Below are 143,805 nucleotides of genomic sequence, written 5' to 3' on the forward strand. Positions count from 1 at the left end.
TTTTTTTAATCCATGTTACCAGCCTATGTCGCTTTATTGGAGAGTTTAAGCCATTAACATTTAGAGTTACTATTGATATATGGTTTGAACTACCAGCCATGTTTGATTATTTATCTTTTTTTTTTAATTTAGTTTGTTTCTCCATGATTAGCTTCCCCCCCCCCCCGCCCTCTGTCATTACCGAGGCACTTCCCATTGATGATTTTGGTTGTTGTTTTTCATTTCTTCCTTGTGTAGTGTTTTGCTCAAGATGCTTTGCAATGCTGGTTTTATGGCTACAAATTATTTTAGCTTTTGTTTATCATGAAAGATTTTTATTTCGTTGTCATACTTGAAGCTTAATTTTGCTGGATACAGAATTCTTGGTTGGCATCCATTTTCTTTCAGTGTTTGAAATACGTTGTTCCAGGATCTTCTCGCTTTCAGCGTCTATGATAAAAAATCCATTGTTAACCTTATTGGTTCACCCCTGAATGTAATCTGCCTCCTTTCTCTTGTAGCTTTTAATATTTTCTCTTTGTTCTGTATATTGGCTATCTTCATAACAATGTGTCTTGGTGTTGGTCTACTGTGATTTTTTTGTGCTCGGTGTCCTGTATGCATCTACAACTTGTATATCCATTTCCTTTTTTATTTCTGGAAAGTTTTTTGTAATTATTTCATTCAGCAGGTTACTCATTCCCTTGGTTTGAATCTCTGTACCTTCCTCTATCCTGATGACTCGTAAGTTTGGTTTTTTTATGTTATCCCATATCTCTTGGATGTTTTTCTGGTGATTTTTTTTTTTTACCAGCCTTTCTGAGTTGGCTAGACTCTTTTCAAGATGATATATTTTGTCTTCATTATCTGACGTTCTGGCTTCTACTTGCTCCACTCTGTTAGTGATACTCTCAATTGAGTTTTTAATTTGGTTTATCATTTCCTTCATTTCTAGAATTATTGATTTTTTTTTTAATAATCTCTATCTCCTGATAAAGATGCTTAACTTCTTCTTTTATCTGTTTATGTAATTCATTTTCAATGTGTTCTTTCACTGTTTGGATTTGCTGTCTCGTATCCTCTTTAAGGTTCCATTCCATCTGTCTAAGGTATTCCTTGAGTTCTTTATATGACCATTTTTCTGATGACTCTAGGTCCTCCTGAATATTTAGGCTGTCCTTCATTGTTTGTACTCCTTTTCTTCCTTGCTTTTTTATGCTGCTCATGTTGCTTCTTGTTCTGTTTGACTGCTGAGTTACTGTTTACTCTTATAAATTTATTTGATGCTTGGGAGGAAAGATATTAGAAGGGAAGGGAAGAAGAAGTCACTAAAGAGAATGAGAGTAGGCAGATAGAATTCAAGGAAGGGGGAATAAGAGAATTGAAAAGAAATGAAAAGACAAAAGAGAAAAAAAATAGAAAAGAAAGAAAAAAAATTAAAAAAATAATTTAAAAAATGAAAATTAAAATTAAAAAAATAATAAAATTTAAAAAAAATTAAAAAATTAAAAACATTAAAGTTAAACAACAACAACAAACATGAAAATGAAAGGAAAAAAAAACCAAATTAAAATAATAATAATAATAATAATAATAATAAATGCAGTCATAGAGTTCGAATAACTTCTCTTCCAGTAGGTGGATCTGTGCCCACTGGGCCAAGCTTCTCCTGTCAATAGGTGGGAACCAATCACTGTGCAGCAGCTCTTCCTCCCAGACTGGGTGGGTCTCCAATCCTGAGTGTCTAGGGCCTTCTCTTGTGTTTCCTCAAGCCAGGCCCCGCTCACCTGTGACGCTCACCACAATACTGGCTACATGCCAGGTCTGCTGCTCCTGGGAGCCCTGTTTTCATGAACGCCTGGGCACACTCTCCCTGTTTGCCTCCCTCAGAACCTAAGTTTGTAGAGCTTGGGGCTGAGAACCCCCAGCAAATTTGCTTGCCCTCCAGTAGCCACGCCCCTGGTAGCTGGTGCAAGAGTCCTCAGTTGTCAGCACTGGTGGGAGCGGTAGCCAGGAGTTCCATGCCGCGAGTCCCGCGCCACTCCTGATTCCCTCGGTCTGGCTATCACGCTCACGGGAGAGCTGGGAGGGGCCCTTAAGGTTTCCCCGCTGTGTGGAGAGGGATGGCTAGGGGATTACACACCTTTCGCCGCTGGTTTCAATGAAGTTATCTCCTCCGACCATGACGTCAGTTCTCTGCCATGGTGGTATCCCATGCAAATGGTGACCGTTCGTTCCCTTTGCTGGGTGACCAATGCAACGGGTGGGTCCTGACTGTCTCTCCCAAGCCCCGTTTCAATCCTGTGGCCACTGCCTATGAAGGCTCGGTTGGCTTTTACCTCTGTAAGTTCAGAAGGGCCGACCAGTTATTTCAGCAGGATCGTTAGTGCTGAGTCATGAGAAGCAGGCGAACCAGAGCTTGAATGCAGCCAATCCGGGCTCGGTGTGTGTTCTGAGAGGCCCAAAATGTTCGCTCCAGATCCACGTCAGCTCAGCATTGTCTAGTGATCCTGAGCAAACAGCTTAGAAAGTTTACGACTCCCTATGCCCGCACAGCTGAAGAGATCAGAGACTTGATCTCTCCGCGCCCGCCGCCATGTTGGATCTGGGTTATTCCTTGACTCTGCTTTCCTTGGCATCAAGTTCCTATTTCAGTGTCCAAAGCTGCCCCCCCACTGTTCCTGACCACCCAAGTTTGCATAAAAATAGACAGCAGCAAGTTAGGGTGTAGTTAGGGGGTTCTTAGACTGAACCCTATAAAGGATGCATGTTGGAGGCAGATACCAGTCTTTGCTTAAACACCCCTAAATAACCAAATGCTTTCCTCCCCAGTTCGATATCCTGCTCCCTGTGGTTTGGATTTTTCTAGTCAAAAAACACCCGTTGGAGACTCTGGGCCAGGCAGAGGAGCGTTACTGCTCATGGCTGGTGCAGAACATTGTCACCTTTCTGAAAGGTGTAAGAAATGAGTGCCTCTGTGGTCCTAGCCCAAGAGAAATGCCATCCACCACAGTGTCTTCAAGGGCATGGGATTCAATTTAGTATCAAGACCGGATCCAGGCTCTGTGTTAGCTTGGCTTGGATCTTAGCTTGAATCCAGACTGGTGCCATGGACCTTGCCCAGTAAGACTGGACTGAAAGTTGATCTTTCTTTCTAGAGCTAAAGGTGCCATTGCCTCCAAACCTCTAAACCATGAGGCTCTTTTGGGCCAGGAGCGCATGCCACCTGTGGAGATGGAACTTCTCTGGAGCAACTACAGCTCTGCTTACTAGCATGCTTTTTTGGGGGGGGGGGTCGGGGTCCAGCTACATGGTGTGACTATGGATACCTGTGCTCATTCGGCAGCCCCAGTGGCTCATGGAGTTGTGTGTCTGGACTCCCTAGAGGCTGGCTGCTGGCCAACCGTGATGTCCCTTTTTAATGGCCCATGTCAAGGCTAGGAATGAGTTCCCTTTACCATGGCACATGACATCCTACACGTGCTTTCTCAAACCTCTCTCTGTAGAGGATGTGACTCCTCCCCTCTTCCCAGTGGCAGCAGCCCACCTTCCTGCTCTCTTCCCAAATGTTCCCATCAACCCAGGCCTAACTGGGCTGTGTCTGTACCGAGCAGGTCCGGTGGAGGCAGAAGGCACCCTGGTCTTCCCCCCTGGCTAGTGAAGAGACTTGGGGATTCCCTGGATTTCTTCTCAACTAAGGCAAGTGGATAGCAAAGATAGGCCCCTCAGCCCTGCAATGGCACCACATCTGAAACTGTCCTTGTTCCACGGGCAAGGCGACCACACAGCACACATCCCCTGACTGTCCCATACATTGTAACCCTTCCATGTGGATCTGACTTAAGGGGGAAACCTGACTTCTAGTGGGGTCTTTACCTTGGTCACTTCTGAGTCTACCCAAGGAAAATGGGCAGAAGGACCTTGAAGACTAAACTAGCCCAACCCCTGTGCTTCCCCCCTTCAGTTTCTCCTGTTCAAGTCACATTGACAAGAACTTGTTCAGCTGGCAGGTACATCACGATATCATCTAGAGGGACATGGGAGGTGTCACTTGGCAAGGCAAAGGTTGGACTGAGATGAACATCTACCCACAGAGGCGATACCTCTTTGTGACCCTTCTGTGGGATGAATGTTTGCTATATTAAATGTCTTGCCTGATCTACCCCAGTCCTTTGTTAACCCTTCTCTGAATCCAGGCAATAATAATACTGCTCGTGGGTTTTGAACATTAGACGATCACTTATGTGGCTCTTCTGGTTTGTTCAAGAGCCCTGTCATGTTGACCAGTAGCCCACCATTCCTTATGTCCTCCCTGGCTCTTAGCAACAATGTTTCTAAGGCTCACCTTGGAGTTTACCTGCTTCAAAGCCACAACTGGCCTCCCTGGAGAGTCCCACTTGGAATCATATGGGTACTGAGTGTGTTCACTGCCCCAGGATCTACATTTTTGGAAGAAACCACACAACAGGTGGAACTCTCATAGTTAAAACAGGACTGATGGCCCTAACGAGGGGAATTCAATCCTGGATTCCTTGCCACATCCTGACAGTCCTTCCTCTCACTTTCCAGGTGAGCTTTAGGCACTGCTGGTCAATGGTGAGGAATGCACCTTACTCCTGTTCGTGGATAACCCAGTCCCTTTGCTGATGTGTCTACTAGAGGTCTCAAGGAGTTGAAGACAGACATTCAATTGGAAGAGCAGTTTCTCTCCAGCCACCACCTTGTGCAATCAAGTGACTTAATCTGTTGGGTTTCTCAAACTTAGGCTGTGCTTAATGCTGGTCTGTGTGGCCCCCCATCCCAAGCCCCTGGGGTAGCCTGGGTGACCAGGTGGGCTGACTGTCATTACTGTGCATGCCTATGCTGAAAGGGTATGCAGAGGGACTGACAGATTTTTAAGATCTTGGACAGTGCCACTGGGGATGTTGGCCCTGTCCTTCGTAGCATCTAAAGGTATATCTGAAAGTCCCTTGTCTGACTTGAGCTCAGAGCCGTGTGGACGCAGCCACCCCAGTCACCTCCTTCATTCTGCACTTGTTCTGGAGACCTCAGTGGTGTGAAAGTTCTTAACCTCAAGGCTAGCCCAGGCCTTTCCTTGAACTTGACCAGGGGATTGTGGAAAAGGCATACCCAAAGTCTCTCTGGTATGGAATGTGGTTTCCTGGATTTCTGGATTTCTGGACTCTGGGGCTCCTAACACGGAGCTACTGCTTGAGGGAAGTCTTGGGATAGTTCCAGGACTTTCTGAAGTTGGCGCAGGTGTCCTGGGCAGGGGGAGGCAGTGATCTGATCCGGCGTCTGTCTCTGGAGATGACCTCTTGTGAGCACAAACCTTATGTACACCCAGACCACCCAAATCCAGCATTATGGATAAGCAACTGAATCCTCACCTTCCCATGGGAGGGAGCAATTCTAGGTAGAAGGGTAACTGAGGAATACAGGTAGCCCAGAACACCTCCAATCACATGCAGTTTCCTGACCTGTTGGGGGGAACCTCTCCCTTCCCCTGAATCTTACCAGATCCAGCGTCATAAGATACCCTAGTGGCTTTCCTAGGTTTGGTCTTGGAGTCCCTGAAAGGCAGATACCTGTGGCACACGTGGACAACGTCACCTGCAGGGTCAAGGCATATGGCTGAGCTTTATAGACCAGAGAGTGGCTCTGAGATGTGCAGCTTTGCCAGAGTTGACACTGGGTGAGAGGAACTGCATCAATTGTGGCCTAGACCTTATGATGAAAGCCTGTTCAGGTTGCCACACACTCCTATAGCCTCTGCCCTCTAGATCTTGATCCCAGGGGAAGCCTGACTTCTGACATCGGAGAGACCTTTGGACTCCTGATCTCACTTTCCTTCCCCAGTTCCCTTATTAAATTTGACTTTTCTAATCCTCAGAGCCCTTTTGAAGGGCCAGCCATCGAAGCTGAAGGTCATGATTTGATTCTTGGTCCAGGGTGAGGAAACTTCTAGAATCCTCATGGCAAAGGATCCATCTGCCTTGATACTGAGCTGCTGGTCCACCTAAAAACTGGGTTTCAGAGGAGACCCCTCAGCCATGACTCTTGAAGTCACCTACCGCATGTTGCACATCCTCCGGGTTTACAGTCAAACCCTGTGAGCAGGGGGGTGAAGGGTAGCTGAGGTTGCTTATCTGGTGCTCATTGATACCAGCTCTTACTGATGATGGTGACTGACCTTCTGAACAATGGTCCTCAGTGCTGGAGGTAGCAGACCCACAAGAGACTTGGCTGGTGTCTGAAGCTTTGACAAAGGCCTTGCTGAAGCGCTCTTGAAGCATTGCTGCTTGAGCAACTCTAGACTTGGGGTGTTGCTTTGTGGAGGATGTGTCTGCCCAATCGCCACCTCGTCCCCATTGTGGGTTGAAAGTTGGGCTAAGTCTCCATGAAAGTGCCCACGTGGGCACTTGGGATGAGTTAGTGAGGGACTTCTTGGCATCAGGACATCAGACGTGGGGTATAGCTGGCTTGTATCAGCTGTCTCCCAGCCCTGGCATGCAAGGATTCTTGGAGGTGCTAATAGACTAAAGACTGCTTGTCCTTGTACCTGGGCTCTTGGCCTTGGTCTTGTCACTAGAACCAGATCTCTAGAGACCAAGGGGACTCGTCCATGAGGGATGCATCCTAAAGGGAACTAGAATCTGGGCAAGCATGAAAGAGGGTGCTGAACCCAACATGGACTCTTCCCCCAGTTCCTGGAAAGCATGAAGTGCCCTCCTCAATGCCCTTGATCTGAAGGAAAAGTAAGAACCAGAGCTGGCCCAGGACACGCCGGACTAACCAACTTTCTTATCCATGGGAAAGTTGGAAATGGTGAGATGAGAAGCGGTCACAGGGTCCCAAGCATGCTTTTACTTATGTAAAAGGGCTCTTGCGGGGGAGGTCTGGAGGGCAAAGAATGCAGGCCGCCATGTTGTCGCCCAACCCCATGGGGAGGGCCTCTTGAAATGCAAGCTCTGCCTGGGGAGGTTTGGGCCCAGAGGATATCCAGGTGACACTTGGGCCTTTCATACTGGTGTCTCGCCGGTCACAATCTGCGGCCCCAGAAGAGGCGCAAGGCCACCTCCGTGGTTTCCCTAATCCTCCACAGACGTGGCTGCCGTGCTTTAGGTCAAATCAGTGACCTTGATGTCAATCTGTCAGAAACAGACCACCAAGCAGCTTTGGGCAACTCTTTAGGACCAGGACACAAGCTTCTGGAAATGGATGAGCTTATTAGGTGGGGGGTGTTGTATCTTGGTGCTGTCCAGTAGGCCCCCTCTGCCAAGGTGGTACATATGGCCTGATGGAGTCTGGATGAAATGAACAGGCCCAGCCTCTGGGTGCCTCTGCTGCTGTGGCCTTCCAGGACATCCCTTGCTAGGCTGAGTGTCCTGGAGATGGAATGACCCTGGGAGATGTGGGGCCCTGTGCTTCTCATTGGCTTAGTTGCCAGCAGGGTCCACGGCTAAAAACCAGGTATGACCTTGGAAGATCCATCTTCCACCAACGTACCCTTGCACATTGACCACTGAGGGCTTTCGGATAGCAACTGAAGCCACCAGAATGAGGGGATTAGGGGAAATTCGTGTCCTGTGATGGCATTGGGCAGTTAGTGAACTCGAGTTCCCTAGAACTCGTGTCCTGTTCCCTTTATCTTGAATTCCTTGCTGTGAGTCCCGTAAGATACCTTTTCTGCTACCCATCTCGCTTCTCACAGTGAAAGACTAGAGACTTCAGTAAATTAAGGGTGTCTCTGGCCGGCTGTGATGGGGTGGAACCCAGGGTCTGGTGCACATACCTAACCACTGGGCTGCTCCCTAACACCTAGGTGGTCCGCCCATGTTAAAAAGGACTTGGGACATCTAATTGGAAGTCTCCGCCAACCACGGTGGCAAGTAGCGCTGTAGTTGCTATAGGGCAGTTTGCTATTTATAGCAACATGAAATGTACACACCAGCGTCCATGCACGAATGTCCCTGAGGAATAAACACGTTATCCATTCCCTGGATATCATTTCTCATTTCTGCTTAACTCGGTTTTTTGGCCAAAAAAGAGGAGCCTCGAGTATCAGACGCCCTACTCAGGTGTTTAAATTTGTATGATGGCCATTGATGCTGAACGATGTCTCTTTCTACAATTGGTGAGAAACTGTTTCTGGTTAGAAACTCATCTGAGATTATAGTGAAGTGCGGCTCAAATTCTTCCTGAGAATTTGTATTGGACATTGTTTCCTGAAGCGTAACCCAGGTGTCAGATTCACTTGGGATCTTGGCTTAAATAAAACTAGGTGAATGCAAATGGGTGGCACCAGTTATAAACTCGCTCTCCACTCCCAGCTCCCCTGACTGAGGGTTATTCAGCCCTCTGGAACCAGAGTGGGGCCTTGCCTTACAAGCTTTAAACCCATGAGGCTCTCCTGGTTGGGAGCCCCTGTGTCAACTAGAACGAGCCTGAATAGCCAACTGTCCTGTAAGTGAAGTAAGACTTGGCTTCCTAGAGTGCCTGGGGTATCTCCAACTAGAGAGTGCAGTTTGCTAGAACAAACTGCCATCCTTAAGAATCCCAAGGTTGAGTTTGAACTTGATCTATGGCCATGGTAGAGGGAAAAATTGACCATCACAGTCTTGCTATCAGTTCCAGGAAAGAGCTGATCATGGTGGCATTGCCCAAAACCAAGATGCACCAGGTATAATCGAGGAAGGGGACGTAGAGAGCCAGGAATGGGGGAACTGGGTGGGGAAGACACTGGACCTCTGATCTGCACTTTTAGAAGTAATGACTATGGCTGTGGTCACTCTGCATGGGGGAGGACAATAGTGTTATGCAGGAGCTGGCTGGGCCATGACGCCTGATATGGCTGTGATCATGGGACTGAAGTCACCATTCCTGAGCATGTCCCCACCCGTGCTCTTCCAGAATTGCCAGGTAGAGCTGTGTGTCTATACTCCCCACATTCAGGAAGGGGGGGCTGCCAATCAATGCTGGTAGCAAAAAAGACCGAGAAACCTCTTTGTTAACCATTTCCACAACTTCAGATGGCATCAGCTGTCTGGAACACAAGTAGCACAGTGACCTGATGTCCCTTGATTTGAATCCTGGTTAAAGTGCCCCAGGACTGGGATGAAGTGGCCTCCCTCCCAGTCCTTTGTGGTTCTTGAGATGCTCTGGCCTGTTGCCTGGCCATGTGTTTGTGGGGGTTTTGTGGACTCTTGGACCCACTTGGACTGAAGAGATTTCTTAAAGGTGAAAACTCACGTAGGTTGTCGGTGGCTTGTGTGGATCTTTGTTCTTTAACCTAGAGTCTAGTCAAGATCTAGATCCCCAATATTGCTCCAGTTTAGAGGTGAGGGATCTCCCCTATGAGCCTCCCCATGCAGTGGAGGCTCCACATACATGGAACTGACTTCAGCTCTTGCTGGGGTTCTTGTACAAGAACCCTGGTCCATGTTGTATCCCCCCTCCCCCCCGCCATGCCTGGTCTCATGTAGGAATGCCCCTGGGCTTGACGCTGCACTTGAAGGTAACAGCCCATGAAGTGGCTTAAGCCACTGGCCATGGCTGCTGCTGTGGCCACCACAGCCCTTCTGTCCAGCTGCCCAAACAGGCGGACCCTGGAAGGATACTCTGGAGGCTTATCTCAAGCCACTTCAGACAAGGGGAAGGTTGCCTTGCTTTCTCAAATGACAAGATTTCCCAAAAAAACGAAGCCAAGTCTCTCATCATTGAGACATGCAAAGTCGGACATCTGTCTAGGAATAAAACGAGACCTTATCAATGGCATAGCATCTTACCCACATAGGCTCTAATGAACGGGAGCGGATGAGCCACCTCTTACGCTCCCTGCCAACCAGCCTCCACCACCAGTCTCCACCCTCCTCCTGACCTCCCTGAGGTTGCCCTAATTCTTCCCTGAGTTAGACACCTCTAATTCTCCCTTGTGTACCCTCAAGGGAATCCTCAGTGAGTCCCCTCCCGCTTTGTATCAGACTCTGATCATGCTAAGCATTTCTTTCCCTTTCCAGAAATCTCTCTAGCCTGGCTCCCATCACCCCATGCCCCTGGGGTACCTCCTCGCTTTCTGGAATAACTGTCCATACTTTGGGTTTCTCCTCCTCCATCCCATAACTGGCCTCTGGTTTAAATGTCTTTGGCCCCTTCTCAGTAGGGGTATATTTGGGAACCATGAGCACTGGTTGGATTCACTCCTCCAGGACCTGAGTTAGTTTTAACTAAACTAAGCATATGGAATGGTGGTGACAGTCACTTCTGACTGAACCAGAGGTGGTTCTTCAAGACTAGGAACTTCCCCCAAATAATTTTTTTTTACCACTTCGGTCAACTGCTCACCACCTGGTAGGGATGCTCGGTTCTGCTAGACTGGAATAAAATGGCAGATTCTCTGCTGTCAAGGTCCCTCAGTTCCTAGCCCACTGATGGCATCCACTCAAGGTCTTACGGAGAAAAAGATGGGAACTGTTCAGTGAGATCAGTTTCTCTCCTGGCTCCCTCCAGTGACTTGATCACTGGATTTACCAACCCTGGGTAACTTAGTCACTGTTTCCTTATTGATCTCTCCAACCTCAGGCTATAGTATCACCTTGGATATAGGTGAGCTGATGAGTCACCTGGTGTGTGCCTATGCATGTGCACCAGGGGAGAGTCTCGAGTCTCAGTTGAATGATCTGGATGTGACGGTCATCGACTTTACCCTCCCCCACCAACTTGAAACTCGTCTTTTGTTGAATTACCTGTGTGGGCAGGACCAAGTCCCCAGTGGGACAAAAACATGTCTTGGTGACATCGAATCTCAGGAAGGTGCTTGACTACCCTCGTAAGTGCACATGCTGACTCTCCTTGGTGGCAATGCAAAATTAGTTGTGGCCTTGCCACTTCTCGGCAACCAGTGGCAAACCTGAGTCTTCTGACTGACTTAAGCTGGGGTCTAGTGGACAGGTTACTACTTGGTCACTCTCGCCTCATTCTGCATGCTGATCTTAAAGCCTAGTGACTTCCTATTGACCCCAGAGGCTGGAACCTTTCCTAGAATGACCAAACGTTCATGGAAAAGACTTGACATATGCCTATAGACTAGGAGTGGGGTTGGCCTGGTCTCCTGGACTTCTGGACCATTAGCTTAACACTGGAAGAAGCCACTCTTGAGAATGTTGGGCCAGGTATGCTGGTGCATGCCTGTAATCCCAGCAGCTTGGGAGGCTGAGGGATAGTCAGGAGTTCAAAACTAGCCTCAGCAAAAGTGAGGCACTAAGCAACTTGGTGAGACCCCGTCTCTAAATAAAATTGCTGGGGATGTGGCTCTGGTCAAGTGCCCATGACTTCAATATCATGTTAGTTTCAATAGAGCTGAGACCTCTGAGACATGGCTTCTGTTCTTGCTGGATGATCTATCCTGTCATCTTTGGAGATGATGGGAGATGTCAACTTCTCATGAGCTCAAGCCTTATGTGCCACAGACCACCAAAATAGTGTTCACCAAGATTCTGAAGTCTATGTGTGGGGTAACCTGACGTGGAAGGATTGCTCTTAATGTAGAGGGGGAAATGGTCTGGGAAAGTCTCCAAGGCTCAAATGGGTTTCCTGACCTTGTTGAAGGAGACCTCTGCCCCCTGTCCTGCCTCCAAGGTCACCCCACACCTCTGGATCTTGTTTGGAGTAAGCCCGTGAAAGCAGGTAATGACACTGAAGCATGTGTGTATTGCCTTTTGCTGCAAGACAAAGGTAACCTACCACCCTTGGGTGCTGACTTTAACTTGGGTACAGCTGAGACTCTTGGTTCAGAAAAACTTTGACCAGGGGCTAGGGATGTGGCTCAAGCGGTAGCGCGCTTGCCTGGCATGCGTGCGGCCCGGGTTCGATCCTCAGCACCACATACCAACAAAGATGTTGTGTCCGCCGAGAACTGAAAAATAAATATTAAAAATTCTCTCTCTCTCTCTCTCTCTCTCTCTCTCTCTCTCTCTCTCTCTCTCTCTCTCCTCTCTCACAATCTCTCTTAAAAAAATAAAAAAAATAAAAAAAAAAAGAAAAACTGACCATAAAAGACTTTCACGTAGGAAGAGCTACATTAATGATGGTCTTCTGACATGGAGAACCTGTCTAGAGCGTACTTCTCTAGTTTCTTTCCAGTTCTCCTTCTCCTCCATAGGAGCCTGGGAAGGTTTGAGAAGGGCCAGAAATGTCTTCCAGAACTGCCAAAGCTGTACCCTAGTTATGAGGACCCTAACTTGAGTCTCCTCGAAGTAGAGCAATGATGATTTTTCTTGTTACACTCCCTGCCCGTCACTCCTCTCTGCCCGTTAACTCTTGATCTCCTTAGAGAGAAGTGTCCCCAGTAAAGACCAGGGAACAACGACACTTGGCCTCTGAGCAGAGGAACACAGAGGCTCAGGACGGTATCTGCTTAATGTCAACGCTGAAAAATGAACCTCCAAAGTCCATGAAGAGAAGCTGGAGCAGGCTTGGGACGGCTCTCCCCACAACTTTCCTATCCTGAAAAACCCTAAACTTGGATCTCGAGTCGGGAATTATTTAGCAACTCTGTAAATCCAGACCTCTGAGAGGGTGGGGCTCCCACTGGGTCCCTGGGGTGTGTTCCCCTGGGCCCCGTTGTTTCTGGGGCAGTTCGCCCTCACCCTAACATACTTGTGCACAAGCTCCGTGGAGCCTCCTAGCCACTGGGCAGGTCTCTTGCTGGTATCAACGCTGTCCTGATGTCAAGTCCCCTGTCCAACAGGAAGAGAAGTCCATGTCATTACCACTGACATCTTAACAGACCTGATACTGAATGTTCAGGAAGCCTGTATAAATGCAGGCTTATGAAGATTTTTAACTAAGACTTAAATATGCTCATGTTAGCAAAAGCATGCAGTTCTACGGAGGGCAGTGAGTTCTTGACCACTAACAGAGAATTCTTGCAACAAGATGATTATCCTTGAATCCAGTGGACATGATGTACAGGTCAGGGCCATGGGACAGGGAGAACTACTGGAAGGGGATTGGTATAAATCTGTGGGATGCAGCTTATGCTGGTTTTTGGTCTGCAAAGGGTCCTCGGTGTTTCTAAAATGGTCATAGAAAGCATCAGAAAGGTAAAACGTGGCTTTCCTCTCAGCAATAACCACATCAATGACATGGGTTGGGTCTAGTTTCTTATCCCTCAACCTCTCAAGTGTCCCTTAAACCTAGGTCTTGGTCTTCATATACTGCAGTATGCAGACATATGATGTCTCTAACACACTCTCAGAAAAACCCAATTCCTCTACCAAATGACCCATAAGTAGTCACACTCCAGGTTGGCAGCCTTTTCCTCCACTGTTCAAGTCGGGATCCGAACATGGTCCATACGCTGGTAGCTAGCAGACCACAAGCCCTCTAAATAGAACCATTCCTTTTGTCCCCTGGCTGCTCGTCCTACACTGGACAGCCAATATCCTACAGATGTGCCCGGTACCTGTCATGGCTTCACATTCCTGTTCATGGTCCTCAACGCCTGCTCCTCACCAGTCCTGAAACTGAGTGTGCTGTTAGTTCATCTTTTTTCTTTGAGGCTCTCTTAGCTTGGAGCAGGAATAGTGTCCCAAACCTACAACCCCTCAAAAGGCTCTTTCTGCCTATGGTGCTGGCACTTGGGGTCGGGGAAGGAGGGCATGGTCACAGGGCACCAGCCTTGCCAGGTGAGGTCTGGAGTGACCTGTGGAGTCTTCGGTACTGCTTGGGAACTTGGCTCTGCTGTTGCCCGAGGATAGAGATCCGTAGTTCTACCTTCTATCTACTGGCACCACAGTTCCTCAGATGAAAGGCATGTCCTGTTGGCCTGACACCCAGTAGCCTGACTGCCCAATCCTACCAGGTGTGGGTTCCTGGACACAAATGAAAGGCCAATGGTCAATCGGGTAATGGGTGAGACCACCTGGGCCTTCACTAGGTCCTGCTGAAGGAGTTCTTCTTCCTTCTCAAAGTCTTGCTTCCTAAGTAAGACTCAGACTTTCATGAAAGTGATCGTTTGTAGCACCCTGTCTTGGAGGCACATGTTGGGGGTCACATTATGAACCCTGAGATTGCTCCTTGGTGAAATCTAAGATTTTTTTTCTCCCTTTATAAAGGTTCTTTTCCCTGCTGGGTGGTTATTTCGTGGGGACAAATGAGATCCTTCTAGTTCACTGAATTCTACTACCTTGTTGAACAAGGAGTATGATCCAGCATTTCTAATTCTATAGCTAGCATCAGACACTTCAGCTCCTCCACCACCACCTACCCTTGCATTCTTGCAACCACAACACAGTGGGTGTAGCTCTGCCTCCTTCATTGTCTCTGCTTGTTGACTCCTGACCAGTTTTTTGGAGAACACAACTGACCTCAATGTAGTGACTCTGAACAGCTTTGGTATCGAGGAATAGAGGCTGAGACTCAGATGGGCAGAGTTGGTCTGCCTGAGACCCCAACAGGAGAGCCAGTCATAGTCCACAGTGCAGAAGTAGGAAAAGCTGGCCTAGGCCCCTGTGGTATTTCTAACTTGAACTATTAAACATGGTCCTCAGATGACCAGTGACGCTGAGACCAGCGTAGACCTCCTATCCCTGTACCTTGGAGAAATTCCCCTTGTTTTGGTGCTGGAATCTACCTTGGACTGACTTGATGGAGCCTCCTGGCTGTGTTGGCCAGGCCCCTATTGATATGGCACCCTGCCGGGTCCTGGTGACGCCCTCCTATAGTTTCCACTAGACTCTTTGCCAGGGATAGGTCAGAAGCTGAATGTTCCTGAAATGACCCTCTTTGGTTTGCCTTTGCTTTGTTGGTGTCCGCAAACTCATTTGTGGGGAGAGTTTCAGTTACACATGCAAAATCCAGAAGGCAAGGAGATGTCAGAGTCCTAGGGTGACACTTCAGAGTTCCAGGTTGATATTCTATGTGAAATTCCTGGAAGACCCAAGAGATGCCACTTGCCTTGAGCAAAGGGACCCAACATACAAGTCGGGACCCTGAGAAAGTCTGACATACCAATAGGCTCGTGAAGAAGGACTCCAGGATGCTGTGGTCTCCTGGCCTGGTTAGGACCAAGTTTTCATCTAGAAAACTGGTCGCTGGACAGCCTGTTGCAATCCAAGTTTCCCAAGACTCGCGTCCAGAAACGACTTGAGTCCTGCTTCTCTGCGTTCACACTGAAACGGAGGAGCTCTTTTCTACATAAAGACATGACTGTAATCAAGTCATTTATGTTAATTAAAACACTGAGGTGGTGAACCTGTAAGTGCTCATGTCTTACCTTCCTGGAAGGTATATAACGCCTCTCTTCCAACTAATCGAACCATGACCCAAGCTTGTGACTGGGTGTTATTGCAAGCATGCTCAAATGTTTCTTTCCTTTGGGTATTTTTTTTTTTTGCCATAAGTAATGGCTCATATCCTACAGATAGAAGGTCCCTATAACCTCTTCTTGCTCTGGTCATGTGTCCTGCTAAAGTTGCAGCTTCACTTCTTGGTACACACCAGTGTTCTGTCTCTGGGTGTCCAGCTGCCCATGTGGGATTTTTCTCTTTCCAAATCTTAGAGCAGGAGTGATGATGAACCCTATATCTAGGAAGCAGAAATGTTTCCCACTGTATGTGAAACTGGGGAGAGAATGGGACATCAGCCACTGGGCGACAGACTTGCAGGATGAGCTGCAGGGTCCTCTGTGGGCTCAGATGATCTCAATTACTACAGAGCAGAGCCTTCGGGTAACTTTTTTCTCCGGCTTCTGGATGCAGAAATCTTTCCCCTTAAATATGATCTCCCAACCCTGAGAGCACAACACTGGCCTGAGTTGTAGGGAGAGGAAACTGTACCTGGGGACTTAAGGTGAGAAGGCTGGATCTCCCTGGAGGCCGAGCTTCTGAGATAACTGAGAATCGGGAGTCCACTCCAACTAGTGCCTCCCAGGAGACATCTACCACATATCATATACCACTTCAAAGCAGATGACTGGAGGGTTCAACATCCCTGGGGTGGAATGGGAACGGTGCAGGTGGTTGCTGTAAAGTTTGACTGCTGTGAATAGTCATTCATGCCATCCTCCAGCAGAGGAAGTGTCCACCTTGGGCAGCCATTGTCTTCTCATTGCTTTGTGCAGCCTATCAAAAATAGGGCCTGGATCCTTGGCGTTGAGTCTCTCCCTAAAATGTGTGGACATGCATATCTTCCCAAAGCCATATGCCCAACAACAGATATGGTCAAGTGGCAATAGCCAACTCTTTCCATGAGTAACCATGTTACCTAGGAATGTATGCAAAAATAATCCGGTGGCTGATCGAGACAAAACAAGAGATTTTGTGGGAAGAGTATTTTGGTACAAAGTAGTTTTTTGACTACTTGCCACATCCTTAGTAAAGGGAGACCATGGTTCTCTGTCCTGTTAACCATAGAAGTGGAATTTGCCCTCCGCTGGGATGTGATGGATGTTGGAAAATACTGGACACTCTTCCTGGCAGCCATAGAAGATGATAAAATTCAGGAACATAGTCCTTAATGCCTTCCTAGTTATCCTGCCAGGGGCACTCAAGATAGATTGCTAATACTTGGAATGGTTGGGATTAACTCTACCAAGGGAGGCTGGACAGTCTGCAATGCAAGGAAGGGTTCTTGATCACTTTCAAAGACACACACTGAAAGGCATAAGGAAGAGACTAGAAGAAGTTACAAGATGGCAGCAGGAGAAAGCTTTCTACTGAAGCTTCGCCTCTCATGCTTGCCTTCCTAGTAAGGGCTCATCCCAGCCTTAACCCAAGAGTTGCATCAGATGCTTGGGCAGGGCCAAACTGCAGCCAGTTGGTCAGATGGATGTGGTTATATCCCCTCTGGTCACCAGCCCTGAGAATCGCTGGACGACTGAACCTCGGTGCACAACTGCCCCCATGAAACTCCCAGATCCAAGATCCTAAGGGTTCGTCTTTGTTCTATGGTTGGCCTGCGTGGAAGGACCTGACTCCAACTTCCAACACTGGTCACCTTTGAGCATTTTTGCCACCCACTCAGATAGGACATCCATGGTCTAACCCTACAAACCATGTGGCTATCAAGTTTTCTAGACAGGCTCATCCAGAATGGAGTGTATCCTATAAGACAACCTGGACTCTGCATTTGGTTCCTTCTAATTCCACTCCACGTGTATATTTGGCAAGAGTTGGAAGAAAATGGTGGTCACTTCGTCTGGGGTCACATGTTGAAGCATGAGCCATGGTGTTCTGCCTCTGAGGATGCCGAGATTGCTCCTCAGTTAAGTCCAATGCCCTTTCTTCTGTAAGGGTGGATTCCTTGACTTGTGATTCATGTGGGGTAAAAGTTTGAGATCCCTGAAAGTGACTTTCTATTTCAGCTGTAGAATCTGAACCTTGGGTACTGTGCTCCCATCAGATGTTATAAATATATTCCATACTTATCAAGGGCATTCCTGAGTTTCCTTCCATAGTTCTAGAAATCAGACTTTAGAGGGTTACTAACATAACCCTTTTCACCTGTCTAGACAACAAGAGCCTCTTCAAACAGGCACTAACCCTGTTGATTATGAGCAGATATTCTTCCTGCATTCTTTGGACAAACTATGGTCAAGGTCACCTTAACTTTCTTGACAGACTTGGACTCCTATCGAACATACTGTGTATGTTTACTAGGAATACTTAGTAAAGATGTGGGTGTTGGTTGAAGTCATTACCCCCAAATGATGTGGGGTTCCAGGAATTGGAGCTTTGTCTATATAAGGGAGCCATATTCTCAAAGAAGAGATTTTTTAAGCAGCTATTCTCAAGTTCCTACAGAATAAGTGTCTACCATACTTTCATAACTGTGCCTAACAGGAGGGATCTGACCACCACACTCTCCCATGATTTCACAAGAATTCCCAAAGGGCAGCCCCTGTTAATGGTGTTCATGTCAATCATGGCAAGGTGAAGGCATCTGAGATGACCGGTCATTCTGATGAGTTCTGTGGATGAGCAGGGAACTGGCCAGCCTGTCTTTCCAAAATTGTGTGGCCCTTATTGGGCTCCACCAGCGTCGTTCCCTCTTTAGTTCCAAGAAGTGTCAGCCTGTAACCTAGAATCTGCAATCCCATCAGAATGACGGGCAACTTCAATCCTAAGACTGTGGCCACTGAGAGAGTGACTTCCGGATTCCAGCCAAACACTGGTGGCTGACCTGTCTTTAGTCATAGGACTGACCTTGTCTCCCTCAACTACATCTGAAGGGACTTTATGACCTGGCACTTAGGTTTGTGCCACTGCAAAGTCTTCCCCTGTGGGAACACCTCAGGGACCTAAACCACACAGAGCAACGTCCATGGAATTTCTCCCTAAAGGTCCTCGGGTGCTTCCTGTGTACAAGCCCCCATGAAGGGAGGGCTGGGTGTCCCTTTCTTGCTCGGGCCCAGAACCGATGGTGCTACACCTGCACCACCTGTCCATGGCTGCCTGCCTCTGTCTGAGAACCTCACATCTGAGTGAGTTCATGGACTCCTTGGGGCCAGGAACCGGATCTCTCCCTAAACTTGGGTGCAGGGGTGACCAAGGCTCTTCATACAACTAAGATGAATGCTCATGGCTCATGGCTTTCTGGACCATGGGTCTTTTTTCCTGAAAACTGCCTCAGATGGACAAGGGATAGAACTGAGGTCACCTAGGGCTTTGCTTCTGGGCATGACATTGATGTGGCCTTGCTAGGTAGCACGGACCTTGCTCCACTGTCCTCAGTGCTCATTCCTGAAGGTGTCGGGTTCTTGTGGGTTCAGGTCCTGTGTGTACCCACTTGACCAAATAACCAGCATTCCAGACAAGCGGTTGTCCCTCGACCACAGAATCCTTGGAGGGGAGATGCCTCCAGTACAGGAAGGGACGGTTCCTCCCCCATTAAGAGCCCTGCTTCCCCTTCCTCATGTCATTAGGCAAAGGTCACAAGTGTCCCTAGGCTTTCACCACTGTCTGGGGTGGAGACCCTAAATGTCACCTAATGACACTGGGGCAAGTCATTGTAGGACAGCCAAAGCTCAGCTTCCCCCCTTGACCATTCATCTGGCATAGGATCTTGAAGGCTGAGAATATTTGGAGTGAAGACGGTGAGAATCTAGAGAAGGAACCGCATCTGTTCTAGGGTCCGCCTTGGAGCATGGGTGGGCTGCCATTGCAGGTGCCTGGGCTTCCTCTTTCTAGTTTCCCCAGCTCCATGGAGGAGCCTGGGGAAGGCAGAGCACTGAGCTTGCACAGGGTGATCCAAACTGGACCCCCTTCGTGGGGGTCGTGCTCTGTGGTTGTCAGTGAGTTGGAGGGAAGGGACTTCAATCCTTAAACTTTGACTTCGTTCCTCTTCATTCACATTTTCCACTTGTTAAACCCTGGAACAACTTATTAAGAAAAAATGCTGCTGTGTCCCAGAGAACATCATCTGAGGAAGTGCACCTTGCACGGGAGACTGAGATTTGGAAGGGCAGAGCTTTTGCCACAGATGCCAATATGGGGAACCAAAGCACAGGCCCCACCAAGCAGGAAGAGAAACTGGTTCAGACTAAGGTGACCATTCCCTAGGGTTCATCCAGGTCCTCCTGACAAGTCCTGGGCTTGGTTCTCGGATCGGAAGTGACTTGGCACATAGGACGGACTTCTATATTGATGGCCCTGAGAGCTGGGGCTCCTGTCTGCATTTCTCTGGTCTTCTCCACGGGATCCTAGATGAATCCTCCCTCATGTTGGCTGTGGAATTCACTTGTGTGCAGACTTGGTGGGGGCCTCCCTCCTGTTAGATGGACGATAGCACATCATTGTCACGGGGTTTCAGCATTGAAGGTAGACCAGACTGTCACTGTTCACAAAGTGACTCTTCACAACAGGTCTTTATCTTGGAACATATGCGGCCCTGTCATGAATGGGAATCTCTAACTTGCCCTGTAGAAGCTTCCCTTTTATTACAAATTCCGGGAAATTTCTCATGGGAAACATTGTCATGTTCAATGGCAACGTAGGGCTCTTGTTGTTATAACCAGGAGGTGGCCTTTCTTAATGGACAGGACCTCAGAACACTCATGCAACTTGAGAAACATCTCAATCATGGTACACCTGATCTTTTGCGTGGCCAGAAAGTCTTTGGTTTTGCCTCTTAAAAACTTCAGAAATGCACAGAACCAGCCAGAGAAACGGCTGTTCCCATCGTGTTCAGGGACCCACATCTGACAGCTGGGACACGATGTCTGGTTTCCTCACCAGCTCGTGTAGCTACCCCTTAAGGCAAACAAATATCTCCATCTGCAGCCTCCATGGTGTATGGACATGTATCTAACATCTTAATGTCTTTAGCATTCAAATTCAGCTTCTCCAGCATCCAGAAACATGTAGACAGTCAAGCCAAACTTTCACAAGGATCATCAAATACTGGCTTGTTGAAATCGGGATCCAGATATGGCCTACACATCATGAGCAGGGGTTTCCCCCACCTTTTCCCCTGGCAATTTTTCTTTCCTGTGCCCTAAAGCACATGTTTGCTTCAGTCCTCTGAATGGGAGACACTTTCCCCAATAAATCTGTTTCCAGCCCTGAGAGCACAAGATTCTAGTTCTCAGGTAAAGAAATGAGAAGGGAAATGACCTTCCTTGATAATGAGCCGATTGGGACCTGATGGGCCTCACCTGGGCCCCCTCTCCCTGCCATGATTCCTGGGAAATATTTCTGGCTTGAGATGGTGTATGTCATGTGGTAACTGTCAACAGACCCATGACGGGGGGCGGGGGAGGGAGACAGTAGGACAATCTCGTATACTGTAGGAGCTGCAGTTGTATCCCTCTGCCTGAAGGTAATCTGATAATCTCCTGTGTCCCTCGGCAGTGAAGGTGCAGGGGGCGGGGGGGGGGGCATTGGACTTCATTACTGAAATGCTGTTCCCATTTAGGATCTACCTAAGAGATACTTCTAGATCATTTTGGATTTGCTATGGCTTTGGGGAGCATGATGATCTGCACAACCTTCACTTTCTTACAAGCCAAAGAGCATCTCCATTTTAAAAACTCTCCAGCTTCTCCGGATGGAACAGTCAGACTTCACAGGAGTAGGGTTCTCAACAGTCCTGTGTGCTGACAACCTGTCACTCATGACCTGAGTCTTAAATCGTGTCTGACATTCCCAAGTTTGCCCTGGCTCTCCTTGAGTACAAAGCCTGATCTAAGTAGGCCAAGTGGGCCCCTTGCCCCTGCCTCAGGCTCAAAATCAAAGGTGACCTAACATTTCCCCAATGACCTGCTTGATTCCCACCTCCTGGTTCTAAAACCTCATTTTGGCTCACTCCAACTTCAGGGCCAGAAATCGGACTATCGTCTGAATCTAGGATTATGTGAAAAGAATGTGACTGCAAAACTGAGCTTTGTTCTGTTTTGGTCTCCAGCTCCTGGTTGACTTTTTTATTTTTGAGCTGAATGTCAAGAGCCAGCCACTCCTTGGTGTGCAGGGTTGGGGGGGAATGAAGGATAGACCTGAGCACCGCTCTTGGGCCTGGTGCCTGGGCTTAGTGTGCATGTCCTCACTGGTTCCAAAGACCTCTACTACCATCCTCGGTGCTTATTCTGGAAGGTCAGCTTCTTTTGGGTACACACAGGGCCTGCACCCAAATAACCAAAGGCCTTTCATTCCAAGCAGGCGATTGACTAGGGGGTCTCTTGGAACATCAGAATCGTCTTTCCCATGGAACCCCTTAGGAGGGGAGAAGCCCTGGGGACGTCTCCAGAGCCAGAGGAGAGGAATCCTGCCCTGTTGAAAGCCCTGCTTCCCTTTTCCATATGTCCTCAGATAGAGGGTCACAAGTAGCCTTTGGCATTTTACACTGTGGGCAGAGTCCCTAAATGTCACATAACGATGCTCATGGCAATTATGGGATTTTGTCATTGCAAGACAAATCTCAGCTACCTGTGACTGACCATCTGGCCTCTAGTCTCTCTGGTAAGGTCTGGACGAAATATCTGGGGGCAAGAAGGCCTTTGACGGTGAACTTGTTTCAGTTGGAAGGAGCAGCATCTATCGAGCTGTCGGTCTTGACGTGGAGAAATCTGTCACTGTTGTCTGATCTCCTGACTTCTCCCACTTTCTCTAGTCTTGGGGCTGCACAGGGAAGCCTGGGGACACACGTCACCCATGGATGAGCTTTTCCCTGCTAATGAGAGCTGTAGCAGATTAGTGGGTTATCAAGATGGCTGCACCTCAAGATCAGTTCTGTGGTGATGCAAATAATCGAGTTCTAACTCTCTGCTTGGCTGCTCATCTTGTGAGAAATGCAGGCCTGTCCTCGGGCTCGTGAGGCACTATGTATGGAGAGCTGAGGCCAAGAAGCCAGAGTCGGTGTCAGCCTGAGTGGCCACTAACAGAAACTGAACCTCAGACTGCAACACAGAGGGAGGAAAAGCAGGCTCAAGGGTCCTGGTCCGTCTTCTGCAGAGGAATCCTGAACTGTCTTCAGGTCAGAAGTGACCTGGCAGTGGGGCCATGATGTGGGAGTTGAGGCTAGGGTTCCTTGGTGTTTTCTGGGGTGTCTTCTGGGTGCTATTGTTCCAGAGCGAGTTCCCCTCACTCTGGATCCACCTATGGGCACCCTGATGGGTGCCTCCTGGCCTGTGGAGCAGGCTTCTGGAGTCAGCACCATCCTGGATTGTAGCCTCTATTGGGGCACCACCCTGGACCACCAGTGTTGGATGGACCTGCACTGAAAGCCTATGAATGGCTGTCCTTGGTTTTCCTCAGCTTCCCTGGTGTGAGGAAGAGACTGCCATATGTGAGGGTGCACACCTATAGTCCCAGTGACTTGGGAGGCTGAGATACGAGAATTGAAAGCTCAAGGCCAGCCTCTGAAACGTGGCCCTAAGTAACATAGTCGGACTGAGTCTCAAAAGGGGTTTGGGGGGATGTGGCTCAGGGGCTTAGCACCCATGAGTTCATTCCCCAGTACCCCAATAAAACACCCTAAGACCCTGTACTGACACTCCTACCCCAAAATTAACCAAAGTAATCATCTCAGTGTGGAATGGTCTAGAGATGTCTTAATTCCTCGTATTTGGAATACACAGAGGGCACTATGTCCCACATAGCTTTATGACCTCTGTACCCCAAATACATTTTCAAGTGCACACCATCCTGCACAACAGAGCTCACATTTTCTCTGTGAGGAATATACACTGGATTTGGAGGAACATACTCGGTCCTCCTAGCAGTTAATTGCTAGACTTTAGCGCTCAGCTTGGACTGATGTCCAGCCCTTCATGGTCAGTGGGGAAGATTCCAAGGACGATGGAGGAAAGAGTGCCTTCTCCCAAGGTCCTAGGTGCCACTGTGTTGGGCTGCCCCTTGGACAGGAGGATTGACCATCTTTTACAGATGATTGCTTAGTGCCTGTCACTGTGGCTCTTTGAAGTAGAGCCCGTGGTTGACCAGATGCCTGTTCTCCCAGCCTCCACTAATACTGACTCCTGAATATTCGAGGCTCCCTGAACATTCTGCCTTGGGCTTCCCTAGTATCCCACTCCTTGCCTCTTAAGATATCCATTCTCAAAGTGGAGACTGACAAAACAGGAAAGCCCTTTCTGCCAAAAAGCTTGGATCTTGAAGTCATACATTTTTCTTTGACTTCAGAAAACTAAAAATGTTTCAATTCAGTCCTAGAAGGAAGGAATACAATCCTTTCTTCTCTTTGGTTGACTCTGCAACCCCCATCTCTGCCTTCTGACTCCCAGGGAATGTGTGTGCCCTCGACACTCGGGGTACAGCTGGGCTGACCTGCTCCACAAGTAGCAGGTGGGTCAGGCAGGACTTGGACCCAGATTGTGACCTTCCCTCACTTGCAAGAAGGGCCAGAATTTTCCCTTTTTAGAAATGTCATTGTGGGGGAAAGGCCAGGGCCTTCACTGTCATTTCCAGAAGGAAGCCTGCAGTCGGGACAAAGGCTGTGTACCTACTGCCTAGGGACCCCCACGCCCCACCCCATGCCACTCTGGGGGGAACTTGAAATGCACACCCAAGTGGCTGCAGCATATGTGTGGCGCCTGGTTGTCCAACTGCCCAGTGAGTCTAGTCCTGTCACTCCTAGGTCACCAACCCCATTAGTCAGTGGATGAGACGGGCTCGGTGGACGTACACATCTGGTTCTTAGAGGCAATGTTTCCAAGACTTTTGCCCAGTTTCCCTCCACACATTCAGGGTCTGGAACCCAGGAGAGATGGGGGTGGGAGATGGTGTCTGACTTCACGTGGGCTCTTCACATGGCCATCATCAAACTTCTTCAACAGAGTCCTGAAACTGATGGACAAAGATAACATTGTTGCCTGGGCTCCCCACTGTCTTGCAAATCCTCCAGATGGGCAAATATAAATCTTTGACAGGCTGACAATTCCCTTGGGAAGCCATTGCTTTCCCTGACTAGGATGCAGTTGGATACTGAACAGAACCCTGTGAGGGTGGTGGCTTGTGTCCTGTTGGGGCTGTCCCTATATACATCGCATGATGGGAGGCTATGGACTCGCTCCATGGGGAAAGTTCTATTTTCTGTCTAATGTTCTATTGTCCCTATGAGCAATAAGGTGGTGGCCACCCTGGAGAAGGACATCAAGTATCCATCCTGAAAGTGTGGTCACCGAGGGTCTGACCGGCATTTCCTGACATAGTTTGGGGGTGGGTGACTAAGGGTCTGGATCTAAAGGGACCACAGCCTTCCCCCAGCCCTATCTGTACCCGAGTTAACTACTCCTGGCTGGAGGTTTTGCCCTCGTCCGTGGGTGCGCATCTCACTGACCTTGACCCTGTTCTCCACAACACCCGTGGAATATCGCCCTATGATGGGTGGAGGCTCTGAGTCTCCACACAGGGGGTGAGCCTACAGAGTGCCCCTCGCCAGCTCAGGATTACAAGTGTGAACAGGAGATACATCCTTCTTACCCACCTCCTGTCCTTAAAGCCTGGACCTGGCTAAGAACATGTCCACATCAGTGCCGTAAAGAACAGCATCTCCAGGGAGAGGGGCAAGTGTCTGTTAGCCAGAGTGTCGTGCACAAGACTCTAGAAATACTTCTGCCTTTCTTGTCACGCCTGAACCTCTGTCAGGGACAACCACCCTGATCGGAGTGAACATGAGTTGTTGTTATGGTTCAGAAATGTTTGTCATAGAAAAACTCGAACATGTCAAATGTGGCCAGCGTCTCCAACTTACTCACGGCTGGCCTTGCTCATAGGGCTGATGACGGCCATTCTTAAAGGCAAAAACTGGGCCTCAATCTATCCAGGGCATGGGATGATCCTAGGATGGGAATGGGTACAAAAGAACTTCAGTGTGGACCCTCCACACAATTCATTCTCCAAATGGGGCCAAGTGGCATCTCTTCAAGGGACAATGTTTCATGACTTGAAAATCCAGGAGCATCAAGTCTATAGTTCTCCAAAGTAAGCCTTAAGGATGAGCTCAGGTGAGGATGATGGTCAACATCTTATTCAGCATTGATATTGACTGTCTCCTTTCACCTTGGGGCCTTGGGCACTGGACCCCCTTAGAGCATAACTGAGCTTCTTCAAGCAAGTGGGCTGTCAGTTCAGAACCCCCATCCTGGTCCGGCTGCATTGACCAGCTTGCCTAATAACTTGTTTCCTCTCCTGAGTCAATAGCCTCTGGAATTTTCTAGAATGTAAACTGGTTCAGGTGTAAGAGGACTTCTTCTGATCAGTCTATTTTTCACTATGACTCAGTTTCTCAAAGTCTTTCTGCAGTCATCTTGGGGGGCCTAGTGAACCCAATACCACCAGTAACTGCCTTGCAAAGTTTAAGCTGACGTGGCACCCTATTGCCATGACCTTCAGCAAGAATAATGGCACAAAGATGAGCTGGGCCTCTCTGTGGACACACGGTACTAAAAATCTGACCACTAATGGTGGCAGGGTTGGAGAGGGCATTGAGACCATGGAAATAGCCTCTGCCAGGAGCTTCGTGTCCTCTTAGCACTTACTGAGGATGGCTGTGCAAGCCTCCAAGCCATCAGGATGGTTCCAAACTTCTGAATTCTAGCACTCTTTTCAGTGCATACGTCACCCACAATGAAACCATGGGAGAAACTGCTGGCACAACATAAAAGTGACCCACGGATCACTTCTAAGGCTCACAGCACTATCAAGTACACAACACTAAAAATCGAGCCCACCAGCTGATCACATTACGAACGCTTCACTTTGACATGTCAATAATACCATCAGTTTTTCTAAACGAGCCCAAAGGAAAACGAACAACCCACGTGGAAATTGACAACTTGCTCTCACTCTAAATACATTTGATGAAAAACTGTACACACTTAAAAATCAAAGCATTGTGCCCTCTTTCTCAACTTCTTAATTGTCAACGGACCTTTACATGTGGTGCTGGGAATCCATCCCAGTGCCTCACATGTGCTAGGCAAGGGCTCTACCCCTGAGCCATACCACTAGACCCGAATTACGTACTTGTGACTGGGAAACACGGGGAATGGATACCACTGGATTACAATACTGGCAGAGCGCCCTGGGGTTTTAACCCATTGTCAAACCACAAAGGTCTCCTGTTAACACTTTGAAGAATGTTTTATATATTCCAAGTCCTATGTTTGGGGAAGGGCAAGAGAATAGCCCCTCCTGCTTTCAGATACTTAGTCTGAACATAGAAGCTTCTCCTCTGATTAACTGGGATGAGTGGCGATCCCTAGCATTCCTCCACCTCGAATGGCGGACTCTGCCAGCAGGGTGTAGGTAGGACCAGGATCCGTTGCCCATGGCCTGCTGGCGCTGACTGCAGGGGGATGGTCAGGCTCTCCCTCCACTCCCTCTGTTCCCCTTGCCTAGGGCTCCTGGCTGTTAGCACGTTTGCATTAAGACTTTGCTTCTGGGAACACGTCAGGGGCACATGCTGCTCTCTAGGAGCAGGGGTGGAAATCTGCAGTCTGGAAGTAAGGAAGTGTCCTTGCTCCTGTATCTCTGGGAACCCAGGCCCATGCAGCCCAAGCTGACCCCAGACTTCCGTGTCGGCATAGAGCCTGGCCTTCTGGGCCACAGGCCTCTGAGGACAACTGTTCTCCTCTTCCCCAAGCTGAGCTGGGTTCCTGGCCCAGGAGGTCAGTGTGGGCTCCATCTTCAGGGCTGCAGCAGCTGCTCCAGGCGAGGGGCAGGTCACCCCTGCCCAGGTGGAGGAGTCACTGCACAACACAATCCTGTTCTCAGAACTTCCAGGGACATGGCGTAGAATGCAATGCCTAACTTCTCAATTTCTTTGACTCGTTCAAGCCTGTAAGTTGTCAGGTTAAGAATTTCTGAACTCTATCACCTCTGAGGGGGAAGGTCTTATTAAATCTTCATTGGTTTGGGGAAACCCTTACTCATGAAACCAAGGTAGAAGCTACAAGAATAATATAGAAGCAAAGACCCTTTTCTAGACTCCTGGGAGTGTCGATTCTAATGATGTCCAGATCTGGCCTCCTGGGCCACGATGGGAATGTTCTTTGGACTTTCTTAGGAAGGTGACTTGCTGGCACCTGTTTTCTTGGCTTTTGGGTGTGCAAAGTGCTGCCAATCAAAACTGACCCTGGCACCTCAGTGAGGCAGGTCAGGGATGTGAGAAGCTGGGTCGTCTTCCGATGTCTCTCCTTAAACTGGCATGTCTGCCCTCCTGCAGTTCTTCTGTATTTGCCCGTCACTGGTTCTCATGAAAGGAAGATGGTCTCGATCGGCTGCCTGGTGTTCTCCAAATTTCCCAGCTTTGCTTTAAAGGTGTGTGTGGGGGTCCGTGTGTTCTGCCCTGGGTTCCCCTGTGGAGGCTGGCAGCCTCCGTTCTCAAAGTTTGAGGCTGATAGCAAGAAAATTCTTGAGGAGCTGTGACCTTGAAGTCGTCTGCTCTCCCCCCCCCCCATAAAAATCTAAGACATGAACGTGCACTGTTAAATCACCAAGGCTTTCCTCGAACCTGTGATCCTCCTGCCTCAGCCTCCTGTGTCTCTGGGTTTGTAGGCATGCACCACCTCATCTAGGTGCCCCTCAGTTTTAAGTGTAAGGCTCACAAGGGAAGATACTGGGGCCACTGAAGCACCTGGTTATAAGTGGGGGAACTCTTCTAAGACATGGGACCATAGGTGCCTTAAAGGGCAGAAGCTGATAAACCAAATCCTACTACTGAGTGGTTTTCCTCAGTGGAATTTCTTAGTCAAAAGTAGTTGTCTGTCAAAACATTCAACGCTAGTTACCCTTGTCTTTCACTTGATTGTGCTTACAACACCTGTGGGACACTCCAGCCCGAGAGTGTTATCCCAAGGAAAAAGGATGTGTTTTCCTTCTCAAACTGCAAAATCTGGTCATGGAGGAGCCCTGTGAGCTGGGAATTGAACCCTGGGCCTCATGCATGCTAGGCAAGAGCTCGAACGCTGAGCTACATCCTCAGCCCCAGAAGGAACAGCTTCAAGCTGCCCACTACATCCTCTAAAACTTATGTCGCTGGTCTTCAAGCACTTCCTAATACCATACGAGACTTGGTTCACTTAGGACTTCAAGATATTCTGGTTCCATTTAATAGTGGTCATACTTGGAACTGAGTCCAGGTTGTAAGTTTAATACCGTACTACGGTGACTTCTGTCTGTCATGGGCATTGGAATAGCAGAAAGTCACAGGTTCCCAAAGACACTCTTGCACAGAGTGAGAAATTTACATCTTAATCCTGTAATTCCCATTTCCCAACCTAGAATCCAGTATTCCTGATGAATGCAGGAGAATCTGGCTGCTGGCATCCTCAGGGGAAGTGGGAGCTGGGGAGGAAGCTAGCTCAGCCATCACACAATGGTCATCCTGCCTGCACCTTCCTGGGTGCAGTTTGACCAGCACAGAACCAAATGTTGGCAAAGCACTCTCCACAGTGTTGGCTCCTCACTCCTAACCTAAATATCATCTAAAATTAGGTGAGACATAAGAACAAGACCAAATACTTCAAGTCCAGAAGCTCTAGATCCACAGAGCAATTCTCTCTGAAAATCCACCTATGTCAGTCTCCACAGCCACAAATGAAACTAGAGATCTGGACTTCTCCAACTCGGATTCCATGGATTCCTCCTGCCAGTTGTGCAGGGTGATTGGGACAAATGACAATGATGGTGATGGCCCCGAACACTAATGTGTTCCCTTTCCCTTGGGATGAGTCTAAGTGACGCATAGCCTAACTTCTCCAAAATGACAGTAGTTCCAGTGTGGTCAGCCTCCACTGGGAGGGTCAAACTATCTTCCAATTAAACCCTCCTCGGCTTCCCCACCCTCCACTATCCTGAGTCCACTGGACCACCTGTGGCTTTGCCTAACCTTTTGGCCTAGACACGAGCCCATCCTGTCTCTGGATTTAAGGTCAGCCACCTACAATCAATGACTAGTCCAATAGGCATGTTGGGTTTTCTCTACATTGGCTTCAGGGTTGGCCGTTGGACATTCTGTCCCACAGACAGACATCCCAAGGTAAGCCCTGACCTCATGCCTAGGAGCAGGCCTCTGACATCAGTTTTTACTAAAATCCTAGACCAACTGAAGCCTGGAGGGAGGGGCTGGGTTCTTGGACCACATGAGGCAACATAATCAGTAAAATCCTAAATGTCTCTTAAATGGGTGCATAGGGCTAGTACAAGTCGAGGGATTTCATTGACTTTCTATACATGCTTATAACTCTGGTTACAGCCACCCACCTGGCAACCTCTACCACTCCTCCCTAGTCGCCTTCACCTTCACCTTGTCTGGAGCTTAGCTTATTTTTCTCAACACAAAGATCTCTGCCTCATCAGTCTTCCTGCAGAGGGCATCTCCCTCTGTGGTTAAATGGTACTCTATACCCAGCACACGGCCTCATTCATTCGACACAGGTGTCGATGCTGATGCCATTGCAAATAGTGCTGCTTCAGTAAACAGGTGTGCAGTTACCTTTCATATGCTGACTTTGATCCACCCAAGCTACTCCCAGACACCTGGGGTGATCTGTTAGTTCTCTACTGGAACGTAACAGCCCTACAGAATGATTCATGAAAAGACTGCAGAATACGTGATTCTCATGAACATGCAGAATTTTCTCTAATGATCATATTTGAGGCCATAAATATTTCAAGTCTTGGCAACACAAATCTGAACATACCTTGCATTTTTATCAAACCATAACAAAATCGTGGCAGTCAACAGCAAAAGAAGACGCAGAAATTATGTAATCACAAAGGGATGAAGCAATAGGCTTTGAGGAAGCAGTGGGTCATTGAAATGGAAGTCAAGAAATTCCTAGAATAATATGAAAACCTGAAATGACCAACCAGATCCTTTGGGACACAGTAAAACAAGACTTGCATAGCTGTGAGTGTCCATAGCAGGACAGACCTCAAATAGCCTAATGACGCATCTTAAGATCTTAAACAATAAGCCAAAGCAAAAACAAATGGTAGATGAGAAATAAAGATCAGAAAGAGGCTAAAAATACAATGCAAAGGACCAAGGAAAGAGTTGATTCTCTGACAACATACACAAAATTGACAAACCTTTAAATTGTCTGAGGAAAAATGTAACAGAAGCTGGCAAGAGGGGAGGTTTTTACAGATAATGCAAAATCCAGAGAGTGGCGTACAACTTCTCAAAATGTTCCCAAACTGGAAGATCCAGAAGAAATGAACAAATTTCTAGACTCACAGGATTTACCAAACTTAGGTTGAAATCCTGCCTAGACCACTAACTAGCAATGACATTGAAGCAGTCATAAGCTGTTCCCAGACAAACACCCTGGACTGAATAGATTTGGTTGCTGAACTTTTCCAGACCTTTGAAGAACTTAATGCCTTCATGAGTCAGGGAATTTATGCATTGCCCTAAAGAAACCAGATACAGACATAACGAACTACATGAATATCCTTGATGAACATGAAAGAGAAACACCTCAATAGAATTCATTATCTCAAAGTTCAAGTATTCTATCTCATGCACCATGATCAAGTTGGTTCTGTTCTAAGGATGCAAGTTTCATCAACATACGCAAGTCGATAAACGCAATGTGTATCATGCAACCAAGGATAAACACCAGACAATCGTCTCTAAAGACAGACAATTGGCTGCCTCGAAGTTGGCATCCCTTAAACTTGGCATCCCTTTGTGGTAAACCCTGAATAAACAGGTATAAAATGGTAAGAAGCCCAAATAACAGAGGATATCTACAGATCACATAGCCAATATCAGACTGAATGGGAGGAGATAGAAAGCATTTCTCTAAAATTGGGAATAGACGAGGCTGTTCACTCTTAACTTTTGACCAAGGTTGGTGTGGAAGTACCATTCTGCAAGTCGACTTGTTCTGAATTGTTATTTTTAGACTCGAGGGACAGGATAGCAAAATCTTATCCAGCTGGGGCAGGGATTAGACCAGACCACAGGGCTCGGATTTGGCCCAAATTAATCTGGGCTCTATACTAGGACATGCTAGTTCCTCCCAAGGGAGGAGATGATCACTTGGGGCAGGGGATGCCAACTTGGCCTGAACTGTCCACTCTCCAATGATGGAGAGTAAAGTTATTCTTAAAGACATGGTTTCCTCTGCTCAATGCTGTCTCTGGGGCCATAACAAAACCCACTCATCTTATTGTAAATCCAGTAGGATTTTTGGAAGAGAACTTTCTTCCATTACTCAAGAAACATATTAGGTATTTACCGTGGATCTTTCAAATGCCTCCCTTAATTCCTTATGGCTGGTGTGGAAGAATTCCAAGTTCCATATCGGGAAGCCGAGGGCTCAACACCTGGAAAGATGTCCAACTGTGGAAGAAACGGAATTCACCCTGAGGTGGGTGCTGCCCAAGGCCTGCTCTCTTTACTGTTGACTGGGATGAGGCCTCGAATGGAGACCATGAGGGGACGAAAGGGAGCTATACTGGAACTTGGCTCTGCCAGCTCCTCTAGCCGGTGGCTAGATTCCAAACTTCTGAATTCTCCCACTCCTTCCAGGGCATGGCTCGTTTGACTTAAAGTCATTTTCATCAGGAGAATCTTAGACTTTTCTTAGACTGGTACAGCATGAGAAATGAAATACAGATTTCCGAGGTTCACGGGACAGCAATTTAAACAAACCGAATTCATCAGGTGATGAGTCAATGTGTGGCTTTCTGATGTCCAGCATATCAAGGTGGTTTTTAATAAAAGAAACTGGAGTGGAGGATGGGGGGAGCAAGGGGCAAGGAGGAGGGATGGGAAAGGGAGAGAAGGGCAGAATGAAATTAACAAGGCACTCGTGTGCATGTACAAACATGTCACAATGAACCCCATTGACGATGACCATAACACAGCAATAATATGAAGGGGAGATCAGTTTTGGGCTTAATCCTATAAGAAAACTAACCTGCATGCCATGACAATGGTCCCCTCAACACAGCTCATGAATACCTTTAGCTACACACTTACAATGCAATGTTAAGCACTTAACAGCTGAGAAGCCATCCTCAGCACCTTTAACCAGCAACAAGGAAAAGCTACGACTGGAGATAATGCTGGTAAAGTGCCTTGGCTTTAACCCACTGTCAAACCATTGAAGTCTTCTGATTAGAAAACCTGGAATGTTCTATGTATCTAGAATCCTGTGCCCTGAAAGGGGGGAGCATGGCCGCCTCCAGCTGCAGCTACATGTTGTTGAAAGTCGGACCCCAGCAGGTCCTGCGATCTGTATCCCAAGGGAACCCCACCCAGAGGGAAACTCCTGTTGCCCCCACCTCTAGGAGGCTTGGCTGCAAGGAAGCCCCCACTTGAGAGTGGTTGAAGTCCTTTCCTTCTCAAAGAGAAGGTGTCTGGAAGCATAACAACTTTTCACAGGACTGGCTGGAAGGATCTAGATGGAGACCCCTTTAGGTGTGGTATCCACAGCCTCTGTTAATCCTTGCTATAGAAGTGGGCGTCCAGTGGTGGGACCCGAGACCCCCTCCAGCCATGCCTACTTGAGACTCTTGTCAGTTGGAGGTTTTCTCTCACCTGTTCTCTGTATTAGAGTACAGCTGACGTCGGAGTGTGGCTAACTGGTGGAGAAGGTCTGCTGTCTTTTGGTGGCTTTAGTTCAGAATCCCTACCCTGTGAACCTAGTTTCTCCTTAGATCCCTCCCTAGCACTCACAGAAAAGGGGAAAGGACGATGATGAAAGCAAAGTCCAATACAGCATCTAAATACCTGGCACCTACTACGACACCTAGGACACTAATTAGCACAAAAAACAGGAAGGGTGGGCTCAGCAGTTGCCAGCAGTTAAACCAATAAATAACCAGGAACCGCATCTGGCACTAAGGAAAGAAGATTCTTAATGAAACTGTCTCCACCAAATCTCAAACAGTCCACAAGAACAGACGGCATTGCCTGTGTCCAACTGTTCTATTTTTTTTTCGGGGAGGGGGGGGAGTGCTATGTACCAAGAAAGCAAGGGCTGGGTGGTATTGGCCACTTTCTTGTGTTGCTTGCTGAGCTGGTAGCTGGAGTGGCCAAAAATAAAGCTGGTTGAAATAGCTGTTTCCCTTCTTGCCAGTAAGATGGAATAACTGTCAAATGAAATTCTGTCTGGACAGGACCATATGGATGCACCCCCAGGGTAGGGCTCCCACAGTTCCATGAAGGGAGTTCCAGTTTCTGGAACTCACTGGGCCTCAAGGGCTTCATTGGGTGGTATCATCACTGAAGAGATCGCCCACTCCTGGGGCCAGGCAGATGCCAGTCTGGGCTGGAAGCCTGGGTCTTGGGAGCCTCCCAAGAATCCCCGTCATGGGGTGGGGACTAAGCCGGGGGAGTCTGTATTCACAGGCAGCAGAGTGTGGGGAGGGTTGGATCCCCTGAGTGTACTCACACCTGCCTGATCCATTTCCTGGCCCTTCTCACTTCTCCCATGAGCCACCAGACGCAAAGGGGAGAGCATGTTGCACTCCCCTGTCTTTTCTGACTCGAATACCCTGGGTACAATCTGCTGTGTCCATTTCACTTGGTCTATGTCCACCTTAGATGATGAGTACCAGGAATGTGCTAGAACAAGGTGGTGGCCTAAATGTGGCTTCTGCTTCCACTCTCCACTTGCCAATTGAGAAGTAAAAAGCACTTTTCAATACCAGGGTGTTGTGAAGCCTCTGATTTTGCTAAGTTCAGGCTGCTTTATTGATCTACAGGCTCTTCCATACTAGATGTGCCCTTTGCAGCCAACCAGTGCTGCGGCTGCTGCCACTGCCATAGCAGGCTTGACCCCAATGTACTTTCTTGTTCTCTGTTCAACACTCCCAAATGTGAGTCTGTCCAATACTAAAGTTCAGTAAGTCCCCTCTTTCACCAGAGAGCAGTACTCCCTCAGCTTGTATCCCAAACCATGGAGAAGCTGGAGATGGACTTCTCTAGCATCTTGAATCTCCCAGTCTCCCAGTTCAACAGGAAGGAGATGGCCCTCCTAGGGCTGGGGACACCACCTGCCCTCCCACTTTGACAGGCTGCTTGCAGGCAGGCAGGGTGGGGGAGAGCCAGAGTCCAGCTGTCTGTGGCCAGGTGGAGCTGACCATCCTCCTAGGACCCCCTTGCTTCTTGCTCTGGGCCATTCCAAGCTCTACATTTAGACTTTGCTCCTGTGAACACACAAGAGCACATGCTGCGCTGGATCCAGAAGCAGGGGTGGCAAATTGCAGGCAGGAAGCAAGAAGAGTTCACTTCCTCTTCTATCTTTGGGATCCCAGCTGCTGTGGTATGAGGCCAACACTGACCAAGCCTTCTGTGTCTGCAGGGAGCCCTGCCAGCTGGGCCCTCAGGCCTCATGTGGCAACTCCACTGTCTTCTCCCAGGCAGCCTGAGCTGGAATCCTGGCCCAGGCATCCAGTCCACCCCTGTCTGGGTGGAAGGACTGATGCAGGAGGCTCAATTTTATACCCAACCACATCCTGTTCTCAGAAGTCCAGGGACATCACACTCTTGTCCACATGTAATTGTGTTTTCCTCTCAATGACATCTTGAGCTTGGCCTCATTTACTATGTCAAATATTCCTGACCCATGAGCTTAGGGAGAGTGATTAAGACACACCTGGTTTCTGGTCTCCATGTGTGCATAGGGCTGTCAGTCAAAGCCAACCCCCGTGTCCCGGTGAGTTGGGTCCAGAGCACAATGAAGAACCAGTTCTCCCAGGTCCTGGGCTCTGGTTTCTCTCTGCTCTCTGTGAAAGGTGGGAGACCTGCTCTGCAAGGAGGCTTTCCCATCTGCTTTCAAGATAACCTCAGTGGCAGGAACCAGACAGGATTGGCTGACCTCGTACCCACTGTTCTATGGGTGGCTGTTGACCATCCTTGGACCTTGGCGTTCACCCATTCACTGGACTTTTCTGCAGAATCCTTTATTTCCCTTGTCATCTCCATTCTCGGGAAAGAATGGAGATAAAAAGTCTTAGTGCTTCCCCTGACACCAAAAAAAAAAAAAAAAATCCACGAACTTGTCACTTGTCTAAAATGTCTTTTTTTTTTAAAAAAAGGTTGAATTTAAACCCTTCCTGGGGAATTTTCTCAGCCTGCCTTTGCTTCGGGGGGAGGGGATGCTTCTCTCAACTAGAGGCACTGCTGGACTTATTTCTGTATTGAAAGCACGGAGCAAGGCAGGGGTCACACCAGAGCCTGGTCCCTACCATCCGTAGAAATGGGGATAGACCTTTCCTTATGTCATCCTTAAAGGATTTAGGCCTTCAATGGCATTATGGTAATGAAGCCTAGCATTAGGGACAAGGACTAAATCCCTATTGCCTCGGTACCCCAAGCCGCCTTATGACTAGCTTACAGACTGCAAACAGCTAAAGGTGTGTAGCGAACAACTGGATTGCATTTTGGGTCAAGAGGCATCCAGCTGCGTTACAGCCTCGGGTGTTGTGGTGCAAATCAGCTTGTCCCCTTAGCATGGAGGATTTCTATTAGGGCAAGATACCTCCGTGCCTGGAACCAGATACGGGTTGGGTACAAACGTCGGGGGGCAGAGGGGCAGCGTGCCTTCCTTCCCCCGGCAGCATCATGATGTGGAAGCACAAATCTACACCCTGCCCTCTGAGGGCTCTATTCACCTCACATGGCCCCTAGACTAGCATAGATACTGCCCCTCATCTGTCACTGCCATAGCAAGTGTCTGCTGAGCATCTTGGCTCAATTGGCCATCTCGGTCTCTGATGGTCCCAGGACGCCGAGGATGTACACCCGAAGAAGCCGTATTCTGACCTTGGTGTGCTAAGCTTGCTGCTCCATGGTAGCTCTGTGGACCTAACTCTGAGAATATGCGTTGACCTGTGTTCCTTGTGTCTAGTTCGGTGGCACACAGCACGTTCGTGTGTTAGCTCTCAAATGTGTTTGAGGGGACACCTACCCAACCTCAAATCTTGTGTATTCATTCAGCTAAATGTGGTTTTGCTAACCCCAGGGCTGGATTATATATACTCCTGTGAATTTCCCTGAAAATTCATCTTCTATAAAATTCATCTTTAACAAAATTTTCTACTTATGAAAATCATGGTCACGGTGGATGGTCTTTAGGGATGTTAGATGGCTTCTCGTCTAACACACGTGGCTTGAGACTTTTAAAATTACCTTGAACCTGTTGAAATGTGGCTTGCCTTTGGCCTTGAATCTACTAACAATACTGCTTAAAGTGGAGGAGTGGAAGGTTGGTTGTGGTAGGCAGGCCAGATCAAGGTAAACCAAGGCATAGAATGGAGTCCAAGTGGGAAGTGGGCATCATTCAAGCATTTCTGACAGACACTGCCATGTGTCCTCTCGTCTCATACTCGCCATCCCTGGCAAAATGTTAAATGTTTTATAGACTAAACTTATTAAATGTTTCATAGCTATCTTACCAAAATCTTGGTAATTAGATGTGCTCGGGGGTGGGTTATAAAAGTATCATTCAGGGAAACGTATCTTGGGTCTCCAGCTCATCCTGAACCATGTCACTAGCATGTGGTCCAATTCGGTGACCTTCATGAACGGGCTGAGGTGTTGGCACTCTGAGCATTTCTGTTTTCAGCTCTGGGTACGGTACTGCCTAATAACAATTGGCTTGATCAATGGTCTTACCTACAGATAGACGTGAATACATATGCAAATGGTTGGACTCAGTGATAGCTTAGCTGGGAGTAGAAAATTCTGTGGCTGTGATCTCTGCAGCTCATTTCTGGAAGTGAGACCTTATCAATGAACATGTGGGTTCCTGATACCTGGGCACACAGAGGAGCAGGAATAGGAATTCTTTGGGGGACTCCAGTTTTTACACTCTAAAATGCCATTGTCTCAATTGTTCTAAAGCTTTCATCCTCAATGGGGTTTTACGAAGGACATGTAACTGCCACTAATGTGTTCATGTCAGTTGTAGATCCCCCAACACAAGGTCACTCCTTGACCCATGTTTGGCTGAGATCTAACGCTTTAGAAATACTGCCTGTATCTAATAGTGCACATTTCCTACTGGAAATACATACTCCCTCTATTTTGGGACACCAATACGAAGCAGAGTATTTGAAGTTCTTTATGGACAGAAATCATCAGTTGTGGTAACAAGCTCTGAGCGAGGGGGTCATCATATCATTTGCAGTTGAATCACTGGACTTGTCTTGGGTTCAGAGTGTTCATCAAGTGGAATTCGAGACTTCCCCAGTTTGGATTCTGAAGGATCAGAATTCGGTCATCTCTAGTCTCATTTGCTATTGGCTTTCGTTCTTCTGCCTGTGACCTTAATCTGACTGAAATTTTAGGTTGACTTAAGGGACTCTGAAAGCAGAAGTCACGGTTGGCTGTTCATAATCTTTCTTTTTTTCTTACATGAAACTTGATGCATAGCCCTTTCCCAAAAGAAATACCTGCTTTCACTGAGGCAAAGGTAGTATTCTCTCAGAACATAGCCAGCAAAGATCTGGATAAAGCCCTAAAGATGAGTCTTCTCAGGCATTGCTTATATCAAAGTGGCTTAGAATTATTTCTTGGAGGAAAGCCACCAGGAACTCCACCCTAGTCAGTGTTAAGGTCTAAAGTGATATTGCGGCAACTCTGCTTGTTGACTGACTATTCTATGCCAGGGACCTTTTATGTTGGACGTCAAAGTCCACAGGAAAGGAAACGTAAAGGATTTTGTTGAAAGACAAAGTAAAGAGGATCGCCCTCTTAAGATCTACCCTGCGTAGATCATCTTATTCTTTAGAGCAGGACAAGCACCTGACAGTTGCCCTTCTAGACCCAGGAAATAGTCTGTGGTCTTGAGCTGGGGTCAAGACCTTGGTGAGAATGGTTAGCATTCTCTAGAGTAACCCTGGCTGTAGGCCTGTGGGAGGTGGTACTCTGCCCAAGCTGGGAACTAGTCCCAATTCCTCTTGGAGCATCCCAGCAGTGGTGTCTGGATGACTTCCGATTGTGATTGTGGGAAAGGGTGTTGGGCATCCAGAACTGAACAGGGTAAGATAAGCGGGGGTACTTCCTAGGTTGAAGTTTGGCACCAGAGCCTCATGTCTCTGGTCTCATGTCTCATGATGTGAGGACCAGTTATGTTGACAACACAACTTGAAGTTTTGGCACCTGAGCGTCGGGGCCCCTTGGCCTCTGATACCATACAACTCCCATAGAAGCTGGACTGGATGTGGTGGTCTATGCTAGATTCTTGGGTCTCACCATCTTGATGGCCTCAATGCCATTTTCAATTATGGCCCCACAGACATGTTCTGATTTGTTCGAACCTTTCCTTCAAGTGTTCAGAGAATGTAACTTGATGGCTATGTTGGACCTAAACTAAGTCATACCTACTTATGACTGGATGTTATTGTGTGGGTTGGGGGGCAATTATGACTAACAGTTTCCTGTCATTACGTCCATGTCTCTTTGGCAAAAATGTGAAAGGGAGAGAAGGCATGTCATAAAATGGTACATGCTTGTCCTTAATCATGATTAAAAAATAAAACTTGCTTTGGGAATCGATGTGCCAAACTGTCTTGCCAAACTCTCATTGCAACAAATCCTTATGCTTGCAGCAGAATCCCAATGACTTTGGCAGAGTCGGTGAGTCTGACCCTAGACTGGAATCACCAGTCACTTAACTGGACAAGTTGGTTCACACAGGATGGCCGAGGGACACCTGTCCAATGCCCTTGTAAAGATGGCAACAGATCTCAGACCAGATTACAATACTCGGGTGTGATTATAATAGGAGAGCCTTTAGGTGGAGACAGCCTCTGTAGCTCCTAGAAGCATCTCCTGGAGCAGGCAGCCGGGCATCCAGGACCACGCCTAGGATTTCTCCCTGCTGCTTCAGACCAAGAGTTGGGCAAACAATTTTTGCTGCTGAGGTTCTTCCACGAAGAACCATCATTCCTTTTTTCTTTCTTTTTTTTTTTTTTTTTTTGAGGTACCCTCTGGTCTGTCCTTGGGCAATCGGCTCAAATGAAATAGTGACAGTCCTGAGCATCCTGGTCATCGCCATAGACTGACTCGGAATCCGAGGGCTCAGCTGTGAACGTCGAATGTATATTTCTGCCCATTTCTTATCCTTGTTGTGGGAATTCATTCCTCCATGTGGGGTCAGCACTGAAGTCTGGGGGAAAACCTACTTCTTACCTCCTGATCGGAGCTCTAGCTCCCAGTGACCGCAGGTTCGTGGACTTCAAACCTAGTTCCCTCCACATCTTCATCTTGGTACCACTCCCCGGGTCCCTCTGATACATGCTGTGCTCCCCAGAATTTGGGGGTGGGCCAGGAAACCTTCCCCAGCTACTTGGTACAGAAATAGAGGCCAACTCAGCTCAGCCAGTCCCTGAATGAGAAGCAGCATGGAGAACAGGGCTCCAGTTAACAGGGATTTGGGAAAATGGTCTTTGACCTTGGAATGGCTGGCAGATGCCAAGAGAACTGAGTTCTCAGGGTCCCAGCCTGGTTCTCCTGGTCGGATCCATCTTTCCATGAGGAAGGAGCTCTGACATACACTGAGGGAAAGCTGCCCACCCCAGGCAGCAGCATCCAATCCTGACAACTCTGTTAAACGGGGAAAAAATAATGCACTCTCAGGTAAACCACTGAATACTCATTGTGTCACTAAACCTTTAAGTTTTAAATTTCTGTGATCTACAAAGGAATTTAAAACCAAGCATTTCAATTTCGTCTTTGCAGTGGAATCATTCCTGGTCCTTGGTGTTCACCAGACCTAGATTCTTCCGACCCTGATTGTCTGTCCAGTGGAATCGGCAGAGTGGCTCCCACGTAACTCATGGCTGAAAAGGCTGGTGGTGGTTTAGGGACCTGGACTGTGCTCAGAAGCACCTCTTCACTAATGGTAACGAATTACTTGGCATCTTGACGTGTTCAGCTTCTGGAGCGTGTCCTTGCTGGGCCCTCCTCTTCATCTCTTTGTGCACTCGTTTCAGAGGCTCTTGTAATCCTAAGACAAATCTCTAATGTCAAAGGATGAACCTTGGGCCACTTGGGCTGTATGTGTGAACCAGAGGTGACTCAACCTTTGCCTCCTCCAGGCATTGATCCACACCCCCCAACTCCCTCGTACCCTTGAAGCCCACTGGAGAGACCAACTGTTCCATCCCCAGAGCTCGGCTGTGGAGTGAAGCGGTTGCCTCTGGACTTTGCTTGATGGTATGCATCTGTCCACCCTCTGGCCTCCCGCTTCCTTGGGTGGAATGATCCCTACTGGTAAATCCCAAGGGCACTTTGTAGTAACCACTGGATCCCAGAGTCGATGCCAAGGGACCCACTGAGGTGGTATCCCCCACTTATTTCTGGGCAACAAATAAATCTCATAACTTTGTAGAAATGGAGTAGATGAAACTGAAGTTCAGCTTCCTACAGAAAGCCAGCACTTGGGATAAAGCAAGTGTTGATGGGATTAGAGCCTAGAGAGTCTAGATCCATAGTTCAGTGCTGTTTGAGAGCAGAGTTGGCTTTTGTGGGATGAAACATGGAAGTGAAGAGGGAATAAAGAACCTTCCACTCCAGCTAGAAGCCCGGCCATCTGCTGATTCCAAATGGCCCCAGACTGTATCCAGCTCAGACAGAGGTCATACCCCATCCGGGAGCAAGAACCTGTCCAAATAGATGCACCAAGTGAGATTGCCTGTGTGTAGGAAGGAGGCCTAGGGTACCTTCTTCCAAAAAAGCAGATCTCTCAAAAGAACACACCAACATAAAGATTCTCTGCTTAATTACAACTGCAGAGACACATTCACCCTGTGAACACTCCCGAAGCACCTTCTTAAATGTGATAAAAACACTGTGAAACCACTGAAGTGTAAATACTGACCTGCGGGTCCTGCCTGTGATCCTATCACAATATATTTGCTAAAATTAAAATGATCCAGGGCTCATGGTAATCATGGAGCCACAGGAGTAGAAGAGAGGATCAGTCCACACATGCCACCTCATGCCACTGACACATGGGTTACTTTTTCCCTCTTCCCAAGTTGGCCCACTTGAAGATGCAGAAAGGAATCTTTCTGCCCTGCATAGATAACTTGCCCTCTGCATTCATCCACCAAAACCTCAAAATTCCTACATCTCTTTCCCCTCCAGAAGGGCTGAGGGTGCTGCCCTCTCTTCTGATCCACCTGCCTCCCGGCTACCCAGATGACCGGCTGGGTCCTCAGCTGCTGCATCTGTTGGTGAGGCCATAAATCAGAGGCAGGGTCAGGCCTGGTCAGCTTGCTGATGGAATTAGAGTAACGAATGGGGAGTGGGGTGTTTAAATTAGTCTTGGCTCTGGAGCTGAAGGAGGAAGGCTGGCACTTAACTTCTTGATAAACTCGGCACCAACACATCCTGGGTCAGCAATTATGGTTTAAACATCCCTTAGAAGGGCTCGAGGTGGAACCTCCCTGAGAAACTGTGTCCACCTCAGTAGCACTGCCATGACTGAGAGGTGGGTGAGATCTGAAAGCCGGAGAGGGACAGCTGCAGATGACATAAGGTACCTGCCAGTGCAGAGCCCTGCCTCCTCATGTGCCCTGTGCATGAGCTGAGGTACTCTGCAGTGGTCAAGGGGTGAACTGGATGTGGACAGAGGAGACTTGGATTATAATATAAGTCTGAGGATATCTGGGCAAATCCCAGGGGGACACTCCAGAGCAAGGCTCATTTGAGCAATGCCACATTAGGCACAAATGAGCCAGGCCCTATGTCCCTTCTGTGCTCAACCCTAGGCTGGGGTGATCTGGGAAGCTTATGGTGACACTGCAAATGCTATGATAGATCTCAAATGTGCCATAGACGGGTGCAGTCCAACTGTTGAATAGTGACTTTCTCTTTGAATAAAAGCCCAGGACCTGTGGGACAGCCACATGGACATCTTCCTCCCTGCTCCAGAATCCAGGCTCACTGGAGAGAGTGAAGCATCCAGATATGTCCACTTAATCTGCATATCACTCTCGGGAATTTTCTAGGTCAGTAAACTTGGCGGGAGTGCCTTTTCTGTGATCCTCTGGGCAGTCAGAGCACAAGGGGACTTGAATGGCCTATTCCATGCGTGGGCCCATCCCCCTGTAGACTTTAGCAGAAGGGCTGGAAGCTGTGCATCCCTCCAGTCTTCATGTCTCCAGGCGTCTGCATTGGATGAAGATCCAAAATCATGGGAGCAAGTGGTTTACCTGATGTGATTCCAGAAAGCAAGAGGACAAAGGGAAGAGGCCACTGGGGGTTGGAAGGCTGCCTTCATGAGTGTCCTACCCCCAGGGCTTCCAGGAGCATGATGAGCTCTGACTCACCACAGGCAAAGTGACAGGGAAGCTCAAATGCTAGAAATGGGCAACTGGAGTGACTGCAGGGAAGGGATAAGGGACATGGGGTGGGAGGTAAATGGGATAGCAGATAATTTTTTAAAAATGGTCTCCAGTTTCCCCAGTTTTCCCAAACTGCATGAAGATCCATCCCTTACTGCTTGGAAGTGAATCCATCATTTGCCTTCTTCATTTGATAAAACATGGCATAAATGAGTCTTCCAAGGCTGGGCCCAAAGGTATCGGGTTGGATCTCCACTGCCTATCTTTAGACACTTGGTCTTGGAAACCCTCCACCATGTTGTGAGGAAGCCCAAGCTCCCCTGTGGAGAAGCAATCTGGAAAGAAACCCCTAGTCCTTGCTAGCTCCACCCACATGGCTGGCAAGTCCTTGCAGATAACAAATCCATGTCAAGAATGCTGTCCTGTCACCCAACTAATGATGGGATGAGCTGTCTGTTCCTTCTCTGATCCCTGCACATGGGCAGATCCATGGACAAACAGAATGTGGTTGACTTAAGGCAATGTTCAGACAATTGATACAAAGAGCATCCCAGCTTCAAAACCACCAATATAAGGTGTAGAGGACAACATGAACTTTTTTGATAAAGGCTCAGGGAGGTGAAGTTAAAAATTCCTGAGATCACAAAGTGAGTAAGAGAACAACCTTCAGACTCGGATCTGTCTGACCTTAAACCATACTTTCAATGCTACTGTTGACCATCTTCAGGATGTTCTTCCCCAAACTGCAGGGAGGTCACTCAATCCCGTGTTCACACAAATAGTACCCAGGCCTCCCCAGCATGGATCCTTAACTGCCTACAAGACATCAATGACCCCACACTGCTGGGGGCAGATCACCCATTACATCTGTTCAGAACCGAGTAGCAGATACAGGGGTGTGTAGAAAAGCATATGTGCTTTCTAAAAGCTGTGAGTTGGGGGCACTTATCACAACTGCCCTAGATAGATCAGAATGGTTTAGCTTCTGAGCTTTTATTTTCTCAGCTGTAAAATGGGGATAAGGAGCTGGGGGAGTCTATGCTGGAAATCCTGTGGATTTCCACCCTGAGCTTCAATCTTCAGCAACGCCAAAGCTGCCTGCAAGACCAAGTGTCAGAGCAGTGTCCCGTATATGGACACCAAGCCTTCTCGGCTCTAGTGCTCCCCAGTCAAGCATACAAGGGGACCCTTGTGCTGAGTCAGACCACACAGCAGGTCCTCTTTCTCCTCCACAATGAAGTCCCTGTGAACACAGGCATCTTGCCATGTTCCAGATGGCCAGCCTGTTCTCCTGATGCGTCACTGAAAAATCCTCCATGTTTCATGGTCCTGTCCATTAGAAGTCTGTTGCTTGAACAAAGTGGAGGCCTTTGGCTGGAACTGCCACTCGTAATCTGTAGGCTCTGTGCTGAGAAGCCATGTCCACAGGCCGAGGAAATTCCAAAGAATGAAATGGGAAATCACCAAGGGATCTAGGTAATGGCTGGACAGGGGCCGAGGGTGTCCATCCCAGATCCTTGGGTACCTTTGGAGAGATACTGGTGTTCTCCTTAGGCCACTGGGAGGCCAGGATCTCACCATCCTGAGATCCACAGAAAGGTAGAGATACACAAGAATCAGGCACTGACCATTGCCAATGGCTGAGGGTCTGGAGTTGGTCCCAGCTCTGCTGCTTTGTTATGAAACCCAGTCTGATCTGAAAAATGGGAACCAATTTCAGCATTAAGCACTTGTGGGGCCTACTTCATGGTTCCCAGTGCTCAGACCACCAAGCACACAGAAGCCCTGGATCCAGTGTCAAGCCTGCAATACTGGCCTGAAGTTGCTACCATTTCCATGGATGGTGACACTGGGAGTGTTGGGTTTTCTCAGGGGACTGGCATCAAGGCAGAGGCTACAAGGGCTTCCCTGGGCTCAACCCCCTGGGGAAGGAGGCGGGAGTGCCGCTGCCACACAGGCCCAGTGAAGGACCCCATAGGGAGCTCTGGAACTGGCAGGTCCCTTCAAAAGCATCAATATGGCCTTCCCAGCCCCTCATAATGACGTGGCTGTGCCATTGGTTGGAAACCTGGCGAGAGAGCGTGTGACCTTGGCCTAGGCTGCACCCCACAGATGAGGCAGCCTCAGTAGGACTGACAGCCTGGGCGGCAGATTTAGGGAGATCTGGGTGCAGCATAGGAGAAGTGGGGAGCTGGGGACAGTCTCCTAGAGGTGGCATCTCGGCCGAGTTGGCCAGGTGAGACGGGAGGAGGAGCTCCAGACAGACCTCACAGCTGAGGGGTGGGGAGGGGACGAGGGGAACAGTTGGCCCCACTGACGCCCTCTGACATCCCTGGGGCACACTCACCTGCGTGTGGGCTCACTTCCTCTCCTTAGCTCTTGTAGGAAACTTCCTGAGAAGGTGACATTGAGCTGCTACAGTAGCCCTTGTTACTGTCCATCCCTTACCTTGATTTTTTTTGTTTCCTTGCAAACTCTCTCAATTGGATACCACATCCCAAACCAGATGAGAAGGTCCTTTTCCACTGTGGAAAGGAAACGTCACAAGGGCAGAGACCTCGAGCATCTGCCTCCTGTTGAACGTCCCCAGCGCCCTGAGCAAGATGAGACTTTGACACATTCGGTGACTGTCCTGTGGGTCCAGGTCTTCCAGTCATGGGGGGAGGGCCAGCAGATAGAGTGGAAGATGGCATTGAGTGCTAGGATTCCACGAGGTCTTGGAGTGATAGAAGTTGGAAGGTCAAGTTCCTAGGTCTTGGGAGGTGGGAATTTTGACCTCTGTGGTACATAAGGGGAAAGGACCCCTGAATCCTCAGGAAAAGGAGGCGAGTCTGACACACCCTCGGATGCATGGACAATTGGGGGAAGAGACTGGCACACCAAGGCCTCACTCCAAAGCCTTGGAGACAGACCTGCACTACAGCTAACAAGGTGCATCTGCCCATGGCCAGGCCAGATGGTCCCCTAAGCCATCCCACATGGGCAGCTCTCCTGCCGCCCCAGCAAAGTCTCTCATCAACTTGCCTTGAAGTCGCACCTTCCTGGAGCAGGATACTCTTTTATTGCAAACTCCCCGACTGATTATTCTCAGGACAAAGCCCTTTGATGGTTTTATTGTCCCTAAATTCACACCAGGCTCCAGTAACTTCAGAGCAGGTAGAGAATGCAGAGAGTGGAGGGTTTGGGAAGAGAGCCTCCCAGGATCAAGGCAGGAGATTGGGACTTCTAAATCTGCCCCACCAGACTTCCTCTGAAAACTAGCACATGCAGGAGCAGGTCCATCATCTCTGGCCCAGAAGGCCCACATTAAGTGGATCAAGTGGCCGTCACCTCTGAGAGCCCCTGAGCACACCTGCTCCCCCTGGTTGGTCCACGCAGCTCCCTGATTCCCTGCCTAGTGGCCTAGTTCAGGGACTGAGTGGCTTTCAAGATGGACGCTGATGCGGTTTCATGGTAGGTTCTGAATTTCCCTGTTCATGCTGGGACTGGCTTGGCCAATGTAGTGGCTCGAGGTCTGCTTTGGGAAGTTCCCAGACTGAGTTTGGGTACACGAAGTCCACTCACATCCTGTCTCCTTTCCCGACCCTCTTGTTTCCTGGAATGGACCTCCAAATTACAGGAGGCCATTAGGAACCCTGCTGAGCAGAGGGGCTTTATCCTGTTCAAAACGGATGGCCTGGATATTTCTTACCAAAACTTGTGTACTGACGACCTGCCACCCAAGGATCTGGTGGAAGAGGGGGCCGTTGGGAGGTGTCTAGTCCCATGAGGGTGGGGTGCCCTCAGCCCTCCTGAAGGGACCACTACACCCATGAAAGACCCCAGAGAGCTGCCTGGACCCTCCCAGGGGGGACCCAGCAAGAAGGTCTGAACCAGGAAACGGGCCCTCGCCAGATGCTGAGTCTGCTGCTACCTTGATCTTGACATTTAGAATGAGACTTGTGTAAGCCACCCCGTGTGTGGCCTTTTGTCAGAGTAGCTCAAAAAGACTAATACAGGGACGACTTGATGGGTGGCCCAGAAGAAAGCTCTAAGGAGGGTCCTCCAGGCAAAGAGGAAGCCACAGGGTATCGAACCATCTTTCATGGGTCAGGTGAGGTGGGTGCCTCTGGATGGGGATGTCTAGGGACTTCGGGGTTGTGTGTGCTTCTTGCATGGTATGTGATCGGAGAAAGACCTCAGGTTGACTTTGAGGCTATTAGCATGATGCTCATAGGGACAAGGACTGTCTGAAGGGACAGGTGGACTTGAGTGGGCTGGGAGGATGGGAGACGTGCCATGGATTCTAGCTACACACTTCCTAGCTTTGGCCTGGGTCGGCCGATACATGCTGAGGCCCTACTTCGTATCAATGCCTCTCCGAAGCCAATTGCAAGAAGGCACTTGGCAAGAAAGCCCACTGGGCTCCGTGTTTAGTGTGTAGGACAGGAGGAATGTGGGCAGGTTCAGGGTGTTTGAGAGCTTACTGGACATGCTGATGGACAGGATGTGGAAAGAGGGAGACTTCGTAAGGTGGCCATGTCAGATCTTGGTTGGGTCCCTAAGGAAACAAATGCAGAGATGGAGACAGGAAAGAGGCTTGTTGGAGACAATTCCCAAGGATCACTTGGAGACAATTCCCGACTATGTTGAGTGCTACCTCGTCTTGGGAGATCAACAGCGATGAGAGTATTTGCACCACAGAATCTGTCAGATGCTATAACCTGAGCAGGTTAAATGTTGCTGGCATGTCACTGGTGTCTGCAAAAGAGATGGGGGCAGGAGGTGGACCTGGACAGAGAGCCTCTGCCCAGGAAGCAGACCTGATGTTCCCCATGAACTCGGGGTACCTAAGAGCTGAGAGTGCCTCTCTACGGAAGAGTCCTGCACCGGGCAGAAGTGCCACACCATGTTCAGCCTGTGACTTGGGGCTGCCCAGGAAGAGCCCAGCTTAGCCTGAAAGCAGAGATCGACCCTAGAATCTCAGCTAATGGCATTTCTGCAACTAAATAGAAAGATGATTTTTTAAATTTAATTGAAACGTGTACACTGAGGGACAGGCTCAAGCTAAAGCATTTCTCTGGCTTTCTTGTTTTCTGTGATAAGAAAGCAAAATCGACTCTTGGCAATTTTCCAGAAGGCGATACTTTGTTAACAGACTTTTTCATGTGATACAACAGATCTCCTGAACTTGTTCTTATCTGACACTTTGTATTTGACCAACATCCCTCCACCACACCAACCCATTAGGGAACATTCTACCCTGCTTCTGAGTTCAACATTTTTAGGATCTACATGTGAGATCCCTTTGTGAGGGGTCTGGGAGGTTCACCTGACTGCTCTCCAGCATGTGTGCTAAGAAGGGGGTAGCTGTACCCCATCTTCCTGCTCTCCATGGTGGGGGTATGAGGATGAGAGGAATTCATGTCCTCCAAGGGGAGGAGAGAAGGCACAACCACTAGGATTTATAAGATGCCGGGGGTCAATCCCCATCTCCATGGCTTCCCCTCCTATCTAGACCAGATCTGTTTTATTTCTGGCCTGTGCCAGATAGCCCATGTCTCGCTTTCAATGGAGTTCAGCCCGCAGAGACGAGGCAGGACCTAGGGTGGGAGGGAGCGGTGGGACAGCTAGTCTCCAATAGCAGGAGCTTTGCCCTTTCCCAGTCCTCTAGATGCGGTTCCCCAGAGTGACATGGCTCCCTTCATCCCTCAGGTCTCTACTCATATGATCAGATCAGAATGTTTGGGGGCATAGAGTCCATCCAGGGCTCTGCTGACCCTGCTGGGGGCTGCTCCTTCCCTCGGGAGCTGAGGGACACCAGGAACCAGTCACGTCTAGATGTGTACGCGTCCCGGAATGCAAACAGCAGTAGGGCCAGGGGACGTTTGCCAACGGCTTTGCCCCTGTGTGTGTGGCAGGCCATCTGGGCCACTGGGAACCCGATGAGCCCTGGAGGTAAGAGGACCCCCCAGGAGTCTGAGAAGGATGCCAAGCTTTGCAAACGTGCCCACGAAACGTGGCCTGGACCACTAAGCCACTTGGGGGCCTCATCTCAATCCTTAAAGCAGCTGAGTTAGTGATGGACGCTCTGGTCAGATGTCACATGTCAATAGTCGGAGGTGTTGGATCCGGCTGTGCCACCCACAGCTGGGGAGCTTCGACTCAACCTTGCCCCAAGCCTCTGCTCCCGATGGCTACCCGTTGCTGCTCCCCGTCTCACCCTTACGTCCCCATGAAGGGCCTCTGGAAATGGCCGGGGAGCCGAGCCCCTCCCTTCCCCGGGTGTACAGAAGGGGTGGGTTGTCCGATTGGGCAGGGTGCCACCAAGTTCTGCACCTCCTGGTTTTTCTTGTCGGCATAAAGGCTTCTCATGTGGCCGAGACGTGAGATGTGGACTTGGCATCCAAAAAAGTGCAGTCCAGCCGGGAGGTGATGTCCCCAGGGAGTCGGCCCCTCCTGGCATCATCTAACTTTGGTCTTTGGACTTGATAGAAAGGGGGCAACCGGCAGCACTGACGCCCGCTGATTCTATCCAGAGGACTCACGGGCCGCCAGCTGGAAGAAGGGAGTGTCAGGAACAGACACAGGTGGGAATCCCTGCTCGGCCTGTGACCTCAGACAAGTTGCTTCATTTCCCTAAACTCCCATGTAAAGGGGCCTGGGGGTAACAGCCGCCTCACTGGGTAGCTGTGAGGTATGGAGAAAGCAGATCCGGCAGGTCAACCTGTTAGTCATTCTGTAATGTCCACCTGTGATAATCAACTTGGAGGCTCATGTATTTTGACTTGGCTTTGGAGGTTTCCAGTGTGATTGGTGCCTCGTGGGCTTCGTCAGGCTGCCAAGCACCAGGTTTCTCAGCTGGGATGCAAACCTGCCTCGTGGGCAGAGTTCCCTTGGGTTGCTCAAGGTCACTCTTGGGGGGGCTTGGGATGCAAGAGGAACTTTCACACTATGCTGCTTACACTTTTCACTGTGCCGTGAGTGAAAACGGTCCTTTGACTCTGAACACTTGTCAAGAATTGACATAAGCTTGTGAGATCTGGGGGGTCAGAATGCAGTGGTTATTGGAAAGCGAGGATGACTATTGCAGATCAAGCTAACGTAGGATGACTCCACCGCTGGAAATGGGCGCGTGGAGCTTCATGTGTCTTGTAGACCTTTAGTACCCAGAGGATGCTTTTAAAGCTGTCAATCCTTTGGCATCAGACAATCAAATCTTATCTGCAGATTAGACACTCAGGGGTCATAGGAAGGGGGTGGTAAGCCTGTCCCTTTTAGCTTCCTGGGTCGATTCATGGAGAAACAGAGGAGGCTTTGATCAAATCCCAGGTTTATATCTGAGGCACCATGGAAAAAACAGCTGTGTGAAGTCACAACCTGGTTCCAGATCTCGGCCCTGCTGAAGGACAGAAGAGGCTGAATACCTGAGGAACTTTCTGGAAGCAGATTTATTTGCTGCAGCCCACCCGTACAGAGTGTGGCTCATGCCTGAAACATTCTCTGGACAGAGATTCTGGAAATTCTCTGACCTTTATCCCCTGGAGGCAGGGAGGAGGGGCATTCACATAACGGTTTTCTCTGTTCCATTTCCTAGACCAGACACGGGTTTCGCAAGTCTTATGTTTTTTTTTTTTTTTAATCTTTTTGTACAACAAGTTTGAAGACGGTTCTCAATCCATGAGGATGAAATAATCCTATAAATATCATTTAAATATACCAACTTCTATCCAAACGGGGAAACCCACCCATGTCACAACTGCAATACTGCATTGCTCACCTTCTGAACAATCATCTGTCTACCTAGTCTAGTGTCCACTGCTGAGCATATTGCTGTCCACAATAGCCTCCTGTATGCACCTGCTCTCTCTCAGAGCAAGGGGAGGAGATATGCTCCCCTCTGGAGTCGGGGCTGATCCTGGGCCTTGCTTGAATCAACAGGGTATGTGTGTGGGGGGAGAGTGATGTTCTGAGCCCTTAAGAGAACTTGGCAGCTGTGCTTTCTAGAAACCCAGATGCCATGTTGTAAGGAAGCCTCGGCCACTCTGAGGAGGGTCCAGGCAGAGACCCTGCCTTTGAATCACCAGCTAAAAAATAAGCAGGCAAAGGACACTACCTGACAATCTCCTGGGACAGAACAACCACCCGGCAGAACCCCACCCCATGAGAAACACTTGGTCGCTGTTGTCTTCGCCTGCTGTTCTGGTGAGTGTTGTTATGCTCCTCTCACAGGAGGTAAGCTCTGTCACATGAGGGTTTCGTCTGAATTGACCCACTTGTCCCTGAGCCTAGCCTGGTCTACCTGGCCCTCGGTAATGGCTCAGAGATGGTGACAGCCATTCACACGGGTGTGAGGGCCTCTCCACCAAAGTCACAGCCCCCCTGTGGCTTGGAGACTACCTGTGTTCTTGAATTTTGTCTGGAGTTATCTATTTCTAAATAATCGGGGGCAGCAACAGCACTGTAGACCAGGTGACCTGGAACGTCCCCACACCTGACCAGGGTCCCCCCCCTTTCCAAGGGGACTCCATCTTCCCCAAGCTCTGGCTACTGTTCTTTTAGTTGGGAGGTGCATGCTTATACCCACCCTGCAGCAGGAACCCTTCAGCTTCTGCTCAGACATGTAACTATTCTAGCCACATCTGTCCCCTGGGTGGCTGGGCACATGGAGGGTGTTTTGTGTTTCCCCCTTCCCTATAACCTCCAGCCTCGCTCACCAGCTCTGGCCGTGGGCAAGGTGCAAGATGCCCAGCCTCCTGCAGATGTGGCCTCCCTTATCTCCCATGTGTTGGGGCTCTGTTCCAACCCCTCCCCCAGGCTGGGCTAACAGGCTCCTAGTTCACACTTTTCCCAAGGAATGTCCACTTTGGGAAGGGTGGCGGGGCCAGAGAGCAGCCACTTCCTTTGACAAATGCCACTGCTGACAGCTGGACACTGTTTTACAAACCCCGTCCCCCACAGAGCCCCGGGGGGCACTGGGTATAGCAGGAAGATGTGGCCATTCTCCAAGGATGGAAACCCGAGTGGGTGTGTGCGGGCGGACTCTGCCCAGAGGACAGTGCATTCCAGGCTTGATGGCCATGGTGGGGTCACGCCTCCGTGGCCTGGGGTACCCTCAGGAAGGCTAGCACACCTCTCTGAACTTCAATTTCCTCCTCCATAAAGTAGAGGTAAATATCTTGCTGTCTGTCTTGCTAATTCTCCTCAATGGATCACCACGCTCTGTTCACAACAGCCCACATTTTTCTGTAGGTCAGACCATGAGCGTTGGTTAGCCAAGCCTCTGGAACAGGGTCTCATGAGGCTGGACTCAAGGTGCCAGCTGGGGGCTCATCATAAGTTTCCCCTATGACAGGAGCGGTGGTGCACGCCTGTAATCTCAACCGCTCAGGAAGCTGAGGCAGGAGGATCATAAGTTCAAAGCCAGCCTCAAGAAAAAGGAGTCCCTAAGCAACTCACTGCGACCCTGTCTCTAAATAAGATACAAAATAGGGCCAGGGTTGTGGTTTAGTGGTCGAGTGCCACTGAGTTCAATTCCCAGTACCCTCTTAAAAAAAAAAAAAAAAAAACCCTTGTGCATAACTGGTCCAAGCTCCTGAGGTGACTGGCAGGATTGTCTCTCCAGGTTTTAAACTGGGAACATTAAGTTCCCCACTGACTGCTGGGTGGAGGCTGCCTTTGGGTCCTTGATACATGAATGTCGCCAACATGACCAGGTTCTTCAAAGCCATCAAGGGGGAGAGTCTGCGGGCAAACAGACATCATTGTCGTCATCTGTAATGTAGTCGTACCCAATCTCTTGGCCATGTGCTGTTGGTGAGAAGTAAATCTCAGGTCCTACTCTACTCAACAAGGAAAGAACTTACAAGGACATGAGTGCCACTCGGACCTTCTTGAAGCCTGTTCACCACACTCCTCGGCTCCTTCATTTGGCCTCCAAATTGAGCAAGTACATTGTGGGAGGAAAGCATCCTGTCAAGCCTGGGTTTTGTTTTAATTCTAACATTGGGGTCTCTGCAGGAATCGGGGCACACCTGTTTAGTTGATCGGAGCACAAAGTGACAAGTATTGGAGAGAAGTGCTCTTGGAGGTTTGGTTTATAAATGCGCTCAGCTACTCGGGAGGCTGAGGTTGGAGGACAGCAAGTTCAAGGCCAGCCTCAGCAACTTGGACCCTGCATCCAAAATGTCAGTCAAGGCACAGGTAACCCTGCCATCTACTTGGTACACAGTGATACTCAGTCCTGGATGTTCAACAAGAATGTCTTTATATTTGCAGTGGATGATTCTTTTTTTTTTTTCCTAAAGTCAAATTTTTATTTCAAAGCTTCCTTTTATGGATTCCTCAGTTCTTGTCAAAAACCAACTGAGAACAAAATAGTCCAAGTTCATTCATTCAATGAACATTCTACCATCTTGTTATGATGGGTACCCAGGTGCATGCTGGGGACACCTGGAGATGAAAATCACTGGTTCCTTTGGGTCTGAATCTGAACCTCAGCTGGCTCCCTTCCCACCACCTGGGCCCCTTCAGTCCTGTTCCTTTCTTCTCCAGCCTAAGCCCCCACCTCTTTTTCAATACAGTGTTGGGGGAAAAGGAAGAGTGTTCTGCAGTGGACCCCGGAAGCTCTCCTGCTCTCCCCACGGAGCGTGCTCCTCCCCCGCCCTGGGCAAGTCATCTGCCACCTCCTCTCTAGGTGGAGCTGGGACTGTCACTCCCCTACTTCAGCAGCTGAAGAGACGACAGGGGAAGCCAAGTAGTGTGTAAGCTGCCTCCTGCGAGGAGCTCGATCAGCCACGGTGGGAGAAGGTGGAATGGCCTGGGAGGAGGGGTCATGGGAGCCGCTGCCCCTGGGTTTTGCAGGACCAAGAGCTCTGGAGGAGGATGGTCGCCATGAGGATCCTGCAGCAGTGTGAACGTCCTGAGGCCACGGGACCATGTTTAACAGGATGGAAGAGTTGAGAACATGGGGTGAGCACTGCATCAAGGACCTCCTTGTGGGGGGCTGTCGGGCTTTGCCGACGCCCATGGCGTGCAGGTCCTTGTGGGCTGAGCCCTTTGCTCCCTGCAGCTGTCCAGCGTCCGTCCATCCCTCCATCCCTGCTCTTGTCCATCTTCCAGGCCAGCAGAGCCTGCTCCTCTGTCAGCTGTGCAGACACTGCCCTCCTCGCCCACTTCTCCCAGCCCACAGACTCCTCTCGGAGCCACCTGCTGCCGCGCCCCTTCCCTCTATGCCCCTCACTTCTGTCCTCCCTCGTCATCCTCCAACTGCGCAAGATGCACGAGAGGGAACAAAGCAAGTGCCCTGGCGGCAGGGAGGAGACTGACCGCAGGAGCTGCCAACCCCTGACTCTGCAGAGCCCAACACGATGCTCCTCAAACCCAGACACGCCTGGGAGCCACTGGGCCAGGGCCTGGCCAAACTGGGGAGTCCAACTCAGGAGGCCCAGGTGGGGCCTGGGATCCTGCACTTCTAGCAGCTCCCAGGTGGTGCTGCTGGCTGGGGACCACACTGAGAAGCCACACCTGGGACACCGCCCAGTTCCCCTCTGCCTGGTCCAAAGGAGGACTTTGGAGGACTCTGAGAAGGGCTTATCTGACAGAGGATCCTGTGGGGGAATTTTGGGGGCCTCTGGAGGGAAGATGGTCATGGCGGGTGGGGTCATCGTGGGTCTCCCCTCCTCGTCCATCTTGGAGAAAGACGCGTATCCTAATGGAGGTTGAGACTCTTTACAAAGAAGCCAAATAACCCGAGTCGGCTTCCCCCCACCCAGGGGTAGAGCTCAGTCTCCCCTTCTCTCGCTCCCTGAAAACTTAAAAATGGGTGGTGGCAACCACTTTCTTCCTGTGAGGGCAGGTGACTGACGGTCATCGCCCCCATCTTCCCGGTAACCCATTGCCCCTGTCTCATGAGTGAACATCACGTCAACCCCAACAGAAGAGCCTCCTGCAAAACCCCTGACCAAGGGACATGACTAAGTACCATGTGGGTGGTTGTGGTCTGGATCTGGATTGTCCCCCAGTGTGTTATGGGCTTTTTCCCCAGGGAACTGTAGGAGGTGGAACCTGGCTGGAGGGCGTGGGCCTTGGGAGTATGCCTTGGGGGACTGTATCTTGTCCCTGCCCCTCTCTGCTTGCTGGCTGCCATGAGCTAAGAAGCTCTGCTCCACCCTGCTGCTCTGCCAGGATGATCTGCCTCACCACGAACCCGCAGCCATGAGGTAGTGGACTGTGGACAAAAACCTCAAACTGTGAGCCCAAACATTTTCCTCTAAGCTTTTTCTCAGGTGTTTTGTCATAGCAACGAAAAGCTGACTGACACAGGAGTCCTGGAAGAGACCTTATAACAGCAAAGACAGAACACAGGTGTAAAAAGTGGTGCGTCCAACTGGAGACTGCCATTAACGGGAACATACCATGGTTGGGTCTTGGTTTTGGTGACGGTTCCATGAAAGCTATTAACGTTAGGGGTGAGGGCTATTGAGGACTCCGTTTTGTCTGTAAATCTAAAATACTTACCAAATAAAAAGGAGACTAATTAATTGTGGTTGAGAATATAACTTGGAACAAGAATTGCACAAGGGGCCTCTTGGAGTATGAGATGACAGGAAGGAATTAGCACTGTTTGAAATTCTACTGTCTCCTGCCAACTCTCCTCCAAAATAAGTCCATATAACAAGCAAAATATGGTGGGGAGCAGAAGGAAGGGGTGTGGCAGTCCACCCAGATACCAGGAGGGGGCATGATCTGTAAAGAACTATTAAATGATTATCAATCTGCTTATTGTTGCTCTATGCAGGGAATTCTAAACAGTAATAACTGTGGACCTGAAAATTCAACTTTTAACTGTTGAAAATTGAAACCAACCCAAGTCTCGGTCCCAGTGTTGAACGTTGCTGCTTTAATCAGAATATTTGTCCCTAGAAGAGGAGGTTCATGACCTGATTGTTGAGACTAATGACTCGTCAAGATTCCAAGTCCTCATCTCGGCAATGCCAGAGCAGGGCAGGCACCTGCCTTCTGAATTCCACCCCAAGCCCTCGATCTCTGCCCTTAAACCTGGTGAAGACCCTGCCCTATTTCCTTAGGGGAAGGAGGCACTCTGACCGCAAGTCTAATAACCTCTCTCTCCTGACTTGTAAGGTTTCTCTGCTGGCCCTTCTGAAGGGTCGACAAGGGTAGCGTGAACAGTCAGCCCTCTGGACCTGCGGGTTTCGCATCTGTTGACTCAACCAGCCCCAGATCATAACCATATAGGGGCAAAAATACATACATAGAGACTTCTTCCTTGCAAGTCGCAATCAAATTAATGACTTACTTTATGCCTGACAAAGTCTCCATAATACAAGGGAGGGGAAATGTGGGATCTATGGAAACACTATCCCATTCCATGTAGGACTTGGGCCTCCATGCGGGTCCAGGAAGTGCACATCCCCCACCCCAGAGATCAAGCCACAGCTGCAGAAGCACTATTGCGCGTGTGCAAAGATAAATAAGCACAAAGATGGTCATGCGCAGAAGGGCTAGTGGCAAAGTGTCCAGCAAGGTGGGAGTGGCCAAATAGAACTCCTGAGACTGGGCAGGTGAGCATGCTCACCAAGGCTTAAGACACACGACCCCATTCTGAGACACCTATGTAATAACTAATATTCTAATACGTAGAAAATGATAGTTTTTTTCTAAAACATTCAGATGTAAATGTTTGAAACAAACATACTGGATAATAGAGGAATAAACCCATAGTGGTCATGTCTGGGGAGGGCCAAAGACTTTTCTTTATTCATATTTTAATTGTACAAACAGTGGAGGGAGGCTAGACGATGAACATCATCTTTCTGAATTCACAAATTCTCTCATCTGGTCCAGCACCGAGCGTGTCTGACACATCCTCCTAGCTTGCCTATGGCCCCAAGTGAGTCAGATCAGGGCCTTTGCTAGGCATGGCCGTGAGCCTGACCTGACACTAAATCTTCGTGTCAGTCCCAAGAGAAGTAGCTGTACCCAGCTGTGGAGGGGAAAATGATGCTCAGCTGTTGAAGGTCACATGGACAGCAGCGTGTGTTGATCAGAACCTTGTATTTCAGCTCAAGCACCACAGGACTAAGCGTGGAAAGCAGTACCTCACTCTAACTGCCTTACGATGCAGGTACTGATTGTTTTAGTCCACAGAGGAGGAAACCAAGGTGTCTAGAGAAGATCTACAAGATACCCAGCTGGTGTACAGTGAGGGTGGGGACTATTATTTCAGGTTACATTTCTGGATGACAAGACCCCAAGCTTTAAGATCCATGCTGAAAATCTCCTGCAGGAAGCCGGCAGGCTTCTCTGCAGCATGCAAGGGGGTTCCAGGGCCCTTGGCTGCTCTTGGGTGACTGCTAATGAAGACACGTCCATCCAGGAGGGCACTGCCTGGCCATCCTCCATGGTACCTCGGGTGTGTTCTGGAAGAACTTGGCCTGAGACCAGGATGTGGATGCATCGGCTGTGTTGACGGACCATCCCCAGGACAAAGAGGTAATGGAGAGGGAGAAGCCCAGCAGAGGGGTGACTTCAGAAAGTCCCAGCCTTGGCTGGATCCTGGGGGGAGCTCCGGGATAGGAATCGGGCCCCTGGATTATCTGGTCTCCAGGCAAGGACATGGACTGCTGTGGTCCCCATCAATTGGTCACTGCCTGGGGTCAGTCCAGGAAAACTCGAGGTTCCATATACATCTGTCAGCAAAGGAGTCCTGAGCAACCTTCAATATCCCTCAGGCAATCTCCCAGAGAGTGCCCCTTCTCCTGGGCACCATTGTCCTACCCTGGGACCGAGTACTCTCCTTATGAATCCAGCCTCCTGCTGTGTGAAATGAGGTGAGTTTGGAATACCATGATTTAAGAAATCAGAATCTTTCCTTCCAGGAGCCTATGACAAGGAGGTATTAAGTAAAAATAGAACTGGCAGCTTGCAGCCGCTGGATCCACTCATCCTTAATGTCCCTTTGGCCCACCTCCAGAACTCTACCCTAGGAAGACAGGTGTTATCACAGCACGTACTCGATGTGGACAAGGGTGTTGATTGTAGCACATTTCATAACATCAGGAAAGCACGTCCTGCTTGTCCCTCCATGAGCAAATCGTTGGGGAACAATGGCCCATTTGAAGTGTGGAATAGCATGCAACTGTTAAAAAGAACGAGGTCACCTGAAAGCATTCAAGACCTGGTAACAAAAAACATTGCAGAGTTGATGCCATGCAAATAAGTTTTTGAAAAGGATACATCCCATGTGTGCATGTTGGTACACTCTGGAGGAGAATGGGGGGTATCAGGAGGTCATAACCTTGTATATTTTCTTTAAAGACAGACCTTCACACGCTGGGGTTGTGGCTCAGTGGTAGAGCACGTGCCTAGTATGCGTGAGGCACTGGGTTCTATCCCTAGCACCAAATAAAAGTAAAGGTGTTGTGTTCATCTCCAAATAAATATATTAAAGACCTTCACAGCTATTCCAGGTTATAAAACTAAGATCTTGAAAAACGGCTGAGCAGAGGACAAGGTGGGGAGGAGGCAGCTTCAGCCTGGCCACCCCCTTCCGGACTCCTCCACCCCCTTCTCCAGGGTGGGAGTGGCCGGCTTCAGGCCATCACCCCCTCCATCTTGATCTGCTCCAGGCCCCGCCCCTGGCTGTCCCAGCAGGTCCCCCTGGGACATCTCATGTTGACAGGGCCCATGCTGCCCAGCCCACCAGCGCTCACCAGGCCCGCTGCCCCGGCCCTGACCCCAGCTCTCCGAGAGGTTGAAAGACCACAGTAAGATAACCCAGCTCCAGCCACCCACCCCCAGAGGATGGGAGAGGTGCAGGAGCCCTGGGCTGCCTGTTCAGGGGTTCTGAAGAGCCCCCATGATGACATTCCCCAGGTACTGAGCACTGGGTACATGCCAGGCACCATGCTCGGCCCTTTACCACGTCCCGGCCTCTCAACAAAGAGCTGGCACCAGCCCCTGGTGTCTCTGTGAAGTGGGCAAAACGGCACCTGCGTCGCAGGCTTGGAGAAGGGATTAAGTTCACATGTGTGTGCTGTACCTTCCACCTCCTACCTGCACGTTACCTACTACACACGCTCTTTTCTGTGTGTCTACACCTGCACATGTGGGGACCCAGCCAGTCCTTATTAAGCGCTTTTGTTAATTTTCCTTTAGAATAGTAGGTAAGAGCTCTGCGGATGAGCTCCCAAAATAATAAGGAAGCCCGGCCACCATGATTGACAGGTGGGTCAAGTTGTCACCCCACTGAAACTCCTGCAGACCTGGGCTCTGACAGCTGCAAAACTCAGTGCAACTTGGATGAATTTCTCCAACAGGACGAGAGCAGGGGCTAGGCCTGCTGCAGGGCTGGTACTTGGTCCTCTGAAAGAGAGTGCAAGGACCTGGGTCCATTTGCTGCCCAGGTGCGAGGGCACCCTTTCTATCCTATGGCACCTTACATGGTCTCTGTGAATAGCTGCTGTGGGACGTGTGACCACAGCAGCCCCGCTCACGACCTATACTTCTGGGGACATTGGGAAATGAGCTGAGGTTGGCCAAGGGTGTGTGGGAGATCAACTTCTGGGCCTGAAGATCCTCGTTTATCTCCTGTGGAGTGGAGGCCTTCGTAGAGTGTCACCTTGCCATAATGAAAATATGACTTAAAATGCCACCAACTGAGGGTTTTGGCTGGGCACTTTATAGGTGCTGTCTCATCTGACCACCCCATGACCTCGTGAGCGGCCACCTCTTCAAACCCCATTTTTCAGGAAGGAAGGACGAGCAAGACTGATGACATCGCGGAGCGCGTCCCACTGTGTCCACCCTGCGCCAGGGACCATGCTGAGCTGGGCGCTCCCAGTGCTCAGACGGAAAGGCCGAGGGGCACAGAGGTGGAATCACCAGCCCCAGGTCTCGGGGACAGTCAGTGGCAGAGCTGGGAGGCCCATCAGAGTCCTCCTGGGCTTCTGGTCTCGCTCCACCCAGGCAAGGGGTGGCTTCTGCTGGAAGAGCACCAGGGACCCCGTGTGGCAAAATGCTGCTGGACCCCAGAGCGGTTCCAACAGAAGTGGGAACCCTGGGCCTTGGGGAGGGAGGTGTGGCAGGAAGGACGTCATCCCCCTCCCTCCGCCACCCAGGAGAAGGGGATTCCTAGGAAAGCAGCGGATTTGCTTCCTCTCATTGGCTCAAGTCAGAAAAGAGAAACAGCAGGAACGTCCAACAAGATCCCGGCTCACGGACTCATCCAAGGCCATTACACCGTGTCTGGGAACAAGGGGTTTGGAAAGAGAACGTTAGCAAAGCGGTGGACACACTCCGAGGACAGTCATCCTAAGAAGAAACCTGTGTTTTACCCCCTGGCAGTCAGTTGAAGGCGTGTCCCAGGCTTAGACCTAATGGTAAAATCAAAGGCGATTTCTCATAGATTTTTTTTGTTCTTATTTATGTCTTCAAAGTTGATAAACCTAAATGCTTTATTTTCCCTCTGGAGTAAAACACTGTGGTATAGACACTATTTTTAACCCAACTTTTGTGGGCCTCAGTTTCCCACTGGGATGATTCAAGGGTGAACTGTCTCTCACCACCCTCCTCAGGTTTTGGGGGTGTCAGAAGTTGGGGTACGCCCAGGGAGAGCTGCTGCGGGGACAAGGAGTTGTCGTGGTGGCTCATTTTGACCCCTTGCCCTCTGAGGAAGTGGAATGGCCAGTTCTGCCCATTTGGCAGATGAGCACTTGTGGCCATGCCTGCCCTCCAGAACCTGAAGCCTGCTGGTGAGCCGCAGCTCAAGTCCCTAAAGGGGACTTTTGGTGGCATCCTTTGGATCCAGGGGGCAGGGACATCTCAGGAAAGGCTTCCAGGGCTGAGTCCACTTTCCAGCAGGGTCAGTGGCTGCCAGAGTGACAGGATGTCAATCAGCGGGCGCAGCAGGTCTCGGGGCTGCTTCCTATTGAAGGGGGCAAGAGCTGCTTCTGGATCGTCAATACTATCAGATGGCAGGACCGGCCATGGTTAAGGACAACGTGTTGCTAAACCACCGGCCAGGCCTTTCTCTAAGCCTGTCCTTGGGGACAGGAGGGACGTGGTCTGTGCAGAAGAGGGTCAAGTGGAATCTGGAGAAGTTGGAATTGGAGAACACATTCTCCCACCAGGAGAAGTACGTATGCGGTTCAGAACATCCCCACCAGGGATGGTGGCATGTCCCGTGGCCTGATGTGTTGCAGGGGGTCTGCAGGTGTTCGGGGACTCCAGCCCTTCCTCGCTCCCTCCCCATCCGGGGCCAGCTGGCAAGTCCCTCCCCCACACTTGGGCATCTTCCTGATCATTTTCCAGATCACTGAGTTGTCTCTCGACTGCTCTGGCCTGCCACCTCTCAGCAGGATCCTCTTAAAATCCATCAATGAATTTTTCATGGGACTTCTGTGAGCTGGGGCTGAAGCTCGCATGTTGGGGTAGAAGCTGCATTCTCGCCCCAGCTCGGGGGATCATAGGCATTTCTTTGGGCCCCTCATTGTATTGGGTAGAACTGGGGGCTCTGAGGGGGACATGTGCTGCACTCAAGGTCTCACACTGCCACATGGCAGAGGGAAGGCTTACCCCAGGCCCACCTGGACCCCATGGCTGCTTCCCCCTGGATTCATCTGCTGTGCTCTACCCCGACCGCAGGGCCGAGAGGAGTGGGTGCCCGGGCAGCGGGGGCGGGGGAGGGCATCTGGTGTGCTTTGAAAGGTTCCAGGAGGTGTGTCCTGGTACTGCCCCCTCCCCAGGCGCTCTGCCCCCTCCCCAAGCGCTCTGCCCTCAGCTCTCCCCTGCAGCTGGTCCCAGGTTTGAGATGCTTTTAGTCCTGGACATGAACAGGGTAGGCCCTGGTGCTACATCCCGTCCACACCCGGTCCCCAAATCCAAAGCAACACATTCCCAGATGCCCCAGCAGATGCTGCTGCAAGGTCCTGAAAACAGGCACCCTTTTGCTAATGAGAGGCAAGGTGCAGTGGGGTTAGCAGCTCACCCTAGGCAGCGGTCATCCTGAAGTTGGATAAACTCACCCCCTACCATGTCCATCCTTCTGGCTTGGTGCGCTGTCCCCTGAGAACACCTGGCCCCTGGCGCTCCTTCTCCCTGATGTGCCAGACTCGGCTGTCCCCCAAGAAAGAAGGATGAATGAAGCTCTTCAGCCCATAGTCAGCCAGAGGGCAGCAGGTTCCTTCCAAACACTGTGTCTCTCCCTCCCTCTACACACACACACACACACACACACACACACACACACACACACACACACCCCTCTGACACTTTTCTCCATTTTACAATCCCAAGCTAAGAGTGGCCTGCCCACCCCCCAGATGTCCCATGAGGACGAGATGAAGTCACACTTGCGAAGCACTTAGGCATTGTCATAGTAAGAGACCCGTGTCACACTGATCCTCCCTGTCCCTATTACCCAGGGCACTCGGGAGCCACGTTGGTGGACCAGCCAGAGTCGGGGCTGGAACTCAGATCTCCTGACTCTATTGCTTTCTTTCTTAATGATGTTGTTTCCAAGGGGGGGCCTATCAGGTGCAGGGTGGGCTGCCTGGGGCTGGGGGGGGCTGGAAACAGCTTCCCAGAGGCCTCAGGGGCTCCATGGAGACATGACTGGTCCTCCCACCTGGGCCTCCCACCCAGGCCTCCCCACACAGGAACTCCTGTGCCCTCACCTCCACCCTGCTTTCCTGCCAGCTAACGGTTTCTGCTTGCCTGACTCCAGGGCCATTTTTCTGCCTGAACAGCCCAGAAATCTAAATGTGCACTGAGTGGGGGGCAGGAAAGCTTTTACTTGTGAGAATCCCTTGGGAGTCATGGCGAGGGCAAGAAGAGGGAGGGGGGTTTACCTGGAGGTGACGCCAGGCCCCCTCCATTCACCAAGGTCTCAGAAGATGCCTGTCAGCGGGGGACATCCCTCCTCAGAGCCTGGCCAGGAGCTCCCAGTGACCCAGGTGTCCGGAGTGCGAGTTCTGCTCCTGGGCGTCCTGGGCACACGTCCCAGTGAGCCAGCACGCTCTGTGGCTCCTGACGGAGGTGGCACATGTCATGTGCCCCTGCGAGCCATTATCATCAGTGTCACCCACCTGTCTCCAGTGTAAAACCTACTGCCGCCAACAGTCTGGAGCTGGGGAAGGCATTTATTTAGTGATTTCCAACAAGTTGGTCCTTTATTGTGGACGCCTGTGCTGGGCCTCCTTAGCCAGAGGAGGGTTGGGTCGGGCCCAGGAGGCTCGCAGGGTTCCTGAGGGGGACGTGGGAGCCCAGACCTGGAGCCCAGAGCTTCAGGTTCTTATCCAGGGACCCGCTACATGGGTAGGGGCCTTGGCCTGTAGAGTACAATGTGACACCTGGGGGTGGTGCCTCCAACACACGCCTTGCCTGTGAGCACCCAGCCAGGTGGCTGTCCTCCCGGTGCCTCGTCCCCAGGGCCAGCCTGAGGCAGCCTTGCCAGCTGCTGTGGCCTGCCAGGTGTTCACAGTCATTTTTATTCTAAGCTGTGTTGAGCCCTGTTCCCCAGATGCTGTCAGCCCTGGGTGGCATTTGCTTGTGGGATTTGCATCCTGGGGACACTGCTGCTAGGACCTCCTGCCGTGGAGGTGCCCCGAGTCCTGTGTCTGGCCTGGAGTCTTTTGCTGCGCATGGCGGATGGTGAAGTGCACTGGTCATCCCTTGCTGCATGACGGACACCCTAGGACCCGCAGCTTTTGCAGTAGCTGGTTCTGTGGTCGGGGCTCGGCAGCCCTGCTGGGTTCTGGCTCAGGCCTCTGCTGGGGCTGCAGTAGGTGCCACCTGGGTCGCAGCCCCTGGAAGGCCCACTAACACTCAGTGAGGATGTCCCTGCCATGTTCCGAAAGGTACGGCTCATGTGCCTCCCCCTGGTGCTGTCTGGCGAGCAGCCTCTGGGTCCTGTAGGGAGATCAACTTTTGTGTCCCATGACACAGCCCCTGAGACCAGACACGCTCCCCTCCCGAGTGTCCCCTGGGGAGAACCCCCTACCCTGTGCACACCCCCTGGGTCTGCACAGCAGCTGAGCGCACCCTGACCTATGTGCCGTCTCCCTGGGGGCCACCACCCAGGGTCCCCAGCTCCAAACAAGCCACTGTTCTCAGAGACCCGCCTTCTGCCATCACTTCCCAGGGACCTTGGCCTTGGAGGTTGCTCATTTCTTGGAGCCTCAGTTTCCTCACCTGTGCAAGGGGAGAGTCAGCCCTGTCTCATGACCTTGCCAAGACTTAACAGAGGGAGGGACTGAGGGAGGGAGGGAGGGAGGGACTGAGGGAGGGAGGGAGGGAGGGATGGAGGGAGGGAGGGAGGGATTGCCATGAGGCTGCTTTGTGTGGAGGGGGATGGGGTGCCACGTGGGACCCCGAAGCCTATAGTTCCCAGCATGCAGGAGCAGCTGCTGCCTGAAAATCTGCTCGGGAGGAGGAAGATCTGCTGCTGGCGGGAGCCCAGGGCTGGGGCGCAGCGGTCCCAGCGGAGACTCCCTGGCCTGCTCCCAGGGACAGGAGTACTGACCCCTCCTGCCACACGGCTGAGCCTCCCCACCAAATGGCACCAGCTCGACGGAGGCAGGCCCCGTCCAGGGCGAGGAAGACGCTCCTCTGGGCAGGGGGACCCCAGTCCGGCTCCCCCTCACACTGGCTCCACGACTTTATTCCAGTGACCCCGGCAATGGTGACAACAGCCACAACTGTCCTGGGCTTTCTAACTGCTGGAGCATGTGTTTCAGGGCTCGGGCCCAGGGTCACTCGGGCCCCTGTTCAGACTCCAGGCTGTCCCCTGCACCCAGAGCTGTAGCTCAGGAACCAGGCCCCAGGGACAGAGGCCAGAGGCGGGGCTGAGGCTGGGCGGGAGGGGCTATCCATGCTGGTGGCATCTAGATGGGCTCAGGGGAAACAGGAACGAGGGTGGACGGGGACCCCAGGCAGGGCCTGGGCCTGGGCAGAAGGTGACCTGACTCATGGGGGGAGGCCAGGGGGGTCAGACTGGGTTGGCCTGGTCCAGAGCGCGGTGCCAGCAGGTCACGCTGGCCGCCTGCAGAGGGGGGTCTGCGTGGGTGACAGAAGACTGGGGGCCAGGCAGCCTGGGGCCTCCATGGGGAGGGACTTCCTGTTTGTCTAGGGGTCTGTCCCCACTGGCAAAGTGAGGCCGGGAGGCAGGGCCTGGGCCAGGCCAAGGACAGTGTCCAGCATGCCCACTGCCCCCGCGGCTCTGAGCAGGCCTGGTCGGGGCCGGGCTCTCCTTGCTCTGCTCCTGTCTCGGGGTCACTCAGGCCTGGCCTGCGTCCTACCAGCAGCCCTCACTCGCACTGGGACCCCAGACAGGAGCCCGGCACTCTCTGGCCTCCAGGGCGGGGCTGCCGTCCCCATCGTCCTGCTTCAGCAGTGAGGAGGGCACAAGGGGGTGTTGGCACTGGGTGGGAGCCACCCTGGGTTCAGTGTCCCCATTGCGCCCAGGGTCGAGCCAGGCCGCTGAGCGAAGCCCGTGCCCGGGAAGCGAGCTGAGCGCCCTGCTTGGGACCCAGGCCACCTTGGACATTGGACAAGGACCGGAACCTCGTCCCCACAAACGTACAGAGTGAGCTGACGAGAGCCCAAGGGGCCCTGGGCTCACCATGGTCCCAGCCCAGCAGCCCAGATTAGGAAGCAGACGGAAGCGCGGGAACGTCCTGAGCTTTACTCCTCGGCTCGCTGACCGTGGTCACCCCCAATGACAGAGCAATGACCATGACTCCAGGGTTCCCAGGCCTGTGGTCGTGGGCCAGGGTGGCTGCTGGGACTCGGGTGCAGGCTGCGGCCTGGCCGTCTCTGATTGGCAGCGTCTCGCCTGCTGGCCGGCGCTGGTGGGGCCCTGCCATGGGAGCTCCCCTCAGGCTGCAGCGGGAGCGGACACGCTACACGTAGGTGCCTGGCTCTGGGCAAATCCTGGGGTCGCTGCTGGCCAGGAGTGAGGTTTGTGATGTGTCCACAGCCCTGCTTGGGAGTGGACGCTGCTGGCGTTGGTGACAGGCTTGGCTTGGAGACCAAAGCCTCTGTAGCTGCTCGGAGGTGTCCCTGTAAGAATCCGGGGTTCCTGATCCCACTGATGCGGACATCTCTGGGCTGCCTTCTCTGTTAGTCCTTCTGCTAGTCTAACCACTCATTGGACGGACGTAGATGGGAATTCTTGTATGGCAGCTCTGGCGGGAGGAATGACAGAGGTTCCTACCTATTCAGCCCGTGGCTGACCCTTTCATGGGCCACCACCAGGGAGCAAGGTGGCATCGAGGTCAGGGGGAAAAGGGAACTGGGTGGGGACCTCCCGGCTGGTGGTGCAGAGTCCTGGCTTCGTGTGGCTTGACTCCTGTGGCCTCTGCACCCTGACCTTCCTCTCAGCAGGCAGATGGTCAGGGCCACCTGCCTGCATGGCTGCTCCCGCCCCTGCCCCCGGGGCACAGCACAGGTGTGGGCTCAGTGTCACCGTGAGGCACCTGCCACCAGGATGCCTAGGTGTGGGCATCAGGCCCTGGGCCGAGGCTTCGTCCCCCTCCACCCTGGACCTGTGAGGTGGGGCACACAGGGGTGGGGGCGCTATCCCAGCCCGGCCCCTGACCGCCTACCTCTGTGCCAGCTCACAGCTGAAGTGTCTGCTCCTCGCCGTCACGGTCACTGTCCTCCAGCTGCTCCAGGATCCCGTCTAACACCACAGACCGCTTCTTCTTCGGGGGCTCTGTGGGAGCCCAGATGGCGTGAGAGGAGGACGCGGGGGTGGGGAGACGCAGGTCCAGGAGGACAGAGAGAAGGAGGGGACATGCACAGGGAGGAGCAGGGGAGGTGAGGCAGGGGACATGGGGAGGGAAGGAGGGGAGAGGGGAGGCGGCATGAGGAGAGGGAAGGGCAGGCAGCCTCTGGCCCCAGCCTCTCCAGCCACCTTCCCGTCCCCTGTCCCCTGCGGGCCTCCTCCCCTCCCCGCAGGTCCCAGGCCAGCCAAGCACGGCCAGGGCTGAGGAGAGCAGAAACCACTCCTCTGACTGGAGGCCAGTCCCCAATGGCATAGGAAGTGGCTGGCACACAGCAGGAGCTCAATAAATGCGGGGTGCACAGCTGCAGAACCCAGGGACCCAAGGGGCGGTGCAGAGTGACGATGAGGAGCGGCTTTGGAGAAGCAGGGACATCTGGCTTGGGCTTTGATGCAGGCTCCCCCTGACAGAGCACCTACTGTGTGCCACAGCCCTGCTCCTCTCATCGGCCCACAGTAGGTGTGCAGGGGGTGGAATGAACCAGACGGGAGGCCTAAGGCTGTCCAGCTAGGAAGTGACAGAGCATAGACCTGACCTCGAGTCACACATCCTCTCTGCTTCTCACGACTCTGGTGCTGGCCAGATAAGAGCTAGGAGACCACAGCAGCCGGAGCAGGGGTGCTGGTTCCCTGGCCCTCCATGAAACGGGGTAGGGAAGCTGGGCTCTGGGGTTCCTACTCTGTTAGTCCTTCTGCTAGTCTAACCACTCATTGATGGGCAGCCTCACTCAATTTAAGGCTTTCTTTGTACAAAGGCAGCCTGAAGAACTTCATGTGCTCACACTCCTCCTCCTCCTCTTGAGTCTGCAGGTGCCTTGTCCCCCCAGAGCCCTGGCCTCCTTCCACACTGGCCTGGGGGCTCCCCAAGGGGGGTGTCACAGTGCTTGGCCCAGGGTGGAACATCTCGGTGCCCTTCAGGGGCCCAGGGGGACTGACTGAGCCACCTCCCCCGTCTTATTGTCCGTCACTAAAGTGGACGTGGCCCTTCCTGTCCTCTCCACGCTGTGGTCTCCTTAAGCCCCTGTCATCTTCTCTCTGGAAACCCCAACCTCTTGGGACCCCTCTGAACATGTGCCCTAGGCATCTGTGACCTAAGAGACCCTACGTCCTCTGGGCATCGACTGAGCTGGCCCAGGCTGCGAAAGGTACCCACCTGGAGCCCTTGCCCAGCTCCCTGCCCACCCTGCCCACCCCACCCACCAACGCAACAGCCTCCTTTGTCCTGTGCACTTCTGCATCCCCAGCCTGCGTGTGGCACTGGGTGGGCTCCCGAGTTCCCTAGGGTGAGCGAGTGGGCTCAGGGTGGGGACATGCTGAGCTGCCCACGGGGAGGCGGAGGAGGGCCTGGCGACTGCACCCTCACTGTTGGCGATGGAGAGGGACAGGGGACAGGATGCGGTGCTGGCGGCCTGCTCTTGGTCCCTGCCGCCGCTCAAGGCCAGGGCCGCGCTGATCGCCAGCCTCCGAGGTGCACAATGGCCTCTGAGATTGGATCCCTAGGCAGGTTACCTGCACCAGGAAATAGAGGGTGACTACACAGGCTGTGGCTGCTGCCCACGCTCGCCTGGGACACCCAAGTGTCGGGGCAGGCGCTGGCTACATCCGTGCAGAATGCACATCGATTGGCTCTCACACCTGCACCTGCGCCTCCTGCAGCTGCTGCTTCAGTCATCAACATGGAGGGCCCAGCCACGCCTACCTCGGGACAGTGCTTCCCAAGAGGGACCACAGGTCTTGGGGACCCAATGCCCAGCCTCTGTGGGGTGCTGCATGACCCAAGGGCCCTGTGTTCTGTGGCTCCTCCCAGGAGAATGGGCAGCGAGAGGGGCCAGTTCAGGAGAAATCGAGGCTAAGGGACTTGTTCTGGGCCTACAGGGGTCCAGAAAAGCCCAGGTACCTGTGCTCCTGCTGTGGTCCTACAGTGACCAGCTGGTGACTGGGGAGCCCAGAGTCCCCAGGCCCCAGCCTCCACATCTGTAAAATGATGGGGAAGAACACGGGATCCTGGGTGGGTTCAGCCCAGCAGCGCAGCCCCTCTGAACACAGGGAGGACAGCAGCTGTCACCTGGCCCTTCCAGTGGGGAACACTCTAGCACCCACCACCCCACTGAGAACGCTGCCCCCTCGCAGATGCCCACAGCGAGCTGCTCCTCAGGGGCGGCCACCTGCAGCCAGGGGGACAGCCGTGTGCTGGGCTCTGGGGCTGGCCTGCAGGCAGCGGCCCCATGGCCGGGTCTCTGCCTCCTGCTCTAGGAGCGCTCCCCCTCCCTCTTCAGACAGGATACCAAGGCCCTGAGAGCTGGAAACACTGCTCAGGGCAGAGGGAGCGGCCGGGGCTAGGAGCCACCATCCTTCCAGGGCCACAGGCAGAGGTGACCAAGGGACCTACGGAGCCTGGTGCAAGGCCAGGCCCTGGTTCAAAAACGGAGGATTCCACGACGGCCGGAGATAAACCCCAGCCACGGCCTGTGTGGCTGTGCGGTCACCTGCCCGGGGGCCAGCTGTGTCCCAGAACCTCCTTCCTAGAAGAGGGAGACCACTGCCTTCCAGAAACCAGGACTGAAAGGCCACCCTAAGGAAGGCCACTGACACAGGGGGATGAGGCCTCTAGGGACCTTTGCTGGTGCCAGGGCCTCGGCCAGAACCGTATCCAACAGCACTCCTAGCACACTGGGCTGCAGGGACAATGAACGAGAGCATGGGGACATGCCCTGCCCAGCCCCGAGGCCTCCCAAGTGCCCTCAGTCCTGGCCACCTCTGTCCCAGCACCGACCCCACAAGTGCCCTGGTACGGAAGGCCATCATGTGAAACATGGGCAGAAGCGAGACCTGTCCAGCGAGTCCTTCAGCTCTGTGCACAGAGGCTGGTGCTCAAGGGCAGAGGCCCCAGAGCCTGCCCTGCATGCCCCCAGCCCACAGCCTCTCCACCTGGGGGACTTTCAGGTGGAGACTAGGGAAGGGCACATGGCGGACCAGACAGGGAAGTCTGGAACAAACCTACTTTCTTATTTAGGAATCTGAAGTGACATAGGTCTCTGGGCACCTGCTGGGGGCTGAGGCCCCTTCTGCCCTGCCCCTGCTGTGGGGTGGAGTCTGCTCGAGCCACTGTGCGCTGGGGCTCTGCAGAGTCTGGGGCCCCCAGCTGTGACCACAGAGCCTTTGGGCAGTGGCAGGGGCAGCAGAACTGGGGACAGGTTCCCTAGAGCCTGACCCAAGGCAGCTCGGGAGGCTACGAGGGCAGGATGTGACTAGGGAGGAAGGCAAGTGGGAAGGACTTGGTCCTGCCACCAAGGGCTCTGCCCTGGGTGACACTGTTGGCAGGTCCTCCCGCCTGCTGCTCCTGCCAGGTGCCTGATCTCATCTCAACCTCTGAACAGCTCCCAGGAGGACGGCCACACAGTGAGGGAGGAGCAGGGTGACAGTCTGAGGTGCCTGAGGACTGAGGGGGCAGGGCTCAGGATCAGGAGCTGGTTTCCCCACTGGGAAATGGGGCTGAGGACAACCCGCAGGCTCTGATGACCACGGGACCCGAGGACAGAAACAGCCCAGTCCCCTAGCCTGGCCCAGCACGCAGGACCACCAGGTCGCCCCTGCACCATCGGGAACCACTGCGCCTGCGTCATGAGCTCTGCACGGTCTGAAGCCAGGAGAAACCGAGGCCCAGGAAGCCAGTGGCCGGGCAGGGGGTGGGGCCGCTCTGCCCAGCCTGCTCCACGGTGTGTGGACTCTGAGCTTCCCACAGCAGTCCCTGAGCCGCCCACAATGACTCCAAGGAAGTGAGGGTCCGCAGGGCCTCTGGCGCCCGTCTGGGCATCACCAAGGCTGGACTACTCACGGGCGGGAGCACAGCGTGGTCAAGTGCAGAGGGCAGAGCCCTGGGGGGCCCAGCCGAGGCCTTTGGGGCCAGGAGCCTGCTGCGTGGGCTCCCCCCGAGTCTCCACAGGCTCTGGGCCATGGAGGGCCTGGGGCTGCCTGAAACAGTGGCACGTGGTCCCTACATGGCACCTGGTAAAAACGACAGGCTGGCGGAGGCACAGCGTCCCCACTCAGACCAACCAGGGGACGACAGGCCCTTCCAGACCTGGGAGGAAGACAAAGGGTGGCAGAGAGGAGCCTTCCCAGCCCGGCTCTGGGTCAGACCAGCTGAAACCCTCAGCCGTCGTGGTGCTGGGGTCCCAGGCAGGACTGCCCTCCTCCTCTCCAGTCTCCCTGCGGGTGTAGGGGACGGTGGCCGCTCCTCCCTCACAGGGCTGCATGTGGCACAGGGGGACAGGTGCACAGAAGGCGCTGGGCACAGACACAATACCGAGAGCGTGCCACACGGGGGCTGGTGGTTCTTCCTACACCTGGGAGGGCAGCCTGCAAAACCAGCCTGACGCAGAGCACCAGACTGTCCCCCGGTCCTGAGGTCCTCCCCTGGCAGGTGACCTTTGCTGGCAGGTGGCTTTGTCTGAGATCTGGGGCTTTCCTGGAGGAGCCTCAGTCCTTGAGCAGGCTCACAGCGACCCCTGCTGTCCGCCACTGAGAACTGTCTCAAACCACCAGCCAGTGCCACCCAGGAGGCCTGGAGAGGGAACAGGGAGAGGGAAGGGCCTGGTTCCCAGGTCTGGGAAACTCCACCAGGACAAAGCAGGGAGGGGATGCTCCTATAATTAAGTTCAGGGAACACTAAGTCCTGAAATAGGCAGGGAGCTTGAGATCAAAGAAGTCCTTCCTACCTCACTGCCTGCCTTTGTTCCTCTGGATAAGTGTCACCTAGACTCACCACGGAGCCAAGAGGAACTGTGTTTCCCAGGGACATTATTTCCTGATCCACACAAGCTGTTAGCAGCCTGGGCTGATCTGGCGTGTCTTAAATTGGGCTCTTTAAGCAGTGGATACCAAGAACTGCCCCAACGTGGCTCAGAACCACGGGGACAGGCAGTGTCCCTGCAGCCTGCACAGAGTGGATGGTGCGTCCAGCCTGATCTACCTGCTACACTTCAGGGACGACTCCCCTCCTGGAATCCCCAGGCCTCGACCCTCCTACCACTAATGTGGCACTTAGCTGCCCTTCCTCGTGTCCCAAACTGGTCTGAAGTGCTCAAGAACAGGGACGACAGGGGCAGAGCCATGGGCCCCTGGGTCTTGCACTGGAGGCCTGACCCCAGGTGTCAGAATCTCACTTGAGACCAGCTCTTTGCATCAATAATCAAGTCAATCGAGGTCACTGGGGTGGGCCCTAGGCCAGAGCGACTGGTGCCCTTTAAAAGGTGTGTGGGGATCGAACCCAGGACAGGAAACCCCCAGGGAGGGCTGGACAGGCCGCCCCTCCCCACCCAGCCCTCAGAAGGAGCCACTGCTGCCAACGCCTGGCCTTGGGCTTCTGGCCTCCAGAACCCTAAGGCAGGCCGTCTTTGCCGATGAAGGCCTCAGGCGTGGACCTCTGCTCCAGCAGCCTGAGCAGACAGAGGCAAGGGACTCTAACTTCTATGCCACAGAAGTGTCTGCTAAAACACTTGGTGGCTGCCCACCAGGCCACAGTCCAAACCTCTGTGGGGCACAGAAGCCACTTCTCAACGGGAGTCTGCCTCCCTTTCCAGGGCACCTCCTGCCTCAGCCTCTGCCACCAGGCTGCTTGGCCTCCCTGCCTCCAGGCTCCAGTCTGACTTGGAGACCACAGTCCTGCCATGGCTCTCCTGGTACAGCCTCCTGTGCTGAAGCCACCAGCTCATATGTCCCCCGGCTACTGCGGGTGCCTGGGGACAGGGACCGCATCTCCTCTGGTCTACTGTCCTGGGTGCCCACTGCCTGGTGGCCCAGGGCCTATTGGGAATGAAGGAGCAGCAGACACTGTGGCCACATGCACAGGCACCCAGGACGGTATCGGGCTGACTCACACTGCACCCCACCAATTCTGCACCCACCAATTCTGCAAGGCCAAGGCTGCTGGACGGGACTGCATGGCTGTGAAAAGGACAAAGGACCGTCCCTGCTCATGCTCTGAAGACTCAGGGCTGGACAACATATGGGCAGAGGCCAACAGTGTCAGGACAAGGTCCAGGGCTGACGGAGGGGCCAGGCGGCCTGTGCCTGCCCACTACCTACTGGCCAGGGAGGTGCAGGACTACCGACATGATGGAATGTTCTAAAAGTTCCACATAGGGGTCTTTTCCCTTGGAACTGAGGGGAAAGACCACAATCCATCCTTTTTGCTATGCCTGAGGATTTCCTGGGTGCCAAGGTGTGGGAACAAGGGAGGCCTGGGTGCTGGTGGGTGCTGATGGGTGCTGCTGCTGTCCACCACGCACACAGCTCAGGACCACCTGAGGGCCTGCGAAGGCTCTGACTCAGAGCCTGGGCCGGGGGGGGGGGACCTCTCCAACAGCACGGCAGGGGTCTCCAGGAGAGGAGGGGCTGTTCTGCACAAGCCTGCCCCCCGCCAGGTGTGGTCTCCCAGAACTGCGTCCTTCCACTAGAACAGGGTACCTGCTTTGTTCTTCTTCCTGGAGACTGAGCAGCTCCTCACGGCCCCCACTTTGGAGAACACCTGGAAAGAGGAACACACAGCCCCTGCACTCCCAGGTCATTCCGCCACCGGCGCAGGCGCAGCTTCTTATGGGAACAGGGACCAGGGGGCATGCAGACTGCCACCAGGTCCTGCTCCCGGTGCACTGGCCTGTGCCAGGCCCCCACACCACCCACCCATCCAGTGACCCCGAAGGCACATTCAGATGGGTGGCTGAGGGCCTGGGGACCTCGGCTGCCAGCCAGGCTCTGAGCCACCACGCAGCCCTGCCCAACACTGTCCTCCCAAGTTTGCCCTGTGGAGACCTGGGTCGCTCTGAGGGGGTGAGTGATGGCCAGTCCCCCAGGCCTCGCGAGGCAGCAGCTAGGCTGGTTCTTGCTCCACTTATAGAAGCAAGAACTGGGGCACGGAGCCGTTGAGGGGTTCGCTGCAGAAACCGGGTGTCAGTCTGGACACTTGGAGCCTACTGACCCCAGGCCTGACCTCACTGCCCTCTGTGCTTAAAGCCAAAATAATTAAAAAACAAACAACAAACAAACAAACAACAACAAAAAAACCCTCTAAGTCGCATCCCACCCTGTACTTCCCTTTCCCTTCTGTCTCCCTGGGGCCAGCTCCACGTGGCTCTGCCTGCATCTTGAGGACCAAAGACAGGCAGGGGCTCAGTATAGTCCACCAGGCGAGCGACGGGGAGCAGAAGCGGGGACCCCAACGCACACACTCTCGCAGCAGGCAGGTGCGTCAAGCATGGGGCCCTGTACTGCAGGGTCTCACTGTCCCAGTCAGACCTTCAAACCACCCAACGGGAAGCTTCTACTCATGTCTCGTGACCTAGGCACAGACAGACTGCAGGAGTCGCCCACTGGCAGGAGTGAGGCCAGGATCCAGACCCAAGAGGACTGACCCCAATCACGGCTCTACACTCAGGTGCTGGGACAGGAGTCCTGTGCGCTGGGTGTGCTTCTAATGAGCTGTGTGACCTCAAGACAGTGAAGCAGCCTCTCTGAAGCTCAGTCTCTAATCTGAACTAGATGGTCCTGGCTGGGCCTTCAGCTCCAGGGCCTTTACTCCTGAGGATGCTCTTGAGCTGCTGTTTGCGCATCACTGAGAAACGCTGATCCCTTATGTCCCACACCACGCCAGGAGAGACCGTGACACCACAAGGACCACAGCTGGCCCCAGAGACTCAAGGCCACCTGCCTGAGACACTGCTAGCTGCACCTCTAGAGGCCAAGCCAGGCGTGGATGTCGGTGGCTGAGAGGCAGACTGTGGCACACAGGCAGATCCAGGGCTCAGGCTTCATTACAATCAGGCACAGAATGTGCGTGCTGCCCCCTCCTGGCTTCCGTGGCCTCCAGCAGGGCTGTTATCAGTTGCCAGCAGCTTTCCAGGACCCCCCACCTGGAGCCCTTTATCTGGAGGTGAGGGTCTTGGTGGTGGGGAGATAACATGGCCGCCCCCCTGGAGACCAGAACAGAGAGCAGAGCAGAGCTGCCAGAGCTGCCCTCCTGCCCCGCCCAGCCCAAGACATGGCAGGTCCCCCTCCTGTCATCCTGGGGAAGATGACATCTGGAACAAGGGGCAGAGAGCGGGTGGGTAGCAGCAGGGGAGAAGGCACAGCTCAGGGGACCAGGACGGGGGGCTGTGTAGGCAACATGGTCAGAAGAGAAAGACGGGCTCAGGGCGCTGACCCAAGAGGTGACGTGAGCCAGCGGGTGGACGTTGCACCACGTCCTGGAGCAGATCCAGGCTGAGGCCTCCTCTGTCAGCCAGTGAGCAGAAGCCAGCCCCTTCAAGTAGCTGGACACTGTCAGGACACTCAACACCGACCTGAGGACAGGGGATAGGACCTCAAAACCAAACAGGGGACCGGGGACAGAGGAGCATTCTGACAGGGTCTGGACACGGGTGCCAAGAAGCCATTGTTCATGCTCTAGAGCCCGTATGCCCCCAGGGCCCACCTGACACCACCTGTGACCAGCCGAGAGATGCTGGGGACAGTCATGCCACACCTGTCTTGGTCACCATGGGCAGCAGCCACCGGTTAGACAGGTGTTCCCACCACGTGGGGCTGTCGGTGGCCAGCAGGCTGCATCTCCCGCAACCTCAGGAGGGTGCATGGGCACCACACTCTCTGTCAGGGTCAGAAACAGCCTGAGAGGAGGCAGCCGGCCCAGTCCTGTAGTGGGGGCCGAGGACAGCACTGCCCACGTCACCAACATGGCGGCCAGTTCCCCAGCAGTGGCTCCTGAGTGGAAGGACGTGGAGGGCAGGCCAGCAGGCAGGGAGCAGGTGCCACTCTGCCCTCTGGCACTCCCTGGGCCTGGCACTCCACAGAGTGCCGTGGTCAGCAAGGCAGATGCTGCTGTGAAGTGGACCCTCTGGTGGGAACAAACTCATGCAACAGCCAGCCACGAGGGGAGGTCACCTCACGCGGCACAGACGGCCAGTCCTGAAGACCCACGGGGAGTGGACGTGAGCTGCGGACATGGCGGAAGGCCTGTGCTCAGAGAGGCCGCGGAATCCAACTGACACTGGCTGACCAGAGACGACGACTCCTCTACTTTAAAAAAAAAAAAAAAAAAAAAAAAACATAAAACACTTTAATTTTTTGTAAATATACGGGAACCAGGATGGTAAACAAGAGATGGTCTATCTTTAAGAGGAAAATCCTTATCTTAGTAAACTGAGCAACTGGAAGCCCTGTGTGTGGGAGGTGGGCCGAAGGTAAAATCTTAACATCTGGGTCAAACAACCCAGTCCTCAGAACCTCCCTCCAGGTGTCTATTTTAAGTTGTGGTCGTGGTCTCCAGACTATGGTGGTTCCATGGGAAGCTGCCTGTCTCCTAGGGGCAGCTGGGGGACGGGGAGGGTCTCAGGTTTTGGCATCCTGACGGGGCGAGGGCCAGGGCCAAGCCATGACCTGCAGTGTGCACCACAGTCCTGAAGGAAAACCTCATCCTGCCTCCAATGCCCCACTGTGAGGGGGTACCCAGGGGGCTGGCACCCCTGTGGCTGGGGACACACATTGGTCTTTCCTTTCCTGCCTGTGCAGTCGCTGGACACCAGAGGGCGCTGAGGCACTCCAAGAACATGGCCCCCAGCCCCTCAGCCACCTATAGAGCTCTGGGCTTTCATGGGCTCTTCTGGGTATGAAGAGATCTAGGTTTTCTTCCCTTAACCGTTAGCTGACAAACTAAAAATCTGCTACATTACATTGCACTCGTGATTCTGATCTCTTTTTTTTTTTTTTTTTGGTACCAGGAAGTGCATTCAGGGGTGCTTCACCACTGAGCCCCAGCCCAGCCCTATTTTGTATTGTATTTAGAGACAGGGTCTCACTGAGGCTGCCTTTGAACTCAGGATCCTCCTGCCTCAGCCTCCTGAGCTGCTGGGGTGACAGGCATAGGCCTCATCACCCAGCTCTGATGCTGTTTTTCAGGGCTGTTTTAACACCTGCATAATCAGAGACCGAGACCCGCTGGTCTGTGGATGAACAAAGCCCTAAAGCAGTGGTCTGCTGAACAGCTCCTGGCTCTCCGCCCACCCCTCGCCTGCCCTCCCAAGACATTGACCTGTTCTTACCGGTTTCTGGCTCCACCATGTTCTTTTCTGCAGATGCTTCTTGGGGCTCTTTCCCCTGTGGGGCTGTGCTGGAGAAGACGCCAACTGGAGCCCACTCAAGATACAGGGGGACGTGGTGGAACTGCAGATGCAAAGATGCCAACACTGTAGGTCCCTGTCATGGGACACAGCTGACAGGGACTCAGTTCCATGTGCAGATGACGCGCTCCAGGGTCGAGAAGATGGGTGCTCGGCAGGGCAGAGGAGCCAGGAGACGCGCAGCCCAGAACCCCTAGTGCTCTCAGTGCCTGAGGAAAACACTCAGGCCTTAACCTGCAGTGGATTCCAGGTGCCCTGTGCGCTTTCTCTAGTCAGAGGATGAAATGGGGACTGTGACAAGGGGAGGAACTGCTGGCACAGGGCAGCTCCAGGGGAAGTCAGCGGGTCACAAAGCCAAGAGCCTTCGTGTTGCCGTTCAGAGGTGACCTGTGTGCCAGGGATTTCTTAAAAAAGGTTGAGACAGCCACTGCTAATAGCCACCTCAGTAGAAGGCCCCTGGGTAGCTACAGGGCAGGGTGGGAGGGAGACTTGTCAACTTACAGCCTTTGGGACTCTTCAAATTTCATATTGCATTCAAGCCTCAAAGATTAATTATGCCCAGGAAAAAAAAAAAAAAGCAGCCAGGCACAGTGGTGCATACCTGTAATTCCAGTGGCTTGGGAGGCTGAGGCAGGAGGATAGGAAGTTTGAGGTTAACAAGTTTGAGGCCAGTCTCTGCAACTTGGCAAAGCCTTAAACAACTTAGTGAGACCCTGTCTCAAAATGAAATATAAAAAAGGGCTGGGGACCTAGCTCAGTGGACAAACACCCCTGGTTCAATCCCTGGTATAAAAAGAAAAAAGAAAAAGAAAAAAATGTGCTCGGGAGGGAGAGGGAGCAGCCTGGGGGTCAGACAGTTGGCGGTGCCACTTAGGAGCTGTGTGGCTTCGGGCCCCTGGGCCTCAGTCGAAGCTGCTGACAGGAACGGTCAGTGAAGAAAACACTTGTCAGAGTCAAAGGGGAGGCTGCGCCCGGACATGCCTTCGCCATCATCCACTCTGGTGATGGGGACTCCTTTCCGAAGCAGCAGGGAAGGAAGGGGCGGCTGCAGTCCAGACACGGCTCCTGGACAGGCCACCAGAGACACCGCGGTCTCGCAGGCCAGGCTCTCACCAAGCCCTGATGGTGCAGTAGGCAGGGCCCCAGCTGGGAACCCCCCAGGGCTGGAGGGTCCAGGAAGGCCTGCCTGCGGGTGACCGGGGACCACGGCCTGCAAAGCACCAAGGGGCCTGGCAGACAAATGACCTGTGGTGGGTGAAAGGTGGCTCCCCAAGAGATGGCCATCTAGACCCCCAAGACCTATCACTGCATCCCCTGCAAGTACCATCAAGACCCCCAGATGGTCCGGGGATATCTGGGTGGGCTGTAAGCCCAGGAAGGGGATCTGGGACCAAGAAGAAGGCCACGTAAAGACGGGGCAGGGACGGGAGTGGCGCAGGGAGCTGATGGACGCCGGGAGCCCAGCAGTGGGCAAAGGCAGGACAGGTCCTCCCCAGAGCCCTTGGAAGCCCTGGCCACACCTTGCTCTTGGCTTTTCCCTTCTCAGCAAAGGGCTGGGGACGTTTTATCATGTCAATGAACACCTGTGGGTGACTCTTGTGGGACCTCCTCCTCCAGGAAACTTTCCTGACCCCTCCCTGGCCATGGTGGGTCCTGCTCAGTTCTCCCAGGGTCCCTGACCCAGTGACCACCCTGAACTCAGCACCTGCGTCTGCCAGCGCTCCTGAGGACAGGGACCAGTGGCTCCTGAGCGCCTGCTGTCGGGCAGTGAAGGACGCACACCTGTGGCTCAAGTGCCCTTCTGGCCAGCAGCACAGGTGTCCCCGAGGCTCCAGAAGGCCTGTTCTTCCGCGTGACTCCCGCACTGAGCCAGATCCCGGGGCGGGCCCAGCAGCAGTCTGACTGGCTCCGGGAGAGTCTTACACACAGAAGAGCGGGAACCGCTGAGGCAGGCCAAAGGCCTCAGGGCCTAAAAAGGACAGCCTTGGGACCCAAGTGTCGCTGACAGGTGGAGCAGCGGGTGACACTCTGGACAGGCAGACAGGGGCCCACTCACTGTGATCCGGGACTTGTCGATAAAGCTCTTGTTGAAGTGGTTCAGCGCAGCCTGGGCCTCCTCCTCGGACTTGAAGCCAATGAAGCCAAACTTGCGGAACTTGCCATCTTTGGTGAACTTGAGGCTGCAGTCGGTCAGCGGGCGGAAGGCGGTGAAGAGCTGCCTGAACCCCTCCTCCTTCATCTGGAACAGAAGGTGGGAGGAGCTAGCGAGTCCTTCAGCAAAGGGACAAATGGCTAGAAACCCGGGGCTCCAGGACTCTAGGGGCAACCAGAGACGAGGAGGTGGCAGTGTTCTGTGCCAGTCAGGCCAGGTCCCTGAAAGAACGAACAAGGCTCGTCGTAGGAGAAAATGCCCGTTTATTGAGGAACAGCTCTGCATATTTATAGACCCGGGGGTGGTTTGACAGTTATGACAGTTTAATGGTTGAAGGGTTTGACAGTTGACATGGGGTGCTTTCTGATTGGTGGTAAGGATCATGTGAGCCACAGGGCTAGTCTGATTGGTGGGTAAGGATCATGTGAGCCAGCAGGGCTCACCATTGGACAGCTCTTCTCAGGGGATGAAGTTCTTTGGAGCCCAAGTGACTCAGAAAATCCCCTCCCCCCTTTGTTATTAAATGAGAGTGGGCATTGACTCATTCTGGCTGTTTCCTGCTGAGATGGGGTGGTGTGAGAGAATCAGAGAGGAGGGAAGTAAGGAGGCCCCCAGGAGGGCAGAGAGGACTGGTATAACTTCAGGAACCAGATCAAGGAAGGTTCCTTGCCACCACAGATCCATGATGACGTCAGTCCATTGGGCATAGGTCTGGACTGGAGCTATCATCAGTAGTTCATTGGTAGTTCCTGAGGAGAAGCTGGTTAAAAGCTGGATTAGAAATTTCTTACCCACCTGAGTCTGAATAACTTTATGATAAAGGGAAGGAACAGGCAGAGGGAGTTTTTATAGCCCAAATCTAATGGGGTCTCTGGGTCTGCAAGCTGCCTTGTTGGCACCAGGGAGTTAAGTGTTCAGCCTTGAGCGGGAGCTTGGGCATTTGGGCTTGAAGCAAACAGGTGATAAAGAAGCAGACAGAGGGCTTGAGAAGCCAGGTCATCCTGCAGGTAACTTTGTTTGGCATGCCCTGCAGACCAGCCTGTCCGGCACCTAACACCCTCAATCCCACTCTTCATTCCTAGTCCAATAAGCTCCCTCCCCTCTCTATTAAGGCTGCTCTTCAAACTCTCTCCTACCTGGGTGTCTCTGAAACCAGCTTGCTTCTCTCTTTACCTTTCTCAAAATATCCCAGCTTTCCAAACCAGCTTGCTTCTCTCACTTATCAGGGTTCCCAGCTTTCCCCAGTCACACCAAGAAAGCACGGGCTTTGTAATAAAGAAGGCAGCTTCTCCCAAGCTCTGAACGAAGATGGCCAAGGGAGGACGATGGCCCATTGATTTCCCTTTGAGAGCAGTCAGATCTCTCCAGGTTGTATGCGAAACATCTCAACTTTAAATACTGATACTTGAAATTCTTACAAAACTGGGACGGTGAACAAAACACACATGTTCCTCCTTAGGCCCAGAAGACAACTGGTAAAGTGCTCTCTTATGATAGAGGTAGTTCACACTTATCCAGGGGTCACCATGCTCCGGACACCTAAGTGGTTTGTCAGAAGGACAACACACAACGGTCCTACTACCGGCCAGATCCAAGCAAGTGTGTGTGGGGGGTTCTGTAGTAAGGAGGAGAAGGGGGTCTGGCTGGAGGGGGCCCTTAGGGTCACCTGCTTTGAATCTCCAGACATAGGGAGAAGAGAGGACCCAAGAGAGGCCAGAAATGAGGGGGAGCATTAGGTATTGGGCTAAGAACAGAGACACAGGAGAGGCAGAGCTTGAAGGGAATCTATGGGGAGGGATGAAAAGAGTACTTAATAACAGGTGATGATCTTTGGCTCTTCTGAAGAAGGTGTAGGAACACCGGGCTTAAGCCTGGAAATGTGAATCCACAGGGTAAGTTGGTTATTAGACAGCTTGAGTTTGGCCGCCAAGGGAGTGCACATAATCACCTGAGCAGGGCCCTTCCATTTGGTTTTAAAGGGGGCTTTTGCCCTGGTGGGCAATAGTAAACAAGTTGACCAGGTGTTAAGGAGGTAGGGTTTTGAGAGATACTAGGGTCGGTCGGGAAGCAGCCAGTCTTGATAGCACCAGAGTTCAGAGCACAGATGGAAGAGGAGGGCAGGGCATAGGTTTCGGAGGGTAGGGGTTCTGTAGGCAATCTGGGAGGAACGAGGGGATGGCCATACATGACTTCAAAAGGTGAGAGATTAGAAGGCTTCTTTGGTAAGGCCCTAATGCACAATAAAGCCAAGGGGAGCACCTTGACCCAGTCCAGGCTTAGTTCCATGGTGAGCTTGGTGAGGGTCTCTTTAAGGGACCCACTGGTCCCTTCAACATTTCCAGAAGCCTGGGGGCGCTAAGGGCAATGGACATGCCAAGGGAGTGATAGCGCATGAGCCAGTCCCTGAGTTATCTGCAAGGTGAATTCTGGGCCATTGTCTGATTGGATAGAAGTGGGCATCCCGAAATGGGGGATTATGTGAGTAACCAACAGATCAACTACCATAGAGGCCCGCTTGTTAGAAGTGGAAAGGGCTTCAACTCATCCCAAAAAAGTATACGACCGCGGGCCTGATGAGAAGGGAAAGGTTTAGGTTTTAATGGAGTATTGGTATTGGTTTTCTGGCAGATCTGACAAGCGGAAGTGATCTGTTGTAGGAGAGTCTTATTGCGTGGGGAAAGGGTGAAAAAGGAGTGAAAGAAACTAGTGAGACTCTGTGGACTAGAATGGAATAGAGAGTGAATAAACTGGAAGAGTTGTTGGCGATCTTTGGGCCAATCCCCGGTGGTAATGAAGAGTAGCAGAGAGGAGGTGAAGCTCTGTAGGGCAGCTGATGGAGCCACTTGATCAGCCTTGGAATTCCCCATAGTAGTAAGGGAGGAGTCGGTTTGGTGGGTCTTGCAATGGATTATCCCCAGTTGGGAAGGCAGCTTGGAGGCTCGTAGTATGCCAGAAATAAGTGTGGAATTAATGACTGCCATCCCTCTGGTGGTCAATAGCCCCCTTTCTTCCAAATGGCTGCATGGGAGATCTGTATATAGGGAGAGGGTTTTTCCCTCTGCTAGCTCACATGCCTTTGAGGGAGCTATGAGTTCAGCTTGTTGGCTGGTGGTATTGGGTGGGAGAGGTTTTGCTCTGTGATGGATGAAAGGGAAATGACAGCATACCCCGCCCCTTTAACCGCTTGGTGTGAGGGAGAAGATGGGAGGAGGGAGGCAGGGTTTAATGGAGAGCAGGACTAAAAAGAGATGGAAGGATTTTCAAGGAGAGACAAGGAGGGATAGAACCCTGGAAGGATGAAGTGACTGTCATCTTTGGTCTTTGGTGTAGGTATAGATACAATAAGCTGTTTTCTGTCTACTGTAATGGCCTTTTTCCCTTGAGTGATATGTGACCTCTTTACATGCTATTTGGGCCTTTTGTGGAGAGGCCTGATATCCCTTTAAGGCCAAGAAAGTAGGAGAACTGTGTCATCTGTTGAGCGCCCTTTGGAAGGGCTAGAAGAATCTTGAATGCTCACAGTAATTATAGAGATCCCTTAGAATGGAGGGATCCAGGGACCCAAAAAGGGGTCATCTACTTTGGTTGTCTAAGGGATAAGTGGGCCAGGCCTGGGTGCTATATTTGATCCAAGAGACTCCATAGGGGAGAGTCGACTGGCAGAGAGGACACATTACCCATTTAAGGAGGAGGGAAGAGGACACAGAGAAGGAGGAAACAGATTTATTGGCAAAAGGGGTGTCCCGCTAGAGCCAAAATAATCAGGAGTGCCTAAGTGGCAGGTTCGAGCTGCACAGATTGGTCGTCACCGAATCCTGACAGTCGAAGCTCTCGTCCTGGATGGAGCCGGAGCCATGGGAGACCTGGACCAAGGCTTTTTGGGACCCATCCTGGAGAGACCAAATACTCCCAGGGCCAGAAAGAGGGGAGAGGCAGGGCAAGAGAGAGGAAGGAGAGGGTAAGCGTCTCTCTAGCAGCTGAGTCTTAAAGTAAGAGGACTAGGACTTTAGGAATCTGCCCAAGGAAGGAGTCCCTGAGGGCCACTGTAGCCTTAAGGGCTGTGGTGAGGTGCTTTCCTCCCTGCAGGTGGGCAAAGAGATTTGCCAGATGGTATTGCAAGAGGGTGGATTTGGGGCACTGCGGGTGAAAAGATTGGAGGTCGGAGGCCAAGGTTTGTCCAAAGAGGTGTGGACTATCTCGAAATCCCTGAGGAAGGACACTCCAGGTTAGATGTCGAGAATGTCTGGTGGTGGGATCTGTCCAGGTAAAGGCAAAAAGATCTTGTGATTCGGGGGCAAGGAGAATGGAGAAGAAAGCATCTTTTAAATCTATGACTAAGAAGTGGGTGGCAGTGTGGGGGACCTGAGACAGCAGGGTGTATTCGCCTAACAGAGGTGTTGATGAGTTGTAGGTCCTGAACTAAGTGACAGACCCATTGGGCTTTTTTACCACTAGTATGGGAATATTGTAAGGGGAATGAGCAGGACAGAGGTACCCCTTGCTAAGAAGGTCCTGAATAATAGGTTGTAGGCCTAGAAGACCTTTTGTGGACAGGGGGTACTGAGCCTGATTGGGGAAGGTGTTAGGATCTTTGAGATGACCTTTAACTGGTGGGCAGGAAATGGTGGAGGGGGTGTGGTATCACATACAATCGGGTCAACCAGGTTAGTATGGTATTTCATGTCAGCCTCACAAGTAGAGCAGAATAGTCAGTGTTCTGCCAAAAGGGCCAGAAAAGATGAACAGGCCGATTCTGGGGCCTGGCTGATGACAGGAGCCCAGATGTTGATTGTTGTATTGAATTTAGAGAGAATATCTCAGCCAAGCAAAGGAACTGGACATTGGGGCATAACTAGGAACGTCTGAGGGAATGGGAAGTTGTCTATGGAACAGAGTAATAGGGGAGTCTTTCTTGGATAGATGGTCTTTCCTCCTACCCCGACAATAGGAGAGGTGGACGGCACTGTTTGCCCCCAGAATTCTGTCAGGACTGAGAAGGTAGCCCCAGTGTCAAGGAGAAAGGCAACCTTGCACCTATCCACCTGAATCTGCACCCTGGGTTCCTGTCTATTGATCGTTACGGCCAGGGACAAGGACCCAAGGCTCCGTCAATCTTTGATTGCCATGTCCAGAAGGTCGGAGGGTTCCTTGGCCATAGGCCTCCTACAGGATCTAGGATAGTCAGAGCCCCAAAAACCTTGTTGTTGACATTTAGGGCATGGGATAGGTGGAGTGTGTGGTGCGTGGCATGCCCTGGCCCAACGTCCCTCCTTGCCACACTTGAAGCAGGCACCCAAGGGGGTTTTCGGTGATGGGCCGAGACCCAAGGAAGCACCTGGCAGGGCCTGGGTGAGCATCTGAAATTTCAGTCTGGGGGTGGCAGGGCCTTGTTCAAGCTTTTTTAGTTTGGCCCAGATGTCAGGGTAGCTCTGCGAGAGGAAATATGTCATAAAAACATGACGGCCATCTGGGGTTTTGGGATCTAGGTTACTGCTGAAGGACTTTCATCAGCCAATCCAGAAATTCCAATGGGGTCTCTTGTAATTTTTGGAAATTGAGCCCTGCAATAATACATGCAGAGAATCGGTCCCTAGTCTGCATGCCAGCTTGTGTATAATCTCTGTCAGGAGTTTGATCTGGGGCAGCAAGTGGCCCCAGAGGGTGATTGGGATTAACTCAGTGAGTTTCGTCCTCATGGGCTCTGGCAAGTTCCCAGTCTCTGGTACGTTTCTCAAGAAGGAGAGTATTAACCAATAACATATAAGTGAGGCTATGAACATGGAGGACCCACTGAAACTCTCTTCTGTGGTGAATGAGCCCAACCTTCACTCGAGTTGAGTGAGGTCATTCATAGAGAATGGGACATGTACCCGGATAATGCCCTCAGGTCCAGCAACCTCTCTTAAGGGGGCCATGGTTTGTGGGACTAGGGAGCGGGACCTAATTTGGGGGCACTAAAGGTGTCAGCCAAGTCAGGGGGAGCACCTGAGGGGCTAGATGGAGCCGATGTGGGAGGTGGGTAGGGAGGGGGTTCATCTGCCGGATAGGTCAGGGTGAGAACAAAGAAGAGAAAAAGCCTCAACATAGGGGATCTTGTTCCACTTTTGCGAGTGCTCGCAGAAGTTAAACAGATCTCTGAGAACTGCGGGATCTAGGGATCCTCCTGGGGGCCATTGACTTTGATTGTCTAATTGATAGTAAGGCCAATCTTGTGTGCAGAATTTAATAAGGGGGAGTCTGCAGGGAGGGAAGAAGAGGCCCTCATACAAGGGTGGTTATTGAGAGAGAGAGAGAACGAAAGAGAAGGGGGGGAGAGGGAGGGAGGGGAGTGCCTGTTCTTCCATTCCTCAGGACCTCCCGCTCATGAACCAGGTACCAGAGAGTCCGCCGTGACCATGAAGGTCGTGGTGGGGTGCGTTCTCTCCTCCAGATTGGGTGTCAGAGGCTTGATGGACAATCACGGTCAAAGCCCCTGGGTAGTCCGTCTGAAGTTGGATCCCGATGGGGGAACCCACCTACTGAAGAGCCAGTGTTGTGTGAGTAGCAGCAGCACTCGAAAGAGAGGACGAGGATGGCAAGCCTTGAGAGAGGGGGCCCTCAAGCAGCAAGGAGTCCCCCCTCCCAGGTTTCCACACCAATGAAAGAATGAACAAGGCTCGTTGTCAGAGAAAATGCCCATTTACTGAGGAACAGCTCTGCATATTTATAGAGCGGGGGTGGGGGGGTGGTTTGACAGTTATGACAGTTTAACGGTTGAAGGGTTTGACAGTTGGCATAGGGTGCTTTCTGACTGGTGGGTAAGGATCATGTGAGCCAGCAGGGCTAGTCTGATTGGTGGGAAAGGAATATGTGAGCCAGCAGGGCTAGTCTGATTGGTGGGTAAGGATCATGTGAGCCAGCAGGGCTCTTCTGATTGGTGGGTAAGGATCATGTGAGCCAGCAGGGATAGTCTGATTGGTGGGTAAGGATCATGTGAGCCAGCAGGGCTAGTCTGATTGGTGGGAAATGAATAATGTGAGCCAGCAGGGCTAGTCTGATTGGTGGGTAAGGATCATGTGAGCAAGCAGGGCTCACCACTGGACGGCTCTTCTGGGGGATGGGGAAGTTCTTTGGAGCCTGGATGACTCCCAACTGTCCCAGCTCTGTCACTCAAGCTATGCCCTCAGGCAAGCCCTCCTCACTTCACTTGTGAAGAAATGAGACTCATGAGGGCCACAGGATGTCTTGGTGCTCTGTGTGGCTGCTACAAGGTTAGGAACAAGGACCGAATCATCATCATGCCGCTGCCCAGCAGCCACTTCAAAAGGCTGGGCAGAAAGAGCGCCAGATAGAGTACGCACGCTCTGTTGTTTACAGCCTCCCCAAGGATGCCCACACCCTAGCCCCCCAGACACTGCTTACACACCAGACATGGCACACAGGATTTTCCATGTGATTCGATTAGGAAACCTGAGATGGGGAGAGGACCCTGCATTACCCAGGTCCAAAGTAATCAAGAAGATCAGAGTCAGAGAAGGAGATGTAATGAGGGAAACAGAGGGAGAGAAACCAGAAGATGCTCTGCAGCACTCTGAAGACTGAAGTTGAAGGGTGTGGCCTGGAGCCACTCAGGGCAGGCAGCCTCCAGAAGCTGAAAAAGTGAAGGAACAGATTCTCCCCTGCAGCCTCCAGAAGGATGGCAGCCCTGCTGACACCTTAAGATCTCTGACCTCCAAAACTGTGGCAATCAATAGGCACTGTCTCACCTAAGGAAGTGTGGCCACCTGTTATGGCAGCCATGGAAATGTGACAAAACTTGGTCCCACAATCCCCATGGCCCCAGGACCACCCTCACAGCTCAGCGACTCTTCCCAGAAGAGGAGATTCGTGTGGCTGGTAGCGGGACCAAGAGGCACAGGGGCAGCCACAAACAACCAAACAAGCTTGAAATAAGAGGAACCCATAGGCATTGGCTGCCCAGCAGGAAGAAATCTCCAGAGGAGCTGGATAATAACTCCGAGCTCATCCAAATCTCACAATCACCAAGTTAGGGACTTTTATGCACATTTTAGAGAAGAGAAAATGGGATCCTCAGAGGATAAATGACCTGCCCAAGGTCTACAGAATCGAGGGCTCTGTCAGCTCAGATTACAAAAGTGAACTCGTGCCCCCACTGCACGGGGACACCTCGCTGAAGTCTGACCCATCATTCTGCTGCTGCGGCGACCACGGAGCGCCCCTTCACTCTCAGGGCACTCCTCTGCCACCTCCCACAGGAAGCCTCTCTGAGACCCTGCAGCCTCCGCAAGGATGGCAGCCCCGCTGACCCTGTGGGTCAGTAACCAAAGCACCCTGTGCTCCCGCAGCACGGGCTCACACTTCAATCCCTGCATCTTGATATGTTTCCCCTGCAAACTCCATGAAAGCAGGGACCAAGTCTTGTCCACTTCAGTCTACACTGTCAGCAACCCCAGAAGTACTCAGGATCCAATGTTTATCTGTTGGAAGATAATTAAGACAAGGGCAAGCAATCATGCTAAGCGAGACGGGAGGTGCAGTGGTCAGAACTGCTCATTCCAGACAGATGCCTCAATTCTGTCACTGTTGTATAAGTTATCACATGTGAGTGACTTCAGGCCGATCACTTTACCTTGATGTGCCCTGGTTTCTTCACTTTTAAAATGGGTATAGAAGCCGACTTGCAGGGTTGTGTGAGGAGTAAATGAATTACTTCACCTAACACATCTGAACAGCGCCTAGCACACAGTAAACTCTCCGAGGGCTCACTACTATTGTTAATGCTTGCTGTTAATTCTTTCATCCATCAGGCAAGATGAACGATGAAAACATCTCTGGCAATTAGAGAAATGCAAAGCAAAACTACTCTAAGACTTCATTTCACTCCAGTCACAATGGCTACTATTAAGAATACAAACAACAATAATGTTGGCAAGGATGTGGGGGGAAAGGCACACTCATACATTGCTGGTGGAACTGCAAATTGGTGCAGCCAATATGGAAAGCAGTGTGGACATTCCTTGGAAAACTTGGAATGGAACCACTATTTGACCCAGCTATCCCACTCCTTGGTCTATACCCAAAGGACTTAAAAACAGCATACTACAGGGACACAGCCACATCAATGTTTATAGCGGCACAATTCACAATAGCTAAACCGTGTACCCAACCTAGATGCCCTTCAATAGATGAACAGATAAAGAAAATGTGTTATATATACGCAATGGAATATTACCCAGCAATAAAAGAGAATAAAATCATGGCATTTACAGGAAAATGGATGGATTTGGAGAATATCATGCTAAGTGAAATTATCCAATACCAAAAAAAAAAAAATGCCAAATGTTTTGTCTGATATAAGGCGGCTGATTCATAATGGAGTAGGGAGGGGGAGCATGGGAGGATTAGATGAACTCTAGATAGGGCAAAGGGGTGGGAGGGGAAGGGAGGGGGCATGGGGTTAGAAACGATGGTGGAATGTGATGGACATCATTATATAAAATACAGGTACAAATACATCAATGGTGTGAATAGACTTTGTATACAACCAGAGATGTAAAAAATTGTGCTCTATAGGTGTAATATGAATTGTAATGCATTCTGCTGTCACATGTAACAAATTAGAATAAAAAGATGAACAATGGGAGAGGAAGCCACACTGAGATGCAAAATGAAACTAGGAAGGAAAAGAAGGGTGGCCATGCTGAAACTCTCATCCAACTAAGTGAAGCATCAGGAGACACTGTTTAGAGCTGATGGATGGCTGGGAGCCGGCACACACCTTGTAATCCCAGCGGCATGGAAGGCTGAGTCAGGAGGATCCAGAGTTCAAAGCTAGCCTCAGAAATTCAGTGAAGCGCTAAGCAACTGTCTCTAAATGAAATACAAAATAGGGCTGGGGATGGGGCTCAGTGGTCGAGTGCCCATGAGTTCAATCCCTGGTACCAACAAAAAGCTGATAGATGGATCAGTAATACATATCTTAAAAGTATACCACTTCAAGTAAAGAGCAGGATAGTTAAAAACAAGAATATTTAGAAGAATCGATTATGTAAAGTCATCATCTTTCACAGTAGAGGGAATCAGCAGATAGTCCCTGGGATAAACTATAGGGGTCAGCAAAGTACCTGGGTATGTAGAAAAGCCTCTGGGGAGTCCTTCTAAAAACAAACCACTTGAAGATGGGTACTCTCAGAGAGACGGAGAATAGGATGCAGCAATAAGACTTTGCTTCTCATTTGGGGCATGCTTTCCTGGCCACACGGGTGGTGTGGGTGCTCTCTCTCCAAGAAAAACGACAAGGAAACAGGAACAACCACCCACTTGGGTACACCGCAGCCGGAAACATCACCACAACCATCCACCTGCAGGATTTCGCTAGGAGCCTACCATGGGCTGGGTTGCATGCTAGGTGGGGATAAAGGGCTTAAAGGGTCCCATTTTCAGATTCCCAACACCAGGCTCTCTCCTCACCCCATTCAGGAGGTTCTTTAGGGTCAGTCGTGACATGGCACCAAGTCCCTCTGTTCTGATTCCAGGTTCTCCCAGCAGTGATTGCCCAGGACAATTTTCAGGCTGCTGCCCAGGGCAGCAAGCCAGAACAAAGTCACATGGCCCCACTCTCTGCTTGTCTCCCTAGAAGTAGGCGTGGCCAAAGCCAGACCTGCCAGAGGAGGTCACACCCCTAAGAGGCTGGCCTGTGTGCTTGCATTCTGCGCAGGCGCAGGTTCTGAAGTGGCTTCAGGAGAGCGCAATGCCGCGGTGCTGTCGCAGGGGGCGCCAGATTCCAACCTCTGCTGGGGGTTGTGGGAGATCTACTCTACTTGGAAGGCTAAGCAGGGGATGTGGTTTTGTGACCCTTTCTTATTGTACTTTACCATGGATTCCTAAGACAGCCCTGAGAATGGGGGCTAGACTAGGGATCCCTGCCTCCCTTTGGGAGGTGGAGAAACAGCCTTACTAAGCACTGCAGGGAAAATGGTAGAATGTGCATATTGGGAACAGTCCCATTTTGCAGGCAGGACATGGGGGATCTGAGGAGTGAAGCTACCTCACAGAAAATCGGAGATTTGGTTGTGATTGTTGTTGACAGCTTTATCGAGGTACAATCCACTTCCTACAATTCACGCACTTAACATGTACAACTCAATGGTCTTTAGTATATTTGCCAAGTTTTGCAGCCACCACCATCACTGACAATATTAAAAGTGTCTGTATACCCTCCCCCGAGAGGAAACCTGCACCCTTAGTTGTCACAGGCCAATTCCTCCTCCCTCCAGGCCCTGGCAAGCATGGATCAACTTTCGGTCTCTCCGGTCTGCCACTCCACCAGAACACTAGCTTCATACTAGAGGTTCTAAGCATAGAAGTTAACTAGTGAGATCAAAATAAACACACATAAACTTGATTTACCTTTTTCTTTGATCAGGTCTGAGATGGCTCCCCCTCTGGCTCCTGCCTGGAGCCACCAGGTGGGGCAGCAAGGTTTACACAAGAGACTTGCAGGAGAGAGAGAGAGGGCACACCAGAGAGTGGCCTTTTATTGGGGAACAAGAAATTCAGGGGAAAATTCTATCCAATGAAGGTCGAGGGGGGCAAAATTCCAAGGTCAGGGTCAGTGATTTGTCTCAGGGTCAATGGTAAGTCACACCCCCACATGGATTGGCTCTCGCACCTAGAAAGGGTGGGGATTAGTTCTGACACAGTATAGCCTGAACACCCCACACCTACTCATGGAGGTGCCCAATCATGTGCGAGAACGGCTTCCCACACTCTGGAGTTGCCCCCTCTGGACATTCCATGCAAATGGAATTGGGCAACACTGGACACAAAACCACATCCCCTGCTTAGCGTTCCAACTAGAGCAGATCCTGCGCAACCCCTGCAGAGGTTTGTGACCAGCTTCCTTCATTTATCATCCTGCTTTCGAGGTTCATCCTGAGCAAGGTGAATTGATGCTTCCCTCTGTTGCCTGATGGATAATATCTCATGGGCAGATAAAGAGCATTTCATCACCCACTCCTCCGCTGATGGACATCTGGGCTGTTTCCACCTGTGGCTATTGTGGGTAACGCCGCTATGAGCTTTCAAGTGTTTGTGTGCAAGTGTGTCTTCGTTTCTCAGGGTGTATTCCTGGGAGGAGCATCACCGAGCCACACAACAGCTGCACCATGTGACCACCCTATCAGTGGCATTTGAAGGTTCCTGTTTCCCCATCTCTTCTGGCTTCTTACTACGTCTCCTCCCATTCTGGCCACTTTAGTGGGGGTAAAGCCATGACTCCCTGTGGTTTGGGTTTGCAGGTCCCTGTTGGCTCCTGTTCTTGAGCATCTATTTGTGAACTTTGGGCCATTTGTGTATCTTTCTGAAGCAACCCCTGTCCCCATTCTCCAAGACCAGCTCAGACGTAGTATCCTTGAACCCATCTCTACCTCCCTGAGTCCCAGATGCACAGAGGTCATGCATCTTCCATAGCACAAGCACACAGATATGGATACCAGGAACATACTTAGCGCATTCCACGGTACAGATGGGACCATGTGGTCTTCCCACCTCAAGGTGCCCAAGGGGCCCGAGCAGATCTGTCTTTGCAAAATGCTGCAGCAGGCACCAGGAGAAGGTGTCCCTTCCAAAGATAACTCCTCATCCTGGCCCCTGGCACCTGTGACTGTCACCTTGTTTGGAAGAAGGGTCTTTGCCCATGTGATGAAGGATCTCAAAATGAGAGGGTCCTGTGTCATCAGAGTGGATGTTGATCTAGTGACAAGTGTTCCTATGAGAGACACAAGAAGTCAGTCGTGCAAAGACAGAAGCAGAGGTATGGGAGTCCCAGAAGGATATGGGAGTCCCCTGCCCCATCCTGTTTTCCTCCTACTTCCTGTTTCCTGTTGCGGCCTCCCATAGGCTGAGCCAGCCAGAGACCAGAGACATGGTTGGAGCACCAGGCGCACACAGGTAGCTCGTGGGTGCAGAGCAGGGTGGAGGAGCAGGTCAGTTCTCGGGAGACTAACCACTAGAGAGTGACCAGCACCCAGGATGGCCTTAAAGCCAAGTGCTAACTGGTGTGTGACAAATGCTGTCACTCAGGTGGACAGAGGAGCACGGGGTGAAGTCCCCCCCCTTGTTCCCCCCATTCTTGTAAGTTAGGGCCACCGTGCATTTAGGAACAGTCCTCCGTGGGTGGAGGTAGGGAGGTGGTTCCTTCTTCGACCCGTGAGGGCCCATCTGCCCCTCCCCTCCCATCCTCTCTGGGTGACCTTTGGTGTGGCCCGGGTGGTGGGTGCATCACCCCATCTCAGCCTTGTCTCATGCTCACAGAAGCCCCATCAGGATGGTGGCCACGTCACCATGGTGGCTAGCGCAGTCCTAATGAGCACATTTTAACCTGACTATCCAGTCTCCAAATGGAGTCACCACGAGGGGTTCTAGAAGGTGGGACTCTGCCCTGTGAGTTTGGGAGGGGACCAGGAAGCAGGTGTGTGGCTGGAGGGACACACCCTTCATACTAAGAAACCTTTTGTAATTTTAATTTTTTTTTTTCACTCCAAGCCCCCAATGACAGCACGCACAGCCATGTGGCAGCCACACTGTCTCTGTGTCTTTAAGTGAAAGGACTGTGGGGCCCACTGGTTCCCTGGAGCTACTGTAACAAATTACCTGAAATGGGGCAGCTTAAAATAACAGAAATACCGGGCAGCTTAAAATAATAGAAATTGTTCTCTGGCGGTTCTGGAGGCCAGGAATCCCAAAATGACACCATGAGCACAGTCATGCTGTCTGAAGGCTCTGGGGGAGGGCCCTCCCTCGCCTTTTCCAGCCTCTGGGACCCCAGGGCTCTTTGGCTTGTGACTGTATGGCTCCAGGCCCCATGTCTGTCTTTTTGTGGCCTCTGCTCTCTGATGTCTGAGTCCACCCTACGTTCCTCCTCATCTTTGATGACACACATGCCACTGGGCTGAGGATGCTTTAAATTCAGGACGATCTCCTTTCAAGACCCTCAGTTAGTCTTGATGCAGTGGCTCATGTCTGTCATCCCAGTGGCTTGGGAGGCTGAGTCTGGAGGATTGTGAGTTCAAAGCCAGCCTCAACCAAAGCGAGGCCCTGAGCAACTCAGTGAGACCCTGTCTCTAAATAAAATACAGAATAGGGCTGGGGATGTGGCTCAGTGGTCAAGTGCCCCTGAGTTCAATTCCTGGTACCAAAAAAAAAAAAAAAAAAAAAAAAAAAAAACCCACCCTCAATTACATCTGCAAAGCCCTTTTTCCAAAGAAGGTGACATCATCAGTCTGGGGATTAGGGTTGGGGAAGGCCAGACCTCACCCTGCCTCTGATTTCTGTGGATGTCTGTTCAGTTAAAACTCACACACATAGCAATGCACCCTCCACAACCCATGCTAGACAACAAGTATCTACTTCAAAACAGCCAGAGAGAGGATTTTACATGTTCCCAACACCAAGAAATGGTAAATGTCTGAGGTGGTACCTAAGCCAGTTATCTGATGGTGACCTCCTCAAAAAGCACAATTATCATGAGTCAATTAAAATTTTGTTTAAATTTAAAAACATACCCTCCACCCTGGAAATGACTTGGGGGGTCCTTGTTTCGAGATCCTTCATTTATTCAACAGCTATTTCTATTCATTGATGTCTTTAATTAAATGACCATGGTGGGGGGTGGGGGTGGGGGTTCTGTGCCTGTGGCCCTGTCAGGATGCCTTTTGGGGGTGGCTCTGAGGCATGAGCCTTGGATGAGAGGTCAGATGGGGGCTGCCCACGGGCCCTGGCTGGCTTCCTAAGTTTTTTTATATCCTCATGAATGGCCTTTATTAAAACCTACGACTAAATATAGCCTTCCCCAAAGACATTCGCAAATCAGAAGGTGTTTTAAAGGTATTAAAAGAAAATGGAATGCTCTTTACGGATCTCCAGCTCCCCAGGCCTGCCCGGGAAATGTGGCCACCACATGTGGGGAGGAGAGGGCCATTCAGAGGCTCCGTGTTCCTGGACCCTTCATAAGCGCGCGCGTTATTGGACGTTATTATTAGCCCTCCTGGTCTCCTGACTCCTGTTCTGTCCCTGCAAGTACAATCCGGGGGTCCCTGGACCCCACCAGGGACTGTGCCTGGGGACTGAGTCAACCAGGGAGGTCTGGCCAGCTCCTGCCACGGCGGGGTGACCAGGCTGTGAGAAGTCAGGGCTGGTCCCCAAGGGAACTACGGACGTCCCACCAGGGAAAGGCCCATGGGGGAGAGATGCTCCCGGGCCTGGACTCTTGGCGTCCTGCACAGGTTGGTGGGTCTCAGGCCAAATGAACGGGATCAACATCCCTCAGAAACCTGGGACTGTCCCGAGACCCCTTCCACATCCTCAGCCTGTCTACTCCGCTGGCCAGTTCAGTCACCCACCCCTTCTACTCCTGTCCCCACCGTCCTAACCTGGTCCTGGCACCCTGTGGGTGACCCCGGGGTGCTGCAGGTTTAGTGACTGAGAACCGCACTCATCACAGTCTTCAGTTCTCGGGGGAAGGGGGTCCGAGTCAGGGGCTGGGCATGCTGCCTCCCTCTGGGGGCTCCAGGACGGGTCTGCTCCCACCTTTCAGACAAAGTGGTCAAGGTCAATGTCAACCATGAGCAGGCACAGTGACCGCACGTGGTCCTGGTTTGACATCACATCAATGGCATCTGAGCCTCTGTGACATCTTGCCCAAGACCACCATCAGGTCCACCCATGAGAACACCAACGGCACCGTGAGGGACACTCCGTAAAACCTACCAGCACTCCCCAGAGCTGTCAGGGTCGCGAACAAGGAGGGACAACTGCAAACCTGTCCCAGCCAGGAGGAGCCCACGGAGACCCGAGGGGGACTCAGCGTAATGTGGGATCCTGTGACAGAGAAAGGACGCGGGGTAAAACCCAAGGAAATCTGAATGGCGCCAGACCTTAGTGACTGAAGATGCATCCATGCTGGTTGACTGTGACTAAGAACCAGAGCAGAGCTAAGGACACTGCACGGGGGTGGCGTGCAGGAACTGTCTGCACCGTTCCCACGACTTTCCTTGTCAATCCAAAACCTACTCAAAAGTAGAGTTTGTGCGACATTTTTAGAAGATATTTTAAATTCAGAGAAGGAGGGGCGCAGGCGGTCTGTGGGCCTAGACATGGACGGACCCCCAGGAGCGCTCTGCGTGGCCCTGGGGGTAGGCTCTGCACCTCACCTTAGCTTGTTTACTGACTGGTTGGCTGATGAGTCTTTGGCTGTGATGTCATCTTGTCCCCAAGGACAAACTGCATGACTTTAAGGGGTGTCTGCCGGGGCTCTCTTAGGTCAACAACTTCCCAGGTGGCCAGGGAAATCACACAGGAGACCAGGTGTGACCCGTCTCGGCCACACTCGTGTGATCAGGAAGCATCTGAGCCTTGACCTCCACTAGGCGTAGCCGGGGCTGAACCGTGGAGATGGGGGGTCCCTCCTGATCATGGCAGGAAACCATGAATGTCCACCAGGAACTGCAGAAACCACAGACCGTCCATCACACAGGGTGGGGCTGGGGAAAGGCCCAACTCATTCTCTCTCTGTCTCTCTCTCTCTCTCTCTCTTTTTTTTTTTTTTTTGTGGGACAGGGACTGAACCCAGCGGTGCTCCACCAATGAACCACATCCCCGGCCCTTTTTATTTATTTTTTAAATTTTGAGAAACAGGTTCTTATCAGGATGCTTAAAGCCTTGCTAAATTGCTGAGGCTGGCTTTGAACCTGTGATCCTCCTGCCTCAGCCTCCCGAGCTGCAGGGATTGCAGGTGTGCACCGCTGCGTCTGGCTAAGCCAAACTCATTCAAAGAAGATGAGCTGGTTGCGTCTTGTCCTGGGCCCTGGAGGCTGCAAATCCCCGTGCGTCTGTGACCCTGGCTGCCTGTGATAGACCATTTCTTGACTGTAGCCTCGAGGTGCAGCCACTGCCCGCTGCCCTCCACCTACTCCACAGATCCCGCCCACGGGCAGCAGCTTCCTCTCAAGTTATTTGAGCCCCAGGTCCTCAGACCACAGAGCGGCCGTTGGTGGAACACGTCCCCTTACGACCATCACCACCTTCACACGTGAGCGAATCTGCTCATTCATTGGGTGACTGTGAGAACCTGTCCTGTGCAGCCACGGCCAGCCACTGAGCACGAGGTGGCGATCGGACAGACAAGGCCCTGCCTCCTGGGGTCCTATCTAGTGGATGAGACTGAAGTTAAGACACACCCTTAAGGTTGTCACTGAACACATTCCCTGGGGGACAAGTGCTTTGCCATCGTGGGCACCATGTTAGAAGAGAAGGCGGCTGTGATGTCAAGGTCACATCTAAGGTCTGCTCCTTTGCCCTCCTGCCCCCTTGGCTTTTCTTTAAGAAAAATAGTTCCACCATCTACTCGCCTGTCCTCTCCCCTTGTGCTGGCCGAGGTGAACCCTGGAACACCTTGACGTGAACTATCTAATCCTGAGATCTTCAGGGATAGGGAGCCCTGGAAAGGATGTGGGTAGTCACAGGAAGTGGGGAGATCTGGGTTCAAATTCCAATGCTGACATTTAGTACTGTGGGACCTTGGGTAAGTCAGTCACCTTCTCTGAACCTCTTGCCTCATTTATAAAGCAGGACCACTGACACCCACTTTTGGGTGGTGGCGAGGATTAGAGATGATATATTCGTACCATCCAGTACAGTACCCATAACAGCAACCACAAAATCATATTTTGTTGGGTCACAAAAAACTCTCAAAACAACCCAGTGATATAGGGACAATTATTACAGATGAAGACACTCAGTAGAGAGATGTAATGACTTCGCTGAGCTCATGGAGCTGGGAGTAGGAGGCGAGGGTTTGGAGCCTGTATCCTAGCTGCCATGGACCGGGACAGCTCAATGCCTCTTTGCTTGCTTTAGGTTTTGGTTTCCACTGTCCCCAACTCATGTTCCCTGTTGCTTAGTGACCAGGAGGCATCTGGGCTCAGACCACCTTTGTGAGTGCTAGAAAATTGCCCGCAGTTCTACATATTGACCAGCAGGTGGCAAGAGAGAACCACGGATAAGCCGGGGTGCAGAACAGGGAGGCTCCCTGAGGCTGAGCCTCCTTCCCAACCTGGCCAGGTGCACAATGGTGAAGTTTATTCTGGATTTTGCCACTGCAGGGAGACAAAACCCTGCTTTCTCACCAGAAGAACTCAGCTCAACGCAGCACTGGGCTATAGAGTTGGTCAACATTTCTTTGTCCACACATAGATTTGAACCTGTAAGTTAGAAAAGCCAAAGGCGGCTAAGTGCAGGTGGCTCCAGAGGCAGGTCAGGTGAGGAGGGGGACAGGGGAGGTGCTGGGCAGTGTCCCAGGCAGGGAAGCAGCCCCTGGGGCTCTTCAGGGACTTGGCTGGAGAGATAGCCCCCAGAGGTGCAGGCAGCCTAAGGGAAAGCCAAGGCCCTGCAACGGGGGAGCCCCAGAAGTGGCCCCCATAGGCTGCCCACACCCTAAAAATTGTGGTGTCAAGAAACCAAGGGTCCTGAGTTGGGATCGTCCTGGATCTCCCAGGTGGGCCCTGGGATTGGCCCACACAGAGGAGTGGGGGATGAGGTGGTGGGGCCACAGCCCCAGGGATGGCAGGAGCCCCCCAAAATGGGAAGACGCAAAGGATGTTCCCTCCTGAGGCCTTCAGAGGAAGCGTAGCCCTGTGACCTGTAAAACTGAGAGCACCCAGGGCCCAGGGATGGTCCCAGGGAAGTGCAGTGGCCATCTCTAGTGCTGAGGTGGGGAGGGGAGGGCCTGGCTCCCAAGCCCAGAGGGGGCATGTACAGGGCACTATCTGGGGCAGCTGGGACCCTCAGGGATGCCACCAGCCTGAGGTGGCCCTGCAGGGGAGACGTGCAACAAACATCCCAACCCAAGGGGCTTCCCATCCTGTGACCGCATGTGGGGGTCTCCTTTTGGTTGTGCCCACCTGGATGCCAGAGGACGGAGCCACTCTGGCATCTACTGGGTGCCAGGCCGGATGGAGAAGATTCAGGAGGGAGGGAAGGGCATGGAAAGGGAAGGGGTACTGCTCTCCCCCCCTCCTCTCTCTCTGGTATCACTCCACCTCTCTGAGCCTTGGTTTGCTCATCCACAAAATGTACTACCTACCTTGACTATTTGTGTAGGGGGTTGAACTCTGTTCTTCCCAGAGAGACCTGGCAGTCCTGACTCACAGTATCTGTGGATTTGTCCTGATTGAGAGATAGGGTCTTTGCAGATGTAGTCAAATTCAGATAGGTTGGTATTGGATGAAGGGGTTTCTAGTCCAATATGGCTGCTGTTCTTATAAGAGACGCTGGGGGGACACCTTGTGGCAACAGAGGCATGGAGTGGAGCCATGCATTCATGCCCTTGGTGAGGAGGGTCAAGGACTACCAGGAACCGAGGAAATGGAGAAATGCTAGGAGCCACAAGCATATATACGATGTATGGCACCTTTGGTTGTAAAGTGACGCCAGCTAGCCACTGAGATGATTATGTTAAAATTTACATTCATATGCAAACTGGACTCCCGCTGTTCACCTTGGCCTGCTACCGGACTCAAGTTACGGGACTTTACGGGACTGCTGGAGAGTTCCCATTGGTTGGGGAAGGATAGTAGGAGGGAATTCCGGAGGAGGTGGGAGGAGACGGGGGGGGGGTTCCGGTCGGCGCGCGGTTCCGGTCGGACACCCTCGTGGGAGGACCGGTTTTTGACTTGCTGGCGCTGAGAGTGTTAGCGGCTTTTTCAAAATAAAGTTTTGTTCCTGCTTGATTGGCTCGTGATTCTGTGCCCAGCCAAGACTGCGGCAGAGAAAGACACAGAACAGATCCTCCCCAGAGTCTTCAGAGGGAGCACGGCTCTGCTGAATCCATGGTTTTGGACTTCAGGCCCCCAGAACTGTGGGAGAATACATTTCCATTGTTAAGTCCCCTAGATTGTGGTACTTTCTTTATAGCAGCCCTAAAGAGAGAACACCCAGGGTTCTAGTTACAAAGGCTGTGTGAGGAATTATCCCCAAAGCCATGGCGTCAGTCAGCTTTCTGATGCTGTGACAAGATACCTGAGAAAAGCCACTTAAAGGAGGAAAGGTGGATTTAGTCTCATGGGTTCAAAGGTTTCAGTTCACTTTTGGCCCTGGCTCCATTGCTTCCCGACTGCAGAGAAGCAGAGCATCATGGAGGAAGGGCGAGGGGGAGGAAGGCTGCTTACCCCTAGGCAGCCCAGAGCAGAGAGTGAAAGAAAGGGTCGAGGTACAAGATACAGCCCCAAGGCCATGTCCCCAGGGACCCACCCACTCCTAGCCCTGGTGATCCAGTCACACCCACAGCCCCACCTCTGAACACTGCCGCATTGGTGACCACAGGAGCCTCAGGGGACAGTCCAGAACCCGATGGTGACCCTGGCTCAAGCATCTATTTGTATGCTCAGGGACGCACTTGGGCAGAGGTGGTCCCGGGGTCTCAAGAGCAGACGCCCTTGGTCAGGTGTCTTGATGTCCTGATGACTTCTCCATTTGGTTTCTTGGGGCTCCCCGGGCAGTAGCTGGCCTCCGGGGAGCAGGGGCCAGGATCGCAGCGAGGGGGGGTGGGCGGCCTGGCCCCAGGAGCGCCAGCGTCCCACCCCGTCGGGGTTCAGCATATTTCCTTCCTGATCAATGTTCCTATGTACTGTTCTTGGGGGGTGGGCATTCATAAGCATCATTTTTTTTTTCTTGGTTTGTAAAGGTAAAATTTCTAAGCTGCAGAATCTTGAGTTAAAGTGTAAAAGACTAGGGCATTGTAAAGCTTCTAGATTACAAGGCCTGGGCTAAAAAGTAAAAGACCATTGTTACAATTAAAATAGTCTATTATTACAATTCCCCTGCTATCCCCAGAACCTGCAATCTCTGTGAAGTTGTTAGGACAATGTGAGAGCTGCCCAGTAAATATCTCTATTGATTCCCTGGTTGTTTAATAGCTAAGGGTTCCAGGTAGCATGGCACGTAAGCAGATAGGCCCCAGAACCAATCAGTTTGAATATGTACCCCACTTAGAAGTGACCAATCACCCCTGCCCAAACTGTTCCCACCAATGAATGGACTAATCATGTATCAGAATTGTTGTTCAATTTTCCCGCACCTCATGATGATTTGTCTGATGTATGCAAAGCCTACTGCCCTCTCCAAAAAGTGTACTTAAGCTCTGCTTGACCTCTGCTCTGGGCTCTGGGCTGCTCTCCCTTCTTGAGTGAGCACGGAGCCCCAGCGCACTGGAACGGATCCTCAATAAATCCCTCTTGCCATTGCATGGAGCTAGTCTCCTGTGGTCTCTTTCTCTGACGCTTCGCTGGACCCTTACAGGTTAAGCTGCTGGATTTCAGTTTCTGGGAACTTGGGCACGTTCAGAGGGGGAGGGGATGCAGACACTCCCTCTCCCTCCCCCTCCAGCCAGGCCCTGCTTGTGGGGGAGGGAGGCCAGCCTCTGTCCACAGCCTCCCTGGCTTCTCTCTGGCCACAGGAGCGTGCCACTAACATACCAGCCATGCTGTGGAGGTACACATCCAACTGTCTGCCTGAGAGGGGACAGCAGGGACTGAACTGTGTCCCCACTGCATTCCTAGTGGCCCCCAGTGTGGCTGTATTAGGGACTTTATGGAGGTAATTAAGGTGAAATGAGGACATAAGTCCTGATCCAGTAGGACTGGTGTCCTCATAAGAGGGGGAAGAGACACAGGGTGGTTCAAGATGGAGGACACTCTGTGCTGCTCCAGCCAACTTCTCCACATTGAAGATGGGAAAGAGGAGGCAAGGAGGAGGAGCAGGAGCCCTTGCTGCTGGTCAGACACCCACAGAGGCATCTTTAGGGTCCCAGCAAGGTGTACCTTCTTACCATTGGCCAAGACTCAGCCACATGACCCTCTAGCTGCAAGGCATGCTGGGAAATGTAGTTCCCCAGGCAGACAGAGAGGGCTCCACCCCTCCCTGACCTCAGGACCTGAAGGAGGAGGCAGTGCAGGTTTTTGTGGTTATGGAGGAGGCTGCCGCAGGCTACTCCATGAAACGGGGACACAGTTGAGGAGTCCAGGAGGAAAAGGGGACTTTGTCCACCCACGGCCTTCGGGGCCACACCCAATGCTGTGTTGTAATTACTAAGTGGGAGAAAGCATCTGTGGTGCCAGGTGGGAAATTGAGGCAAAGGTGGCACCATCTGTCCTTGGATGACCCTAATGTGTGGCTGTCTTGTCCCCCGCCACTCCCTGTGATCTCACTTCATGACTTCCTCAACTCTACCCGGCAGGAAAGCTTACCCTTTTTCTTCTTTGTTATTTTTATGACTACCCTTTTCTGATAAGAAGCTGTTCAGAGAGGTAGGGGCAATACCTGTAGTCACACAGCAGCTGCTGCTCATTACACTAGCAAGGGAGGTGGTATGTCTACAGAGGGCGCCATGTGCTGAGGTATGTTCTAAGCACTTTAAAGTATTGCCTCAGCTCATTTAGGGAGAGATTTATCATTTCTCTTTTATGGATGAGGAGACCCAGACTCAGAGAGGGGAGTAACTCACAGGAGGTCATGGGGCTAGCCCGTACGGCTGCGGTCTGTAACACTTCAGTTACAGGGATACTCTGCCTTTCCAGTAAGTACAGCCAAAGGTCTTGTCATTCAAAGATTTGTTAGGTTCCTGCCTTACCCCAGGCTCTTTAAGTACATGTACCCAATTAGTCCCGTGCAAGCTACTGACTTCAAGAACTATGATTAGGTCTATTTTATAGATGAAGAAAGTGATGCCCAGAGAAGTTGAGTGACTTGCCCAAGGTCACGCAGCTGGAAAGTGGCAGAGCTGGGACTTGAACCTAGGACCCTCTGACATTGGAGCTTGGGCTATTGCTTTCACTTTGGTCTCCAAGCATGGCATGCTGGAGTGAGGCCTGGTGAAGTGCCAAGTCCAGAGGGCATGAGAGAGACCGGCCCAGCCCGCCTCCTTCCCAGGTCCTCTCTGCCCTGGGACTCGGCCTCACTCACACGTACACAGCTGCCAGGGATCAAAGTCCTCTCCAAGATGTATTTGCTGTGAGTTCTAAACAAACGGGTGTTACCATGTAGCTAAGAGAAACACTGGAGGACACCGTGTCCAAACGCCAGCAGTCCTTTAAAGTCCTGTGATTGATCAGCCCCTCCCTGGTCTCATGCTCTCAGGGGCCATGGTGGAGGGAGGGAGGGGGGAGGACACAGCTCGGGAGCGTGGAGGCAGGGCCATGGGCCACTCAGGGGGTACCTCCAGATGCCCCAACGCCTCTCCTGCATCCCTCTGTGCTCAGAGAACAGCCCTGCTGACCACGAGCCATAACCCCCAACACCCACACAAGTGACAAGCAAGTGCTGTCTGGAATGGTCACACGGGGAGCTCACGGGCATTGCCCTTTAAGCCAAGCCACCCGTTTGAGGGCACAGAGATGGCAACCAGGGGAGCTGGGTCTGTTCAGCACTCAGCAAATGCAGGTAGATCAGGGCGGTGGGCGGTTACTGTGTGACAAAGGCACAGGCAGGCAGAGGGGAGACCAGATCTTTATGGGGAGGGTCCCTCTGATTGTGTTAAAGTTGGTTTTGGGGGTATTGCTCCGGCCTGCTGGCCGACAGACTGCTGACTGCCAGGACTGGTGTTTACATGACGGTTTCAAGACAGAGAGTGACAGAAGAGAAACCAGGATATCTATGAATTGGGCTTTCTTTTTTCTTTGCTCTTCTATTCCAAAGGCTTGGAATGGTTGGTGTAATGTTCGACTGGGGGAAATAGAAACATAAAGTGGGTTTTCTTCAGAATATTTCAATGTCTAAGCATCTATGGTGGGAAGAGATGGGATAATTACTTTGAAACACTTGCCCAAGTATGCACAAGTATGCACCCTGGTATGCACAAGTGCTCAGTAAGGACTGTCACGATTCTCAGCCACCAGGTGTAGCTCTCAGCTGTGGGCCCCAGGAAGCTGGTGTGCATGCCACATTCAGGGCTAAAGTCAGGGTTGGGACCTTTGTCTGTACTTCTGGTTGTAGTGGTGCACTCCTGTCATCCCAGTGGCCCAGGAGGCTGAGGCAGGAGCATCGCAAGTTTGAGGCCAGCCTCGGCAACTTAGCGAGACCCTGTCTCAAAATAAAATATAAAAAAGGCTGGGGGTGCAGATCCGCTGTAGGGCACCCCTGGGTTCAACACCCCATTGCTGGGGATGGGGAGCTTTTAGGTGTCCATGAGATTATACTTCTCATTCTGTGCTGTCCAGTATGTCAACTCATGTCCCACATCTTCAAGACGTTCAAGTTTTATTTGACAATTTTAAAGGAAGCTAAGCATGAAGGAGGAGTGAATGTATTTTGAATTCAGTCCTCACCATTCTATCCCCATTTTTTTTTGGTACCAGGGTTTGAGCTAAGGGGCACTCAACCACTGAGCCATGTCCCCAGCCCTATTTTGTATTTTATTTAGAGACAGGGTCTCCCTGAGTTGCTTAGGGCCTTGCCCTTGCTGAGGCTGGCTTTGAACTTGTGATCCTCCTGTCTCAGCTGGTAAATGTTTAACAATGGTTTTCCATGGGACAGAGTATGTTGTGGGGAGAGGGAATTCCTGCTGTATTAGTTGTTTTTGTGTGTGTGTGTTTGTGTGGTTTATTTTTTTATTTTTTTGCTTCTGTGACCAAAAGACCCTACAAGAACAACTTAGTGGAGGAAAAGTTTCTTTGGGGCTCATGGTTTTCAGAGGTCTCAGTCAATAGACGGCGGACTCCATTGCTCTGTGCCCGGGGAAGAGTTTGGCAGAGGAGAACAGCTCAGGACATGCCGCAGTCCGGCTGGCTGGGCAAACTAACGGGGGTGGGGGGGTGTCGAGGAACTTGTGTAGATTGATACAGCAGGAGTGGGAGCTGTTTATTGTAGGACAGGAGGTATATACATACATACATTCCACACAGCTTATCTTAATTTACAGCAGTCAACCAATAAGGAATCTCCACACTTAATGGCTCCCTGGTACCACCTCACAAACCACTCCCCCTGGCAAAATGCCAGGCACCATCCTGACTTGTTTACAGACTCTAAAAAGGACATGGCAGTCGAGGGGCAGAGAGAGCTCTGCTCAACAAGGACACTATCCACCCCACAGACAACCCCGGGAATCTGCCTCCTCCAGCCACACCCTCCCTGCCTAGGGTGACCCCAGCTAATCCATGCCCCTGGATTCACAGGCTGACTAGGTTAAGGCTCTTGGAACCCCATCATTTCACCTCTGAACCTTCTTGCCTTGTCAGACACACGAGCTTCTGGGGGGACACATCGCGTCTGAACCACGACACCTGCTGTATAGTGATCGCCAGTTTCCAGGGTACCAACGCTCCTGCTGGGGCCAGTTTCCTGCACGTGTGAGGCAGGTGCCCAACCATGAAGCTGCAATCTTATGCCTTAATGGATAATTTTTATAATCGTAGCCACATTCAACCACTGACTCTGGAAATTTCTGAGCAATGATCTCCAGGGAGAAGCTGGTGTGTGCGGGTTCCAGCACCCACAGTTCCTGGTTCTTCTTGTCTCCATTCCTGTACCCGGCAAATCCAGGACAATCCCACTTTCCACAACTCTTGTTGCAAATAACACTGCAAAGAGCTGGGCAGAGAGCATGCACCCCAGCAAGGCGGCCGCATGATCCCAGGGCTGGTGGGGTGGGGAAGACCAGCCCTTCAGCACACCATAAAACCACTTTTGCCCATGGGGAGGAGAGACGAGGTGGGGTTTCCACCCTCCAGTCAGGTTGCAGGTGCAGGGCTCCTGGCATATGCCAGCTTTGTATCTGGCCATCCATCACCTCCAGGAGTGTTTACCTGGTTACATCACATCTTTTGGAAAGTGGATATCCAAGTAGGCACGCGTTTATATTTTTCTCAAATTAAAAAAATATATTAATAAAAATCACATACCTTAATTGTCCAAAATTGAGGTAAACCTGTGTCTGGAAACCAGGAAACATTGAATACATCTTAGGTGTTGTGATTTGAGAGTCTGCTTATAAATTGAGATCGACCACTGTATTCACCCCCACTGTATCTGTTTTCTCTGCCCTCTGTTCTTCTGTATTTTAAAAATAAAAGCTCACTAGGTTATCTTGTGTATGTTGTTGCATGCTCTGCTTTTCTTTAAAAAATTAATTTAGTTGTAGCAGGAAATTTGTCTCTGGAGCACCTGTGAGATGCTGGGGTCACATCAACGGTGGGAATCATCCCCAGGAGCCAGGCTGCCACCTGCTTCCTCGTTCACCACTGACATGGTGCTGCATGACCTGACGTGAGGCCAGGGCCCCTGAATCTAGCTGCAGCATGTCCTGGGCTGAGCACCCATTTCTCTGCCATGACCCCATCCTTCTGAGACCTGCAGCATCAGGGAAGGCCCCAGAGCCCAGCTAGCTGCCTTGCACCACCCAGCGGAGCCCCGCCCAGCAAGGGTCCTTGTCACATCCTGTGTGGGTCCCACCAGGCTCTGCCCTCTCCAAGAGCATCCATAATGGTGCACTCTGGGGAGGGTCCAGGCAGCAGCTGCCTTTGATCAGCCCAACATCTGGGCTGCCTGGTGATCAAAGATGGGAACGCTGTGACAGCCCAGACTTGGCAAGGACGCAGCCTGGCTAAAAGCACTGGCAGGGGAGGGGACAGAGGGCAGGGGTGAGGCCGGGGAGGAAAGGGATGGAGGGCTGGGGCAGGCTGGAAAGGGCAGCCGTCAGGAGCAAGGGCTGTGTTTGGGTGACCTTGACTCTATGGGCCTCAGTGTCCCTTTCTGTAAAATGGGGATAACTGGGAGCGGTCCCCAGCATGTGACCTGGGCTCTTGCTTAGGGGTGTCGAGTGACCAGGGCCCAGGCAAGGCTCCTGGGGTCCTGGCATCAGTCAAGAGCACCTCCAGCTTCTCCTACAGCTTGGAATGAATGACATCACTAACAGCAGCAGCAGCAGCAGCAGCAGGTAATATTTTATTTTGCGTTTAAAAGTTCTTATTAAGGAACCAGAGACGTCCTCAGTGGTCAACCACCAGACACACCCAGAGAGCAGCACCCTTGATGCAGAAGCAGAACACGCGCAGCCCCCTGTCACTCCCCAGGGGCTCCCCTGAGGTCACTGCCCTCCACGTTGTTAGGACGCCCATTGCACAGAGCAGAACACCAAGGGGCAGACAGCAGAAGCCACTGGCCCAAGGCTCCTCACGGGAAGGTGAGGCTTCAAAGCTTCAAGCCCTGGCCACAGCCAAGAGCCCTGCTGAGACCTGCTCTCAGGGTTTACACAACCCCAGGGGTGCCCTGCTTACAGGGTGGGGCTCCTGGGAGGGGGAGGAGGATGGGGATGGGGGATGGGGCTCCTGGGAGAGTGGCTTTATTTAGTTTTTTTGGAGGACCAGCCCACTTCCAAATACTAGCTGCAGAAAGCCTCAGGGCTCTTGGGAATAGAGCTACTCAGTGGCCCAGGGGATTCCCTCAAGCCCCTAGCCCATCTCAGCTCACGGAACGAGAAGGTGTCCCAGCCCCTGCCCACCCCCTCTCCCCACCCGCCCAATGCTGTCCCCTGAAAGCTTTCTTTGTCCCCATGGGAGGGGGTTGGAGGAGGTGGGATGTGCTGTTGGCACCAGGCAGAAGCCCACTCCCTTTTGTGGAAGTGCCCAGAAGGTCTTAGCCTGAGTCTGAGAGCAGAGCCGGAGGCAAGGTTCATGCACAGAGAGCAAACGTAGGACCTGACCCCACGGAGAAGGAAAAAGATCAGGGCAGGAGCCGGAGGACCTGGCCACACCATAGGCGTCCGGCGCCTCTTCTGCTGGACCCAAGGAGTCCTATGAAACGCATCTCAGAAGTGTCTGCCAGGGCCCCAGGACGGGAGCACTTATCAGTTGGCTCCCACCTCTGTTGGTCAAGGTGCCTGTGGCCTAGGAGTGATGTCAAGGGCCTCGCCTTGCCCAGGGTATCCACAAACCTTGGGACAGAGTCTTCAGAGAGAGTGTCCACGACACGGTCAGGGTGTTACCTGCAGCAAGCTGGGGGCAGCCGACCTGGAACTGGGGCCAATCTGTGTGTGTGTGTGTGTGTGTGTGTGTGTGTGTGTGTGTGTCCCAGGTGGGGAGAGGGACCACGTGGGGGTGAAAGGCAGGTGTGGGCAGATAGGAAGAGGTGCACAGAGGGTCTGGAGACACTGGTGCCACCGGGAGGCTCGGCAGAGGCTGTGGGCCAAGGATGGCTCATTCTCACCATAGTTGACCTGTCTGTCACCCGGCCATCTTCCCTTCCTCTGTCCTGTGAACACTCCCCTCCACCCTTCACTCCAACATCATCCCGACAACATGGGATGGCAGCCTGTCCTGCCGTGAGACGCCTGTAGGAGACAGAGTTGCATTTCCCAAATACTCACCTGTTGAAGCCCTAAACTCCAGGGCCTCGCCACAGGGTCCTTGAAGGCGTCAGTCCACATTAGAGGAAGGGGTCCTGATTTCAATATGGTGGGTGTCTCATCAAAGGAGAAATTTGGGCACAGACACATGCACACAAGGAAACCCCCACGTCAAAGTGAAGGCAGAGGTGGGGCACACAGTCTGTAGCCCAAGTTGGCCAACCAACAGCAGGGGTGAGGCATGGATCAGACGTGCCTCGTGGCTCTCAGGAGGACCAGCCTTGCCCATGCTGTGATCCCACACGTCCATCTTCCAGAATGGCGAGGCAATACTGTCAGTGGCATGAGCCGTCCACTGTGCTACACTATGGAAGCATCCCTTGCCAAGGAGGAGAACTAAGGGTACGGCAATTCCATGGCACCAAGGAGGGGCACTCGGTCTTGGCACTTGCCTGGGGCCCGGGTCCTCCTGGGTAATCCCACAGAACGGGAAATTCGCCCTGCCGAGGATGAAGGTCTGCAGCCAATTTTGGAAAGAAAATTCCGACGCTCTCAAGCATCCTCCAGCTCATGCGTGGCTTCAAGAACATTCTGAAGATGGTTCTTTGGAGGCAGAGCTGTCTTCCAGGGAGTGGTGAGCGCTCAGCTGATGAAGCCGGGTGGATTTGATGCGCAGATGTGCTTCCTTTAATGAACAACCTTAGAGACAAATAAGTCACGAGCAGGGAGAGACGTCTGCAGCCTCTTAGGAGGCGAGGGGAAGGCATGGCAGACACGGGTGGCCAGGGCGTCACACCACGCTTCCCACTCATCTCGTGGGTGCTCAACCCACTATGGCTGTCTGCTGGCTCCTGGGGAGGAGGGACACATGTGCAGAATTGGGCACTTTGCAGATCAGAAGTGGGTGATTTGTTTTAACCGGGTCACCTGGGTTTTCAGCAGATTTGCACTGTTGGAGCTCCACCCGGAGTCCCTGTCTCTTACCCCTCCTGGGATAATGTCCTCAGCTCTATGACCTCGTGCGTTCTGTGGCTGCAGCTGTGACTGTCTTTGGAGGTCTGCTCAGAGGATACACGATGCTTTGTCTGCAAATCCAGGAGCTGATGGCCCCTCGATGAGGGACAGCATTGAGCATCTGAGCCCAGCACTGCTTTTGTAGGAAGCTCAGCCATGGCGGGTCAGCGCCCGAGCCCCTGCTACTTTGCCTTGAATGTTGGGCCCCACTCTGAGCTATAATTTACACAGCAAGGCTCCCCCGCAGGATCAGGCTAAGCTGAGGCTTTGCTGAGATCTCACCCTGGCTGGGCGTCTTCTTCCCTCATCCTCCATTGGTTTCTCCTGGTGCATTTCCTTAATCAATCACTCTGGGAGACTCCTCCTGTCAGCTGCTGCTCCTGGGAACCTGACAGGAGGCAGGGGGTTTAACCCCTCAGGAGCAGCCCAAGTCTCTTCTCAAATATCCTGGGCTGTCTTCTCGGGTCCAAACCGCACTTGCGTGGTCTGAGGAGGGAGGACCGAGATTCGTGGGAGGGGAGCAAGAGGGAAGGTGTCTGTCAATCAATCAGGCGACAGAGAAGTTGACGCCATATTGCACCGGGGTTTCTCCACCTTGGAACTAGTGACACTTGGGGGATAACCTGGACACCGTAGGAGACTCAGCAGAATCCCTGACCTCTGCCCACCTGAGTTCAGTAGCACGCCCCCAGTCATGACAACCGAAATTGTCTTTAGACGTGCCCCGTGTTACCTGGCTGAGAACCATTGCATTCAACCTAGGACTGGGTCCCTACAGGCCCCTGTCTCCAGCTGGTTATCTTGATGCAGCCCGGGTCAGTTCTCCAGGAAGGTCCATGTCAGTTTCCTGCATGAGGCACGGGCAGCAGCTAAGGGGTGTGTGCACCGGGGAGGCGGGCAGGACATCAGCATCGACGACACGCGTGGACCACGTTAATGGGCTCAGCATGGTGCTAGACAGGCCACAGTGGGAGTGGGACTTATTTTGGCAAAGGAGTCACCAATGTGCTTGAAAAGACCCAGGGCGAGCTCTGTGTGTAGTCAGCATGATTTATCAACCAAAATGTTTTTCCAAGGACGGACAGATTTTTTCCCAGGATGCAGGACATCAGAGGCTGAAAGCCAGCAGAGTTCCAGGCAAGCTGGGGCTGTGTTCCCCTCTGAGAGGAATCCGGCTCACACCAGCTGATATGCAAGCATCCTGATGCCAAGCGTCACCTCCAGGTGGTGGGTGGCATGCTTCACCAGGTCACGTCCTGGTATTTCTGTGGTGGGAATCGGGCCCGCTGAATGAGCATGCACCCAGGTTCCTCCTAAGGGTATTGGAAAATGTCGGTCAGTGACAGTTGACCTAAGCCTGGGTTGGCTTTCTGTGCCTTGGTCACATGGGGCAAGCACAGAAGCTGCTGCCCTCCTCCCTCTGCTGTCTGAAAGCTCAAGAGGTGCAGAAACCTGGCCCCCAGCCCTCCCACTTTCCCATCTCCCTACCCCATAATCTCTCTCTCCACGTTTCCAATCCCCCCAGGCTCCAGCCCTCTTGGTGTCCATGGTGGCTTTCTTCTGCATAAGTACAGGAGATGCAAACACCCTTCTTATAAACGGACTATCTCCCGGACCCTCCTCACCAGCTCTGTCAAGACACGTGCTGTCTCCAACCTTTCCTCCTAGCCCGGTGCCCAGCTGTCTGGGAGAGAACAAGCCACTTGTGAGCCCTGTGGAACAGCCCTGCCCAGGGAGATCCACTGGCATCTCTGCAAGATGACCTCCTCTGCCCTGGGCTTGGCCAGCCCCATCCAGAGCTGGCCAGACTGTCCTGGACTCCCTGTGGCTCCTACCCAGGGAAGCAACCCAACCTCCCTCTCTGCTCAGGGTTCTGAGTCTTCGTGGAAGCATTCAGTGATAATATTTCAAAAACCTTATTCTACTTCTTTCCCCCAAAAACAGCCCATAAAACAAATCTTAGAGCCAGAGGAAATGCATATTGGTTGGGGACTGCCCAGGTATGGGCAAACTGACACGGAGTGATATCTCTCTCTCTCTCTCTCTCTCTCTCTCTCTCTCTCTCTCTCTCTCTCTCTCTCTCATGCTTGTAGAGACTCGTGGCAACTTGATATTCTGTTCCCAACTTCTAGGGAAGATTATTATTATTTTTTAAGTGTGTCTCTTAGTGACCTCTGGATCCTGGGAATATCCATTTAGCCCCCTCCTCTCGTCCCATAAGATTCTGTAAGGCCACTCCCTTTCCAGTGGGGTGTGGGGAGGAGGAGTTGGCATATCCACTCTCTCATGCCCAGGCTGGCACAGGGCTCGGACCCAAGCAGCTCTGACCCAGGCCCTGGGATGTCCAGAACCACGGGGTCTTTCTTTGCCTATTTGAGAAGGGACAGGAGCAGGGGGGCTTCTTCAGCTTCACAGGAAGGCTGCAAAGTGCAGGATAGCTCAGGAAGCAGCGGGGACTGCCCTCTCCGGGCATCAGCAGTGTGAGTCTCCAGGGCCTCTGGGAAGCTCTTTCCAGCCCCCCAGCCCCAGGCAGCCCACCCTGAACCTGATAGGCCCCCCCTTGGAAACAACATCATTAAGAAAGAAAGCAATAGAGTCAGGAGATCTGAGTTCCAGCCCCGACTCTGGCTGGTCCACCAACGTGGCTCCCGAGTGCCCTGGGTAATAGGGACAGGGAGGATCAGTGTGAGGCGGGTCTCTTACTACGAAGATGCCTAAGTGCTTCGCAAGTGTGACTTCATCTCGTCCTCATGGGACATCTGGGGGGTGGGCAGGCCACTCTTAGCTTGGGATTGTAAATGGAGAAAAGTGTCAGAGGGGTGTGTGTGTGTGTGTGTGTGTGTGTGTGTGTGTGTGTGTAGAGGGAGGGAGAGACATGGCGTTTGGAAGGAGCCTGCTGCCCTCTGGCTGACTATGGGCTGAAGAGCTCCACCCATCCCTCTTTTTTGGAGGACGGCCAAGTCTGGCACACCAGGGAGGAGGAGCGCCAGGGGCCAGGTGTTCTCAGGGGGCAGAGCACCAAGCCAGAAGGATGGATGTGGCAGGGGGTGAGTTTATCCAGCTTCAGGATGACCGCGCGGCCTAGGGTGAGCTGCTAACCCCACTGCAACTTGGCTCTCGTTAGCAGAAGGGTGCCCGTTTTCAGGACCTTGCAGCAGCATCTGCTGGGGAGTCTGGGAATGTGTCGCTTTGGATTTGGGGACAGGGTGTGCATGTCCAGGGCTAAAACATCTCAAACCTAGGACCAGGTGCAGGAGAGAGCTGAGGGCAGAGCGCCTAGGGAGGGGGCACAGCGCTTGGGTAGAGGGAAGAGCTCCTGGGGAGGGGGCAGAGTGCCTGGGGAGGGGGCAGTACCAGGACACCCCCCCCCCCGGAACCTTTCAAAGGACACCAGGTGCCCTCCCCCCGCTGCCCGGGCACCTGCTCCTCTCGGTCCTGCGTTCGGGGCAGAGCACGGCAGATGAATCGAGGGGAAAGCAGCCATGGAGTCCAGGTGGGCCTGGGGTCAGCCTCCCCTCTGCCAGACCTTGGGTGTGGCACTGCCTCCCTCAGAGTCCCCATTTCTTCCCCACTACAATGAGGGGCCCAAAGAAGTGCCTATGATCCCGCGAACTGGGGCGAGAACGCAGCTTCTAAACCCAACATGCGAGCTTCACCCCCAGCTCACAGGAATCCCATGAAAAATAAATTGATGGATTTTAAGAGGATCCTGCACAGAGAGGTGGCAGGCCAGAGCAGTCGAGAGCCAACCCAGTTATCTGGAAAATGATCAGGAAGATGCCCAAGTGGGGGAGAGGGATTTGCCAGCTGTCCCCGGATGGGGAGGGAGTGAGGAAGGGCTGGAGTCCCCGAACACCTGCAGAGCCCCTGCAAGGCATCAGGCCACGGGACATGCCACCATCCCTGGTGGGGACTTTCTGAACCGCATACGTATTTCTCCTGGTGGGAGAATGTGTTCTCCAATTCCAACTTCTCCAGATTTCACTTGACCCTCTTCTGCACAGACCACGTCCCTCCTGTCCCCAAGGACAGGCTTAGAGAAAGGCGTGGCCGGTGGTTTAGCAACACGTTGTCCTTAACCATGGCCGGTCCTGCCATCTGATAGTATTGACGATCCAGAAGCTGCTCTTGCCCCCTTCAATAGGAAGCAGCCCTGAGACCTGCTGCGCCCGTTGACTGACATCCTGTCACTCTGGCAGCCACTGACCCTGCTGGAAAGTGGACTCAGCCCTGGAAGCCTTTCCTGAGAAGTCCCTGCCCCCTGGATCCAAAGGATGCCACCAAACGTCCACTTTAGGGACTTGAGACACCAGGGGCTGGTGCCAGTGTCCCTGCTCTTCGTTGAGAGGCTGGGACGTGGTAATGGGCCGAGCATGGTGCCTGGCATGTACCCAGTGCTCAGTACCTGGGGAATGTCATCTTGGGGGCTCTTCAGAGCCCCTGAACAGGCAGCCCAGGGCTCCTCCGCCTCTCCCATCCTCTGGAGGTGGGAGGTTGGAGCTGGGTTATCTCACTGTGGCCTTTCAACCTCTCGGAGAGCTGGGGTCAGGGCTGAGTGCTGGTGGGCTGGGCAGCCTGGGCCCTGTCAACATGAGATGTCCCAGGAGGACCTGCTGGGACAGCTGGGGGCGGGGCCTGGAGCAGAGCAAGTTGGAAGGGGTGATGCCCTGAAGCCGGCCACTCCCACCCTGGAGAAGGGGGTGGAGGAGTCGGGAAGGGGGTGGCCAGGCTGAAGCTGCCTCCTCCCCACCTGGTGCTCTGCTCAGCCGCTTTTCAAGATCTTAGTTTTATAACCTGGAATAGCTGTGAAGGTCTTTAATATATTTATTTGAAGATGGACACAATGCCTTTACTTTTATGTGGTTCTGGGGAATGAACCCAGTGCCTCATGCATGCTAGGCAAGTGCTCTACCCCTGAGCCACAACCCCAGTCCGTGAAGGTCTGTCTTTAAAGAAAATACAGAAGGTTATGATCTCCTGTTAGCCCCCCATTCTCTCCCAGACTGAACCAGCGTGCACACACGGGATGTACCCTTTTCAGAAACTGGTTTGCATGGCATCAACGCTGAAGTTTTTTTTGTTACCAGGTCTTGCATGCTTTCAGATGACCTTGTTCTTTTTAACAGTTGCATGCTATTCCACACCTCGGATGGGCCATTGTTCCCCAATGATTTGCTCATGGAGGGACAAGCAGGATGTGTTTTCCTGATGTTATGAAATGCGCTACAATCTACACCCTTGTCCACATCGAGTACGTGCTGGGATAACACCTGTCTTCCTAGGGTAGAGTTCTGGACATGGGCCAAAGGGACATTAAGGATCAATGGATCCAGTGGCTCCAGGCTGCACGCTGCCAGTTCTATTTTTACTTAAGAACTCCTTGTCATAGGCTCCTGGAAGGAAAGCTTCTGATTTTTTAAATCATGGTATTCCAAACTCACCTCATTTCTCATAGCAGGAGGCTGGATTCATAAGGAGAGTACTAGGTCCCAGGGTAGGACAATGGTGCCCAGGAGAAGGGGCACCCTCAGGGAGATTGCCAGAGGGATATTGAAGGTTTCTCAGGACTCCTTTGCTGACAGATGTATATGGAACCTCGAGTTTTCCTGGGCCGACCCCAGGCAGTGACCAATTGATGGGGACCACAGCAGTCCATGTCCTTGCCTGGAGACCAGATAATCCAGGGGCCCGATTCCTATCCCGGAGCTTCCCCCAGGATCCAGCCAAGGCTGGGACTTTCTGAAGTCACCCCTCTGCTGGGCTTCTCCCCCTCCATTACCTGTTTGTCCTGGGGACGGTCCATCAACACAGCCCATGCATCCACATCCTGGTCTCAGGCCAAGTTCTTCCAGAATACACCCGAGGTACCATGGAGGATGGCCAGGCAGTGCCCTCCTGGATGGACGTGTCTTCATTAGCAGTCACCCAAGAGCAGCCAAGGGCCCTGGAACCCCCTTGCATGCTGCAGAGAAGCCTGCCGGCTTCCTGCAGGAGATTTTCAGCATGGATCTGAGAGCTTGGGGTCTTGTCATCCAGAAATGTAACTTGAAATAATAGTCCCCACCGTCACTGTACACCAGCTGGGTTTCTTGTAGATCTTCTCTAGACACCTTGGTTTCCTTGTCTATGCACTAAACAATCAGTACTTGCATCGTAAGGCAGTGAGAGTTAAGTACTGCTTTCCATGCTTAGTCCTTTGGTGCTTGAGCTGAAATACGAGGTTCCGATCACTACACGCCGCTGTCCGTGTGACCTTCAACAGCTGAGCTTCATTTTCCCCTCTGAAGCTGGGGACAGCTACTTCTCTTGGGACTGACATGAAGATTTAGTGTCAGGTCAGGCTCACGGCCATGCCTAGCAAAGGCCCTGATCTGACTCACTTGGGGCTATAGCCAAGCCTGGAGGATGAGTACACATGCTTGGTGCTGGACCAGGAGAGAGAATTTGTGAATTCAGCAAGATGATGTTCATTGTCTAGCCTCCCTCCACTGTTTGTACAATTAAAATATGAATAAAGAAAAGTCTTTGGCCCTCCCCGGAGATGACCACTATGGGTCTTTTCCTCTCTTATCCAGTATGTTTGTTTCAAACTTTTACATCTGGATATTTTGGAAAAAGACGATCATTTTCTACATATTAGACTATTAGTTATTACATAGATGTCTCAGAATGGGGTCGTGTGTCTTCAGCCTTGGTGAGCATGCTCACCTGCCCAGTCTCAGGAGTTCTATTTGGCCACTCCCACCTTGCTGGACACCCAGGTTACTACCACTTTGCCACAAGCCCTTCTGTGCATGACCATCTTTGTGCTTATTTATCTTTGCACACGGGCAATAGTGCTTCTGCAGCTGTGGCTTGATCTCTGGGGTGGAGGGATGTGCACTTCCTGGACCTGCATGGAGGCCCAAATCCTACATGGAATGGGATAGTGTTTCCATAGATCCCACATTTCCCCTCCCTTGTATTATGGAGACTTTGCCAGGCATAAAGTAAGTTATTAATTTGATTGCCACTTGCAAGGAAGAAGTCTATATGTTTAGTATGTATTTTTTTCTTCCTATATGGTTTTTATCTGAGGCTGATTGAGTCAACAGATGAGGAAACCTACAGGTCCAGAGGGCTGACTGTACATGCTACCCTTGTCGACCCTTCAGAAGGCCCAGCAGAGAAAACTTACAAGTCAGGAGAGATAGGGGAAGGAGGCACTCCTGACCACAAGTCTAATAACCTAAGGAAATAGGGCAGGGTCTTCACAAGTTTAAGGGAAGAGATCGAGGACTTGGGGTGGAATTCAGAAGGCAGGTGCCTGCCCTGCTCTGTCATTGCCAAGATGAGGACTTGGAATCTTGAGGAGTTGTTAGTCTCAACAAGCAGGTCATGAGCCTCCTCTTCTAGGGACAAATATTCTGATTAAAGCAGCAACGTTCAACACTGGGACCCAGACTTGGGTTGGTTTCAATTTTCAAGAGTTAAAAGTTGAATTTTCAGGTCCACAGTTATTACTGTTTAGAATTCCCTGCATAGAGCAACAATAAGCAGATTGATAATCATTTAATAGTTCTTTACAGATCATGCCCCCTCCTGGTATCTGGGTGGACCACCACACCCCTTCCTTCTGCTCCCCACCATATTTTGCTTGTTATATGGACTTATTTTGGAGGAGAGTTGGCACGAGACAGTAGAATTTCAAACAGTGCTAATTCCTTCCTGTCACCTCATACTCCAAGAGGCCCCTTGTGCAATTCTTGTTCCAAGTTGTTAGAGTCTGTAAACAAGTCAGGATGGCGCCTGGCATTTTGCCAGAGGGAGTGGTTTATGAAGTAAAGGCAGCAAGCCATTAAGTGTGGAGATTCCTTATTGTTTGACTGCTGTATCTAGTTTATGTTAATTAAGATAAGCTGTGTGGCATGTATAAATACCCCTCCTGTCGTACAATAAACGGCTCTCACTCCTGCTGTATCAATGTACACAAGTTCTTCGTCATCCCCTGGTTATTTTGCTGCAGCCAGACTGCGGCAGATGGTGGCCCGTTATGGGGAACCCCGGGACACTCGGGGGTAATTGATGAAAAAAAAAGCTGCCTGTCCATAGATAGGATGGGAGCAAATCTGCTCTTCCCTAGGCAGATAGGGTGAGAGGAAAAATGGCCATTTTGAGAAAATGGAGAAGATTGATACAGTATGTTTGTGTCTTGTTTTGTCTTGGTTTATTGTACTGTCTTTGTGATGAAAATATGGAAGGGGTGAGAAGTAAATTACTAAGGGAAGAAGGCACCCCAATGGAACCAAGAGCAATTAGGGCATGTGTTGATAATAGCTCAGGAACTCTAGTCAGAAAGAAGAAAGTTCAGAGGAGGAAGGATTATCAGGAAAAAAGTTGCAGCAAAAGGCTATTACTGAATACTTTTCCTTACCAGAGGGTGCTTGAATCTGTGTAGCAGCTGCCACATGCTCAAGCCTGTCATTGCGCAGCAAGGACTTTCCAAGCAGTGGCAGAGGCTCTTCCCCACCCCCAGCATGGGGAGCGGGACGCCACTGCTAGAGCCCAAATCCAGACCTGACCTGGAGTCTCAGTCTCCCGGGCTCTTGCTCCCTGTGCCCGGAAGCAGTTTGAGTCCGGGACACTCCCCAGGGCCATCTGGGGCTGCCCAGGATGCTGCAGGCGGAAGATGGCCAAGATGGCCGGCATCCTTGAAGTTTGATCATTTCCAAGGCCAGTAACTACAATGGTTCTCCCACACCTGGAAGCTAATGAGTAATGAGCAGTATTAAGGCTTATTTCAAATGTAAAAAACCTTGAGATAATGTACTAAATTGTTCAGAAGGTTGTTTTCTTAGCACCTGCTGGAATGCTACAGGATTTTCTTTAGCCATCCGGAGTTCCTGCCTTCGTCCCAGTGCCGGTGAAGATGAAGGTGGAAGAATTTCCAGTGTTGCTGAAAACCGGACGAAACTTCGGCTGAGAAATGGATGAGACTTTGGAGCTGTTGCCGATTCTGCTGCTACAGCTTAGGCTAGCTGCCTGTAGAACTTACCTGGACTGTGATTTACCTGGACTGTGACTTAATCTATTGAGACACTGCTTTACCTGTACTGAGACAACAAACTGTAATCTACAACAATTTGTAACTCGGTATCTTTGCTAATGGTGTCATTGCTGGTATAATTTTTCCAAGGGCTTCTTGCATGGAGCCATCAATTGGCTTGGTATTGTGGCATTTTATATCCTCCCCTTCTGCTTGTAGCAGGTTATTTATGGTGTTTTTGTAAAAACCATTATGGTCTCTACTTAAATTAAACAAAAGGGGGAAATGTTAGAGTCTGTAAACAAGTCAGGATGGCACCTGGCATTTTGCCAGAGGGAGGGGTTTATGAAGTAACGCCAGCGAGCCATTAAGTGTGGAGATTCCTTATTGGTTGACTGCTGTATCTAGTTTATGTTAATTAGATAAGCTGTGTGGAATGTATAAATACCCCTCCTGTCCTACAATAAAAGGCTCCCACTCCTGCTGTATCAATCTACACAAGTTGTTCTTCACCCCCCCCCATTACTTTGCTGTAGCCGGACTGTGGCACCAAGACATATTCTCAACCACAATTACTTAGTCTCCTTTTTATTTGGGAATTATTTTACATTTACAGACAATACAGAGTCCTCAGTAGCCCTCACCCCTAATGTTAACATCTTTCACAGAACCATCACCAAAACCAAGACCAAACACGGTACGTTCCCATTAAAGGTAGTCTTCAGTTGGACGCACCACATTTTACACCTGTGTTCTGTCTTTGCTGTTATAAGGTCTCTTCCAGGACTCCTGTGTCAGTCAGCTTTTCATTGCTATGACAAAACACCTGAGGAAAAAAAGCTTAGAGGAAAAATGTTTGGGCTCACAGTTTGAGGTTTTTGTCCACAGTCCACTACTTCATGGCTGCGGGTTCCTGGTGAGGCAGATCATCCTGGCAGAGCGGCAGGGTGGAGCAGAGCTGCTTAGCTCATGGCAGCCAGCAAGCAGAGAGGGGCAGGGACAAGATACAGTCCCCCAAGGCATACTCCCAAGGCCCACGCCCTCCAGCCAGGTTCCACCTCCTACAGTTCCCTGGGTAAAAAGGCCCATAACACACTGGGGGACAATCCAGATCCAGACCACAACCACCCACATGGTACTTAGTCATGTCCCTTGGTCAGGGATTTTGCAGGAGGCCCTTCTGTTGGGGTTGACGTGATGTTCACTCATGAGACAGGGGCAATGGGTTACTGGGAAGATGGGGGCGATGACTGTCAGTCACCTGCCCTCACAGGAAGAAAGTGGTTGCCTCCACCCATTTTTAAGGTTGCAGGGAGCGACAGAAGGGGAGACTGAGCTCTACCCCTGGGTGGGGGAAGCCGACTCGGGTTATTTGGCTTCTTTGTAAAGAGTCTCAACCTCCATTAGGATACGCGTCTTTCTCCAAGATGGACGAGGATGGGAGACCCACGATGACCCCACCCGCCATGACCATCTTCCCTCCAGAGGCCCCCGAAGTTCCCCCACAGGATGCTCTGTCAGATAAGCCCTTCTCAGAGTCCTCCAAAGTCCTCCTTTGGACCAGGCAGAGGGGAACTGGGCGGTGTCCCAGGTGTGGCTTCTCAGTGTGGTCCCCGGCCGGCAGCACCACCCGGGAGCTGCTAGAAGTGCAGGATCCTAGGCCCCACCTGGGCCTTCCGAGTTGGACTCCCCAGTTTGGCCAGGGCCTGGCCCAGTGGCTCCGAGGAGTGTCTGGGTTTGAGGAGCATCGTGTTGGACTCTGCAGAGTCAGGGGTTGGCAGCTCCTGTGGTCAGTCTCCTCCCTGCCGCCAGGGCACTTGCTCCTGCATGTGCGAGTTTTCAGAGGAAGTCTGGTGGGGCAGGTTTAGAAGCCCCAATCTCCTGCCTTGATCCCGGGCAGCTCCCTTCCCAATCCCTCCTCCCCTCTCTGCATTCTCTACCTGCTCTGAAGTTACTAGAGCCTGGTGTGAATTTAGGGACAATAAAACCATCAAAGGGCTTGGTCCTGAGAACAATCAGTCAGGGAGTTTGCACTAAAAGATTATCCTGCCCTAGGAAGGTGCGACTTCAAGGCAAGTTGATGAGAGACCTTAGGAGGGGCCTTTGGGAGAACTGGGGAAACTGGAGACCATTTTTTAAAATTCATCTGCTGTCTCATTGACCTCCCACCCCATGTTTCTTATCCCTTCCCTGCAGTCACTCCAGCTGCCTGTTTCTAGCTTTTGAGCTTCTCTGTCACTTTGCCTGTGGTGAGTCAGTGCTCCTCATGCTCCTGGAAGCCCTGGGGGTAGGACACTTCTGAAAGCAGCCTTCCAACCCCCAGTGGCCTCTTCCCTTTATCTCATCAGGTAAACCACTTGCTCCCATGATTTTGGGTCTTCATCCAATGCAGATGCCTGGAGACATGAGGACTGGAGGGAATGCACAGCTTCCCGCCCTTCTGCTGATGTCTACAGGGGGATGGGCCCATGCATTGAATAGGACATTCAAGTCCCCTCGTGCTCTGACTGCCCCGAGGATCACAGAAAAGGCCCTGCCGCCAAGGCCACAGCCCGAGAGGATTCCCAACAGTGACATGCAGGTTAAGAGGACATATCTGGATGCAGCACTCTCTCCAGTGAGCCTGGATTCTGGAGCAGGGAGGAAGATATCCATGTGGCAGTCCCACAGGTCCCAGGCTTTTATTCAAAGAGAAAGTCACTATTCAACGGTTGGACTGCACCCGTCTATGGCACCTTTGGGATCTATCATAGCATTGGCAGTGTCACCATGAGCTTCCCAGATCACCCCAGCCCAGGGTTGAGCACAGAAGGGACATGGGGCCTGGCTCATTTGTGCCTACTGTGGCATTGCTCAAATGAGCCTTGCTCTGGAGTGTCCCCCTGGGGTTTGCCCAGATATCCTCAGACTTACATTATAACCCAAGTCTCCCCTGTCCACATCCAGTTGACCCCTTTACCACTGCTGAGTACCTCAGCTCATGCACAGGGCACACAAGGGGGCAGGGCTTCACACCTTATGTCATCCAAATTTGGCCCTCTCCTGCTTTCACATCTCACCCACCTCTCAGTCATGGCAGGGCTACTCAGGTGCACAGCTGCCCAGGGAGTTTCCACCTCGGCCCCTCCCAAGGGATCTTTAAACCATAATTGCTGATGTGTTGGAGGATGTGTTGGTGCCGAGTTTAATCAAGAAGTTAAGTGCGAGCCTTCCTCCTTCAGCTCCAGAGCCAAGACTAATTTAAACACCCCACTCCCCATTCATTACTCTAATTCCATCAGCAAGCTGACCAAGCCTGACCCTGCCTCTGATTTATGGCCTCACCAACAGATGCAGCAGCTGAGGACCCAGCCGGTCATCTGGGTAGCCGGGAGGCAGGTGGATCAGAAGAGAGGGCAGCCCCCTCAGCCCTTCTGGAGGGGAAAGAGATGTAGGAATTTTGAGGTTTTGCTGGATGAATGCAGAGGGCAAGGTATCTATGCAGGGCAGAAAGATTCCTTTCTGCATCTTCAAGTGGGCCAACTTGGGAAGAGGGAAAAAGTAACCCATGTGTCAGTGGCATGAGGTGGCATGTGCGGTCTGATCCTCTCGTCTACTCCTGTGGCAACATGATTACCATGAGCCCTGGATCATTTTAATTTTAGCAAATATATTGTCATAGGATCATGGGCAGGACCCTCAGGTCAGTATTTACACTTTAGTGGTTTCACAGTGTTTTTATCACATTTAGGAAGGTGTGAAGTTCACAAGTACATTGCTTCGGAAGTCTTCACAGGGTGAATGTGTCTCTGCAGTTGTAATTAAGCAGAGAATCTTTATGTTGGTGTGTTCTTTTGAGAGAGCTGCTTTTTGGAAGAAGGTACCCTAGGCCTCCTTCCTACACACAGGCAATCTCACTTGGTGCATCTATTTGTACAGATTCCTGCATCCCTGTGTGGAATGACCCCGGTCTGAGCTGGATACAGTCTGGGGCCATTTGGAATCAGCAGATGGTCAGGCTACTAGCTGGAGTGGAAGGTTCTTTATTCCCTCTTCACTTCCATGTTTCATCCTGCAAGAGCCAACTCTGCTCTCAAACAGCACTGAACTATGGATCTAGACTCTCTAGGCTCTAATCCTATCAACACTTGCTTTATGCCAAGTGCTAGCTTCCTGTAGGAAGCTGAACTTCAGTTTCATCTACTCCATTTCTACAAAGTTATGAGGTTTATTTGTTGCCCAGAAATAAGTGGGGGAGGCCACCTCAGCGGGTCCCCTGGCATCGACTCTGGGATCCAGTGGTTACTACAAAGCGCCCTTGGGATTTACCAGTAGGGATCATTCCACCCAAGGAAGCGGGAGGCCAGAGGGTGGACAGATGCATACCATCAAACAAAGTCCAGAGGCAACCACATCACTCCACAGCTGAGCTCTGGGGATGGAACAGTTGGTCTCTCCAGTGGGCTTCAGGGGTACCAGGGAGCTGGGCGGTGTGGATCAATGCCTGGAGGAGGCAGAGGTAGAGTCACCTCTGGTTCACACATACAGCCCAAGTGGCCCAAGGTTCATCCTTTGACATTAGATATTTGACTTAGGATTACAAGAGCCTCTGAAACGAGTGCACAAAGAGATGAAGAGGAGGGCCCAGCAAGGACACGCTCCAGACACTGAACACATCAAGATGCCAGGTAATTTGTTACCATTAGTGAAGAGGTGCTTCTGAGCACAGTCCAGGTCCCTAAACCACCACCAGCCTTTTCAGCCATGAGTTATGTGGGAGCCACTCTGCCGATTCCACTGGACAGACAATCAGGGTCGGAAGAATCTAGGTCTGGTGAATACCAAGGACCAGGAATGATTCCACTGCAAAGACGAAATTGAAATGCTTGGTTTTAAATTCCTTTGTAGATCACAGAAATTTAAAACTTAAAGGTTTAGTGACACAATGAGTATTCATTGGTTTACCTGAGAGTGCATTATTTTTTCCCCGTTTAACAGAGTTGTCAGGATTGGATGCTGCTGCCTGGGGTGGGCAGCTTTCCCTCAGTGTATGTCAGAGCTCCTTCCTCATGAAAGATGGATCCAAGCAGGAGAACCAGGCTGGGACACTGAGAACTCAGTTCCCTTGGCATCTGCCAGCCATTCCAAGGTCAAAGACCATTTTCCCAAATCCCTGTTAACTGGAGCCCTGTTCTCCATGCCGCTTCTCATTCAGGGACTGGCTGAACCGGGTTGGCCTCTATTTCTGTACGAAGCAGCTGGGGAAGGAGTCCTGGCCCACCCCCAAATTCTGGGGAGCACAGCATGTATCAGAGGGACCCGGGGAGTGGTACCAAGATGAAGATGTGGAGGGAACTAGGTTTGAAGTCCATGAACCTGCGGTCACTGGGAGCTACAGCTCCGATCAGGAGGCAAGAAGTAGGTTTTCCCCCCAGACTTCAGTGGTGACCCCACGTGGATGAATGAATTCCCACAACAAAGGATAAGAAATCGGCAGAAATATACATTCGACTTTCACAGCTGAGCCCTCGGATTCTGAGTCAGTCTATGGCGATGACCAGGATGCTCAGCACTGTCACTATTTCTTTTGAGCCAATTGCCCAAGGACAGACCAGAGGGTACCTCAAAAAAAAAAAAAAGAAAAAAGGAATGATGGTTCTTCGTGGAAGAACCTCAGCAGCAAAAATTGTTTGCCCAACTCTTGGTCTGAAGCAGCAGGGAGAAATCCTAGATGTGGCCCTGGATGTCCGGCTGCCTGCTCCAGGAGCTGCTTCTAGGAGCTACAGAGGCTGTCTCCCCCTAAAGGCTCTCCTATTATAATCACACCCGAGTATTGTAATCTGGTCTGAGATCTGTTGCCATCTTTCCGAGGGCATTGGACAGGTGTCCCTCGGCCATCCTGTGTGAACCAACTTGTCCAGTTAAGTGACTGGTGATTCCAGTCTAGGGTCAGACTCACCGACTCTGCCAAAGTCATTGGGATTCTACTGCAAGCATAAGGATTTGTTGCAATGAGAGTTTGGCAAGACAGTTTGGCACATCGATTCCCAAAGCAAGATTTATTTTTTAATCATGATTAAGGACAAGCATGTACCATTTTATGACATGCCTTCTCTCCCTTTCACATTTTTGCCAACGAGACATGGACATAATGACAGGAAACTGTTAGTCATAATTGCCCCCCACCCCATACAATAACATCCAGTCATAAGTAGGTATGACTTAGTTTAGGTCCAACATAGCCATCAAGTTACACTCTCTAAACACTTGAAGGAAAGGTTCGAACAAATCAGAACATGTCTGTGGGGCCATAATTGAAAATGGCATTGAGGCCATCGAGATGGTGAGACCCAAGGATCTAGCATAGACCACCACATCCAGTCCAGCTTCTATGGGGGTTGTATGGTGTCGAAGGCCAAGGGGCCCTGACGCTCAGGTGCCGAAACTTCAAGTTGTGTTGTCAACATAACTGGTCTTCACATCATGAGACATGAGACCAGAGACATGAGGCTCTTGTGCCAAACTTCAACCTAGGAAGTACCCCCACTTATTTTACCCTGTTCAGTTCTGGATCCCCAACACCCTTTCCCCCAATCACAATCGGAAGTCATCCAGACCCCGCTGGGATGCTCCAAGAGGAATTGGGACTAGTTCCCAGCTTGGGCAGAGTACCACCTCCCACAGGCCTACAGCCAGGGTTACTCTAGAGAATGCTACCCATTCTCACCAAGGTCTTGACCCCAGCTCAAGACCACAGACTATTTCCTGTGTCTAGAAGGGCAACTGTCAGGCGCTTGTCCTGCTCTAAAGAATAAGATGATCTACGCAGGGTAGATCCTAAGAGGGCAATCCTCTTTACTTTGTCTTTCAACAAAATCCTTTACGTTTCCTTTCCTGTGGACTTTGAAGTCCGACATAAAGGTCTGTGGCATAGAATACTCACTCAACAAGCAGAGTTGCCACAATATCACTTTAGACCTTAACACTGACTAGGGTGGAATTCCTGGTGGCTTTCCTCCAAGAAATAATTCTAAGCCACTTTGATATAAGCAATGCCCAAGAATACTCATCTTTAGGGCTTTATCCAGATCTTTGCTGGCTATGTTCTGAGAGAATACTACCTTTGCCTCAGTGAAAACAGGTATTTCCTTTGGGGAAAGGGCTATGCATCAAGTTTCATGTAAGAAAAAAAGAAAGATTATGAACAGCCACCGTGACTTCTGCTTTCAGAGTCCCTTAAGTCAACCTAAAATTTCAGTCAGATTAAGGTCACAGGCAGAAGAACGAAAGCCAATAGCAAATGAGTCTAGAGATGACCAAATTCAGAATCCAGACTTGGGAAGTCTCGAATTCCATTTGATGAACACTCTGAACCCAAGACAAGTCCAGTGATTCAACTGCAAATGATATGACGACTCCCTCGCTCGGAGCTTGTTACCACAACTGATGATTTCTGTCCACAAAGAACTTCAAATACTCTGCTTCATGATGGTGTCCCAAAATAGAGGGGATATGTGTTTCCAGTAGGAAATGTGCACTATTAGATACAGGCAGTGTTTCTAAAGCATTAGATCTCAGCCAAACATGGGTCAAGAGGTGACCTTACATTGGGGGATCTACAGCTGACATGAACACACTAGTGGCAGTTACATGTCCTTCATAAAACCCTGTTGAGGACAAAAGCTTTAGAACAATTGAGACAATGGCATTTTAGAGTATAAAACTGGAGTCCCCCAAATAATTCCTATTCCTGCTCCTATGTGTGCCCAGGTATCAGGAACCCACATGCTCAATGATAAGGTCTCACTTCCAGAAATGAGCTGCAGAGACCACAACCACAGAATTTTCTACTCCCAGCTAAGCTATCCCCAAGTCCAACCATTTGCAGATGTATTCACATCTATCTGTAGGTAAGGCCATTGATCAAGCCAATTGTTATTAGGCAGTACCGTACCCAGGGCTAAAAATGGAAATGCTCAGAGTGCCGACACCTCAGCCCGTTCATGAAGGCCACCGTATTGGACCACATGCTAGTGAGATGGTTCAGGATGTGCTGGAGACCCAAGATACGTTTCCCTGAATGATACTTTTATAACCCACCCCCCAGCACATCTAATTACCAAGATTTTGTTAAGATAGCTATGAAACATTTAATAAGTTTGGTCTATAAAACATTTAACATTTTTCCAAGGAAGGCGTCAGTATGAGACGAGAGGACACATGGCAGTGTCTGTCAGAAATGCTTCAATGATGCCCACTTCCCGCTTGGACTTGATTCTATGCCTTGGTTTACCTTGATCTGGCCTGCCTACCACAACCAACCTTCCACTCCTCCACTTTAAGCAGTATTGTTAGTAGATCCAAGGCCAAAGCCACATTTCAACAGGTTCAAGGTAATTTTAAAAGTCTCAAGCCACGTGTGTTAGACGAGAAGCCATCGAACATCCACAAAGACTATCCATCGTGACCATGATTTTCATAAGTAGAAAATTTTATTAAAGATGAATTTTATAGAAGATGAATTTTCAGGGAAATTCACAGGAGTATATATAATCCAGCCCTGGGGTTAGCAAAACCACATTTAGCTGAATGAATACACAAGATTTGAGGTTGGGTAGGTGTCCCCTCAAACACATTTGAGAGCTAACACATGAACGTGCTGTGTGCCACCGAACTAGACACAAGGAACACAGGCCAACGCATATTCTCAGAGTTAGGTCCACAGAGGTACCATGGAGCAGCAAGCTTAGCACACCAAGGTCAGAATACGGCTTCTTTGGGTGTACATCCTCGGCATCCTGGGACCATCAGATACCAAGATGGCCAATTGAGCCAAGATGCTCAGCAGACACTTGCTATGGCAGTGGCAGATGAGGGGCAGTATCTGTGCTAGTCTAGGGGCCATGTGAGGTGAATAGAGCCCTCAGAGGGCAGGGTGTAGATTTGTGCTTCCACTTCATGAGGCTGCCGGGGGAAGGAAGACACACTGCCCCTCTGCCCCCCCGGCGTGTGTACCCAACCCGTATCTGGTTCCAGGCATGGAGTTATCTTGCCCTAATATCCTCCATGCTAAGAGGACATTGTGATTTGCACCACAGTACCCGAGGCTGTAACGCAGCTGGATGCCTCTTGACCCAAAATGCAATCCAGTAGTTCGTTACACACATTTAGACGCTTGTAGTCTGCAAGCTAGTCATAAGGCTGCTTGGGGTACCCAGGCAATAGGGATTTAGTCCTTGTCCCTAAAGCTAGGCTTCATTACCATAATGCCATTGAAGGCCTAAACCCTTTAAGGATGACATAAGGAAAGGTCTGTCCCCCTTTCTATGGATGGTAGGGACCAGGCTCTGGTGTGACCCCTGCCTTGCTCTCTGATTTCAATACAGAAATAAGTCCAGCAGTGTCTCTAGTTGAGAGAAGCATCCCCCCCCCCCCCCGAAACAGAGGCAGGCTGAGAAAATTCCCCAGGAAGGTTTTAAATTCAACCGTTTTTTTTTTAGACATTTTAGACAAGTGACAAGTTTGTGAGTTTTTTTTTTTTTTTTTTGGTGTAGGGGTAAGCACTAAGACTTTTTATCTCCATTCTTTCCTGAGAATGGAGATGACAAGGGAAATAAAAGGATTCTGCAGAAAAGTCCAGTGAATGGGCGAACACCAAGGTCCAAGGATGGTCAACAGCCACCCATAGAACAGTGGGTATGTGGTCAGCCAATCCTGTCTGGTTCCCGCCACTGAGGTTATCTTGAAAGCAGATGGGAAAGCCTCCTTGCAGAGCAGGTCTCCCACCTTTCACAGAGAGCAGAGAGAAACCAGAGCCCAGGACCTGGGAGAGCTGGTTCTTCATTGCACTCTGGACCCATCTCACCAGGACATGGGGGTTGGCTTTGAATGACAGCGCTATGTACACACGGAGACCAGAAACCAGGTGTGTCTTAATCACTCTGCCTAAGCTCATGAGTCAAGAATATTTGACATAGTAAAGGAGGCCAAGCTCAAGATGTCATTGAGAGGAAAACACAATTAGATGTGGACGAGAGGGTGATGTCTCTGGAGTTCTGAGAACAGGAAGTGGTTGGGTATAAAATTGAGCCTCCTGCATCAGTACTTCCACCCTGACAGGGGTGGACTGTGCGCCTGGGCCAGGATTCCAGCTCAGGCTGTGGGGGGTTGCCAATTGAGGCCTGAGGGCACAGCTGGCCAGGCTCCCTGCAGACACAGAAGGCTGGGTCAGCATTGGCCTCATACCACAGCAGCCTTGGTTCCTGAAGATACAATAGGAAGTGCACTCTTCTTGCTTCCTGCCTGCAAATTGCCACCCGTGCTCCTGGATCTAGCACAGCATGTGCCCTTGTGTGTTCACAGAAGCAAAGTCTTAATGTAGATCTTCGAATAGCCTTGAGCTGGAGGCAAGAGGGACCTAGGAAGATGGTAAGCTCCACCTGGCCACAGACAGCTGGACTCTGGCTCTCCCCCACCTGCTTGCCTGCAAGCAGCCAATCAAAGTGTGAGGGCAGGTGGTCCCCCCGGACCTAAGAGGGCCATCTGCTTCCTGTTGAACTGGGAGACTGGGAGATTCAAGACGCTAGAGAAGTCCTCCTCCAGCTGCTCCATGGCTTGGGATACAAGCTGAAGGAGTACTGCTCTCTGGTGAAAGAGGTGACTTACTGAACTTTAGTATTGGACAGACTCAAATTTGGGAGCATTGAACAGAGAACAAGAAAGTACATTGGGGTCAAGCCTGCTATGGCAGTGGCAGCAGCTGCAGCACTGGTTGGCTGCAAAGGGGACATCTAGCATGGAAGAGCCTGTAGATCAAAAAAGCAGCCTGAACTTAGCAAAATCAGAGGCTGCACAACACCCTGGTATTGAAAAGTGCTTTTTACATCTCAATTGGTAAATGGAGAGTGGAAGCAGAAGCCACGTTTTGGCTGCCACCTTGTTCCAGCACATTCCTACTACTCATCATCTAAGGTGGACATAGACCACGTGTGAAATTGACAGAGTAGATTATACCCAGGGTACTCGAGTCAGAAAAGACAGGGGAGTGCAACATGCTCTCCCTTTGAGTCTGGTGGCTCATGGGATGGGCTGAGGAAGGCTGAAGAAGGCTGGGAAATGGATCAGGCAGGTGTGAGTACACTCGGGGAATCCAACCCTCCCCACACTCTGCTGCCCGTGAATACAGACTCCCCAGGCTTAGTCCCCACCCCATGACGGGGATTCTTGGGAGGCTCCTAAGACCCAGGCTTCCAGCCCAGACTGGCATCTTCCTGGCCCCAGGAGTGGGCGATCTCTTCAGTGATGATACCACCCAATGAAGCCCTTGAGGCCCAGCGAGTTCCAGAAACTGGAACACCCTTCATGGAACTGTGGGAGCCCTACCCTGGGGGTGCATCCATATGGTCTTGTCCAGACAGAATTTCCTTTGACAGTTATTCCATCTTACTGGCGAGAAGGGAAACAGCTATTTCAACCAGCTTTATTTCTGACCAGTCCAGCTACCAGCTCAGCAAGCAACACAAGAAAGTGGCCAATACCACCCAGCCCTTGCTTTCTTGGTACATAGCACCGCCCCTCCCCCCAAAAAAATAGAACAGTTGGACACAGGCAATGCTTTCTGTTCTTGTGGACTGTTTGAGACTCAGTGGAGACAGTTTCATTAAGAATCTTCTTTCCTTAATGCCAGATGCAGTTCCTGGTTATTTATTGGTTTTAGTGCTGGCAACTGCTGAGCCCCCCCTTCCTGTTTTTGTACTAATTAGTGTCCTCGGTGTTGTAGTAGGCTCCAAGTATTTAGATGCTGTATTGGACTTTGCTTTCATCATCGCCCTTTCCCCTTTTCTGTGAGTGCTAGGGAGGGATCTAAGGAGAAACTAGGTTCACAGGGTAGGGATTCTGAACTAAAGCCACCAAAAGACAGAAGACCCTCTCCACCAGTTAGCCACACTCCGACGTCAGCTGTACTCTAATACAGAGAACAGGTGAGAGAAAAACTCCAACTGACAAGCAGCCATGGCTGGAGGGGTCTCGGGTCCCACGACTGGATGCCCACTTCTATAGCAAGGATTAACAGAGGCTGTGGATACCACACCAAATGGGGTCTCTGTCTAGATCACTCTAGGATGCTTTAGCAACAAGGCTGTGCACCATACGAAGCCCCACACATGAGAGTGGAAAAGAAATCCATCCCAACAGATGCAGAAAACCCATCACAGGACTATGACATGCATGAGGTAACTGGCTGCCTCCTCGAGGTCGTGATCCACCAGCAACTGACTCTTAAGGTATTTCCATTTCATCCACTTTAGTATTTGAAAGAGAAATGGTCTCTGAATTCCAAGCACACAAAGCACAATTGAGTTAAGGAAGTTGGCACAGGATCTGAGTGCAAATCAATAATGAAATGAATGTTAAGAACCAAACAGGAATTTCAAATGTAAGATGGTGATTAAGCTATCCAGTTGTAGGGCTGCGGATGTGGCTCAAGGGGTAGCACGCTCGCCTGGCATGTGTGCGGCCCGGGTTTGATCCTCAGCACCACATACAAACAAAGATGTTGTGTCTGCCGAAAACTAAAAAATAAATATTAATAAATTCTCTCTCTTTCTCCCTTTCTCTCACTCTCTTAGATCAGAGACCTAGGAATTAGACCAGAAACTACCCAAGTCCTAGAAGATGTAGGGTCAGTACTCCAGCACATGGGCAGAGGCACCGAGTTTCCACAATAAGATCCCTAAAACTCTTGCCATTATTTCCTGAGCTAGCAGCATGCCGTCAAGTTAGAAAACTTCTGCACAGCAACAATGTTGAGAGAATCTTCAGAATGGAAGTCTTTGCTAGTTACTTTTAGAGTACCAGGAATTGAACCCCAAGGTGCCTAACCCCCAAGCCACATCCCCAGCCCTTAGTTTTTGACACAGGATCTCGTTAAGTTGCCCAGGGCCTTGCCAAGTCTCTGAGGCTGGCTTTGAGTCAAGATCATCCTGTGTCAGCTCTTACTCTTGTGATGGAGGATTAACATCCATGATCTATAGAGAACTCAAAACTTCACACCAAAAATAAAGACCCAAACAATGGGCCAATGAAGTAAACAGATACTTCAAAATACAAATGATTAGTAAGAAAAAAATGTTCAACATTCTTAGCAGTTAGGGAAATAAGCCCGATTTCTTGTCACTTCAGTTAGAATCTCATTAACAAATGCTGGAGAGAATGGAGAGGAAGGAACACACTTCTGAAGGGATTCTAACGTAGCCAACTAGTAGTGGAGTCACCGTATGATCTAGCTGTGCCATTCTTTGGTATTTATCCTCAGGAATTAAAATTCATACTATAGCCATACACGCATACCCATGTTTATAGTAGCACAATTCACAAGAGCCAAACTATGGAATCAGCCTTGGTTTCCATCAATGGATTAAAAAAAAAGTGATGTCTATACACAATGGACTTTTATTTAGCCATAAAGATATTTAAGGAAAATAGATGGGACTTGAGAACTTTATGTTAAGCAGAAAACCCAAACTTGGAAAGTCAAGGGTCATGTTATCTCATGTGGAAGCAAGAGGGGTAAAGGGTATGGGGAAGTCTTGTTTTAAGAGGAAAAATCAGTAGAGAGGGAAGTTGCAGATACCTGTGGAATGATTGCTTTTGTCATCTTTTGCACCACTATGACCAAAAGACCTGACAAAGATAATTTTAGAGGGGAGAAAGTTTATTTGAGGGTGGACATCATGGTGGAAGAGGGTGGAAGAGGAAAGTGGCTCAGGACAAGGGCAGGAAGAAGATATCTGTTTGACAAAGACTAAACCCCAGAGGTGCACCCCAAGGACCCACCTCTTCTAGCCACACCCTACCCGCCTACAGTTAGCACCCAGTTAATCCTCATCAGGGGATTAATTCAGATTGGGTGAAGGCTCTTGCAACCCAGTCACTTGCCTATTAGACCTTATGATCTCTCAAGCTTTTGGCGGACACCTTACATTCAAACCCTAACATGATATTGGCCAAGTTACATTGCTATGTTGCATGCAACAGTGAGTCTCAGAGAAGGGACCACTTCAGAGCATGCCTCCTTCCAGCCAGTCCTGTGAAAAGTTGTTCATGCTTCCAGACACCTCCTCTTTGAGAAGGAAAGGACTTCAACCGCTCTCAAGTGGGAGCTTCCTTGCAGCCGAGCCTCCTGTGTAAAGGTCAGGCGAGCATCAGAGGAAGAGTCCACCAAGAGACTGTCCCATGCAACAGCAAGGGGTTTATTGGGGGTCCAGCATGCTGAGGCTCAGAGCTCACTTGAATATAACAAAGAGCCCCGAGTACACCTTAAGCAGAGCTTATATACTTTCCTTAGAGAGGGCAGGGAGGGTAGTTCATTGAAGGTTCAGGGGGAGTGGGCAGTTTGCGTGCAACCGGGTAAGGGAGTACATTCTGCAGTTTGGCAGTTGGGGACAGCACATTCTGGGAACAAGATTAGCAAACAGTTCTCAAGATTATTAACCTTTCATTCCCCACTTCTTCTTCTGGCTACTTTTAATCATAAAAGTGATCATTGTTGGGTGTCACATTTTATGTCTGCTAGTGGGGTATATTGTTGTCTGATTGCCATAAGTTTAACTTGTCCAATTTGAGCTTGGAGAAAAGAAATTACACAGTTGAGCAAACAGGGTCCTACAGTTAGCAATAATATGAGGATTATTAATGGACCGGCCAGGGCTGATAAAAGCATAGTTAACCAGGGGGACTGTGTGAACCAAGACTCAAACCACACTTTTTGGGGTCTCTCTCTCTTGTTGACGCTCTTCAAGGTGTCTTTTAAATTTACTCATAGATTTTTTTATAACTCCAGTATGGTCGGCATAAAAACAACATTGTTTTCCTCAATGTAGCACAAAGGCCCTCTTCTCTCATGAGGAGGAGGTCCAACCTTCGCCTGTTCTGTAAAACAACTTCAGAGAGAGAGGTTAAAGATTCCTGTAAAGCTGGGATGGAGGTTTCTAATATCTTTAAGTTTTGGTCCGTTGCTGTTTCTAATTGGGTCATTTGTTGTGTCCCACGGACCAGGGCAGTGGTCCCTGTGCCCACCCCTGCAGCAATTCCTATTCCTAATAGGATGGCTAAAGTGAGGGATACAGGTTCCCGGCGGAACCGGGTTGTATGCCCCCCTATTTGATCTTCAAATGAACCTGCATCATGATAGAGCACTCTGGGAAACATCTGCACTATTATACAATTAATTACATCTGTTGACCATTTTATGAAAACAAACAATGTTTAAGTATATAGAATTATACTGTTGTAGGGACGGACAAGGCAAGGCACCTAAGATAGCACTGAAGACAGGGAAACAGTCCTATTTGGTTGCAACCGGATTCAGAGGGCACTGCTTCTGTTGTAGTCAATTAATCCCCTGAACCCCAAGTTTAGGTAGTTTCAGAATTTTGTACCCAACATGTAAGGGAAGGGGCTCAGAAGTTCACAGTCTGCAGAAGTTTATAAAAAGCAGTTTTTGTTTCTGTTTTTTCCTCTGTTCTGGGCAAGTTAACTTTTCAAGGACACCTGGGAGGGGGAGAGCTTTTCCTTCCCTTTTTTTCCTCCCCCTGACAGCTGTTACCATGGAGCCCAGTTGATAACTTCTTTATCTTAGAAATGTAGCCATCTCTGTGAAGCCCCAGCTCAAGGCCAGAGGCCTTGTTTACATATTTTGTGAAAAACTAGTAAGGGGGTGTCTAGCTTAGGAGTGCTGATTTTTCCAGCCAGTGGCCAAGTAGAACAGGGCAACACGAAAAGAGGAAATTTATCTATACTGAACTCTTTTATAGGGACTCTTTTGCTGAAAGTCCTAAAGTCAGCCATGGTGAAGACTTCTGAAGAAGGTCAGTTAAAAGTTTTCTGTGGGCCTGGTACAGAGGGGGAAGACAGAGAAGGCAGGGCTAAGAGCAGCTCCGTGGATCTGAGAATGAGGAAGGAGAGATGTAAAAGAATAATGGGAAAATGGGAAAGGGGTTTGGGATTTTCCTAGCAACAAAAACTTGAGTAGTAGAACAGGTAGAGCAGAGGGGAAGACGGGAGTGAGTATCCCAAAAAGCCTGTGAGGGACTTTAAATTCTTAGTAACCTGTTTTCAGTGATGACAAAGCAACTTTAAAGGCCATTTTTATTACATCTTGGATAGGGGTCTGAGGGCTCTTCTCAGCTGGTTTGAGCTTTGGGTTAGCTGGTAAGAGGACCTGGTGGGACCCGGTGTGGGCACTGACAGGAGAAGAGAGGATTGAGTGGGTGGAGAGGTACCTCAGTACCTGCTACCTCAGCAAGGGGGCAATGGTCTGAGAACCGGCGGAGATTTGGGTTTTTGATCTAGTAATTGGAGGGGAGAAATCAGGTTGCTGAGGTGGGAGTGACAGCAGAGAGTCTGGAGCAGAAGACTGAGGGTGAGGATCTATTGGAGAAGCATAGTTTAGGATGTGAGCGAAGGAGGGAAAAGGCCTCCACATAGGGGAATCTCCTTCCCCACTTTTGAGCACTTGCAGAAGTTACAAAGGTCACTCAGAATTTGAGGATCTAGAGACCTCTCTGGGGGCCATCAGTTTTGGTTATCTAATTGGTAATATGGCCAATGCTGTGTACTGAATTTGATGAGGAGTTTGGGTTCCACCAGGCAGTCCCTGTATGCTCACATCCCCATGACTTACAGAAGAAGTCAGCTTTTCCCCCACACAGCCGTGACTGTTTGTGGCTTCGATAGTCCGCCGGGCAAACATAGTAATCTAGGTTAGCCAGCCTGCGTCTGGTTCGCGTGTCCCTACATCCATAATATTTGTTTTCATTATCTATGGTATGGAAGTGATTTAATGGAATTTTAGTGGGATCCTCTTCATCAGGGATATCCCAATAGGAAAGACCTATAGCCAGCTGACAAATGTCTGGGTGGAGAGATGGCCACCAGGTCCCTAAGGGGGCTGTATGTGAGATAGACCATACTTCTTGTCCAGTAGGATTTGTGATCAGCCATCGCTGCTGAATGGGCTGATGAGGGTTAGGACTACTGGTGGTCAAGGGGAGAGTCTATACCCTATCCACATGGTGAATATGCAATTTGAAAGGGTTACCAGTCTTTTTCAGTTTCCAGCTAGAGTCTGGACAGGGCGCAGGCTTGAGATGAGAGGCATGGATCCAGGAAGTGATTCCATCTACCTTTACCGCTGTAGGTGTTATAAGTAGCACCTGGTATGGTACTTTCTAGCAGGGTTCCAGGGATAAGACGAAGTTTCCCACTTGATATCGGTGTGGAGTCCTTTTGTCCCCAGGTTGGTAGGCAGTGGCCAGCTGTTTTCATAGGTATTGCTGGGTTCTTTTAAGAGCTTTAAGTCTGTCAAGCAAGGGGGTGTGAAAGGAATCGTTAAGTCTTAGAGTTGGGGTTAGGTCCCTTACTGGAGGAGGGGCACCATAGAGAATTTCATAGGGGGTGAGGTTACACAAAGAAACAGAGGGAGTATTTTTTTTTGCATGAAACAGTGCATAAGGCAGGAGCATAGTCTAATCTTTTATGCCGGTCTCTAAGCTTAATTTCGTTAAGGTCTCTTTAATGGTTCTATTTATTTTTTCTACCTGTCCTGAACTCTGGGGTCTATAAGCACAGTGTAACTTCCAATTAATCCCCAGGGTCCTGGTTAACCCCTGACTTACCTGGGCCACGAATGCCGGTCCATTATCAGACCCTATTACCTTAGGCAGGCTGTATCTTGGAAAAATATCTTCCAGGATCTTCTTGACCACCATTTGCGTCGTTTCTTTATTTTGTGGGGAAGGCTTTAATCCATCCTGAAAATGTATCTACAAAGACTAGGAGATATTTAAGTCTATACCTTGCTGGCTTAATTTCAGTAAAGTCCATTTCCCAGAATTGTCCTGGTCTGGTTCCTTGTAGGTGCTTTCCTGCAGGAAGCTCGGAAGGGTAAGCATTAACCAATTTGACAGACCTGACAGGCTTTTGTTACCCGTTCAGCTATTTCCTTTCGCTATGAGTCGGTTAGTGGAAAACTCTGTTCTTGATCTTTCAGGAATGCCTGCAGTTTCTTTGAACCAAGGTGAGTGAGTTGATGTACATTTTTAACGTAGTGTAGGGCTTTCTGAAATTGCAGGCTGGGCTCAGTGAAGTCGAGGAGTTCAGTGTCAGTGTCCTTAGATGTTAAGTTGTCAGGGTGCTCCAATGTAGTTAAATCTCCTGACTTATGTTCCCCGGGTGTGGAAAGTGTTAACATGGTTACTCCGTTTAGGGCTGCCAATTTAGCCTCTTCATCCACCCTCCTGTTAGATGGGGGTGGTATCTGCACAACAGTTTGTTTTCTGGGCTCAGTGAGCCATTGTTTACTGCCCCTAAGGGAATAGCCCAGGAAGATTACTTCTTGCTGGCAAATTTGGGCCTTTTTGGCAGAAGCTCTATACCCGAGTTGAGCAAGCTTGGATAATAGTGCTTGGGTCCCAGACTCACAGTTTTCCTTGGTGTCGGCTGCCAGTAGCAGGTCATCCACGTATTGAAGCAGGGTGACTTCGGGGTGCGTAGTTCTGAAGTTGTTGAGATCTCTGTGGAGGGCTTCATCAAAGAGAGTGGGGGAGTTGTTGAACCCCTGTGGGAGTCTGGTCCAAGTTAGTTGACCAGACGTTCCGGTTTCTGGGTCTACCCACTGGAAAGCAAACAGCAACTGACTATATTTATGCAGAGGCAGGCAAAAGAAAGCATCTTTTAAGTCCAGAACAGTATACTATTTTCGCTCAGGGCTCAGAGTGCTAAGCAGATTGTACGGATTAGGTACCGTGGGGTAAATGTCCTGCACTCTGTTGTTGATCTCTCTTAGGTCTTGAATGGGGCGATAATCCCTGGTTCCTGGCTTTTTTACTGGTAGCAGGGGAGTGTTCCAGGCCAATTGACAGGGCCTTAGGATCCCTAAGGCCAGATATTTCTGAATATGGGGCCTTATCCCATCTTTAGCTTCTTTGCTCAGAGGATATTGTTTGACATTGATTGGTGAGGCTGAGGTTTTTAACTCCACTGTTATTGGAGGTTGTTTCATGGCTAAGCCTAACCCAGCAGTTTCTACCCAGGCATCTGGGTAATCTGTTATCCATTACTGGGGTAGCTTGCCTGTTTGATCAGTCTTGGGGGGTGTGAAGAGTTGATGTTCATCTTCTACTGACATAGTTAAGCCATGACTATAGGAGTTTTTACTGAAGGTTTTAGAAATTCCATTTGGGGGCCTTCAGGGTTAAAAGTTATTCTGGCCCGGAGCTTGGTGAGCAGATCTCTGCCCATCAATGGGGCTGGGCACTCTGGGATCACTAGGAAGGAGTGAGGGACTTTTCTTTTCCCCAGGTCCATGGTCCTCTTAGTTGTTCAAGCCCGATATTTACTGCCATTAGCCCTTTGAACTAGAGAACTTTTATTTGATAGAGGGCCCAATGGGGCCTTAAGGGCTGAGTATATTTTGCCCCTGTGCTGAGGGCCATTGCCAAGTAGGAATGACGCATCGAAATTTCCTTGCCAGCGTACCCCATGTTGCTTAGAGGACATTCGCTGGGACATTGCATGTATGTTTTAGTAAGGTGACCTTGCTCAAGGACCAGGGCGGATCCGGGTTTAGAGCTGATCAGGTTTTAGGGAGTATACCGTCCTTGGGTTTAGGGAAGTTCCAGGTTTAAGGTGTACCCTGCGGAGGAATAGGGCGTATCCTACTGCCTCAGGCACGCCCGATCCTTGAGTTCCCATTGTGTTCTCATGAGATTCAGAAAGTATTGGAAAAGAAAGCCCCATGGAGTAGGTGAATTGGGCGGCGGCAGAACTGGGATTTCCCCAGAACGTGTGTAGAGGCTGGTGTGAGTTCGGGAATACAGAATTGCTGTTTGAATCTACAAGGTTTGTGGTGGCTCGTGATTTTGTGCCCAGCCAAGACTGCGACACCCCTGTATCCACTTCAAAGTTTACTGGGGTCCCCTCCACTTTAAAAGTTACCCTGAGCTTGGGGAGGGGATCTGAGCCCCGACTTTCCTAGTCATCCTCCAGAGTCAGAATGGCTGACTGGCGTGGCTGTCTCTTTCTAGGGCACTCTTTGGCTAAGTGTCTTTTTTTCTTTTTTTTTTTTTTTTTTTACAGTAGGCACATTGATCTGAGGCCAGGGATGGCCTCTGGCGTGGGCCGAGGTATCCCTTCCTGTCTCCCTGTTTCTTAATTTCTGGCTTATTTGTTGTTGTGACCAGGACCTTAGTCAATGCCTTACTCTGTTTTTTGGTTCTTTTATCCTCCCTTTGCTCCCTTTCTTTCTCCCTCCTTTGTTCCTTCTTCTCCTCAGTTTCTCTCTTATAGTATACCTTCTCGGCTTCTCTGACTAAATCTCTCAAAGTCATATCTTGTAATCCATCTAAGTGTTGTAACTTTCTTTTAATATCCAGGGCAGCTTGCCCAATAAAGGCCATTGTGACAGATGCCTTTTGATCCTCTGCCTGAGGATCAAAAGGAGTGTATCTCCTATTGGCCTCCATAATTCTCTCTAGAAACATAGAGGGAGATTTATCAGGCCCTTGAATAATCTCTCTTACCTTGGCCAAATTAGTTGGTCACCTAGTGGCTGCTTGGACACCCACTATTAGAGCCTGGTGATAAGTGGACAGATGCTCCCTACCTTCAAAGGTGTCGGGGTCCCAGTTGGGTCGGTTCAAGGGGAAGCCGGCTTCAATTATGTTGGGAAGTTGTGTCGGTTGCCCATCTGGTCCGAGGATATTATTTTCTAGCTTCCAGGAGGATTCTCTTTTGTTCCTCTGTCATGAAGAGAGTCCCTAGGAGTTGTTGGCAGTCATCCCAAGGAGGCTGGTGTGAAAACGCTGGGAGTTCTTTGAGTTATTTTAGCTGGGTTAGCTTCCTCCAGGGGAGGAGGGGCTGTGTGTGCCATGGGGGAGTCATCTGGAGGGCGCTGGGCCAGCTTAGCTTCCTCCAATGGCGGAGAGGCTGAGTCAGCAGCAGGGGAATCACTTAGAGGGTGTTGGGGGTTGGGGGACGAGGGCAGGGTATAAGGAGGGGGAGGTGAGTCCAGTAGAGTCAAATCTTGAGACTCAGGGAGAACAGAGGGTGGAGGAGGAGGAGGAGCAGAGGGTTTGAGAGACAGAATCGTGGGGGAAGGAGTAGGAGCAGGGGCAGGGACAAGGAAAGGCTTCACCCATGGAGGAGGAGATTCGCAGAGGTCCTGCAAAGTTAAGATATACGGCTGTTGATCTGGATGGCTATGTGGCCCCAGCTGAAAGACAGTATCTCTGACTTTTCAAATTAGTGGGAAGTAGAAAGATCCTTCTGGGGGCCATCAGACTCCAAAGGTGGGCCATTCTGAGGCACAGAGAGTCTGCCAGGTCTGGCGTTTTACTGAAAAAGAAAGATTCTGAGACCTTAAGTGGACTTCGGTCCAGTGATCAAGGGTCAGGGACAGAGGCGTTGAAGTGCTCTGTCCCATAATGAAAGATACACAAACAGTGAAAGCAACGACACAGACAAGACAATAAAGACAGGCAATGAACGTCCAACACTGAGACCAGGAATGAGTAGCAGGCAAAAGCTGATGGGCTGGCAATACCGAATCCAAAACAAAGTATCATCGAGTCGAGGAGACTATTGTTCCTCGATTTCCTGAGTCCTCTGGGGCGTCGCTCTTCACCGACAGCCATTTTGCCAAGGCCTAACCTGAAACCTGAAACCAGAAAGAGGCGCCTTACTTACCCCGAGAGGAGCCCATTGGGGGTCTTTCATCCGCCGCTGCCGGATCTTGCTGGGGCCTCCATATGTAAAGGTCGGGCGAGCATCGGAGGAAGAGACCACAAGGATACCGTCTCATGCAACAGCAAGGGGTTTATTGGGGGTCCAGCATGCTGGGGCTCAGAGCTCACTTGAATAGAGCAAAGAGCCCCGAGTACAGCTTAAGCAGAGCTTATATACTTTCCTTGGAGAGGGCAGGGAGGGAAGTTCATTGACGCTTCAGGACGAGTGGGCGGTTTGCGTGCAACCGGGTAAGGGAGTACATTCTGCAGTTTGGAAGTTGGGGACAGCACATTCTGGGAACAAGATTAGCAAACAGTTCTCAAGATTATTAACCTTTCACCTGGAGGTGGGGGCAACCGGAGTTTCCCTCTGGGTGGGGTTCCCTCGGGATATAGTTCACAAGGCCTGCTGGGGTCCGACTTTCAACAACATGTAGCTGCAGGTGGAGGCGGCCATGCTCCCCCCTTTCAGGGAACAGGATTCTAGATACATAGAACATTCCAGGTTTTCTAATCAGAAGACTTCAATGGTTTGACAGTGGGTTATAAACCAAGGCACTTTGCCAGCATTATTCCCAGTGGTAGCTTTTCCGTGTTGCTGGTTAAAGATACTGAGGATGGCTTCCCAGCTCTTAAGTGCTTAACATTGCATTTTAAGCGTGTAGGTAAAGGTATTCATGAGCTGTGTTGAGGGGACCATTGTCATGACATGTAGGTTAGTTTTCTTATAATATTAAGCTAAAAATTGATCTCCCCTTCATATTCTTGCTGTGTTATGGTCATCGTCAATGAGGTTCATTGTGATATATTTGTACATGCACAGGAGTGCCTTGTTAATTTCATTCTGCCCTTCTCTCCCTTTCCCATCCCTCCTCCTTGCCCCTTGCTCCCCCCCCATCCTCCACTCCAGTTTCATTTTTTAAAAACCACCTTGATATGCTGGACATCAGAAAGCCACACATTGACTCATCACCTGATGAATTCGGTTTGTTTAAATTGCTGTACTGTGAGCCTCGGAAATCTGTATTTCATTTCTCATGCTCTACCAGTATTGTCCTAAAGCCATTTTCATCAGAAGAACCTTTTTTTTTATATACATACAGCAAACATAATATTTATTCCATTCTGCTGTCGTTCCTATCCCCCCTACTCCTCCCCTCCCCTCCAATCTAATGTGACACACTTTTTTTTCTTTTTCTCATCACAACATCATACATGTATTCTGTATAACGATGTGTTTCTCCTTTCATTTTTCAATTGGAGAATCTTTAGTCAAATGCACTGGAAGGAGTGGCAGAATTCAGAAGTTTGGACTCCTGACAACTTATGGGTTTGGCATAATCCTCAAATGATATTAAAGAGAAGTTGTTCACAGAAGATCCTTTCATGGTCTGCCCTCCAATCCCATAAGTAGTAGTCAGAGTTTGAGTGTTATGTGTCCACACCAAAATAAAGCTCAGCTTGGGTTTTGTGCTTTGTTCCTGCAGAAGGTCTTGACATTGTGGCAACATCAATTAAGTTGGGCAGAGAAGTTACTGGTGGTGCTGCATTCCATAGGTCTCAAAACGGCCTTCAGAAAACCTAGGACTCTGAGACAGTCATAGTGAGTGAAAAATGGTCAGAAGAGTCCCCTTATGCCTACTTAACCAGTTGGGGGACTAGAAAGTTCTATGGAGGTCACAGACTCAGGAAAGCAGACTGGTTATTGGGCAAGCTGGTCCATACAGACCAGCATTGGTTCTGAAGTGCCAGCCGCTCTGCTTGGTAAGCTCAGATATGCCCAAGGGGACAAGCGGTGCCCCAAGTCTCAGAGCAGAAGCAGACATTCAGCCAACATCAATGCAGAGTAGTTCATCTGCGAGTCCTACCCCTTGAGCTCCTCCTTAAAGAGGACCCTGGGTCAAGCTCCCCTTAGTTGTGCCCGTATCTGTTCTTCGGGGTCCTAGGCTTGGTTTCCTGTCTTGGCAAGTCAGGTAGAAGCCAGCTCTGCCCTTGGGAGCCTCAGCAGCCAGATGCTCAAAGGCCAAGTGAAGGTCTTCACCGGTGCCCCCTGGAGGCCGCTGCTTTGTCTTAGGAGGCTTGTGAGTGAAGAGGCAGATGGGGGAATTTGAAAGAAACTTGGTCCTTCTCAGTCTAGTTCTTTGGGAAGGAATTATTCATCGTGCACTCTAATGGGTAGGACGTGGACCCGCCTTAGGCTCTTCATTGGCTCCTGCTGTACAGTGCCAGCGTAACCTAGGATTTGAAATCCATGGTTCCCTTACCATTGGAGGGGAATTTCACTGCCAAGTCCTTCTCAACACAAAGGTTTTATCCCCACGTCCCCTCTCTGGGGACATAAAAAGCTCAGCCCCCACCCTTACCCATAGGGGTGGCTTTTCTTTCAGTAAACATGTACCTCTAAGGGCCACAGGTGCCCTTACTTGTCCTTTAGAAGCTCCTGCTTGAAACACAGGAAAAGTCACAGGCTTCATGGGACACTGGGGGTCTGACTGCAGACCCGAGATAAAAGGGAAGCCAGTTTTCCTTCAATGGGGACAGGAAATATCCTCAGCTATTGGACATGCTTCCAGGCTGTCTGCCCCTTCCAGTCAGGAAGTCCACGTGGGAGGAAGACAGCCCTGTTGACTTCCTGTCCGCTTGCTGGGAGGATGCCCTTCTGGTCATTTGGTGGCAGATAGCCTGGGCTCCTGAGAAGCTGATACCCACAAGAATGGTCTTCAAGGGCAGCAGAGGAAGTGCCTTGCAAGCCAGAGCCACCAGCTGCACCATAACCAAGCCCTGGAGGCTGACCTATCCCACGTCGTCCCTTGAAAGGCAGAAGTTATCCCAGTGTTCCAGGAGCTACAAATGGCCCACAACCAGCAGACCCAGAAGCATGTGTCACAACACCATGGCCAGCAGGCACTTCGTACCCCTGGAGATTGTCACAGACAGGCTTCCTTCATGGCTCTGATGTTCACATGCACTCATCCAGAGGGACATTTGAGGAACGGGAGTGGGGGTGAGGGATGTGCCTCTACATGTCAGACATTTCAACCCAGCGAGGGGCTTGTCCCCAGTGTTCGGAGACCACACATGAATACAGCATCATCTCATTCTTGTGTTATGAACACATGGGCCACAGAGGAAGAAATAGTTATGTTCCTTCCAAGCAGTAGTTGGGATCCATCTGAAGCCTGCCTTGTCTGTTGACCCTCAGACGGTGACCAGAGAGGGACAACATTAGATCCGGTGGCCAGTCACCTGCCCAGGCACCACACAGCTGCAGCCCCTTGGATGTGCACATTCCACAGGGCAGCTCAGGGGGCAGTAGGTACACAGCTCTCGTCCCTGACTGCAGGCTTCGTTCTGAGACCATCTCCAAAGGCCAGGCCTTTCCCTTGAGGACATTTCTGAGAAGACAAAGTTCCAGCCCTTCCTGCAGCTAGTAAATGTCACACTCTGGTCCAAGCCTCTCCCACCCGGGACTTGTGACATGGAAATGGGCCCAAACTGAGGCAGAAGATAAAGATCTCCCCAGGATGACAGAAGGAAAGCCAGCCCTTCCTTCAGGGGACCCACTTGGGGAATAAACACAATGCTTTCTATGACCATTTTAGAAATAAAGAGGACTCCTTGCAGACCAAAAACCAGCATAAGCTGCATCCCACAGATTTATACAACCCCCCTGCCAGTAGTTCTCCCTGTCCCATCACCCTGTCCTGTACATCACGTCCACTGGATTCAAGGATAATCATCTTGTTGCAAGAATTCTCCATCAGTGGTCAAGAACTTGTTACCCTCCGTAGAACTGCATGCTTTTGCTAACATGAGCATATTTAAGTCTTAGTTAAAAATCTTCATGAGCCTGCATTTATACAGGCTTCCTGAGCATTCAGTATCAGGTCTGTTAAGATGTCAGTGGTAATGACATGGACTTCTCTTCCTGTTGGATAGGGGACTCGACATCAGGACAGTGTTGATACCAGCAAGGGACCTGCCCAGTGGCTAGGAGGCTCCACGGAGCTTGTGCACAAGTATGTTAGGGTGAGGGAGAACTGCCCCAGAAACAACGGGGCTCAGAGGAACACACCCCAGGGACCCAGTGGGAGCCCCACCCTCTCAGATGTCTAGATTTACAGAGTTGCTAAATAATTCCTGACTTGAGATCCAAGATTAAGCTTTTTCAGGATAGGAAAATTGTGGGGAGAGCCGTCCCAAGCCTGCTCCAGCTTCACTTCATGGACTTTGGAGGTTCAGTTTTCAGCATTGACATCAAGCAGATACCATCCAGAGCCTCTGTGTCCCTCTGCTCAGAGGCCAAGTGTCATTGTTCCCTGGCCTTTAGTGGGGACACTTCTCTCTAAGGAGATCAAGAGTTAATGGGCAGAGAGGAGTGATGGGCAGGGAGTGTAACGAGGAAAAAATCATCATTGCTCCTACTTTGAGTAGACTCAAGTTAGGGTCCTAATCACTAGGGTACAGCTTTGGCAGTTCTGGAAGACATTGCTGGCCCTTCTCAAACTTTCCCCGGCTCCTATGGAGGAGCAGGAGAACTCGAAAGAAACTAGAGAAGTACGCTCTAGACAGGTTCTCCAGGTCAGAAGACCATCATTAATGTAGCACTTCCTATGTCAAAGTCTTTTATGGTCAAATTTGTTCTGAACCAAGAGTCTCAGCTGTACCCAAATAAAAGTCAGCACCCAAGGGTGGTAGGTGACCTTTGTCTTGTAACGAAAGATAATACCCAAATGCTTCAA

The sequence above is a fragment of the Spermophilus citellus genome (genome assembly GCF_964194105.1).
Source record: "Spermophilus citellus genome assembly, chromosome: 3".
NCBI lineage: Eukaryota > Metazoa > Chordata > Mammalia > Rodentia > Sciuridae > Spermophilus > Spermophilus citellus.